This window comes from Phascolarctos cinereus, unplaced genomic scaffold, assembly GCF_003287225.1.
Source record: "Phascolarctos cinereus isolate Bilbo 61053 unplaced genomic scaffold, phaCin_HiC Scaffold_5;HRSCAF=322, whole genome shotgun sequence".
Taxonomy (NCBI): domain Eukaryota; kingdom Metazoa; phylum Chordata; class Mammalia; order Diprotodontia; family Phascolarctidae; genus Phascolarctos; species Phascolarctos cinereus.
The window spans coordinates 114631888-114776066 of record NW_027555958.1 but is presented as its reverse complement, the minus strand read 5'-3'; the positions used below and the strand labels follow the sequence as shown (position 1 = coordinate 114776066).

The window sequence follows — 144179 nt, the reverse complement described above, 5'->3', positions numbered from 1 at the left end:
TGATTATCTTCAAAGGCTAGCCTTAGGCAAAACTATGATACAGTCATAACATGTCTTTGGTATCTTCCAATCTCCTTTTTCTGAATCCTTCTTCCCACTCATAGCATGCCATACACACACGTATGTGCACATATGCATATGTGTGTATATATGCATATGTGTGTGCATATCTATATTTACCTATCATTATAATTATATTTCTCTCTAACTGTATATATCTCTGCATGTGTATGTATGTGTATTTAAAGGATTTGTCCAAGGCCATACAAGTAATAAATGACAGAGCTGTAGTTTGGACTGAGGTCATCCAACTCCTCATCTAGTGCTCCCTCCCCCCCATAATACCATCTGTTACCATAGGAAATGGCATTGTGAAGAGTGATGAAGACTTGAGCTGTCTTATAAACCTTTCTCCAATGGATTATTAAGGTGAAAATAAACTTAGGTGATAAAGATAGAAACAAACACAAAGTTCATTAACTATTATACCAAAAAGACAATTACATCTTCCTACTTGAAAATGATGAAAACTGGTAGCATGCTCCCATACCTTATTTTAAAGTCAGAATTAGTGAGATGGCAAATGGGAATTGGAATGTGGGGCTTTGTTTGATCTGCTTTTGAAACTAAAATTAGAGCCACACAGAGAAGTTTAATGTGTCTTGAGCCCAAATGGTAAAATCCTTCTTTGTCAGAAGAAGAAAAGATTTTCAGAGGGTGGGGGTAAAGAGAGGTTGGTTTTCTCCAAAGAGGATTTTGCATGTGGAAAAGTCATTGATAGATGATATTTCAGTTGGAGTAGCTAGCCCAGGATTCAAGACTTACTTCAGTTTTAACAGTGGTGACAGCTGCAGCTCTCTGTTGCCAAATTGAGTTTTCCAATGGACATGACATTTTTTTAATGGTTACTGTGACAGTAGTTTCCAAAACAGCTACCTCAGGGGACCAGATGTGGGATCAGAGATCTTTATATAAGGGAGTTTAAGTAAACAGTGATTTGATAGATCTTGGAAAGAAGAATTAAATTGAATCTGTTTCTTTTTTTATGCCCTTTAGGATTCCTCTCCATTCATCCCCCTCTTTATCTTCATCATTGTTTGTACAGAATGCTTTCCCCAAGAGCTCACATTTTCTCCTCACTTTAAGATTATTTAGTAACTTAGTCATTTATGCACTTTAATAATTCTTTCTTGGAAGATTTTTTTTCCTGTGTAAATAACATGGGAAATTACATACTTAGCCTTTTGAAAAACGTTTGTTTTGCTTCTTTTGCACGTAGCCACTATGAATCTCATTAGTCAGGAAAATGGATTAGAAGTATGAACAAATTTACTTACATCTTTGGCACCTCAGTCTCTTCTAAGGCTCTTATGTGTTGCGGGGAGGGGAAGGAAACCCCAAATTCTCAAGCTATGAAGCAGCATCTCAAGCTCATGAACTGTTTACTCATTTTCCTTTTGTAGCACACTCAACATTATCTCTATCTAAGGAAGTAGATATGTGATGCATGTGTGGTTACATGTTGGTAGTGTTTTACATTGCATTTGGGCCTGTTCTCAGGAAGAGATATTTCTATTATGAAGCAGGCACTGAGAAATGTCAAGTAGTATAAGTTTAGTACATGTGTACTTGGCTTTGCATGTTTTTTTTTTTTTCTCAAGAGCCAGACTACCCAGTAAAAATCCCAAGGAATTTAGTGGATTCTGTGCTGTGCTGGATAAAAATGGCTAAAAGGATACAAGAGACATTATATTACTTTTATTTAATTTCTTCCTAGATTTCATCTGGATCACTTTCATATCCCTGAAGATGTAAATACCATCAACTCTCAATTATCTGGGCCATAAATAATCCCCTAAATATTTAGTTCAGAATCATAGTTCAGAACCTCATTCTGAATATTTGAAGTTTTATATGCTAAATTATAGTTTTATTTTCTTTTTCAAACACAGAATTGGCTTAATATTACTACCTTAATTCCCTGAACGCACATGGTCCAAATACAGAGGAAGCGAGTGTCAGAATATTTTGTGTGGTGGAAAACTTTGCACAGATTAAAAATTTACTGAGCATTGTCCTCAAAGCAGCTTATCTGCACATTGATATTTCAGGGTTGGAGCAACAGAAACAATATCAACATTTCTGTTGCGTAGTTAGGTTATAATCATTTTCTTACCTCAAAGCAAGTTTTTCTACTCAAAATTTATCCTTGCCATGACATTTTGGGCATGACTTTCATAAGCAAAATTTCTCCAAAAGCATGATTTCTTTTGATATAAGTATTTCTTGCCATTTCATATTTTTTGTCTCCACAACAAACAGAGTAGTGGTATTTGAAATACTTTTGGTCAAATAATACTTCTGGAATGCCTCGACTGTGCCTTTTATGAAGTCATTCATGATGTGGTTGAGGGGAAGAATCTAGAATGTGCTTGTAAATTCACTTACCTCTCCTCATTTTCTTCTCCTTCCTTATGGACTCAGAAGAACTGTCCCTACTCCTTGCCAAAGGTAATCACTCCATCTGTCCCCTTAATTCTCCTCCTCCCCTAACCCTACCCCAGGAAACCCACACACTCATTTAATCACCCCCTCTGTAATGAATTTTCAATTCCCTCCTTATTGCTTCACTTATTGCTACCAACCTGCTCAGGTTTTCCATATTAAAAACAAAACAAAACAAAAGAAAACAAAGCATACCCTGGCCTTACTGGTCCTTTTTTTTTTCCAAACACAGAATTGGCTTAATATTACCTTCATTCCCTGAACTCACACTGTCCAAAAGTAGAAGAAGTCAGTGTCAGAGTATTTTGTGTGGTGGAAAATTGAGTGCAGATTAAAAATCTTCTGAGCGTTGTCCACAAAGCAGCTTGTCTGCATATTGATAGTTCAGGGTCAGAGCATCAGAAACAATATTAATATTTCTGTTATGCTGTAAAGTTATATCATTTTCTTCCCTCAAAGCAAATTTTTCTACCCAAAATTTATCCTTGCCCTGACATTTTGGGCATGTCTTAAATAAGCAAAACATTCTCCTTCAGAAAACACACTATCCCTCTCCTATGATTCTGCAGTCAAATTTCTAGAAGGAATAGTCAATATACATCCAGGGGAGAGTTTTTTTTTTTAATTCATCTATTAAAACCTCATGTCCAATATTGTGTGTTAAATTGTTAATAATAATGCTTGAAACTTCAAAATGGAAGTCCTGTATATACCTCAAGATTAACTGTCAAAAAGAGAACTCATTATCTTTCTTCCCAAACCCTCCCCTTACCCAAATTTCTCTATTATTGTTGAAGGCATTATCAATTTTCCAAACTGATTTGCATCCTGTGTCTCATCCTCAATTCTACATAATCTCACCCTACATATTGAATATGTGACAAAGTCTTAATATTTCCGTCTTTACAACATTTCTCATATATATTCTCTTCTTTCCATTCCTGCAAACACCATTGTAGTGCAGAGTTTCATCACTTCATACCTGGACAATGACAATAGTTGAGGAGTTATTCTCCCTGGCTCAGTTCTTGTTCCTCTCTAGTTCATCCTCTGCTTAGCTGCTTAAATGCTCTTCCTGAAAAAATAGGTTATACCATGTTACTCCCTTCTTAACAAATTTCAGTGGCAGTCTATTAATTCTAGGATCAAATATAAAATTGTGTTTGGATTCACAGGACTTTGCAATTTGATGACTTCCTATCTGTCCAGTCTTCTTGGCTTTGCTGTCCTCAGAATACTTTACAATGCAGCGACACTGGCCTTCTTGATATTCCTTGAACATGGCACTCCCATCTCCCATTTCCATGTTTTTTCAGTATCTGTTCCCATTCGTTGAATGCTTTCTTCACCTGACCTTCTTGGCTTCCCTGGTCGCCTTCAAAACATCTCAAATTCTCCTTTCTGTAGAAGCCTTTCCAGTCCTTTTCAAGCTAGTGTCTTGCTTCTGATGTTACCTTCTATTTACACATATGGTTTATCTGTACATAGTTCTTTGGATACCATATCCACTAGAAGATGAGCTCCTTGAGATCAAGGACCACATTTTTGCCTTTTTCTTTTTGTATCCCCAGTTCTCAGCATAATAAATATTTAAAAATGCCTGGTGGTGTTGTTGTTGTTGATAATGATGATGATGATGTTTATATAACCCTTTATGGTTGCAAACAGTTTTCAAATGTGACAGACATTCTGGCAAGGATTTTATTGGCTTTCTCATATGGAAGCAGCATTTTTTCATAGTTCAGAAAGATAGCGAGGTTCCCTTGCATAATTACAGCCAACCAGTTAATCAAGAAACATTTATTAAATACCCATCATGTTCCTGTCTCTCTAAAAGCACTGGGGATAAAAAAGAAAGTTAAAAGATTGTCCTGGTTCTCAAGAAGCTTTGCCATTATCATGTTTTGTAAAATTTTTACCGCCTATTAATGATGTCTCCACTATCTCCACATGAACTGCATTTATCACTAAATGAAAATTTATGAAGATAGCCCTTCACTAGCTTCTGGCAGAAAAAGGCCTGGCACTGAATGCCATCACAAATTCTTCTGCTTCCATATAACAAGGAGATTTATATGACAACTATTGTTGGCTAATTCTTACAGATATTGTCCATGGAGGGCCTTTTGAATAAATCTTTGGATCTTAATTATTTCATTGTCTCCATCCAGTAGTTAGTCACTTTCAGTTACACTTGACAAATTCAGTAGTATGTATGGCCCATTCATTTTTACTATTACTCAGTGAGGTGATGTCTGCTTAATTCAGAAGTGTTTCAATCAGATTTTGTGATGTCTACTATATTCTCTAAGAATGTCTATCAGTATTCTTACTCATGTTTTGCTTGGAAATGTTCATTATTCCATAGTTACTATAGGGTATTTGGAACCTATAGTTCGTTAATATTATAAATGTTATTGTTAAGGTCAAAGTCTTCTGGTCCCTTTGACAATTCCGAGGGTGTATATTACATTAAATTTTGATTTTCATAAGGCTGGTAAACCTATTAAGATACTTAGGTATGACATTCTCTTTGATAATTTTATCCCTAATGTGTCTTATCTAGAATAGACAAAAATATTTATAAGTATCATCCTTGTTTGCTTGTTCAATATGACCTCTGGATTTGAACTTAAAGTTTTCAGTTTTAATTGTTTCTTGGCATATGTTTAAAATTTTTCAACAATCAAGCCCAAATGAAATGTTGTCATTAAAGAAACATGTCAATGATGAAGATGTCAGGTGGGACAGTACAGCTTGATGTCTTCCATAAATATCAAAAAGTTAATAAAACATTTGGTTTGACTATATTTAATCTGAAAGCTGTGGATGGTTTTATTTTGGTGAGATGGTAACTAATTTGATTGTTAGATTGTTTTTCTTTTGTTTTGTTGGTCTGTTTGTTTTTCTTTCTGGTGAGGTAATTGGGTTAAGTGACTTGCCCAGGGTCACACAGCTAGTAAGTGTCAAGTGTCTGAGGCTGGATTTGAACTCAGGTCCTCCTGACTCCAAGGCCAGAACTCCATCCACTGAACCAACTATCTGCCCCATGATAACTAGTTTTAAGCTTGATAGAACCAAAATGGCTTAAACTGTGTCCCAGAAAAATGTTAGTCTTTATTTGAATTGTTGACATTATTCATTAATAAGGTTCTCTTTACAATGCTGGGATTTTTGGCACCCATTTTTTTTTTTGCTCTTTAGCTAATATATTGAGGTTGTTGTTGTTGTTTTTAAATGAGTATAGATTTTTGTGCATGTGATATATTTTTTTCATGTGATACATTATGTACATCTTCTAAAAAGTACATGAAATATAATTGGACTATATTTGGAGGGATCACTAGTGTTCTTATCCTTTGGTTATATATTTATATGTCTTCTATTAAAATGGGTGGGTTCCAACTTGTGTCTGAGAAGAATATAGTAATATGGTTTACTAGTAATTCATTCACCACCGTAAAGTGTTTAAGCCAATAAATATAGATCTTGCTTGCTCCCATGACTTTCTAGTTTTGCAGAGGCTAGAGTTTCATTTATTCAATCAATAGGCATTTATTAAGAATTTACTATGTGCTAGAAAGTTATAAAATCCATTAGCATATGGAGGAAGGCAAATATGTGTGTGTGTGTGTGTGTGTATTTGTTACCAGGCATATAAACAAGGGACATACACATCAAATGGAAGGTGACTTTTGAGGTGATGATCTACCAGTTAGGAAAGTCAGTCAAAGCTTCTTGTGGGTAGAGGCATTTGATTACTGTCCTGAAGGATGTCAGTGATTCTAAGAGGCAGAGGCAAGGAAAGAGGCTTTAGTTCTTCCTGATTCTAAGCCCAGCACCTTAATCACTACACCAGCAAGCTTCTTAAAGTATTAACCCCTCTAGCCTGGATCTTCATATTTTGGTCCCAAGATATCTCCCACTACTGACCTCTGCTCCTGAAAAATTATGCTACTCACTCTTCTCGGGGGTGAGGAAGACATGGGGCTCTACCATCGTAAAGCACCAAGACCCGAAATGGAGGATAGTGTGCAAAGAGGAACTAGGTCACGATGACTTGATTACAGAGTACCTGGAAGAGAGAAAAATGTAGGAAGATGGGAAAAGTAATCAGGATCCTCACTGTAACACACATTAAGTTTCAAAACAGGACTTTGTATTTGATCTTAGAAGTAGTCATGAGGCCCTTGAGTTTATTGTGTAAGAGAGTAAAATAGACATGTTTTAAAAAGGAATCCTTTTGGTAGTTGAGTGATGAGGACAAATTAGAATGGGCAAAGATTTTGGGGCAGGAAAATCATTTAGAGGGCTATTCCAAATTTATGTGAAATATGTTAAGTGACAGAATTAGCCATGCCAGTACCAATGAAAAAAATACATAGGAGAGATGTTATGAAGACAGAAATGATATTTGGCAAGTAAACATGTGTATAGGGGAATGAGAGTGAGTCATGAAGGATGAAACCAACATGGTGAGAAGCTGAGTGACCAGGAGTATGGTGGTACCCTTTACAGTAATAAGATAGTTCAAAAAAGGAGTGGGTATTGGAGGGAAAAGGTGATGAGTCCTGGTTTAGATATATTGAGTTTGAGATTCCCATAGGGTTGAAAACTATATACGCAATTGGAAAAAAAATACTATTGGTTAAAAAAGAGATTCCCATAGGAAAATCATTGAAAATATCCAACAAGTAATTGGTAATTCTGGATTGGATCTCAGAAGAGAAATTAGAGGTAGATATATAGATCTGGTAATTATCAGCATAGAAATGATAACTGAACTCATGAGAAGTGTTAAGACCACTACATAAGATAGTATAGAGAAAAAAGATGAAAGGGCCCAGGACTGAGACTTGGTTTATACCTACAGTTGGTAGATGTGTGACATGGATGAAATTCTATTAAAGAAGACTGAGAAGGAGCAGTCAATTGGGCAGGGTAATCGACAAGTAAGAGAGTCATATAAATCCTGTGAGCAAGGTATATACAATTGGTGAAGATAATCAACCATGTCAGTACTGTAGGGAGGTCAAATATGATACAGCTAACTCTGTCTTTCTAAGGAGGGCCTGTGAAACATTTCAATTCAGTTAAAGCTTTCTTCTGTTTTCTGATTTTGTTTATAGTAAGAATGTCCAACTGGTTATCATTCAATTCCTCACTCAGTATGACTACTAAGTGGTGACTGGATAATTATCTCAAGGGATCAGAGGATAGTAAAAATTAGGTTTCAAATCATATAATTCTCAGCTAGGTTTGCTCCCTTTTCCACATCGTCACCATAGTCACCAAGGAAATGGAAGGGGCCTTCATAGGATTGAGAACTCTTTTGTTTTTCCTTTGTTTCATGAGTTGCCATGGCCAAAGCTTCTTATCCTTTGGTAATAAATACGTAATACCTTCTATTAAAATGGGCAAGCTGAGACTTACATCTGAGAGGAATATGGTAGTATGCCTTGCTCATGATTCAAGTACCACTGCAAAGTGTCTTGCCTGATGTCATCACTGTCCTGTTTTGCAGAGGCTAAAGTTTACTCAATTAATCAGTAAGCATTTTCAAAAATTAAATTAAATTAAATTTTTGTTTATATTTAGTTCTCAACTCTCTTCCTCCCTCTTACTCCTTCCCCACCCATTAAGAAGGAACAGAATACAATATCCATTATACATATAGTTATATAAACATAATTTCACATTAGCCATGTTGTAAAGGGAAAAAAAGGCAAGAAAAATAAAATGAAAGAAAATGTGCTTCATTCTGCACTCAGAGTTCACAAATTCTCTCTGGAAGTGTTTAGCATTTTTTTTCATCAGGAGCACTTTGGAATTTCTCTGGATCATAATATTGACCAGAGTAGCTGTATTTCACAGGTGAATGTCATTAAAATATTTCTTTTAGTATATACGATGTTCTCCTAGTTCTGCTCATTTCACTTTACATCAACTTATATAAGTGTTCTCAAGGTGGATCCAAGATGGTGAAGTAAAATCAATGACTTGCTTGAGCTCTCCCTCAAACACCTCCAAAAACCTGTAAAAATGGCTTTAAACAAATTCTAGAGCAGCAGAATCCACAAAAGGACATAGTGAAATACATTCCCAGACCAAGACAACCTATATGGTTGATTGGAAGAGTCTATTGCACCAGGCTGGGAGAGGAACACTGTTCAGCATGGGCATGCAGGCAAAGAAGAGGCCTAAGCAAACCTAAAGCAGGCTTCAGGGGATTGACTCATAGGCAGCTGTGGCAGTTTCTGGACTGCGAAAGACAAGTTAGAAGGTCAGTAGTAAAGGCCAATGACTGTGATGATAGAGAAGCTTGGTCTGGCCCCAGTACTAGTGCAACCCTGGTGCAGCCTCAGTGCCCCAGCTACTTTGGGAGCTCTTGGCCCACAGAGGGGGAATAGAGTGGCTGTCAGAGTGGGATTGCAGGGATCTTTTTGCTGGTGCTGAGGCAAGAATCTCTTGCCTTGCCTGTGCTTAGATCTGGGTTACAGTTCTGGGTAGCAATTCAAGGGCAAAGAGGAGCTCTGCTGTGGTGGAGCTTGTAGTGGCTGTGGAGAGGAATCCTCCTTACAGTTCCAAGGCAGAAAAGAGTGCTTGTGGTCACTCATAGACCAGAGCACAGGTCAGGAAAGGAGTAAACACCTAGCCCTTGATCATACTACCTTGAAAGAATGGAAAAGTTACAGGTCCCTAGAAGTATCTCTGAAAACAGCTACACAAACCCCCAAAGCTTGGGACAGTACATTCTCCACACTGGAAGCAGACCTCTACCATAACAAAGAGTTTAAAACTCAAGCAATTGCCTGGGGAAATGAGCAAACTGTGCAAAAAAAAAAGTCAGACCATAGAATCTTTCTTTGGAAGTGGAGGGGGGTGAGAGGGAATGAGTGAATCCTAGTTTTTTTTTTGGATTTGGCTTAAGGAGGGAATAACATACACACTCAATTGGGAATGGAAATTTATCTTACCCTACAGGAAAATAGGGGGGAAGGGGATAAGAGAGCAGGGGGGTAATAGAGCAGAAGGCATATTGGGGGAGGGGGTAATCAGAAGAAAACACTCCTGAGGAGGGACAGGGTCAAAGTAGAGAATATAATAAATGGGGGAGGGATAGGATGAAGGGAAACATAGTTAGTTTTCCACAACAAGAGTACTATGGAAGGGTTTTGCATGACTATACATGTATAACCTATGTTGAGTTTCTTACCTTCTGAATGAGAATGGGTGGGGAGGGAGGAAGGGAGAAAATTTGGAACCCAAAGTTTTAAAAACAAATGTAAAAATTTGTTTTCACATGCACTGGGAAATAAGTTATACAAGCAATCGGGTAGAGAAATCTATCCTGCCCTACAGGAAAAATGGAAGGGGAAGGGGATTAGAGAAGGGAAGCGAGATAGAAGAGAAGGCAGATTATGGGAAAGGGTATTCAGAATGCACACTATCTTGGGGTGGAGGGAGGGACAAGATGGGGAGAAAATTTGGAACTCAAAATCTTAAGGAAGTGAATATTGAGAAGTAAAAATAAATACATTAATTAAAGGGAAAAATAAAAATGATAAGTCTTCTCAGGTTTTTCTGAAGCCATCATTTCTTATAGCACAGTAACATTCTTTCATAATCATACACCACAACTTGTTCAGCTATTACCAATTGATAGGCATTCTCTAAACTTCTTTTTTTTTGGTCACCATAGAAATAAATGCTATACATATTTTTGTACATGAGTCTTTCTTTTCTCTTTCTTTGATTTCTTAGGGGTATAGACCTAGCAGTTTTATAACTGGGTCAAATAATGTGCACAGTTTTCTAGGCCTTTGGACAAAGTTCTTAATTGTTTTCCTAAATGTTTGGACCTGTTCACAGCCCCACCAACAGTGTATTAGTGTTCCTATCAATGAGTATTTATTAAGAATTTACTATGTGCTAGGAACTTTTAAAATTACTGAGCATGCATTGGTAGGCCAAGCTAATATAATAAAAATGACAATTCTACCTAAATTAAGTTACTTATTTAGTGCTATGGCAGTCAAACTACCCAAAATATTTTATAAAGCTAGAAAAAAAATAATAACAAAATTCATCTGGAGAAACAAAAGTTTCAGAATATCAAGGAAATTAATGAAAATAAATGCAAGGGAAGGTGGCCCAGCCATAACAGACCTTAAATTGTATTATGAGGCATCAATCATGAAAACTACTTGATAATGCCTCAGAAATAAAGTGGTGGATGCAGAGCCAAGATGATGGAGTGAAAGCAGTGACTTGCTTGAGCTCTCCCCCAAACCCCACCAAATACCTGTAAAAAATGGCTCTAAACAAATTCTAAAGCAGCAGAAACTACAAAAAGACAGAGTGAAGCAAATTTCCAGCCCAAAACAATATGGAAGATTGATTGGGAAGGTATATTTTGCCAGGTGGGTAGAGGAGCACAGTGCAGTATGGGCACGCAAGTGGCAGGGAACTGGGAGCAGGCCTCAGAGGACTGAATCACTGTGGTGGTTTCCAGACTTCTCAACCTAAGAACTCCAAAGACAACTCAGAAAGTCAGTGGGAAAAGTCTGTTTCTGCTGTGAGAGAGGAGGTAGATCTCAGAACCAGTTCCAGAGCACAGAGCATGTACTGGGGCAGTGGCAGCATCCAAATCTTCTGGCCCACAGACTGAGAGGGAATCAAGTGGCTGATCAGAGGGAGATTGCAGGGATCTCTTTGCCACTACTGAGGCAGGAATCTCTTGCTTTACTAGTACTTGGATCTGGGTCAGAGTTCTAGACAGTGGTCCTGGGGCAAGGAGGAGCACTGGCATGGTGGAGCTTGTAGTGGCTGTGGAGAGGAAATCTTCCTCACAGTTATGGGACAGAAAGCAGTGCTTGTGGTCACTAATAGACCAGAGAACAGGCCAGGAAAGGAGTAAACACCTCACCTCTTATCATACCACCTTGCAAGAGCTGAAAATTTATAGATCCCTACAAGTCTTTGAAAACAGCTGTATAAACCCCTGAAGCTTGGGACAGTACATTCTCCGCATTGGAAGCAGACTTTTACCTTACCAAAGAGTTTAAAACTCAAATAATTGACCGGGATCATGAGTAAGCAGTACAAAAAGAGTCAGATTACATTATCTTACTTTGGTGACAAAGAAGATGAAAATATACAACCAGAAGAAGGCAACAAAGCCTCCAAGAAAAATATGAATGAGTCCCAGGCCTTGGAAGAGCTGAAAAGAGATTTTGAGAAGCAAGTAACAGAAGTAGAGGAAAAACTGGGAAGAGAAATGAGAGTGATGCAAGAAAATCATGAAAAACAGGTCAACAGCTTGCTAAAGGAGACCCAAAATAATACTGAAGAAAATAACACCTTAAAAAATTGCCTAACCCAAATAGCAAAAGAGATCCAAAAAGCCAATGAAGAGAAGAAAACAAAAATTGGCCAAATGGAAAAGGAAGTCCAAGAGATTACTGAAGAAAATATTTCCTTAAAAATTATAATAGAGCAATTAGAAGCTAGTGACTTTATGAGAAATCAAGACACTGTAAAACAAATCCAAAAGAATGAAAACAAAGGAAGACAGTGTGAAATATCTCATTGGAAAAATAAATGACCTGGAAAATAGATCCAGCAGAAAGAATTTAAAAATTATTGTTTATCTGAAAGCCATGATCAAAACAAAAAAGAGCCTAGACATCATCTTTCAAGAAAGTATCAATAAAAATTGCCCTGATACAGTAGACCCAGAGGGTAAAATAGAAATTGAAAGAATCCACCAATCTCCTCCTGAAAGAGATCCCTAAAGGAAAACTCCTAGGAATATTGTAGCCGAATTCCAGAGTTCCCAGATCAAGGAGAAAATATTACAAGCTTCCAGAAAGAAAAAAATTGAAGTATTGTGGAATCATGATCAGAAGAACAAGATTTAGCAGCTTCTACATTAAAGGACTGCAGGGCATGGAATATAATATTTTGGAGGGCAAAGGAGATAGGATTACAACCAAGAATCACCTACCCAGCAAAACTGAGTATAATCCTTCAGGGGAAAAAATGGTCATTCAGTGAAATAGAGGACTTTCAAGCATTCTTGATGAACAGACCAGAGCTGAATAGAAAATTTGACTTTCACATACAAGACTGAAGTGGAACATGAAGAGGTAAAGAGGAAAGAGAAATCATAAGAGACCTATTAAGTTTGAACTGTTTACTTTCCTGCATGGAAAAATAATTTTTATAACTCATGAGACCTTTGTCAGTATTAGGGTAGTTGGAGGGGGGAAAATTATATGTATGTAGATAGATAGATAGATAGATAGATAGATAGATAGATAGATAGATAGATAGAGGGCACAGGGTGAGTTGAAGATTAAGGGGTCATATCTGGAGAATAAAATTAAGGGATGAGAGAGGATTATACTAGGAGAAGAAGAAAGGGAGAGGTAGAATGGGGTAAATTATCTCACAAAAAAACAGAAAAGGCTCTTACAGTGGAGGGGAAACAGGGGAAGGTGAGAGGGAATGAGTAAATATTATTCTCATAGGAGTTGGCTTACTGAGGGAATAACATACACATTCAATTGGGTATGGCAATTTGTCTTACCCTACAGGAAAGTAGGGGGAGAAGGGGACAAGAGAGCAGGGGATGATAGAGAGGAGGGCAGATTGGGAAAGGGGTAATCAGAAGCAAATACTTCTGAGGAGGTACAGGGTCAAAGGAAAGAATAGAATAAACGGGGGAGTAGGATAGGATTAAGGGAAATAAAGTTAGTTTTTCATAACATGTCTACTATGGAAGTGTTTTGCATAACTGCACATGTATATCCTATATTGAGTTGCTTGCCTTTTCAATGAGGGTGGGTGGGGAGGGAGGAAAGGAGAAAATTTGGAACCCAAAGGTTTAAAAACACATGTTTAAAAAAAGTTTTCACATGAAACTGGGAAATAAGAAATACAGGAAATGGGGTACAGAAGTTTATTCTGCCCAACAGGAAAATAGAAGGGGAAGGGGATAAGAAAAGGGGGCAGGAGAGATAGAAGAGAGGGCAGACTAGGGGTGTGGGAGGGACAAGATGGGGTGAAAATTTTGAATTCAAAATCTTGTGGAAGTAAATGTTGACAGCTAAAAATAAATAAATTTATAGTAAAAAAAATAAAGTGGTGGATCAGTGGAATAGGTTAGGTAGGCAAGACAAAGTAGTCAATGACTACAGTAATATACTATTTGATAAACCCAAAGATTCCAGCTTCCGCAATAAGAATTCACTATTTAACAGAAACTGCTGAGAAAACTGAAAAATTGTATGGCAGAAAGTAGGCATAGACCAACATCTTATACCAAAATCAAAATGGCTACATGATTTAGATATAAAGGCTGATACTATAAGCAAAACAGATGAGCAAGGAATAGATTAACTGTCAGATTTATGGAGAATGGAAGAATTGATGATCAAATAAGAGATACAGAACATGATTAATATTAAAATAGATAATTTTGAATACATTAAATTAAAACCTTTTTTCACAAAGCAAGGCAATGCCACCAAAATTAGAAGGGAAGCAAAAAGCTAGGAAACAATTTTTATAGCCAGGGTCACTGACAAAAGCCTCTTTTCTCAAAAAAAAGTCAAATTTATAAGAATACAAGTCATTCCCCAATTGATAGTCAAAGGATATGGATAGGCAGTTTTCAGATGAAGAAAATAAAGCTATCCATAGTCCCATGAAAAAAAAAATGCTCCAAATCAGTAGTGATTAGAGAAATGCAAATCCAAACAGCTCTGAGGCACCACATGTCAGCTAACATGACAAGACAGGAAAATGATAAATGTTGGAGAAGATATGGGAAAATTGGAACACTAATGCATTGTTAGTGGAGTTGTGAATTTATGCAACCATTCTGGAGAACAATTTGGAACTATTCCCAAAGGGCTACAAAATTGTGCACACCCTTTGACCCAGTAATACCATTCCTAGGTTTGTATCCCAAAAAGATCATAAAAATGGGAAAAAGGATCCACACATACAAAAATATTTATAGCAGTTCTTTTTGTGGTGGCAAAGAATTGGAAATTGAGGGGATGCCCATCAATTGGGGAATGGCTCAATAAGTTGTGGCATATGAATGTAATGGGATGCTATTGTTCTATAAGATATGATGAGCAGTTAGACTTCAGAAAAACCTGGAAAGTCTTACATGAATTGATGCTGAGTGAAATGAGCAGAACCAGTAGAATATTGTACACAGTAACAGCAACATTGCATGATGATCAGCTTTGATAGACTCAGTTCTTCTCAGCAATGAAAGAATTTAAGACAACCCCAAAAGACTCATGATGGAAAATGTTATCTATATCCAGAAAAAAGAATTATTGAATCTGAATGCAGATTGAAGCATACTTTTTGCTCTCTCTCTCTCTCTCTCTCTCTCTCTCTCTCTCTCTCTTTTGTTTCTTCTTTCTCCTGGTTCCTCCCATTGGTTCAAATTCTTCTTTACAGCATGACTAACATGAAAATATATTTAATATGAATTTATATGTACAGCCTATATCAGATTGCACACCATCTTGGGGAGGGGGAGAACATTTAGAACTCAACATCTTGTGGAAGTGAATGTTGAAAATGAAAAATTAATTAATTAAAATTATTCTTTTTAAATCACAGCATATGAGAAAGAAAACAAAATCATGCACGCAAGCATTTACATTCTACTAGAGGAGACAGCAGGCATTAAAATAAGTTCACACAGGGGACTTACAGATCAGATAGAAGGGCATTTTAGAGAAGAAGGATCTGCCAGCTAGGGAAACCAGGGAAGCCTTCTTGTAGATGGATGCATTTGAGCCTTTTCCTAAAAGATGTCAGTCATTCTAAGAGATGGAGGTGAGGAGAAAGGTCTCAGCCTGATTCTAAATCCAAAACTCTAACCACTATACTTGCTAGATTTCTCAAGTTCTAGCCTCGTTAGCCTACATCATGATATCTTTACAGCCCTGTCTCCCATTACCTCCTTTTTTTTCCAAGCCAGCCTATTCTCTATTTCCAGAGATAAGGAAGATCATTCCACACATGGGGTTCTATCAGTTCAAAGACATCAAGATTGGAAATGGTAAATTTACAACCAAAAGATAAGCCTGTCAGTTGTAAGGATCTCTCTAATTAGCTCAGTTGGTCCTCAGAAAAATTTTTTCAAGGAAAGTACCAGTGACTTATACAGAATTATGGAACCTGCCAGAGTTTGTATTCCATTTAGATAGGCTGTGAAAACCCAGGATCACCTGCCCAACACAATGACACATCAGAAAAGAACTCTGTGGAGAGCTAACAACGTTGAGTAGCAAATATAGATGAAATTTAGAGTTGGTTGGTCAAAAAAGACCTGCAAATATCAAATAGTTCCAGATCCCCAAGCTGACAATAAACCATGGATTTTTATTTTTGCTCATTATTTTTATTTGATTTCTTGCTATTTAAGATGCTCTAGATTTAAAGCTTTAAAGAAAGATAAAATACTCTTGAGCATTTTCCTTACACTGACCTTAATTAATCTTTCTAAATATATTCTAATCATGTCATTCATCAGCTCAAAAACCTTCAATGGTTTCCCTAATGCCTATAAAATTAACTCATGGGGTCATAGACTTGTAGCTGGAAGAGATCTTAGAAGCCATTGAGTCCAATTCCCTCAATTTAAAAATAAGGAGACTGAGGTTCAGAGTGGTTAAATTACCTGCCCAGCTAGTCTGAAATAGGATTTGATCTCAGGTTCCTAAATCTAAACCCATTGTTCTGTCCCTTAGTCACAGTCCTTTTTCATGTTCTGGTCCCAACACAGCTTCCCCATCTTATCTTTTCCTAATTTCCTGTTACAGGGGAAAAAAAGGTGATTCATTATTCCCAGAATATATACAGCTGATGGCAGTTGTGTTGTCTACTACTGAAGGATTATGTGTTAAAGTGAGAGATTGGGGGTTTAGGGTCATCAGGTAAAATGAAGAAAAAATATGTTCCCAACTTTGCTTTTAGCATACTTAAGCAAAGTCTCATTCACTTCATCCTAGTTATGGGTCTGCCAATTTTTCTCAGACTTGGGATGACCTTATCATTTTACCTCAATATTCTTCCTAATAACAAGAGAGAGCTCTTGAGATCCAGTCACTGACTGAGTCCCAATTACCTGTTGGTAGATTTTTCTCACATTAGCACTGGCCTTCCTAGAGCTCTATTTGCCTCAGCTAGACTGTCTTGACAATATACCTATGTTTACCAGGACATCAACTTGAGCATACTGGGATCTGCCCACCTGCCTACCTAAGCTCCTTTATATTCTTTGTTGCTAAGATCTGGCCTGCCACTCAATGGGGACTCTACCTAGTCTCTAGGCCCCAGCCATCCAAAATCTGTCCTGTCTTGCTGCAACCTAAATACCACCTATGACAGAGATCTCTGTTAATTTAAACTCCTGGGATTTTAAATTAAATCATAGCATGAAGTTTTATTTTCACAAGAGATAATAAAACCAAAGATTTAAAAAAAGAGAAAAGAATAGTTGCACTATGTTCTCTGTTCAAACAATCTGTGTTTTTCTCTCTCTGTGTGCATGTATATGTACGTATATATGCACATAGGTGTTTATATATGTGTTTATTTATATGTGTATATATGTGCATGAATGTACATATGCATAAACATCTATATCTACATCTTTATAAGCCATGGCCTTTCAGGTGTTTCCTTTAAATCTTGATCTAAATAAGGAAAACAGATGATGGACCAAATTTACGGTCTTACTAAATGAGAAATCCATTGAGCTAGAGAGTCCACAAAAGCATGCTGACGCTTGTATCTACTGATTTCATGTTTCCTTTAACAAAAAAGTGAAATCTGGCTAAAATATGTAACATGCTTTGAAAAATTTATAGTTCTTTGTAAATGAGAGTTATTATTATCAATGATGAAGATGATGATCCCTTCTACTCTCCAGATTTTCTTCATTAAGTAAAATTTTCACATACATTTTGGCATTTCAAATGAACACAGCTTAGAGGGTAAGTTTTGTGGTACATCTTTCTTTGTCTCCCACACAGCCCTGCTATTCAATCCAATGAATCTTGAAAGGTAAAGGAGTTCAGTTATGTTCAGCAAAATTTTCCTCAGGCTGCTGGGTGATAAGAATTTCAATCCATGATAAAATTGCAATTGGTATTAAGACCAAAAAAAAGAATTCTCAGTCCAATATCAATGAAAGTTTTATGTTTTTATTACATCAGTAACTCAAAAGGGCTAAGGTGTATAGTATGAAAACTCAGATCAATTGAGTAAAAAAAAGAGAAGTGACTTCCTTTTAAAATCATTCTTGAAGTCCTCCTTAGTATGTTTCTGATATTGTCAGAAAGAGAGAGAGAGAGAAAAAAAAAAGGATTCCTTTTTCAAGTTGAGTCATTGAAAAGAAAAGTGTCTAGGGCAGCCTGTCAGCACAGTATTATCTTGCTATGATGCTATTTTCAAGGACCCAGGCTCCTGACCTGTGCTGGAGTGTAGATCTTTCTCTGAGTGGGAGAGATCAAGTAGATTTTGCCCTTTTCTGGTCTTTGTATGGATTCAGTGAGACTATTATTAGTATTTTATTCTTTTTTTTTTCTTTTCAGCTAGGCTTTGAGCAATTGTAGCCCAATACAATGTAGCTGACTAGACAAGAACAATTAAAAGTGGATTGCTAACAGGATCCTATTAGGATTGAAGGGACAGGTTTTAGCACTGCATGGAGAGATATTTATTTGACAAATCTGATGAATAAATATGAAGCCAACCTCCTATATTAATGTGGAAGCTGAATAATTTGATTGGAGTTATTAATACCATTAAAAGTGATTGCTTTAAGATTTGTTGTTATTCTGTTAGATTAAAAGATAAATCAATGTCAGCTTTGTACAGGAACCCCTCCCTCCCAAATCAATCAATGACTGGTGTGGTGTGTGCCTTCTGTTTCCAGTCGTTTGGGGCTCATTTTCCCTTATTTTCCACAATTTGAGGCCGACATGTGACCTTGAGGGTTGTATTTGTGTCAAATGTGTACCAACGTCATGTCTTCCTGGTTAGCAGCCCCAGTGTATATGAATGCAGGACTGCTTTATTTGGCAGAGAGGGGGTCTCACACATCTTTTAGACACTTAACAGAAATGTGCAAGTGATTTATTGAACAAACAAAGTGTGACCTTTCCTGAATTGACTAACAGTGCTTTCTTTATAGTGGTGGTTTCCTATAGATTCTCCTACATTTAAATGATTTTATGACTAAAAGACACCATACAAATGAATGCCATGCACAACAATGGAATTAAGATAAAATCAGAACAATATAATAACAAGAAAAGTATCATTTCTAACTTCAGTACTCAAGAATCCCAGATTTCAGTAATATGAGTACTGCCTCCATAGAACCGTTCTGTGTGTAAATGGATAGTTTTTGTGAGTTCAGATCGGAGTAGGGTAGGGGTGGAATCTGATGATTGAACTCAGTTTTAAGAAAGAAAACACTGTAGGACTGATGTGTGCTAAAAGCAAAAACAACAAAACAAAAAACTAGAGATGCAAACAAAAGGAAAACAAAACAAAAAAAAGTCCTCTTAAGGTGATTAAATTTACTAGGAGAAGCACCTTGTATATAGACATAATTTCACATATAAATATATGTTAAATATAATACTTGTATACAGAACTAGAGAAATAGGAAATGCCTCTTTCATGAGATGGTACTTGAGTTAAGTTTTACTGGAAGCTAGTGGTTGTACAAGGCAGAGGTGAGTATTAAGAACATTCCAGGCACAGAGAACAGTCTGTGACAGAGGTTTGGAATGTTCTTTAATGGGAATGACAAGCAGCCTTAGCTGCTTGTCAGAATAATATAATAATTAGAAAACTCTCCTAATGAAGACAGGCCAAAGAACTATTCCTTTTAGTCTTATTTTCTTATTCCAATAAAACTTTCAAACGTATGTTTTGAGAGCAGAATTAAAGGAACTGATTCCTAAGTTTCCTTTATTGAGAATCTATTTTTTTTCTGTACAAGTATATGCATATTTAAACACATTGTTGAACCTTATATAATTGTTTTTCATTGTTATTACTGTTTCTTTCTTCTCTTGTTTTGGCATGTTCCCCATTTGGCTTGTTTTGTTCTTTCCTGGGTCTTACATGAACACTTTTAGAACAGGTACATTATGAGAACATAAGGAGAAAATGACAGAAGCCCACTGTAATTAACTTCATGGAGGCTACTTTTGCAATTCAGAAAGTACTTTATAAATGAATAAAAAATCAAAGAGCTTTTTCACTTCTAATAACCAAGATAACTATCCTTCTTGGTGAAATAGGTTTAAGATAATAGAAATTACATTTCTTCTTGAAAATATAGAATTTCCCACCATCAGATACATTTAAAAATTTTACCAATAAGGATGTTTATAAATTATTATATGGTTGAAGTGCTCTTGAAACCTAAAATCTTTTTTTTCCTTTGCTTTTGTTTCATTAAAGAAACAGCTCCACTATTTCAGTTTATAGTCTTAGAAGATTGTCTGGCCCTGGCCTACGTTAGACTTATTCGTTGAGTCTTTCTAGCTAGGTATTGAACCTAACAAGACTTTGTGCTCTGTTAGCACAGCCTTCAAGTAAAATCAAAAGGATCACGTCTACACCATAAAGAGATGCTGAAAACTTTTATGGAGGGTATGATAATTACATGGTAAAAATGAATGATCTTGAAAGAATTAATAACTCTAATCAACAAGATGGCTCATCATAATTCCAGAGGACCTGTGGTACAGAACATTATCTGCCTCCTGACGAAGACTCGATGTACAAAATATACAGAATGAGACACTTGTTGACAAAGATGGAAAATTGTTTGGTTTGAATATGTATAGCTTTTCCGTGGTTTCCTTCTTACCCTCTGGTGGAGATGAGGGATGTCTGGAAAAAAGAGAAAATACAATTTTTATGTCAGCTTCTAGCAGATAGTTGGTATCTAATAAATGTTTATTGATTGCTAGTTGAAGAAAATATTAAACATGAATACCTAAAAAGGAAATTGTCTGGGGCACCGAATTTTTAGGTGACTTATTCTTCACACAGATAGTATATGTCAGAGGCAGAATTTGAAACTGGTTCATCCTGAGGGAAAAAAAAAAGAAAAAACCTGATCTTCTCTCCACTACACCAGGCTACCTTTCTCATATTTATTGTCTTTCTTTATTCCTTTCTCTTTTCTTGTTCTCTTTCTGAATGGGAAAACAAAATCATAGTGATAAAGCTATCTTTAGATTTAGTAGGATATAATTTTATGCAGGTAGCTTTTTTCCTTCTTTGGTTAAACAAAGCAGACTTATTGGGGATGTTTCTCTTTTGAGGAGAAATTCTTGATGTAAATAACATAAATGCCATCTTGCTTATATGTTTCCTCACAAAGTGAGAGACTTATTATAGGTTGTGATCATGAGAGTAGTGAATACTTGCTATTTCATAAAACAAACAAACAAAAATAGCCTTTTCTCTCCTAGCTTCATTCATTCATCAAACACAAGCAGAGACTATGTGCAGTAAAATGCATTCATGGGAAGAGATTCAAAGATAAATAAGACACCATTTTCAAACTTGTATAATGTAAGCTCCCTGAGGACTGAGTTTATTTGATTTTTGTTAGATACATGTCAAGTTCTAGATGGCTTTTTGACTTGTTTTTTGCTTCTGTAAAATCTATCACAGTGCTTTGAATATGTAAGGACATTAGCACAAGCTTGTTGAATTTAATTGAATTGAAACCACAAGCACATTTATTTTAGGTATCTTAAAGATGTGTAAAGTCCTAATACTTACATACTCAAAGAGATCTGTAAGTTTACTGAATGGAGAATTCGCTCCCATGTTGAAGGTTGTAAGCCATTTACATCTGTCCATCTTGTGCAGCTCTTGTTCATATATTCCCACAAGTTTACAATTTGATATGCTGGGATAAATGTTTCTTTCTAATGATATTGAGAAGATACCAACAGAGAACATGTGCTATATGTGATTTTATCCCCCACTCTCTTCAGGTGATCATCCATTATTATCTATTCCTCATACATTTCTTTGATATCATCTTTTTTTTCTTGGATTCTATATAATTCTTTATTTCTGATATGTTGTAACCTATTCAGTATGAGCAACTCAACTCTTCTACATCTACAGTAGTATGTAACTTTCAGTCTTATACAATTCCTGGAAGAAGTTTGGTATTATAGCAATAGATCTTTGCTTCAGAGAAAGGTTTGGGGTTATTCAAAGAACTTTACAAGTTTCCAAATGGAATTCACAGACTCTCATCCCTCTATTCAGTTCTGAGTCCAGCTCACTGTCTATTTTCAGTGTTTATTTAAGGCACAAGTATAATCAGGAGCAGTCAATTTGGTCCTTTGAGTATGTGCTGAGTACTTGTCCAATGCAATTCTTATGTAGACCTGGGAGGATACAGAGATATTCCATGACTGGTTCCAATCTGCTAAACATGGGATGAATAAGAGCATTTTTAATTGTTTATGTAACTAGAAATGGGGTTTAATCAAAGGAAACAAGTTGATTAGAATTTATTGCATTCCTTTACATCACTTATTTTTGTCTGCATTCTGGTGAGAGAAGAGAGAGAATGCTGTCATGGGAGAGATCTCAGGGTTTCATTTTCCAAGGATATGTGGCTGATGAACACAAGTTTTGGATTTTTGTTCTATTATGTTAGGAAGAGAAGTTTTGAGACTACCAATATCTAACTGGTAGCTGAAATAAGGACTAATCCAGCAACAATGCCACATTTGGATATAAAATTGGTGGGAACAATGCTATAAAGAATCAACATTGTGTTATATCACTCACCAGAAAGACTGAAGTATTATTAAGGAGAATGTCTCCCAAGTGTTGAGGAGAAGGGTTTGTACTTCTATTCTTGCAATATATTCAAAGTAAATGCTTTTTTTTTTTTTGTAAAAGCTAATCAATATTAACTGGCTAAGTAGAATTGGAGTAATAGTCACTCATGGAAAACAATGAAAAGACTGCATCAAAATGGGAGCTTAGGGGAATATTAGAGAATATTAGAGAAAGACACACTCAGTCTTTTAGGGTTACATCTAGAACACTGAGGAAGAATAATGAGATGTCCATGCTGTAAGAGAACAATCACTACACATTTATAGAAATAGGAAAAGGACATGGACTTGTTATTTCATTGGTATAGAGCAGTGCTTCTTAAACTGTGGATCATGATCCCATATGGGGTTGCATAACTAAATGGAAAGGTTGTGAAAAATTTGTAATAGTAAAAAGTTTCTGAATGTCGAATGACCTAAAATTAATTCACAGTCAAATATATAATGAAGCTGAGGTGTTTCTGGCCCATGTTGCATCATGCAACTTCACTGCACCCTTGGTTCTGAACACACATCATGAGTACTTTGCACTGCACATGCTGTCAGACAATGCAACACCAATGAATGCTACCAGAAATACGTTGGCTTAGATTCAAGAATGTTGCATATTATGAATTGCAGTGTTTTTACTGTACATACAAAGTTTTCTGCTCTTACAGAAACATAATCATTCAATTATTGAAAATAAAGACTTTTAATGTTTTCCTACTGTTATTCTTCAGCATGGAAGTATCAGGTTAGTATATCTTTGAATTGTATTCTATTAGGATGTTTGATCGTTAAAAAAAGTTATCTCTTTCTTTGACAGAAATATGTGTTTAATTGCAACAAATAAGCACAATATTTAATAATATTTCTCCACCATCACTGCTGTATGTGTCTGTAAGTGTGAACATGAATTATTTTAACAATTAGCACAAACAAATGTAATTTCATATACTATAGATAGTATTTATTTGAGAAATTATTAGCAATATTTATCTATATTTTAGAATAAAATATTTTCAGTTATGGATAAGTGGCTAAATTTAGACAGAAGAGGTAAAAAATACTAATGACAATATGGCAGAGTCTTCACTATCAGGTTATAGTACACCTAAATTGACAAGAAAAAGAAAATATGTTGAATTATTTTTTTGCAGTATTGATTTACTTCCAATAATGACGATGGTGTGGAAAAACCTCTTTGTGACTTTAGGGACTTCCACTTCCGGGAGCCAAGATGGCAGAGTGAAAAGGTACTCACTCTCACTCTCCCCATCAATCTCTGAAAACCCAGAAAATATCACCCCAGAAAAAAACCCTGGAACAGCTGAATTAGAAGAAAGAAGGGGAGCAGCAGTGCACTAGCATAGCAAATGGGTCTCCCAGTGCCTCAGCAAAAGTAAAGGAGACAGAACTACAGCGGGCCCAAGGCAGATAAGTACCCTGCAGCATTCATCTGTAAGGAAGTGAAGAAAACAACCCAAAGGCTTCCCAAAGCCCTGGCCTTGCTGGTTCCAGCCCAACATCAGGTGAGCTGTTAGAGCCCTGCAGCCTGCACTTGTGAAGAAATCCTGAAGCCCACGTGGTAGAACAGGCAAATACCAACAACTGTACCTCTGAGTGCCTCAGTGAGGGTGGGGGGAACTGGTTGAAACCAGCTCAGAAAACCACCAGTTGCCTAGGCACTCTACCACAAAGGAATCTCCCAGTACATTAGCAGAAATGACGGAGACCCAGGCACATAAACATCCTGCAGCACCCGTCTAAAAGGAGCTGAAGAAAACTGAAGGAAAGGAAAAGCATGCAACCTAGAATTGCCTGAAAGTTCCAGGCTTGCTGATTCCAGCCCAACATGAGGTAAGCTTCCAGAAACCTACACCCTCCAATTGCCAACATAAGAGGCCTCAGCACATAAAAAAAGTGATCAGGACCTGGGCTCCCAACACAAGAAGCTTGGGTCAGTGCCCTCTGTTCCCCAGCAGGAGAGCTCAATCTCTTTAAAGGCCAGGGAATAAAGAAACACCATGAGTAAAAAGAAACATACCATAGATTGATATTATGAGAAGAGTGAAGATCAAGACAGAAATTCTGAAGATGACAACATTGTCAACAAACCCACATCTGCAACAACAAAAGGGAATATGAACTGGTCTGAAGCCCAAAAAGCCTTCTTAGAAGAGCTCAAGAAGGATTTTAATAGTTAAATGAGAGAGGTAGAAGAGTCCTTCAGAAATCACAATTTGCCAACTGGAAAAAAAAATACACTGAAGAAAACAAGTCCCTAAAAACACAATTGGCCAATTGAAGAAGGAAGTACAAAAACTAACAGACGAAAACAATCTGTTAAAAACTGGAATTGGACAAATGGAAACTAATGTCTCTAAGAGAGAGCAAGAATCAGTCAAACAGAAACAAAAAAAAAATGAAAAAATAGATGAAAACATAAAATACCTCATCGGTAAAACAACCGACCTGGAAAATCGATTCAGGAAAGACAAATTAAAAATTATTGGACTACCTGAAAATCATGATGAAAAAAAGAGCCTGGGCAGTATATTTCAGGAAATCATAAAGGAAAACTTCCCAGAAGTCCTAGAACCAGAGGGGAAAATAACCATAGAAAAAATCCACTGATCATCACCTGAAAGAGATCCCAAATTGACAATGCCAAGGAATGTAACAGCAAAATTCCAAAAATAGCAGATGAAAGAAAAGGTGCTGCAAGCAGCCAGAAAGAAACAATTTAAATGTCATGGAACCACAGTCAGGACTACACAGGACCTTGCAGCTTCTACATTAAAAGACATCAGGGCATGGAACAAGATATTCTGTAAGTCAAAGGAGCTTGGAATGCAGCCAAGGATCAACTACCCAGCAAAAATGAGCATCATTTTTCAAGGGAAGGAGATGGATGTTCAATGAATTAGGGGACTTCTAAACTTTCCTGATAAAAAGACCAGAGCTCAACAAAAAAATTGATCTTCAAGTACAGGATTCAAGAAGGACATAATGAGATAATTGGGACAGAAAGATACAATATGTTGTTAATAAGGGAGGGACTGTTTAAACCCCTACAAGGGAAAATGATACTTGCAACCCTTGAGAACTGTGTTGTTGTTACACCAAGTTAAAGGAGTATACACAAAGAGGGTGGATATTAGATGACTTTGATGTAATTACAAAAAAAAATCTAATCAAGTGGGTTGAATGGATCAGAATAAGTGGATCAATCTGATCTTAGAAAATGTACTGAGAAAGGAGGAGGCAGACAAGGGTAAATTTCATTACAGGAAAAGACACAAAACCCTATTACAGCAGAGGGAAAGAAGGGAGGGGGGTGAGCATTGTTTGACCCTTACTCTCATCAGATTTGGCTCAAGAAGGGCATAACATAATCAGTTAGGTATAGAAATCTGACTTGCCCTACAGGCAGTAGGAGGGAAAAGGGGAAAGAAAAGGGAAGGGGGAAAGAAAGGGGGGGAAGAAGGGAGGGAAGAATCAGTAAGAGTAAAGGGGAAGAAAAGGGAAACGGATAATAAAAGGGAGGAGGGACTGAAGGAGGTGGTGTCAAAAGCAAAACACTAGTGAAGGGGGAAAGGAAAAAGGAGAAAGAAAAGCATAAATGGGGGGAAAAAAGGATGGAGAAAAAGACACAGATAGTAATCATAACTGTGAATGTGAATGGGATGAACTCTCCCATAAAATGGAAACGGATTGCAGAATGGATTAAAAACCATAATCCTACAATATGTTGTTTACAGGAAACACATTTGAAAAAGAGTGACACATAACAGGGTAAAGGTAAAAGGCTGGAGCAGAATATATTATGCTCAGCTGAAGTAAAAAAAGCAGGGGTAGCAATCCTGATCTCAGACAAAGCAAAAGCAAAAATAGATCTAATCAAAAGAGATAAGGAAGGAAACTACATCCTGCTAAAAGGCACCATAGACAATGAAGTAATATCATTACTAAACATTTATGCACCAAATGGTATAGCATCCAAATTCTTAGAGGAGAAGTTCATGGAGTTACAGGAAGAAATAGACAGCAAAACTATACTAGTGGGGGACCTGAACCTCCCCTCTCTGCACTAGATAAGTCTAACCACAAAATAAACAAGAAAGAAGTTAAGGAGGTGAATAGAACATTAGAAAAGTTAGGTATGATAGACCTCTGGAGAAAACTGAATGGGGATAGAAAGGAATATACTTTTTTCTCATCAGTACATGGCACATACACAAAAATTGACCATGTACTAGGGCATAAAAACCTCACAATCCAATGCAGAAAGGCAGAAATATTAAATGCATCCTTTTCAGATCATGATGCAATAAAAATTATATGTAATAAAGGGCCATGGAAAGATAGACTAAAAAATAATTGGAAACTAAATAATCTAATCCTAAAAAATGATTGGGTCAAACAACAAATCATAGAAACAATCAATAATTTCATTCAAGAGAATGACAATAATGAGACAACATACCAAAACTTATGGGATGCAGCGAAAGCAGTTCTTAGGGGAAGTTTTATATCTCTAAATGCTTACATAAATAAAATAGAAAAAGAGGAGATTAATGAATTGGGCATACAACTAAAAAAACTAGAAAAAGAACAAATTAAAAATCCTCAACTAAACACCAAAGTAGAAATATTGAAAACCAAAGGAAAAATTAGTAAAATGGAAATTAAGAAAACTATTGAACTAATAAATAAAATAAGAGCTGGTTTTATGAAAAAAAAAATAATAGATAAACCTTTGGTTAATTTAATTAAAAAAAAGAAAGAAGAAAACCAAATTACTAGTATCAAGAATGAAAAGGGTGAAGCTACCACCAAGGAAGAGGAAATTAAAACAATAATTAGGAATTATTTTGCCCAACTATATGCCAACAAATTTGACAATCTTAGTGAAATGGATACATATTTACAAAAATATAAATTGCCCAGATTAACAGAAGAGGAAGTAAAATACTTAAATAACCCCATCTCAGAAAAAGAAATTGAACAAGCCATTGATGAACTCCCTAGGAAAAAATCTCCAGGGCCAGATGGATTTACATGCAATTCTATCAAACATTTAAAGAACAATTAATTCCAATACTATATAGACTATTTGGGAAAATAGGTGAAGAAGGAGTCTTACCAAATTCTTTTTATGATACAAATATGGTGTTGATACCTAAACCAGGAAGAGTCAAAATAGAGAAAGAAAATTATAGACCAATTTCTCTAATGAATATAGATGCAAAAATTTTAAACAAAATACTAGCAAATAGATTGCAGCAACTTATCACAAGAATAATACACTATGACCAGGTAGGATTTATACCAGGAATGCAGGGTTGGTTCAATATTAGGAAAACTATCAGTATCACTGAGCATATCAACACCAAAACCAACAGAAACCACATGATCATCTCAATAGATGCAGAAAAAGCTTTTGATAAAATACAACACCCATTCCTATTAAAAACACTAGAAAGCATAGGTATAAATGGAGTCTTCCTTAAAATAATAAATAGCATATATCTAAAACCTTCAGCATGTAATGGGACAGGCTAGAAGCATTTCCAATAAGATCGGGGTGAAACAAGGATGTCCATTATCACCACTGTTATTCAATATTGTACTGGAAACATTAGCTTTAGCAATAAGAGAAGAAAAAGAAATTGAAGGCAAAGAAGAAACAAAGCTATCACTCTTTGCAGATGACATGATGATATACTTAGAGAATCCTAGAGAATCAAGTAAAAAACTACTTGAAATAATAAACAACTTTAGCAAAGTTGCAGGCTATAAAATAAACCCACATAAATCATCAGCATTTCTATAAAATACCAACAAAGCCCAACAGCAAGAGATAGAAAGAGAAATCCCATTTAAACTTACTGTAGACATTATAAAATATTTAGGAGTCTACCTCCAAACAAACCCAGGAACTCTATGAACACAATTACAAAACACTTTTCACACAAATAAAATCAGATCTAAATAATGGAAAAACATCAGTTGCTCATGGGTAGGCCAGCTAATATAATAAAAATGAAATCCTACCTAAGCTAATTTACTTATTCAGTGCCATACCAATCAAACTACCAAAAATTATTTTATAGAGTTAGAAAAAATAATAAAGATTCATTTGGAAAAAGAAAAGGTCCAGAATATCAAAGGAACTAATGAAAAGAAACACAGGGGAAGGTGGCCTAGCAATTCCAAATTTTAAATTGTATTATAAAGCAGCAATCATCAAAACTGCTTGATACTGGCTAAGAAATAGAGGTGGAGCAGTGGAATAGGTTAAATATGCAAGACACAGTAGTCAATGATGATAGTAATCTATTATTTGATTAACCCAAAGTCCCCAGCTTCTGGGATAAGAACCCACTCTTTGAAAAAAACTTCTGAGAAAACCGGAAAAGAGTGTGGCAGAAACTAGGCATAGACCCAAATCTCACACCATATACCAAAATAAAGTCAAAATGGGTTCATGACTTAGATATATAGGCTGATGCCATAAGTAAACTGGGAGAATAGATATATAGGCTGATGCCATAAGTAAACTGGGAGAACAAGGAATAGTTTACCCATCAGATCTATGGAGAACAGAAGAATTCATGACCAAAGAGGAGATAGAGAACATTATGAAAAGCAAAATGGATAATTTTGATTACGTTAAATTGAAAAGTTTTTGCTCAAACAAAGCCAATGCAACTAAGATTAGAAGGAAGGTAGAAAAATGGGAAAGAATTTTTAAAACCAGTCTCTCTGATAAAGGCCTCATTTCTAAAATATATGGAGAATTAAGACAAATTTATTAGAATGTAAGCCATTCCCCAATTGATAAAAGGTCAAAGGATCTGAACAGACAGTTCTCAGATGAAGAAATTAAAGCTATCTATAGTCATATGATAAAATGCTCTAAATCATTATTGATTAGCGAAATGGAAATCAAAACAACTCTGAGGTACCACATCACGCCTATCAGATTGTCCAACATGAGAAACAGGAAAATGATAAATGTTGGAGAAGATGTGGGAAAATTGGAACACTAATACATTGTTGGTGGAGTTGTGAAATGATCCAACCATTCTAGAGAACAATTTGGAACAGTGCCCAAAGGGCTACAAAAATGTGCATACCCTTTGATACAGCAATAGCACTCCTAGGGCTATATCCCAAAGAGATCATACAAATGGGAAAAGGACCCACATGTACAAAAATATTTATAGCAGCTCTTTTTGTGGTGGCAAAGAATTGGAAATTGAGAGGATGCCCATCAGTTGGGGAATGGCTCAGCAAGTTGTAGTATATGAATGTAATGAATGCTGTTGCGCTATAAGAAATGATGAACAGGCTGACTTCAGAAAAACCTGGGAAGACTTATATCGTCTGATGCTGAATGAAGTGAGCAGTTCCAAGAGGACTTCATACACAATAACAGCCATGTTATGCAATGACTAATATTGTTAAATTGAACCCTTCTTGGCATTACAAGGATCTAAGACATCTCCAGAGGCCTCGGGATGGAAAATGCTGTCCACATCCAAAGAAAGAACTATGGAAGTCGAATTGCTATCACTTATGTTTACCTTTTGTTGAGCTTTGTTTCATCTTACTGATGGTTCCTCCTAATGGTTTTAATTTTTACTTATGACTTCACTAATGTGAAAATATGTTTAATAGAAATGTAAATGTAAAGCCTATTTCAGATTGTGCGCTGTCTTGGGGAAGGTGGGGGGGAAGGAAGGGGGAAAAATTTTCAACTCAAAGTATATGGAAGTTATTGTGGAGAAATCAAAATAAATTAATAAAATTTTTTAAAAAGCCTCTTTGTTTAATTTGTAATAAAGTTTTTAGCTGTGGAGAGCATGAAACTAGCCAAACCAAAACATCTTAATACCAAGCATGCTGCTTACTGCAATGAACCAAAGGCCTATTTTCAATTAATTTATTTTGAATTATCAACAATCATTTCCATAAGTTTTTGAGTTTTAAATTTTTCTTTCCCTCCCTCCCCAAGATGGCACACAATCTGATATAGGCTATACATATACATTCCTGTTAAACATATTTTCACATTAGTGCTGTTATAAGTAAGAATTAGAACCAATAGGAGGAACCACCAGAAACAGGAAACAAAACATAACATAAGAAAAAAAAATAGCATATATTATGTTTTGATCTGCATTCAAACTCCATAGTTCTTTCTTCTTTGTGGATAGGATTTTCCACCATGAGGCCTTTGGAGATGTCTTAGATCCTTCTATTGCTGAGAAGGGTTAAGTCTATCAATATTAGTCATCACAGAACGTAGCTGTTACTGTGTATAATGTTCTTCTGGTTCTGCTCACTTCACTCAGCATCAGACTATATAAGTCCTAAAGGAATATTTTGAATGACTTTTAAAATCTTCAAACAATGTTTTCAGAAATGTGTTACTGTCAATAAAAATATTTACTTGCATATTATGCAGCTTCTTATTTAATTGCACAAACTAAAGAGCCTTATATGACAGGGCAAGATCTCGTGTTACCTGCTGCTATTTAAATGTCAGAAATAGTTAATGGGAAAAAGTATGGGGATGAAATTTGGAAAATTCCTTTATTGAATGATAGTTTCCAGAATAATTTCTGAAATTAGTAATGATCAATTCTAACAGTTTACTTACCAAGCTTAAGGGCAGTCCAAACTTTGCAATTCAGTTAGATGAAACAGCTGATATTTCAAATAGGGCACAGTTGTTACTTTATGTGAGATATGTTTATGAAGAAAGCATACATGAGGAATGAGTGTTTTGTCACCCTTTGGAATGGCACACAGGAAGATATATCTATATCTATATATATGTGTATATATATGTATATATATACATACATTTGTACATATATATCTATATATACATACATATATATACATACATATATACATATACCTATCTATCTATCTACTATCTATCTATCTATCTATCTATCTATCTATCTATCTATCTATCTAGTAGTCAATGAATTTTCCACAAATGAAGGTTTACAATGGAAAATTGTGTTGGAATCTGTATAGATGGTTCTGGAGCAATGATGGGTGAGAATGTTGGCCTGTAACAAAAGTTAAAGCTAATGAAATGAACATATCACTCTAAATCACTATATGATCCATTGGGAGGGACTCATAGCCAAAGAAATATCACCAGAGTTAGATGTTGTACTTCATGATACTATCAAAATCATTAACTGCATTAAAAGCCATGCCCTTAAAAGTTATTTATTTTCAAACCTTTAGAAAGACATAGACTCCAATTACAAAAGCTTGTTATTACATTCAGAGATAAGGTGGCTCTCAAGAGGGTGAAGTTTAAACAGTTGATTGAAATTGAAAGATAAAGTTGTTATATTTTTGACTGAGCAGGAATCCAATTTTGTTAATTTTTTTTTCTTAATGACTTATGTCTTTCAAAACTGTTATTTGTCAGCCATTTCCAAAAAACCCAATAATTTAAACATGTCACTCCAAGGAAAAAAATGTAACATTTATGTTACAAGAAAAACTTTAAAGTTTTACTAAAAAGTTAACATATGGAAGAATACGGTGGAAAATGGTTCTTTAGAAATGTTTACAGCTACATATGATTTTATAATTGAAAATAATCTTACCAAAATTTAATTGCAAGAGTTACAATTGATCAACTGAAGTGCCTGGAGACACAGTTTCAGAAATACTTCCCTTCTCATTTTTACTCTAAAAAATTGTTTGCTTCATAAACCATACTTAATTGAAATAAAAAATGTCAATCATCTGCCATTAAAAGTTCAAGAATAATTTGCTGAGTTATCAAGTGATACAGGTTTAAAACTTGAGTTGCATACAAAAATGTTAAATGAATTTTGGCTTGGGATTAGGATAGAATTTCCAACAATTTCTGAAATAACCCTAAACATACTTCTGCCATTTTGTGAAGCAGCATTCTTAGAATTGACGAGCATAAAATCAAAATATCTATCAACTCTGAAAAACATTGAAGATGCTCTGTGTCCTGCAGTATCACATATTATGCCAAGATTTAATTTTTTATGTGAAAATAAACAAGCACATCCATCTCAGTATGCAAATTTGCATTTGTCTCTAATAAATGGTAAAATTAAATGTATACCAAAGAATTGTTTTAAAATAAATATATTTATAATTATTTATCAGTAAATGCTCGATTTGTATACCTGTTTTATATAGCTATACACTGAGGCTCACATAAAAATTTCTCAGGCAAAAAGGGGTTGTGATTAGAAAAAAGTTTAAGTCCTGGTATAGAGGTCTGTTAGGTAAAGAAACTCCCTCTACCATTGCAGATTGCTACCTTCTTAGACAGTGACGTAGAGCACAGATCAAGTTAAATGACTGGCCAACGTCACACAACTCATATGTATCAGAGGTGGCCTTAAGTCTCTTTCTTTTTGGCTTTAAAATTAGGTCTGCAGTAATTATGCTGTATTGCTACTTGACGAGTTTTTTGAAAGAGAGAACATGCCTTGTATAATTTCTTTATGTTGTCAAGTGAATAGCACACACAGCACTCTGCACACAGTAATAGCTTAAAAAATGTTGGCTACAATTAAAATTTGTTGAGGTGAACAGTTCTTGACTGAGTCACTTACATCCTTTAAAAATGAGTCAAGTATGTGCTGAAGCCAGCTGAAACTGGCTTTCATGAGCTAATTGTTAAATTTTTGTTCTAGACATTTACAACTACAAATCTGTAGAGGCTATAAATCAAGGTGTACTTTTTTATTTATTTTCTAGACATAAGAAAGCTATGGAAAAATGTTAATAACATAGATTAAACTTAAAAGTGTTTTGTGTGCATGTTTTATTTGTTGTTGTTATTGTTGCCTTTCGAGAGCTACTTGTTAACATTTAGCAGCACATACCTGAATGAATTTTTTAAAAAAGTTACATAATGTAGTGGAAAGGGTACTGGATCTGGAAGTAAAAGACCTGGTTTTACATGTTGTCATTCACTAGACCTAGGGCTAACTTTGGTTCCTCATTTTTAAAATGGGGGAAGTTTGACTTCATAGTATTTGTGTGAAGAACGTATTTTTGAAAACTTAAGTAGCCCTATAATATTAGTTATCATAATTTTTTTGGAATAAAAATGTTTGTATTTAACATCCTCCATATACTTCCAAACTGATATCATAGTTTGTATTGAGATAGCACTTTTTAGTTTCTAACGCACTTTATTCACAATAATTCCATGAAAGGAATAGCATGGATTTTATTATCCTCACACTACAGATAAAGAACCGAGAAAGTTTAATGATTTGTCCAAGGCCACATAGCTCATAATGGCTCATATTCCTATAGTAAGTGGCAGAAGTGACACTCGTAGACATTTAGATACAGACACATTAGATGTAATATAGCTGATCCTTCAATTTTACAAATGAGGCTCAGAAAGTTTCCGCAATTTCTTCAAAGTCACACAGCTTTTAGTTATTCAAGCAAGCACTTGAATTCACATCTCCTGACTTCAAATCCAAAATGCTCATCAATTTATAGTTCAAACTGATCTCAGAAGTCATCCAACCCAAGCCCCTCATTACTCCCCTGGAAGAGGAAATGTCTTGAGGTCACAAGAAGTAGGAAGCAGAGCTGTGATTCAGATTTAAAATCTCTGACTCCAAATTCTGCATTTTATCAGTTGTATCAAACTCTTTCTTGCGTCCAAGACAAAAATAGGAAGCAAGCAAATCCTTTTATTCTAAAATTCTCTGTAACCTTCCTCTTGGTACTTCTCTCTTCTCCCTTTGATGTTCCTTGGTTGCCTGGAATCCCAACTAGAACATTCAAACAAACATATTTTGTATAATTGTACTCCATAATGTTTTGTTATCCAAGTTTTGGACCATAAAAATTTCCCAAATGATTACTTTTTATCCATTAAAGGATTTCCTTTCCCTCCCCATTTTAAAAGAATTGACAAATTTACATTTAGTAAAACATAAAATAGAATAAAATAGATTCACAGTTGCAGATTTTTTTTCATAAGCCTATTTAGACAGCTAGATGAGATGATCTTTGAAACAGATCAGATAATATGAAATTCTAAAAATACAACTCAATAACCATTGTAATGATAATCTAGAGGTCAGGACTAAACCATTAAAAATATAACAGATTTCTACTGGGAAGTAAGTAGAATTGGGAAATTAACTATTCTTGTTATAGGATTTATAATAGTTATATATAGTTTTCAAATATGATCAGTGATATTTTCTACCTGCCTTGCTCAATGACAAATAGTAAGTCTTTGGGAAGTGACTTTAAGAAGATGAAAGAGGTTCATATTTTGGATGGGGTAAGGAAGAGGCAATACAACCCAGCTACATAACTCCTTTCTTAAAGTGAGCTTAAGTATTCCCTTCTTCATGAGCCATGTGCATTCAAGTGCTTGTTGAAAAAACTGAAAGAGAAAAGATTCCTGCAGCCAAGGCGTTAGTCCCCCTTTGAGGAAGACCACAGTTTACTGGAGGGGGTGAGTGTAGTTCATCTGGCTACTCCTTCTGTAGGATTATACGTGGTCCATTCTTTGCTGTATTCAATGTTCTACCTGAGGTATTTTCTGAAATAAATTATTTCTCAGAAAAGAAGAGGAAAATTTAAAAAAAAAAACGAAAAACTGAAAATCACCTCCACACCTGTGTGATACAAAGCCATTTAACTGCTACGATGGAACACCAGGAAGTGACATAGAAAGATGAAATAACAAAATGGAGAGCAAGCCTCTTCAATTGTGCCAGAAAGGACTTCAAATAACTAAATACAAAGAGAATCCCTGAGAAGGTAAATACAAATAAGAAAAAAAAAGCACATCTCTTTCATGTCAGAAAATACACATCCAGAAATCACCAGAGAAAAACAATCAACCCTTCTGGCAATGATAACAATGGCAGGCTGACCTCAAATGTTCAGGAGCAACAGAGAACGTGGAAGGTTTATTCCTACAAGCATGGAAAGAGCTTTTAGGATTCTTCACTCTTCATTTGTCTGACTCTTTGATGTTTTTGTCTGATGTGTCTCCTGTGAACACTTTTTTAAAATGAATTTTTATTCTTAGTACTAGCTTCCTTTTTTTTTTATTTCAAGGTGGAATGACAATAATAAAATGTGCTATTCATCCTCCAGTTTGTTGTTCTTTATGTAGCCCTAAAATATGCATACTCTTGAAGGATTGGTTTTGTCTCACCCCTATTTTCTCCTCCCCCTCTCCCATTAAAAATAACCTCCAACAGTTCACTAAAATAACTCTGGAGATGGGGGGGGGAATATTGTATTTGTAGTTCTTTACTAAATGCTTGATCAAACTATAAATTTTAGCAGTGGTCCACATTGGGCAGAGAAATAGATACGGTGCTGTGGGAGATAAAGAAAATTCTTCAGAGATATGAAAGGTCTGGATAGGCAGAGGGAGAAGTATAAAAAGACCATTTCTTTCTGTGACTAAGTGCCTAGCAGAGCGCATAACACATAGTAACTCTCTAATAGACATATTTGATTGATTCCAAACAGAAGGTACAACATGAAAAATACCCGGAGGTGGAATTGAATAAGGCATAATCTGACAAATATGATTGAAGAGAACAATTCATGTATTGTTGTAATAGAAGATGCAATCAGAGGTGGGGTCAGATTGTAGCAGACCTTGAATCCCAGGCTGAGGCATTTGAATATTTACCTACAGGCAAGGCAGAATAATGGGAGATTTTCCAGTATGTAATATACCAAACAATACGTATGAAGACGAGTTTGGATTGGAAGGAGTAGATATCGAAGTCAAGAGATCAGATAGAAGTCTATCATAATAATCTAGATGTGCATTATTAGAGGTCTGAACTGGAGTGGCGGCAATGGGAAGAGTAATGGAAGTATATTATTCCCAGGGAGAGACACTGGGAAAGAGAAACCAGTTCAACTTGAATTCTTATTGACTAAATTGGGTGAGCAACACAGAGGTTAGGAGCCTAAAAAAGCTTGTTGAATGGTATTGAATTGTGTCTAGAAGATCATTGTTCTAGATCTGGAAAGGGCCTTCAAAGTCATTTGGTCCAGCCTCTCTCATTGTAGAGTAGAGGAAAATCATTCTCAGGGAGGTTGAATAAATTGGGATAAGTTATTTGGAGAAATGCTTTGGCAAAAAATAAAACTTTGTAGCCTTACAGGTAAATGTTCTACATAATTTCACCCCCAATAAATATTAATAATGGGTATCACTGAAGGCTTTAAAACATTTTGCATATACATTTTGATAAATCAAATTTCACAGAATCTCAGAATTGAAACAGATCGTAGATTTTATTTATTTAAACAATTCCCCTAATGTGAGTCCTCCTTACAATATACTTAGGTACACAGGTGTGAGATGAAATACATGCACACCGAGTTGCTTTCCAACTTCTCTTGAAGATTATAGGAATTTACTACTTCCTAAAGCAAACACTTTTACTTTTCACATTGCTTGAATCTCTGGTATTGATGGAGATTAATCAGGGTCTTCCCCACCCCACACCAAATTTAAATGGATTTAGGGACAGTGTGCTTTAGTGGATAGGAAATTATCTTGGTGTTAGGACTTGAGGGTTCAATTCCTGCTTCTGATACATACTGACCCTGGACAAATCACTTAACTTGTCAGTGCTCCCAGGATGTGCTCTGAGACTGTAATTTTTAGAAGAGTTGCTTGGTAGAGATACCTTAGCAGAGAGTATTTCCTTACTGAGAGTTCCACACTCCAATCCTATGAAATCATAGGCCAGGAAAACTACCTTCCACCCCCCAGAAAAAGTCTAATATGATATGATGGTACCTGTTAGCATCTCTGATCATGCTGTTGAAGCAGAAGAATTTCCATTACATTCTTATTTTAGGAAAAAAAAAAACTAAGAGAGTCAAGATGTCAGAAAAGTGTGGTAGAAAAGACACTTGATCTGGAATCAGAGGATCTGAGTTTGAATTCTGACTGTTACTTAATACATTTATGACATTGGACAAGTTATGTATCATCTTGGGGCCTCAATTTCTTTATAAAATTAGAGGGTTGGCCTTCTAAGATCCTTCCTGGCCCTGAATCTCTAACCTAAGATCTCCATTTTGAAGGGATATAAGGGATGTTTTAAGGATAAAAAGATAATGTTTGTAAATCACTTTGAAAATCCTTAAAGTGATATCTAAATTATAGCTTTTTATTATTATTACTGTAATTATTTCATAATTTGCTTGTGTTGATATAGTGGGGAAATAGTAGAGGTAAAATCAATTAGACCTTAATTTGTCCTTCACTGCCTGGGGGAGTGGAATGTCATTAGTATTGAAGCTATCATAGGAAGACAATGATAGAAAGGTTTTTCACCTTTATTCTCCAAGTATGGCAGATTTATGCTAGATGCAGTTAAAAATGTTTGCTGCTTTGTGTACTATCACTCCTAATTGTTTCAAGTCTAGCTCAGCACACTTTAAGTGAGTAATTATTCCCTTCCATTTTACAGAAATACTTCAAGGAATACAGCAAAAAGGAGGGGAAAAGAACTACAGTGTAAAACAACTTGATAGCTACACACTCATTCATTACACCTGTTTCATTCTAGTGTACACTTCCCTGCAATTGCTATGATAAACTGTGTTTGTTGGTGCTTCTAAGGGAAGTACCTTGATAATTAATGTAGGCTACTTAGACTAAGTTCCTTCCTTATGGGAGGAGTAGGAGAGGTGGCTTACAGACAGAAACAGAATGACTGATGTTGACTATCTGTGACCATGGTTCCTGACTCCCAAAGACTTCTATTCACCCTTTTGTTCAAACTTGTTGGAAGTCAATTTCCTTGATCTACCTTGTTATAAAAGTACATAGCCCCTAAGTTATGTGGTCTAAACTTCAGCTGAACTAGGGCTATCTCAAAGAAGCCTACCTCCTGGGAGCAATAAAACATGTAACTTCATTTCCCCAGGCCAAAGGGACTCGGTGTGTGGCAGTAAGTTGAACCAAAGAACAGTAGATTTCCTTGTATGCTTTCTAATGAATAAGTATGTCCTTACAGTTTGAATATTAATTCAATAAACCTCGCAGCTTTATTAAGGTGATGTCCCTGTTCTGTTCCTGAGTCTAACACATATTCCTTGCTCCATTGAAAGCACCTCTCAAGAGCTTGGTTAAATCTCCTAATGACATTTTGTTGCATGATTTGGGATGGATATAAATATCCATGAATTTTCATCTTGTTTCTTTTATAACATAAGAAGTAACCTTAAAGCTTCTTTGTTCTTTAGCCTTCCACATTGAAGCTCTTAATCCATATTAATGGTGAATTAACAAATCTATTGATTGTCCCATTTCTATAGTGAGTTTGACACCATTCTTCCAATGTCCTAAATACATGCTCCTTCTTTCCTAAGTCCTTACTTCTTTAAACATGAAGCAAGCAATGGGTTTGATATTATCAGGCTCTCTCTTCTCTGCTACTTCTTCTGGAGTCAAGCACAGGATTACTTTGTGGGGTACTGGAAAAAAAAAAAAACTTGTGTTAAGAGCCAGATGACCTGGATTCAAAACCTGGACCTTCTAGTTGCTACTTGTGTGGCCTTGGACAAGCCACAGTTTTTCTGGGCTTGTTTCCTCCTTTGCAAAGTGAGGGGGTCGCCTTTGATCTCAAATTCTAATTAGTGGCTATGGAACACAAAGAATTCAAAGACAAAAAGAAAAGATATATGTATATCATTTCATGAATATGCCTGTCTGTATATGTGTGTGTGTGTTTATATTTGTTGTTCAATTGTTTATCAGTCATGTCCAACTCTCTATGACCCCATTTGGAGTTTTCTTGGCAATGATACTGGAATGTTTTGCCATTTCTTCTCTATCTCATTTTACAGATGAGGAAACTGAGGCAAGCCAGGTTAAATGACTTGCCCAGGGTTACACAACTAGCAAGTGTCTGGGATCAGATTTGAACTCCAGGTTCAGCACCCTGGCACTACACTACCTAGCTCTGTGTGTCTATATATGAATGCATGTATATATGTATGTGGTACATATGCTTATGTGTATATTCAGGTATGTGTATGCATATAAATGTATGTGTGTATAATGAAATATTACTAACAACATTTTATATTTTACCCCAGACCTTGGAAACAAAGTGGTGGCCCATTTATTGGGTAATGACTGTTACAGAGGAATGTAATGGAATACTATTATATAACAAGAAATGACAAATAAGAAGAATTTAGAGAAACTAAGGAATATCTGTATGAACTCAGAGAAAGCAAAGCAAGCAGGAACAGGAACATGAGATACACAATAACTATACTAAAGTAAATGAAAAAAAATTAAAAGGAATCTGAATTTTTCAATAATTAGGGTAATTAATCCTATTCTCTGAGAACAAATAATGAAATTGAGTTTGATCTTTTGACAGAATGAACAGAATGCTTGATTCAATAATTTTCAGGTGACATCATTGTATCAGTTGTTGTTACTTAACTAGTTTTATTATTACATGAGAGAGAGGAAGAGAGAGAGGCTTTAATTCCATGACTAGGATTTGTTGCTTGGAAGGTCTAATGACTTTCAGGATTGTACAAAAGAAAGAGCACTGGAGTTTGAGCCAGAGGATATGAGTTCAAATCCCAGTTATGTGGTCTTAGGCATTTAAGTCATTTGACTTCTCTGAGACTTACACATAAAATGAGGATGGACTAGATATCTTCTAATTGCTTTTCAATTCTAAGGCATCAATCTTTTTTTTTCCTTTTAATAAAGAACTTTGATTATATGAGATCTAAAGTCGCTTAGGACTCTGTGAGCTTTTGAATATCTGCCCTATCCACATGAGAGGTACTGAGTATTCTCTTTTTCATCTACGGTAGCATTTTAACCACAGAGAAGACTAGAATGAAAACTTTAAAGACGCTATGACAGATTTTTAAAAAATTTTTCATTGTTTTTGCAAGTGGAAAGTTTCTCCTTACTATTCTTATGCAAATTTTATAGTGTAAAGCATACAGCATACCTTTGGTAAGAAAAATTCTGCCCTATCCTAAAGGTTATAGCTATTTGTTATACATTGAAAAATAATTTTTAACATGCCTTTAGAAATTATAAGTTAAGGAGTATTATTACTGTGAAAATAGTATCTAATTGAAACCTTCAATTTGAAAACCCATTTTATCTCTGAGCTGGAAGCCAACTAGTGACCAAGGGGTAGAAATCTTTGTCTTTTATTATTCATCTTCTCTTGCAACCTGGGGTCCTGAAGTTGGGATCCTTTTGAGAGTGAACAAACTCTCAGAGCATCAAATTGAAAGAGAAGATATTCATTCCCTATAGTCCTCTCAGATTTGAAGTCGGAAAGCAATCTGCTTTGGCTTCATAAAAAAGTATTTAGAGAGATATATGTGTGACAGGGGATCTGACAAATGTGTAGTGGTGTAATCCCTGTGCCTCTGTAGGCTGTAGATACACTTATTGACTGGTTTTTCCTTCCACTTATAGGCAGCATCCTTTTTTCTAGAGCAGCTTTAACTGATAAATCACTTGGTCCTCATACTATAATTGAAAGTCAAAATTGTTTTGTTAGTAAAAAGAAAAAGAAATTGTAAAGATCAATGTTTACATGGTCAACAAGGATTTCCAATGTCTATGGCCCAAACAAACTAACTTAGCTCCCTGACCCCCTCCAGAAGACAACATTGTTAACAATCCCCCCATTCTCTCCCTCCTTCCCTTTAAGTGGGTAAAGGGGAAACTAGATGATTCATGACTCTTCCTATCAGTTCCTTCTATCAAAATGAACTTGACTTGGGATGCAAAAGATCTCTCTGGAATTCTTGACTGACACTTAATCATCCTCCACAGAGTGATGAGTGGGTATGTTGGAAAACTATGTCTTACTCATTTTTTCCCCTCATGGTACTACAGGTATACAGACTTAGGGGAGAGGATAGGAGCAATCTCAATGTCAAAAACTAGGATATGGGGACTGGGAAGGAGCCTTAGTGGAGCCTGTATGGGGGCCCCCAAGCACAATGGAGAGTAGCTGGATGGCCAAGGGAAGAGGGGATATGGTACTTCTGCATTTGAGACCAGGCCTGAGCAGGAGGGCCTTTGTCCTTCCACAAAGACAGTGAGTTATACCAAGGGAGAATGCTCCTCCTGACAATCAGGCCCTTCCAGATCAGCTTCATCTCCAAGGCTCCTGTGAGGGGCAGTCCCTAGGTGAGCATAAATGCATTTGGCATTGTAGGAATCAGTGACATTCAGAGATGTGGCTATGGACTTCACCCAGGAGGAATCAGGATACCTGGACTTTTCTGAGAAGGAGCTGTATAGGAATGTGATGCTGGAGAATTGCAGACACCTGGTCCATCTAGGACTCACTGTTTCCAAGCCAGATATGATCTGCCACTTGGAGTGAGGGGAACCTCCTTGGAGGCCAGAAAGTCAGGTTATAAGGACCAGTTTTCCAGATTGGGAGTATATTCCTGAAACCAAGGATTCGTCTCCAAATCTGGGCATTTCTATTGAACTTTCATCCAAGGAAGAATGTGCAAAGGTTCATCTCTTTGTCTCAAATTTTACAAAAGCCCTGGGGGGTCCTGCCAGTTGACAGAGGCAACAGAGTATTAAGGAGAAATATTCTTGGATCCATTCTGGAAAGATAAATGTCTTATCTATGGACTGTCCCTCTACAGCAAGGCAAGTCTTATTTGATATATGAGAATTCATACTAGAGAGAAACCTTATAAATTAGATGAATGTGAGGACACTTTCCATGAAAGTGTGATCCTCAATGTTAAACAAAGAATTCACAGTGAAGTGAGATCTTATGAATGCCATGAATGTGGGAAGATCTTCTGCTCAAAAGTTGGAGTTACCCATCATGAGAAAATTTGAACTGGAGTAAAACCTTATGAATGCCATGAATGTGGAAAGGCCTTCCTTCAGAGGTTATATCTTACTCAACATGTGCAGATGCATACTGGGAAGGAACATTTTAAATGTCATATGTGTGGGAATGCCTTCCTGTGGAGGACAGGTCTGAAGTGACATACGAGAATTCACACTGGAGAAACACCTTATAAATGTAAAGAATGTGGGAAGGCCTTCTCTGCCAGGAATCTTAATTTGCACATGAGAGTACATGCTGGAGTGAAACCTTATGGATGTCATATGTATGGGAAGGCCTTCTCCTCCAGGAATGGTCTTACTTGACATGTGAGAATTTATACATACATCTTATGAATGTCACTATTGTGTCAAAGCCTTTAACAAGAGAGGATCCCTGACTCTACATAAGAGAATTTATACTGGATAGTAAACTTAAGAGTCTTATATATTATCAAGTCTCTCTTCAACTCAACAAATAGTTATTAAGCATCTATGACATACAAGGCACTGTTCTAAGCCCTCAGGGATACAACGATAAACACAAAAATCATTGCCTTCAAAATAGAAGTAAAAAAAAAGAAAAGAAATGTGAATATGATAAATGTGAGAATATCTTCCACTGGAGCCTGTAGTATATGGGCTAGTAAAAAAAATAATTCACACAGGGGAGGTTCTGTATGCATGTAATGACCATAAGAAAGATTTCATTAAGAATATAGAATTTCAGAGGTAAGAGGGGCCTCTGTAGCAATCTAGTTCAACCTGTATGTGGAAAAGAATTTTGTTTGTACCCTCCTTGAGAAATGGTCATCTAGGACTTGTTTTTAAGGTAGCTAGTGAGAGGAGAAACGCAGTACTTGACATGACAGCTTATTCTAGTCTGGGATAGCTCCAAGTGTTAGGAATTTTTTCCTCTCATTAAGCATCCATTTGTCTTTCCCCCTTCAACCAATTACTCTTTCACCAAACAGAAAAAAGTTTAATTGATTTTACATGTGTCAGTTCTTTAAATACTTGAAGACAGCCACTGTGTCCTCCTAAGGCCTTCTCTTTTCCAGGCCTAACACTCCAATTCTTTAACAATTCCTTCTGTATCATTAACTTAAGACCCTTACCTGACCTACTCAACCTACTTTACCTTCTTTTTATGCAACTCGCAAAAAAGAGGATTCAAAATGATAGGAAACCTCATGAATTAAATTATTCCCTATCTACTTTCCCTCAACATTTCTTCCAAATTCTCTGTTGTCATTTGACCACAAGAAGGAAAGTTTGATTTTCATTTCTAAATAAGAATCAGATAGGTATTATAATTTAACTTTACAAAAGAATGTCCCAGGTCACACAACAAAGAACATGGTGTATTAGATATTTCTTTCAGTACTTACTAACTCAGAAAAGAAAAATTGTGCACTATATGAGCTGATTCCACAGGAGAAAAAAGATCTCTGACAAGGCAAAGTCCTTATGAATTAATATCAGAGACTACTAACCTTTAAAACTCTCATTGAGCACCTCATTTTCACCAGCCTTCAAATTTTGCAGAGGTTTGGAGCCCACAAGTGTGTAATGAATATAATGTATGATTCTTGTTGATAAGTGCATCAGTTTTGTCAATTTCTGCCCCCCTTCCTCTTAAAAACATACTTATAAGGGATGATTTTTGGGAAGGGCAAGGTAGACAGGTGCAGGGGGATATTTAGACAATGTAAAATCAAAAGATTTAAATAAAATTTTATTTTTAAAAATTAAAAAAAAGCAAAAAAAAACTAGAGTATGGACAGCCAGAGTCCTCTAGCATTAGGTGGCTATCAGCTCTTTCACCATCAACCATCATGGCCCCTTCCTCCTTGACCTTTCCTACTTTCCAACCTACTTTAATGCAGAGTTTTCTAGTATCCTTTCTTAGCAGCACCTTCAAATCAGCCCTATCAAATGAGAATTCATGAAAAAGGTTGCATCACCAGAAGGGTACATTTTGTTCAGTTTGGTGATTATCCTTGGTTCTATTCAGTCTCCGAGGCCTTATTGATTCAAGGAAAGTTAAAAAAAAAAAAAGGTATCAAAGCTCTGTAAGAGTATGAATGCTGACAAAGTATGGGAACCTTTCTTATGCAAGCAAAATTTCGTCTTTGTCTTTATGATTCTACATTATGTAATACTAAAGTGACATCCCACTTTACCCTCACAAGAATGGATTTTTCAAATCAAATTATTTGAGAAAAACCAGAGATTTATTAAATAGATAATTAGTCAATCAACAAATAAACATTTATCAAGTACCTACTATGTTCCAGGCATTGTACTTAGAGCTTGCGATACGAAAAGAGGCAAAAGAAAGTCCTTGTTTTCAAGAAGCTTTCAATTAAACAGAGGATACAACATAAAAAAAAAATTACACACACACACACACAGAGCAAGCTATATAAAGGATATGTGGGAAATAATTAACAGAAAGAAATCAATAGAAATAAGAGGTGTTGGGGAAGGCTTCCAGTAAAAGATAGGATTATAGTTTGGACTTAAAGGAAGTCAGAGCTATCAGAAGGTGGAGCTGAGGAGGGAAAGCTTTTGATAAAGGAGAGATAGCCAGAGAAAATGCCTGGAGCCAAAGGATGGAATGATTTGTTTGTGGAACAGCCAAAGGCCAATGTAACTGGATCAAAGAGGATGTTTTGCGGAGCAAAATGTAAGAAAATTGGGAAAGTAGGAGGTAGGCAGGTTATGAAGCACTTTTAATTCCAAACAGCATTTTGTATTTTCTTCTGCTTGTAGATAGATAAGAAAGAAAGAAAGAAAGAAAGAAAGAAAGAAAGAAAGAAAGAAAGAAAGGGAGGAAGGAAGGAAGGAAGGAAGGAAAGAAGGAAGATGAACTACATGTTTATATACTTGATTATTATTATTTAAAGCTTATATCTCTAAAAAAAATCTATTATAAGAAAATAACATATTGACCGAGACACAACAATGGTATGCCAAAAAGTTATGTAAATGTAAATAGCAACTCATTATTTATTCAGTAATTGATGAACCAGCTGCCTAATTTGGAGTAAAGAAACTTGATTTCAAATCCTGCCTCAGGCTAGCTCTGTGACTCTGAGCAAGTAATTTAATTTCTTTGTACCTCAGTTTCCTCATCTGTAATACATGGATCAGAATAACACCTATCTTCTATCATTTAGTGAGCATGAACAGAAATGACATATAAAATGCTTTGCAAAATTTAAAGTGCTATATGTATACTAACCATTATTATTTTCATTATTATGACAAAACCTTAGATTCAGTTCTGCACTCATTGTATGCTGTAGATTTATAAAATGGATGTAATTTTAGTGAGAAAAAATAATATTTGAATATTATTTGATGTCCACATGGAAAATTATTCTCTAATTATAGTAAATGCAACCTGAAAACAAGATATCAAGAAAAATGTAAATAAAATGGCATCTTTCAAGGAGGAAATTTGTATCTAATGATTCTTCTTACCCTTAAACTCATTTTCATCCTTTTGAAACAGATCTCAGTAAAGTATACCCAAACTCAAGAGGAAGTGGTATAAAAAAAATAATTTGATCACTTGACATATGCAGATGGCATAAAGTTAATCACTCTGTTGAACTCACATTAAATAGAGTTTCAATCTTGCATAATCTTTCTCCAATGAAATCAATATGTCATTTGGGAAAGATGACCGTATGATTATTTTTATAAGAAAAATTCCTTTTGTTTAATTATTTATTTCACAAAACTGTACCCAAAAAAACAAAAGGGCTTTGCTCCTTTCAGGGTAAAGAGTTACTTTGCAAGTTTTTTTGGTTTGGTTAGTGTTTTCCCCAGAACAAAATTACAGTGACAAAATCATTGTTGGAGGGGCAAGAGGTGTGATGGTTATCATATCATTATTGTCATCCCAAGACTTCTTATTTTTCCCTTGTGTGGGACATAAATCAATACTAAGCAGCTTTTTTCAAAAGATCATTACACAATAAATGACCTAGGTCTCTTATCCCTTAAAATATAATTTTATACCATTGCTGCCACCAGCTGTCCATATTTTTCTTTACCTCCTTCTAGTCCAATTAGTTTTTCACTACTATTTGCAAAATGAAGGTGTTGCCAGCAATCAGATAGTGCACCTAACTGAAGGGCATGAAGTAATGAAAGACGTGGCAGGCAGATCAGCAGAGACTGACTCAGTTTATTCATCTGAGGGTACAGGCTATATAGAGAAACTCTAGCCTAGCTGCAAAGAGTGAGACACTCCCTTAACATATGCTAAGTGACAATAACTATTTTCTCTTAATCAGAGTTCCTACATTGGGATGTAAAACCCCAAGACTTTTCTCTGGGGCCTAGATGCCACCTGCATAGAGGGGTGATATGTAAATCTAAGGTTCAGAGAATGAGAAGGAATGTCTTCAGAATCTCCCTTGCAGGGGGAGAGCCCTGCCTCCTAACTGATTGAGCCCTGTGGGTTAAACCTGGGCACAGGTCAAGCTTTGTCCTGGATCTTAATCCCAGATAGAACCCTTAAAGCCGGCCCTCTCCATGAAGGCTATAAACTGACATATGAATTGTTTCAGCGAACAAATTTTGTGAAGAGCCTTCTGTTTTAGCTCTTTCAGTTTTTCATGTTTTGTTGACTTCTTCACCTTCCACTTTCCTAGATTTTAGGAAAGCTCTCTCTGTACAGTTTGCATTTAAATGTGCCAATGCCTGCATATTAACAATAAATAAACAAATAAATAAATAAATAAAATCGCACAGACACCCATTTTGTTAGTCTATTTTTTAGAATCCAAATACTTCCAATATATAATACAACTGAGCCATTAATCTTGTAGCATCATCCACAGTAATTGTTTCACCTTCAGAGCACTGAGAAATCAGGTGCTTCAGCAATGGTTCAAATGACTGTCTTTTTGAGAAGTGTGTAAGCTCTTTTTGGATATCTATGGATATATTTATGGATTTTGGATATCCTTATTTACAGTTCTAACTTCTTCATTCACAATGTTTATCTTAAGATTTGTGATAACTGGCATTGCTTTATTTTTAGATTTCAAATTCTTGCTGGCAATATGAATTACATTCTTGATTTTCTGCCCTTTCCTGTTGTTCTTTATCATTGTCTACCTGGTACTTTTTTGCTGGTCATCCAAAAACAAGATAGTCTTAATGCTCCACTTTCTTTATACACTGGACTCCAGTGGTTATCTTAGTTTAACAAAGTGGCAATTCCTGCAAATATGCCGTAAGCCTGCCCTGTGTCCTCAGTTGAGGATTAAAATCCTTCTGAGCGGTGAGTTTCGGGGACAGTGAAGATGGAGGAAGATTCGGTCACCCTTGGTGCTTTGACCACCCAAGGAAGCTGCGCCTAACGCGGTGTAGAAATCTTTCCTGCAATAATTTGGAGAAATTTGCCAGCCTGGCCCAGGTTTCTTTGTAGAGGCAGGAAAGCTGGACAGGAGCCTCAGTTTCTTCCTGTGTAAAATGTTGCATCCGTAGGGGCCATTCGAGCTCCAAACCACCCCCCCCAGCAGCGGTGTGGGGCTCAGCAGCTGCTTTTGAGGCCTGGCTTATGGTTTGCGGGGCGGGGTTTCCGAAGCACAAGTTCATGCAGCAGCCTGAGCCTGACCCTGCTCCAAGCGGGTGCCATCAGCCCCTCCCCTCACTGACCCTGAAGTCGTATCCTGGGGGCTATAATTCTTTTCTTAATGTGCATCTAGGATGAATAGGGACTAGAGACTTAGAGATTGAAAGTGAGGATAAAATTGAACCAATGTATAAACATGGCACAAATATTTTGGTCTTCTCCAGGTAAAATCAAGAATGAAGTTATCAAAGTGAGACCCTTGAGTACATGTGTCGAGACTTGCTATCATGCTAAAATCAGTGTTCAAGCAGAGAAACATTTAAATCCATTTGCACTTGTGCAATAACAGTTTTAACACAGACTTTAAGACCGGAAAAAGTGGCACAAAAACTATGGAACGTACCCTAGCAAAAATCCAGAAAACATAAGCAAAAGATGAAGTCCATTATGCAAAGGAAGCTAAGGCAGAAAAAAAATAACAGTTGCTTATCAAAAAGGAGGAAGAGTATTGGTAGCTTTCCTCAGAGGATGTGATGAATAAGTTAAAATTAGAGAAATGCTTATCAAAGAAACAAATGATTTGAGACAGCTATAGCCCAGAGTGCCAATGCTCATTCCATCTGATATTGGGTTTGTTTCACCTAACTGAATGTGATCTACCTGTGAATTGAGCCTGCAAAACAGCCAATATCCAAGAATGGAATCAAAAGACCCTCCATAAGTTGCATTCCTATGAACTCAACCTATGCTATGCTGACTGAGAATTATAGAACAAATGTCCAAGTCATGCAAACTTGCTTATAGAAATGGAGAGTTTTATAATAACAATTCAGAACCACAACAATTCCATCAGAAATTATAGATGAGTTATACTGAAGTAGTCTGGACAGTTTGCCCAAATTAGCTTATGCAAAGAAATGCAAGAAACTATTAAACACACCATTGCAGACTGCAAAAAAATGTAGTACCTATAAAATTTGTAGTGAGATAGGACCTGGTAGCTAGAATTAGACATCAGAAGTTGAGTCATTAAGAAAAAGAAAACCAAAAACCAAAACAAAACCCCAAAACAACAAACTTTACAATTCAATAAATGAACCGTACTGGAACAAGGTCACTTATCACAGACCAAACTGTGGTTGCCTACCATCACCAAAATGTAACAATGAACCAGAAAAATGTAACCACATTATTTTTGAGAATTATTGCCACAGCCATAACTTCCAAACTAGGCAGAACAAAATAAAACAAAACTTTCAAACTATGGAAACCTGGTAAAAGATAATAAAAAATCATTGAAAGTATTCTTGTCCTCCTGTCTGCTATCGAAGGTGTCCCAAAGATGTTTTCAATAAGCCTCTAGAAGTTGAGGCTACATTATTTTTATACAGTTATAAAAAGTAGTTATTTTATCTACCTCTGTTACATTTCACAAAACATTAAATGTGAAAGAACAATGATAGGATATCAACTTTAGTAAGAATGAGATTAATAATGATAATCATAACAATAATGATATAAGCATCACATTGGCAATGAAGAGAGTATTACTGTCCATATTCAAAGAAAATACTGCTAGTATTTTTCTAGAATCTGTTTGAGTAAATTTGTCCAGAAAGACATTTCTATGAAAAAAAATAGTTCTTTCTTCCAAGTCTGACATTATGAATAGGCAAACTACACAATTACACTCAAGGAATGATTTTAGGGGAGCAGAAAAGTACTCCTCGAAATTCATTCATGAGCTATTCATTCCTTTGGATTCCAAATCTTTTGTCTTTAAGAATATCCTTTAAAAAACACAAATATCCTTCGTAGAGTTGGTTTATATTGTGAATTGCCAAAGCTAGAAGAGTTCTTATGAATAATTTAGTCCAATATACTTGTTTACAGTAAGGAAACTGAGACCCTGGGAGTCAAGGAAGTAGTTCAAGGTCATGCAATAGCAGCATAGTAGTTTTTCAAACCACTAAGAGTTTCTCTTCCTGAATTCACATCTGATCTCAACCTCTTAACATTTGTGTGACCCTGAGAAAGTCACTTAACCCTGTTTGCCTCAGTTTTCTCATCTGTAAAATGGAAAATGTCCTAGACATAGAGTCAGAAGACTAGAATTGGAGTTGTTACCCTTTTTCTGTCCATGTGACTTCCTCAAAATTTGATATTATAATGCATATAATATAGCATAACAATATAGTATGCTATAATAAAATATAGTATAATATGACATTATACAACATAGTATAAATCTAATCTAATAAACATAACAATATAACCAATAAATCTAATCTATCTAATCTTTAGGGAGAGTCACTGTGTCATAGTGGATAGAGAGCTGGCCTCAGAGTTATGAAGAACTCAGTCCAAGTCCTGCCACTGACACATATTGACTGGGTAACTTTGGACCAGATACTTACCCCTTGAGTGTGTCCAAGTAAATCTCTAGGAAAGACTATAAACTATAGAGGAGGTGCTATCCTGCATTGGTTATAGAAGCTAGTAGTTACTTATGCTAGTAAAATGCAAAATCTTTTCCCACTCCTTTTCTGCCTCTCCTATAAGAAAAAAAAAATTCCCAGAGATAAATATATTTGTACTGATTATCTTCCTGGGTTGTTGTTAGTAAGGTACTTTGAAACCTATGAAGTGTCTTATAAATATTTTCGTTGAGCCAACCTGAAAGAAAATCATTCAAGCCAGAGAGGTGGGGCATTTTCCAATCTCAGGATACTAAATAATGACATGACTGCAGTCACTACCCCCAAAGGGTTAATATTCAATATTCTGCTTTTTACCTTAACCATGGAAAAGAATGGATAGGCATATCAAAATGTCAACATATCCTTCTTGAACAACTCCTCCCACTACTGGAAATCAGGTAGATTTCACAGAATCATAAATTTAGAGTTAGAAAGGACCTTAAAAGATCTCCTAATTTTACAAATTAGGAAACTGAGACATGGAGAATTAAAAAACAAAAAACAAAACCAAAAACAAAACAATACACACACACACACACACACACACACACACACACACACTTCCACAAGTTTTCACCAGTAATAGAACCAGTATTCGATCTCAGTTTGAATACCAAAAGTAATGCTCTTTTTACTAAATGATGCTGCCCCACTGTAACTTCCCTTGATCTATCACATTCCTTATGAAATTATCCCTGTGATATCTCATATGAATTTATTTGCAAGAATTACTCATCAGAGATAGGAGATCAGTCTTTGCACATTATAGAGCAAAATGAAACTGTCCGACACAGCAATGAAAATAGAGCACTGGCATCATTGACTAATGATGCAACCAACTGAACTAATCACTTCAAGATATACATGTATTTGTGGACACTAATCACTATTTCTTTTTATCTAACTTCTTTTGCTGTGTTAAACAGAATGCCTGAGAAGTGTTTGAAAATGTGTTTTGTTTATGCATGTGTTCATGCATGTGTGTGTGTGCATGCTTGTGTGTGTATTTTCATTTACTTGTAAACATCATTTTGAGGCACATAATAAATGTTTTGAAAGTAATATGCACACAATTTTTAAATCTTTAAATTCAATCCCAGTCCTTATCCTGAACTCTTGTCCCACATTATCAAGTATCTGTTGGATATTGCCATGTGAATATCTTAATAGACATCTCAAACTCAGTATAGCCAATACAGGAATCATTATATTTTTCCCCAAAATATGCCACCTTTGTTAAACTTCCAGACCATTGGGCTTGGTGTCAAGAAGGCCCAAATTTAAATTCAACCTCAGATACTAGTTCTGTGACACTGAGCCCATCACTTAACATCTGTTTTCCTCTGTTTCCTCATCTGTAAAATGGGAATAAGAATAGTACCTACCTCCCGTGGTTGTTGTAAGGATCAAATGAGGTAATAATTCTGAAGTGCTTAGGACCGTGCCTGGTTATACAGTAAGCATTACATTAATGTTTGTTGTTATTTCTATTCAGAACACCAAAAATGCTGTTTTATTTAATTAGGTTCGTATTTTTGAGGTCATCATTGATTCTTTTCTCTCAATCAATAAGCATTAACTAAGTGCTCACTCTATATATGTACTGTTCTAGGCACTAGGAATATTAAGGCGATAATAAGTAATCCCAGCCATCAGGGAGATGGCATTCTTTCATATGGCCCCATATCTAGTTAGTTGTCAAATTTTGTCAATTATATCTCCACAATATTTCTTAAAACATTCCACTAATCTTCTCTTAACTCTTTTTTCTTCACCACTGCCTTAGCTTAGGCATTTATGGCTTCTCACAGATTCCTCATTGGTCTCTTAGCTTCTAGTCTGTCCCCTCATCAATGCATACTCTACATAAATGCCCCAGATGTTTTCTTAAGACACGGGCTTGGCAATGTATCTTCTCTTCTCCAAAAACCTTCAGTGACTCACTAGAACCTCTAGAATAAATTCTTCAACCAATTATCCACATTCTTCTCCAGTCTGGCTCCAAACTAATTTTCCAGTGTGATTTCACACCACTCATTACTCTCCTTTAGTCGCTCTACAATCCAAATCAGATAACTAGCAGTTTCTCAAAATCAACATTCTATCTACTGAATCTAGATATTTATATAACCCATCCTTCCAACTCTAACTCTATGATTCTAATACCTATAACTATAATGTCTGGAATTCACTTCATTCTTATCTCTTTATTATTCTGAATTATTAGCATCTATTATTGTCATCCTTCAATGCCTACCTTGAGTAACACTTCTTCCAAAAAGTTTTTATGGATCTCTGTCTCCCACCAAGTGATACAGGGGTCCTTAATCTCTCATGTCATTTACCCCTGAGGCAGTCTGTAAAAATCTATGGACTCCTCAGAGAAAAAAATGTTTTTATATGCATGAAATAAAATACTTTGGATTTCCAAGGAAATCAATGCTACTCAAATACAACTACAAAATATTTTAAAATCAAATTAACGGACTCCAGTTTGAGAACCCCTGTTAAGAAGTGTTCTTTACCTTCAGAAATTTTTACTAATGTTTACTAATCTGTGAAGAAATGTATTAACATTTAAGGTAAAGAATCATTTTGTTTTTGTCTTTGTCTTCCCAGAACCTAACAAAGGGCATTTAGTAAGTAATTATTAGGAACTGTTGTACTGTATTGGCTTAGGTTGGATTGAATTCAGAATAGAGTGTCCTAAAAGTCTAATTGCAGTTTAAAACTTTAATTCCTTAAAACTAAGTCTGTTAGGACACCTCATATAGCTCTCCATGAGAAAGTATTGTGCAATGAAATAAACACAGCATTTTAAGCCAGACAACCTCTCTTGGAATTTTAGTTGTAGGGGGGTTACTTTCCCTTTGTGGGATTTTTTTTTTCATATTTAAAATGAAGCCATTGTACTCAATGGCTTCTAATGTCCCCTTGAGCTTTAAACCTACGCTTCTATGAGCTGTGGGATGTAAGAGATGCTTAAATATTTATAATTTGATCAAATGTTGTATTTACATAGGACAGTGAGGTGGATAGAGTTTCAGGCCTTGAGTCAAGAAGACTCATTTTCCTGAGTTCAAATCTGGTCTCACTATATGACCCTAAGCAAGTCTGTTTGCCTCAGTTTCCTCATCCATGAAATGATCTGGAGAAGGAAATGGCAAACACTCCAGTGTCTTTGCCAAGAAAACCTCAAATAGGGGTCGCAAGGAATTGGATATGACTGAAAGATGAATGAAATTGTATTTGCATAGTCACCGATTCTGTTTGCAGAGTGGGGTTTGCTAACAATGTCATTGCTTCAAAGGTAGATCAGTTCCATACAGGACAGAAGAAAAAATACCAGTCAAACTAGTTTGTCTAAAATGTAGTTGGAAAATGCTGAGAGTGATTTAAAAGGCACTTTGTACTTCCTGAAGACACCAGATTACTAGCTACCCCTGTACCCTTGCATATCCACATGTTTTGGTGATTGCATTGCCAGATGTAATATTACACTTATTCTATAAAATAAAACAAATTCCTATATTGTCCTATCTACCCAAAACGTATTTTGCTACTTTTCTTAGGGACTACTTAGAGATGCTGAACGCAAAATGTATAAGGAATATATCGAGGGCACTCTCTTCATTTTTCAGATGAGAACATTGAGTTACAAAGAGGATAAAGTTACTTTTCCAAGATCAGATAGCCAATGAATTGCTAGAGATGGAAGGAAGAATATAAGCATTGTCACTTACTGTATGATAGGTATTTTTCTAAGTACATTAAAGGAATTACTTTATTTGATATGACTTCATTTCCTATTCAAATATTCAGGATGGAATTTCACAAAAATGGCATCCCTTGGAAATATAATCTTGGAGAATATATTAAAAATAGGAATTCCCTCAACTTAATTTCTTTACTTTTTAAATCCCAAATGTTCTTCTAGGTTCAGCTCAAATACTATCTATGGGGCCTTTCTGGATGAAGCAACCCAAAGTGACATCTTGATGCCCCAGTGGAAAGTCAAGGTACATTTGTTTGTATTTGATATGTTTCCTGACTTACTGTTAGGGATAACTGATGAATAGCCTGGGTGTTCTTTTGGAACCTATGCAATGTCCAGAGAGGAAGAGAAAGGCTCCCAATACATTGAGTAGCTTACCCCCAAGTCCCAGTGAAAGATTGCTGGAGAACATGTACAAGATTCGCAAATAATGAGGGGACATGGGTGCATCACAATACTTGTAGATGAGTTCCCACACAGATAAGCTTGCAGAGCCACTGAAGTATCAGAGAACACAAATGTTCTTTGTTATCTTTTCATGTGTTTATGGTAAGATTCTGCTCCACTGTATGCTTTGTGCTGGGAGGGATGCATCCAGGTGGCTCAGTGAATAGAGCAGTGGCATTGGAGTTAGGAATATCAGAATTAAAATCCTACCTCAGATACTTAGGAGGTGATTAATACTGAGCAAGTCACCTAACATCTCTCAGAGTCAGATTATTCGTCTGTAAAATGGGAATAATAATAATAGCACCTATTTCATAGACTTCTTGTGAGGATCAAATGAGGCAATATATGTAAAACACTTAGCAAACATTAAAGGCTGTATTAATGCTACCTATAATATTCCCCCATTGTACTTGAGAGATAGATAATTCAACTTGTGTTTACAAAAATGTTTGTTGATTAATAAAATAGTATTAATTTTGCCTCTTTATTTCATAATAAGACCTTATGTTTAGAGGCAGTATAGTGAAGTTGTATCAAAAGCTGACATCAGTAGTAGACAGATTTGCTTTCTTAAGTTCAGTTTGACTCTGTGCAAGTTAACCTTTCAATGCTCTAGGCAAGGGACAGCTAGGTGGTGCAGTGGATAGAGTGCTGGGCCTGGAGTTAAGACTTCCTAATTCAAATCTGGCCTCAGGGCACTAATAAACTAATAAGCTGTGTGACCCAGACAAGTCACTTAATTCTGTTTACCTCAGTTTCTTCATCTGTAAATTGAATGGAAGATGGAAATGGCAAACCATCCTAGTATCTTTATGAGAAAAACCCTAAGTGGGGTCATGAATGCCACTTGACCAAAAATTTCTGAAAACACACGTGCGCGTGCGCACACACACACACACACACACACACACACACAATTCTTCCAAATTCTAAGTTGCGGAGTAACTGCTTGTTGGCATTAGTAGAGGGAGTTTACTTACCAGGAGTTCCCTATGCCAGTAAAAGCATAGGTTAAATCCATGACCCTTCTCCCCATCCTACCCCCATAGTCCCAAAGTAGACTTTAGTTGGATAACATTTTTTTTCTTTTGTTGTAGTTCCCTCTAGTATCATTAAAAAATAGTTCAATCAGTCTGGATGCTTTTAAGGAAGTATGCTTCATTGTAGTGTAATTTTTCTATAATGAAATGCTTGGTGGTTTATATTTGCCCTAATAATACTCCCTGAAAAAATATCTTTCTCATTTATACTATAATTGGACCTCATCTCGAAATACAGTTCTAACTCATATGATTTCTTGCATCATTCTGCACCTTTTTTAAGTTTGCTCAATGGTTCAAGTAATTTAGCTTCTGAATTGTGTTTTGTTTAACTGGAGAGGTGTAAACAGCTCGTTTAATTTGACCTTGAAGTGTGCTTTCTTTCCTTGTTCTACTGGTGAATGTACAGTACAGTCTGTTACTATTGGTTATAGCTACATAGTGTTCTTTCCCCAACAAATCCTTCCCATTCTTGATGCCTGTCATGCTTCGTCAATGCTGACAAGCAATTATTACTCTTTGTTTCTTTTACACTGTATATTGGCAAAACAATCATTGCAAGGAATTGTAGAGGTAGAAATTATTATCTTTGCACTATAGTGGTAACAGGGCTTTTAGGCTTACTGAGAATACCCATTAGATTCTGTCCTCTTATCTAGAAGTGATTTCTTCTTTGCTTTGTATTGCTCCGGGACTTGAATATTTCACTAACTTCTGCCACACTAAAGATGGGGAACTTTACTCTTTTTGTGGTTGATAATTTTTTTTCCCCAATGGCCATTGTACTGTGCAAAACAAACTTTTTTTCACCAAAAAATTCTCCTTTTATTTCAATTCCAGTATATTTACTGTAATTTGAGTACTTTTTTTAGCCTCTGAAGAATATTATTTTTGCTTCCTTTCTCTGCAGCAGAGTTCTGACTTCAATCTAATGATACAAATTTATCCTGAAGTACATTCATATACTAAGTATACATAGAGAACCATTAACTAAAAATATCTCTACAGAAGGGGAAAGTGAAAGGGAACTTGTGTGTGTGTGTGTGTGTGTGTGTGTGTGTGTGTGTGAGAGAGAGAGAGAGAGAGAGAGAGAGAGAGAGAGAGAGAGAGAGACTTTTAATGGAGACTGTATGTGTGTATACATACATACATACATACATACATACATATGTACACATCCATTTATCTATAATTTACTCACCTGCATCTACTTCTATTACCTTGAGGATCAAATATAAAGCTCTGCTTGGTTTTAGAAACTATCACCTTGCTCCCTGTATCTTTCCAGTCTTCTTATACCATACTGATTTTCATGGGCTCTGTCTATGGACTATTTCCCTATTGTTGACAAACATTCCCATGTATCCCCTAACCTCAAAAAAGTTTGACTTGGTCCATTCATCCCCACTAACTATTGTTCTATACCTCTTCTTTTGTGTTTGCATTCTTTGAGACCATCTTTTATAAGAGGTGTCTCCACTTCCCATCTCACTCTTCTTACTTCCTGTAGTCTGACTTCTTAACATTTATCTGAATTTTTTCCCTCGAAAGTTATTAGTGATCTCTTAATCACCAGATCTAATGGCCTATTCTTAATCTTCATCTTTCTCTACCTCTCTACACTTTTTGACGGTGTTGATAATCCTATTCTTAATACCCTTTTGTTTCTAGTTTTTTGGTACACTATTCTCTCCTGGTTTTCCTTCTACCTACCTAACTGTTCTTACTCACTCTTCTTTGCTGGTTTCTTAAGGCAGCTTATGCCCAATAACTGTGAGTATCCTCCCTACAGGAGTCTGTCCTAGGCCATTTTCTCCTCTCCCTCTATGTTGTTTCACTTGGTGATCTCATCAGTTCACATGGATTCAATTAACACCTCTAAGAGGCTTTTCTTATGCCTCCATATCCAGCCCTAATCTCTCTGCCGATCTTCAGTCCTTTATCACCAACTGCCAACTTGAACTGCATTTTCTATAGTCATTTTAAACTCAGCACATCCAAAATTAAAGTCAATATGTATCTTCTCCCAGGTTCCCCTTTCCAAATTTCCCTATTATTTCTCTATTGTTTCTCAGTGTCCCAGTCTCACAATCTAGCTATCATACCTCTTCCTCTCTCTGAATCTCTTACTCATAATACCCATGTATCAATAGAGATAGAAAGATGGATAGATATAGATAGACATATGGAGAAAGACAGAAACAGAGATATATAGATAGATATCTAAATAGGCTTATATAGGTCAGCCAACTCTAAATTTCCATTGTTGTAATATTGTGCATATTTTCCTAATTCTGCTTACTTACATTTCATCAGCTCATAACTCTTGATGATTCTTTGTATTTATCATTTCTTGTAGAGGAATAATATTTCATTATACTCATATACCACAGGTTGTTTAGCCTTTTCCCACTTGATAAATATCGATTTCATTTGTTCTTTGCTACTACAGAAGTATTGTTACGTATAGAAATACTTCACATATATAACATTTATAATATTATACAATTATAATAAGTATAGTTATATGATATATTTTATATATGAAATATTGCTTATTCAATGTAATCATACTTTAATGACAAATAAAACTAAATATAATAATAAATATATTTATCAATACTCATATATTGTATATATGTGTAAACACAAACATGCATACATAACACACATATGTGTGTGTCTCTTTCTCTCTCTACACACACACACACACACACACACACACACACACACACACACACACAGAGACCCACACATATCATGAATCTTTTGTAGTGGAAAAAAGACAAAATTTAAAAAAAACTTCATCAAGTGGGACATGTATAAACAAATTGTGGTATGTGAACACATTAGAATATTATTTTTCTATAAGAAAGGATGAGTATAAAAAATCATGAGAATACCTTTATGACCTGAAGAAAAGTGAACTGAGCAGAATTAGGAAAAAAAGTATGCCCAATCAATAACTCCAACAATGTAAATGGAAATAACAATGGCAATAAAGCAATCAAAACAATGTTGTGGAATTAAATACCAATGTGGGCTGGCCTCAGAGAAGGAATATTTGAAGGTCTATCCCTGTCTTCTTTGTGAAGGTTGATGACTGTGGATATAGAATATTGAGGTGAGGATTTTTTTTTAAGTAAGCTCAATTTTGATTAACTTTCCCCCTCTCTTTTATTCTTTGTTATAAGGAATGACAGTGTGGTAGGAGTTGGAGGAAAGGATACATAGAAAAATATAATGATATGTAAAGTCAAAAAGGATTTATTAAATACCTACTGTGTACCAGAGGGCAGCTAGATGGTGAAGTAGATGGTATACTGGACCTGAAGGCAGAGAGACTCAGCTTCCTGTATTCAAATTCGGCCTCCCTGGGCAAGTCACTTGAACATTTGTCTCAGTTTCCTCCTCTGTAAAATGAGCTGGAGGAGGAAATGGCAAACTACACGAGTATCCAGAAAACCCCAAATGGTATTACAATGAGTCAGACACAACTGAAACAACTGAAAAACAACAAGAACAATAGCAATAATGTACAAGGAATTATACTAATTGCTCAGTGATATACAAAGAAAGCCCATCCCCCAAGTCCCTGACTTCAAAAAAAAAAAAAACGCATGTACACCCACCCTGTACCCCATCCCCACACAAAAAAATAATAACTTGAAATCTAAAGATAAGAAAAAACTATTACAAGCTCATCAGCTGCACTCCTTGGATTTGATCCTACCATCCTTATGCCTTCTCCTCTGCTTCCTCCTCTCCACTTTTCAGCTTTGTTTTGTGTGTGGTCTTCACTTATTAGACTGTAAACTCCTTGAGGGAAAAGGCTGCCTTTCTTTTTCATATTTGTATACCCAGAGCTTAGAACACAGTGCTTGAAATGTAATGAATACTTGATAAATGTTTATTGTATTGTGTTGTATTATTACAACTCATTTCTCTTCTTCACATCCAGTAGGGTACTTGTTAATTATGAACTCTGAGAAGTTCCTACTCTAAATTTCTGGTTAATAAAATGCACTACTATTTGGAAAAGTGGTATAGGTGTGTGATGGTAGATAAAAGTTTTATTGCTACTTTAATATTGGGAAAAGGAGTAGAAACTTGTTGAGGAACCTAACAATGGTTCAAATGTAAATGACACAACTCAATCCATCTTCCATATTGTTATTTAATTGATATTTTAAAATTTTACATATGAACACTTCATTACCCTATTCAAAAATGTCCAATGGCTCCCTCTTTCCTCTATAATAAAATACATACTCTTCTTACCATTTAAAATCCCATACAATATGATGCCCACTCATGTTTCTAGACTTATTTCATGTTGCTTCTTTTTTTATAGTCTCTAATCTAATTCGAGTTGCACCTAATTGTTTCTTACACTTGACATTCTTTCCATTTGACATACTTTCTGTGCCTTTGCACAGGTTTTCCTCTATTATCAGGAATATACTCTTTACTCAGCCTGCTTCCAAATTATAGTTCAGATAATTACTCTTTAGTTTGTATTACTTTTCATGTACTTTGTGTTTGCTGATACATAGATATAGATGTAGATATAGATATACTGTAAAAGCTATCCCCAGTAGAATTTAAACTTCTTAGTGAAAGGACTCTTATTTTTATCTTTATATCTCCTAGTATTAGTACTTGTTACTTCTATGTTGTAGGTGTTTAATGAATATTAATTGAATGTAATGGAATTAAATTGAATTATTTATATGTAGGATCTTGTTCATTTCTATCCTGTCTTGGATAATTGCTTGTTCCAAAATCCTTTAGAACTAGCTGCCTGGTGAAACTGCATTAATGCCATGATACTATATCAAGTGTAACTTTTCTGTGGGAACCCATTCCCATACTATTCCATAGTGGCAGTGTTGAGGTTTGAAGCAAGAATTATCCAGCAACATCATTTTTCTCGCAAAATGACTTTCATGAACAAATTATAAAATGTATAGTCCCATGAGTAACCAAATAAAATGACAGCGAATATCAAGATGAAATAGCTGAACTCCGTAATTATGACATTTACTGCATCTTTGATTTAGCCATAGTAGCCTTACAGGTGAAAATGAATGGCAGAAGAGATTAGTCAGACTGTCATAGGGAACAGAACATTCATATATCAAAGTCACTTCTTTTTCCATCAGAATAACTTCATTCTAAGCAGAGGATTAACTATGAAAAGAATTGCTGTGATTAAAAAATGTACTCCTAAATGGAGTTTCACTTTCTTCACTTTGCATCCCTGTATATTATATCACATCACATATTCATGTATAATATTTCTTTGTTTTCACTATATCTATAGTAAAATTGCCCAGATGTCAAAGAAAATAAAAATATTTCAAATATTTGATCATCCCAATCATCCAGCTACAAATGAAATCTATCTAGAGCAGGCATCTTGCCAAAGTCTCACTTTACTTCTGCCCTGTCAAAGTCACTTTCACTCTCTTGAAAAATTATCTCTAGAGACCATGAGCCCATATCCCTGGAGGAGTCAGTTTACTCATATTAGGGACCCTCTCTAAGTGGATAGTCTATCCTGATTGGTGTATGAGTGATTGAAAACCTTGGAAGAATTACATGATTCCAAGTGAAGTAAGCAGAACCAGGAGATTATAGTAATAGCCATTTTGTGAAGACAATCAGCTATGAAAGACCCTGATCATACAATAATCCACCAAAATTCCAAAGGATTCATGATGAAAAATGCTATCCAATTCACGATAGAGAACTGATGGTCTTAAAGCATAGATTGAAGCACATTTTTTTACTTCTTTTTTTTTCTTACTGGCTTACTGGGGAGAACATGGCTAATGCAAAAATATCTTTTGCATGATCATATATATATACATATATATATGCGCATGTGTGTGTGTGTGTGTGTGTGTGTGTGTGTGTATGGCATTCCGTTTCTTACCTTCTCAATTGGTGGGAGGGACGTGAAGGGAAAGATATAGAGCTTGGAACCGAAAATAAAATAAAATTGAATTTTAAAAAGTAGTCAAATTGATACTTTTGTTGCTTTGAGGGGAAAAAAAGATTATTCTGTCAACTGACTTATAACTTTACTCAAGGGGTATATGGAGTATTCAGGGAGCACTAGTACTTCTCATGTAAGGGTTTGCTAAGCCATTTTTCAGGACTTGTCATTCACTTTTGTTGTCCATCAGATTCACCCAACTTTCAGCTGTGGCTCCAAGAAATTGTAGCATGCATAGCAGCCATAACCTGATAAACCATTTTGGCAGGTAGAGGGTAACCAAAGAGCATCAAACAATTAGATAAGTTTAGGATAACTGAGAGGCGTCAAACCCATTCAGGATTTAGGGGAATGTCTACTCCAAGCATGTGAAGAATTCCTCTTATGGAATGGGTGGATGAGAACAATTTGTTCCAGCAGTCATGAAAGCAGCTGAGGCAAGTTCTGTGGAGTGCTTATAGGTTGTTCAGACATTAAAGACACCAAGGTCATCCACTGTCTCTTGGGCCATCATCAGTTATCTTGATTTTGGTCTTGCCACTGGATTTTTATGACTGTGGAATAGTCAGTAAGGCTGATGACTTCATGCAACTCTGCCTCACTTAAATCTAGTTCACACACAAGCCAAGACATCACCTTGTGATGTCATTAGTCCACTTTGAAAATGAAGGATAAGCAATAATAGCTCTAGTCAAAATCCTTGTGCTTTTGGAAATCAAAACTCCTTTTGACTAGGTGTCCAGGGTACCACTTCACTATTTTTGCTATATGCCTCCTCTAGCATGAGCCTCTCAAGAGCAAAGGTAGTCTAACTTTTGTCTTTATATCCCTAGCAGCCAGCATATTACCTGTCACAGAATAGGCAAAAAATGCTTTTTTATTCATTTATTCATCCGTCAATGACTTATGAACATTTTATATCTGCTTACAAATAGTTTTTCAATCATTGCTATAGTCAAACATGAATGGAGCTACTCTAAGTAAACCAATGTAGCCAGTAAGATTCATACTCTCCACATCATTTAGTTAGTCTTCCACTGGCTACGGATAATAATGTTATGATATTAACTTTCATTGCTATAGCATTTAAAATTTATAAATCTACTAGCCTGAATACTGATGAGTAAATCCAGAAAAAATCACTGTAAGCAATTTGCTTAGGTGAGTATGTCATAGGGAGATGGATTGGAAGGTCTGCAGACAGTGGGGACTGGGTAGGCCAGGAGCATACTGAAAGTAGAGTACTCTAGCACACAGTGTCCATGGCGAAGCTATGCACCAAGGCAAAAGAAGGACACAAACCCATATTGGAACTTCTCCAGACTTGTACTGGGTCACTGTGACAGGGAAAAATACTATCTGGCTGCTTTGTTATCCCCTATATAGTTCTGAGTCACAGACTGATACAGGGACCTCTGTAGAGGGAGTGGCATCCCTCCTGGGTGTAGGGAGTCCCTGGGTGATGCAGCAAGAAAGAAAGAAGTTCTGAAGCCAGTAACACCAGAAACAGTTTAACTCAGACTCAAGGTACAGAGTAGGATCCCACTTAAATTATTCCTATTCTAAGGGAACTAACCAAGGCAGGAATCTCAGACCAAAGTCTACCACTCTGAATAAACAGAATCAACCAGCTGAATGATAGAACTTGAATCCACCATTAATTTGCTCCTGCACATACCAAAACAGATCAGAAACATGCACAGCTTGGATGAGGGGTATAGCAAGAAGACACTGCCTTGGGTCAGACCACTTTGGTAGCTCTGATAGCTTTCAGGTTTCCAGCCTGTCCTTCAGATCCTGAAATAACAGAATACTTAATGCCCCAAGAAAATAGCAATAGGATCAGCCTAGACCTTTCCTTCAGAATTGTGGCAGAGTCCAACCCTTATCAAGTCTAAAGTCAAAAAGCAGACTTGAAGAATTGGCAAAAAAAGAACCCCAACATAATGAGCTATTGTGGTAACAGAGATGCTTAAGACCCAAAAACAAAAGAAGAGAGTGACTCAAAATATTTATAAGTAACACCTCAGAGAAAAACTCAGCTAGAATTTCTGGAAAAAATTCATTCAAGAGTTAAAATTTATTTATTTATTTGCATATTTATTTTGTTTTATTTTAATTTTATTAATTTATTTTGATTTATCAACAATCACTTCCATATACTTTTGAGTTGAAAAATTTTTCCCCCTTCCTCTCCCCAACTTGCCCCAAGACGGCACACAATCTGATATAAGATAATTTACATTCCTATTAAACATATTTTCACATTAGTGAAGTTGTAAGTAAAAATTAAAACCAATAGGAGGAACCATCAGAAAGATGAAACAAAACTCATCAGAAGGTAAAAATAAGTGATAGCAATTTGACTTCCATAGTTCTTTCTTTGGATGTGGACAGGATTCTCCATCCCGAGGCCTCTGGAGATGTCTTAGATCCTTGTAATGCTGAAAAGGGTTCAGTTTAACAACATTAGTTGTCTCATAACATGGCTGTTATTGTGTACAAAGTCCTCTTGGTTCTGATCACTTCACTCAGCATCAGACCATATAAGTCTTTCCAGGTTTTTCTGAAGTCAGCCTGTTCATCATTTCTTATAGCACAATACTATTCCATTACATTCATATACCACTACTTGCTCAGCCATTCCCCAATTGATGGGCATCCTCTCAATTTCCAATTCTTTGCCACCACAAAAAGAGCTGCTATAAATATTTTTGTACATGTGGGTCCTTTTCCCATTTGTATGATCTCTTTGGGATATAGCCCTAGAAGTGTTATTGCTGGATCAAAGGGTATGTACAAATTTGTAGCCCTTTGGGCATAGGTACAAGTTGTTCTCCAAAATGGTTGGATCATTTCACAACTCCACCAATAATGTATTAGTGTTCCAATTTTCCCACATCTTCTCCAACATTTATCGTTTTCCTGTTTTGTCACATGCGTATTTATTTTAAACAGAATGAGAGCACTTGAGTAAAAAAAAATGGAAAAGAAGTGAACTACAGTAGAATGAATTGGAAAGGGAATTAACAGATTGGCATAAGAGGTGCCAAAACTTTACCAAATCAACAAAATGGTATACATAGAATTAGAGCCAAGGTTGTCTAATTCCAAATCTATTTGTTTTAAGGCTCCTTACTGGGGTGTGTGTGTGTGTGTGTGTGTGTGTGTGTTCTGATCATTTATCCTAAAAGGAGAAAAATAAACATTGTCTGGTCCATTAAGTGTAATGTCCTTTTCTGTTATGTTTTTAATGGTATTTCCAGGAATCAGACCCAGGATTTCCAGCATTAAGAGCAGTGGAATTGGTTATCTCTGAGGAATGGTGACATAGGAGGACTTGTCTAAAATCACAGAGGGATATTGACAAGGTACTTTGGGAACACTTTCATTGTCATCATTGTTGCTATTGTTTTTATTGATATGAAATAGAAAAATACATCTTTATAGGTATGATAAGCATGGTACCTTTCTACTAAACCTTAAATTAATTTTCAATATTTCCAAGTTTTCTCTTTTTTTTTTCTAGAAAGAAATTGAAGGAGAGAGGGGTGAAATCCTTTTGTGTCAAAGTTTAGCCTGAAGCCAGCTTTTATGGGTGTGCTATAAAAACTCTGTAAATAGGAGATAATGATGGGCAAGACTAGCAGACTCCTACCTCTTACAGTGCTTACAGGTGTTACAGTAATAAATACCTTGATATCTATAATAGCAGTACATGTGAAAGTTGAAGAAATTCTTTGCATTAGCATTAACCTGCCTCTCAAAGGGAGAGGGTGGGGGTCTGTTAGAATAAGATGTTTCCTGTGGGCTACTGTTTGTCTCCAGCCAAGAGGCTTTATACAATATTTACATTCAGCTCAGCTGTTGTAATTACACCTTTCTTAAAGCTATTAGCAGCATTGAGAAAATGATTCTTTCCTTTGGAATTTGTCTCCCGGCTAAGTCTTGAATTGTTACCACAGAACAGCCAGCATCCTTTTCCTTTTTGCACACACGTTGAGCTAAGAATCAAAAATTAAATAAATAAATAAATATACTGAGAAATCTCTAATGGGGTAATGCCTTCTCCCCCTTTCCTGGCCCCCCAACAGAATCAATTGCATGGAAAATCTTGATCAGGCTCTACTAATGGGGAGTTGCATAGCCTGGATTAATTAAAAACTCAGAAACCCTGAAACCTCATTTAGTATCTTGTTCTAACCTCCTTTTCCCCTCTCCTCCTTTGTCCTACCATTATAGGAGTTTATAATGAGGAGGAAAACAGACTGTTTTGAGCTTCTTTTTACTTATCTTTCTCCACCCACCCTTTTATAGATTTGTTAGTGAGTAATGAAAAAGGTAATGAGTGGATAAAACAGAGACAGTAGGCATGGAGTATAATCTTTCCATACACTGGCTAACCAATCCAATTCAGAATAATAAAGCATCCCTCCGTTAAGTAAAACTAGCGTCATCAGCTACTTATGACCATTTATGATGTGTACCAGGGCACTAATGGATCCCACTAATGTTTATTTTACTAGCCGTGTCCTGCTTGGGCAGAGGACAAGTGGGCAGAACATGTAGGTGGGGGAGTGAATGTTTTGTTCTGAGTATCATGCCTTCCTTAGCCAGGCACTTCAGTGTAATTTAGGTTCATCTGTGGGCTCCGGATATTATTTATCAGTGATTACTCATCAGGATGATGAGTTGCTTTAATGTCCCATTCACAGTCTTCTAAATAAATATTGTACTTCACTGCTTGCATCATCAGGCTGGTGGCTGGTATATTGGATACGTTTGTCTCTTGTGATAGCAGGATATTCTTGTAAAGATGATTCAGGAAAATTATCTAGAAATGGCTGATTTATATCATGTTATAAAAGTCTATTGAGGCAGTTACGGGAGGTTTGTCTGAATAAATGGCTTCCAAACAGACTCATGGTCAGCTTCAGGTTTGCTGACTGAAAAAAAATGCTTTACTCTTTGAGCAAATTTAATAAACTTGTCCATCTTTGTCACCCTGACTACTATCCCATGGGATATATGTGGTCATCACTAGATGCCCCAAAGGCAATGTTTTCCTGGAGTCTTGACCCTGATGCAGTCAATGTCCCAGTGTTCTTTTAGGGCACAAAAGAAGACTTATCAAAATCAGCTTTGAGAGAGTCTAGAAAGAAGGAATGAAAGTAATAAAAAGCCTTTTGGGGAAGGGCTAAAAGAACTAGGGTTATTTCTCCTGGAAAAGAAACTGAACTGGAACTTAACAACATTATTCAAGCCTATAGAATTGTATAGAGGTTACTGTGAGAGTCATTGTTCTCTATAGCAAGAACAGAACATAGCATGACAGAAGATGGGGTAAAAGGTGGACAGAATCAAGGAAGGGTGATTTAGGTTAGACGTTGCAGGGTGGGGAAGAAAACCTTGCTCAGCGTGAGACACAAGAACATACCATTCTCTCTGAAGATTATTAAATCAGAGGCAAAAGGTTATCTTTGAGGGATGCATTTAAGCACTATCTTACTTAAAAGAAAGTGATTGTAGTAAGGAAAATTGCTTCTCTTTTTGTGACCCTATGAAGTATATTATTGATTTCAAGTTAGCAAGCTTGTAATTTTTATGGGAGAAGAATATATTAGTCACCTATCCTCACTTTCCTGTTCTCCACTCCTTTCAGACTTATAGCTTGTACTTAGTCCACAGGTCTTTTGGAGGAAGGTAATAGCTATGCTTCCCTTGAGATGAACACTTAATGCCAATCACATCCTGGTTACTTCTTGCTGTATGATCTATGTGACATACTCATAGAAGACACTTTACTGGAGAAGAACTTTAGAGTCTTTGCCTGTCTGAATTTTTTTTCATACTCAACAGAATTTATTTGAATATTGCATCTTGAATTGTCTACTAAACATCTTTAAATGATTATCCCGGAGAGATCTTAAACTCAGCAGGTCCAAAACTAAAAGCATTATCTTTCCTCCTAAAACCTTTTCTTCTTCCTAACTTTCCTGTCACTGTTGAGGGCACCAAGATCATTGCATTAATGTCCTTGACTCCTTGCTCTCTACTACCCCACCTATATCCAGTCACTTGATAAGTCCTGTAAATTGTTTCTTCACAAGATGTTTTGGGGTCAATAAGACAAGGGAAAAAAAAAACTACACATACGTAAACTTGATTTGAATGTGTTCAGAAGTGGTTGCATTGGGAAGAGTTTATATATCTATATATAATATAGATAAATATAGATATACCTCCTAATATATAGATCTCTCTCTCCATATATATATATATATATGTATTATACACACACACACGGGACAGTCTATATCTATCTATATTTATACCTATGTATCTATCTATCTGTCTGTCTGTCTATCTATCTATCTATCTATCTATCTATCTATCTATCTATCTTAACCTTGCAGCATATGCCATCTAACTCTTCTGATGTATCATATGAGGATTTTCTCTCTTATTTTCTCTCTTAAAATAATTATGTATTATATTAATTTTTATTTTATTCTTAATTTAAGAAACATTGACCAACACCAAGATTTCCAGATTAAAAGAACCAAAATTATATAGTAAATTTCACACATTAATTTCAAAACTGTCTCCTTATCTGCCTTCTTTTCTTCAGTTCATTTAAAAATGAAAACAAATTTCTACAATGACTGGGATTTTACTTTAATGAGCATTCTCTCTCTCTCTCTCTCTCTCTCTCTCTGTATATAAACATATATGTGTGTATGTGTGTATATATATATGTATATATACATATGTATATATGTGTATATATACATATGTATATGTATATGTATATGTATATGTATATGTATATGTATATGTATATGTATATGTATATGTATATGTATATGTATATGTATATGTATATGTGTATACGATGTATATCATTCAGTGGATATATATATATATACACTAGAATATATGCATACATACATGCATGCATATATACATATATACGTGTATGTATATATACATACACGTATATATGATGTACCTGGAAGAGAATCTCTTATTCCAGTGTAGTTTCACAAAAGTCCTTGTCACAAAATTGATAATCATAGATTTGTATATTTAAAGCCACAGAGGAACTTAGAGGCCATCAGATTAAATGCCTTATTTTCCTGATAAAAAGACTAACTTCCAGAGAGCTGAAGTGAATTGTCTAAAGTCACAGAGCTAGTTATTGAACTCCATTTTATGTGCAAAGAAATGTGTGAGGCCCTAGGGTAAATAAAATGATGAATATTCTTTGACCACTAACTTCAAGGATCTTACGGTCTAGTAAGAACTTATATTCCCATAATAACTGCAAAAAGTTAAAGCGAAATTGAAAAAACTGGAATTAAAATAGATTACAAAATCATTTTCTGGCAAATGTGAGAATAGAACATGATAATATTGAACTGTTAGAAAATTTTGATTCCAAGAAATGAAGTAGGATTGTTTTAAGCCACCAACCCTGCCTAAGACTTTGGCAGCTGATTCTGACTATGAACAAGAAGACAAGGTTTGTGGATTTATAATAGCTAGGTCTTTATTAGTATGAATAATTAATCCCAAGAAGTGGTTGCATTGTTAAAATTCTCACTGGATATTTTCATTGGGCAGAAACCAATGAACATATTTTACATTATTTTAACTTTAAATAGGAACAATCTGCATGTATGCAACTACATAATGGGATTCGTTATTCGCACCAATAGGATCCTACCTCCATTGAGAATCATAGGATCATACATGTAGAGCTGAAAGGGACCTTGGTAGGCATTTGTCCAACACCACTATTTCACATATGAGGCAGCTGAATCAAGGTTGCATAGGTAATAAGCATCAATTATAGGATGAAATTTCAGGTCATCTGTCTCCAAAGCCTGCGCTCCCTTTCCTGTGCCATACTAACCAAGTTCACATTGGCAGCAAGTGGCAGAATCAAGATTTGAACTCTTTCAGTCAGTCATTTGGAAAGCAGTCTAATATTCCCTCAGATGGAGTTATTCTTATGAAGATTTCTCTTTCTTGCCCTTGTTTTTCTCACATAGATAAAAATGAATAAATCTATGATTCAGATAATCTAGATTACATTTATGATAAATAATTTATGTGTACTCTCTTTCTCTTTTTATTTTTGATTTGATGTCCATCCCTCAGTTTCCACTAAGAGGACAAATGTTTTCTGTCAAAGAAACTTTACTTCTCTTTTCCTCTTTTTCCACACATTGAATAACTGAATAGATTCAGTATTGATAGATATCAGGTTTTTATAAGTACAGTTTAAATAACATAGACATTAAAATAAACAGTGAGGGAAACTGAAACTCCCTCAAAGCCATCAGATTTGCCTAGCAGCTGAAGAACAACAGGGGGAAAAGTAAGAAGTCAAGAAATTGATTGACAAATGTAGGAAAAATAGCTTCTCCTTAGAGTAAAGAGGGTGGGGGAAAAGGTTTTGTTAAATGATAAGATGATTCTTACCAGCTCTACTACTGGCGATCTCACGACTCCCAGTTTCTATCACCCTCTCCTCTATTCTCTGCTTGCGAACATCTCTCTGCTTCATGTTCGAACAATCTGCAATGGATTAGCAGAAATGCCCTATCCTGACCTTCCATCAGCCTGTAATTATATTTGCTTTCCCATAACACTCATGCTTCTCTCCCACTGATTTCTTTAAGTTTAAGAACAACACAGTTGTGGCCTAGGGAATTCTGGATAGTCTGGCCAACTCTCAGCCAGGTACCTGTATGACCCAGTTTCCATGGCAACAATTTTGTGTATGAGGTAAGCCTTGGTTACATGTATATACTGTTATTTACTTTGATACTTTCTTTGGTATGAGTACTCCCTCCACCAATATAGTTCATAATCTCAGTGTTGCTGTTATTCATCCTTGAAGAGGATTAAAATGACATCATGATTTTGGGTCAGGGTATGGTCTGTTTGACTGGATGATTAGACCAATATGAGCTCAAATGGCCTTCCACTGGCTGGGCACAATTAGTCCATTTAAATATTTGGGATGGAGATGTCTGTACATCTAAGCACCTGACATTTCTTTTGTGCTACTGCCATTCTGTTTTGCTCATAGAGCACAGCACCTGCTTTGATTCAGGCATGCCAAGATAGTTCACACTTTCATTACAGATTATGAGATCATCTTTGAGAATTGTGGGCACGTCACCCTTCAGCCTACATAGTGATAAGCCTCTCTGGTCATACTCTGGTCTATTATTGACAGATTTGTAGTTCATGAACAAATATTTGCCCAAAATTTTCAACATAAGGCATAATGGTGGAATGGCCTTTGAGAACCCACAAAAAGCATAAAAGTGGGGATATGCAGAAAAGGACACACACACACATATACACACACATATACACACACACATACATATACATATACATATACATATACATATACATATACACATACACATACATATGCATATGCATATACATATACATATACATATACATATAATATACATATACATATACATATACATATACATATACATATACATATACACACATACATACATATAGATATAGATCTATCTATATATAGAGAGAAAGCAAGAGATTTTCATGTATCCAACTGGATCCAGCACATTATTGTATACTAACTCTGTATAAGACACTATGTTAAACAGTTGAATGTATAAAAATGAGCATGATATTATCCTGCTGTCAAGCAGTATACAATCTAACAGTTGGTATAAGACAGATCTACAAATACTGTATTACAAGAGAGAGTCAAAAATCAGAGTGGTGTAGTAGAAATACTACTGCATTGGGAGTCAAAAGCCCTAAAGATTTTAACCTGGTTCTGGTGATCATTCTTTTTGTGAATTTTGTCAAGACATTTTGTAACTTTTGTTAGTGTCTTGAGACTGTTTTCCCTCATAAGTTGTATGAAGTCTTTGTGTTATATGATCTCTTTGTTTCTTTTGAGTTCTCGAGCTTATGATCTGAGAGAATATTATTTCATCCTATGATGCTAAGAGCTATGGAAGAACCAAGAAAGATAATAACACTTGAGATTGGTATTGATGGATGTCTAAGGCAAAAATAAAACAAAACAGCAGAACTGTACTGACAAAAAAGGAAAATTTCTAAGTGAAGGAAACAGAATAAGAAAGGACACAGAGGTGTAAAATTCAAGAAATGATATTTTTCCAGTTTTGTTTATACTGTAGGTAAGATTAATGGTAATAATAGGCTTGAAATGTCAGGCTGAAGAGTTTGGACTTAATCCAACAGGCAAGGGGAAGCCATGGATAGTTTTTAAGTAAGAAGTAACAAGATCAGATCTGGGTTTCAAGAATATCAGTACAGGGCTACAGGTAGACAGTCCCATTAGAATGCTATCACAGCATTATGTAAAGGCATTAATAAGGACCTGAACTAAAATGATAGTAGACTTGAGAAGAAATTGTTGTAAAGATGTTGTGAAAGTCTAACTTATAAGACTGAACGTTTTCAGTAAAGGTCCTTTCTACTCTAGAAAAAAGGAATCTTACGAGGTTATAAGGAACTGTTTTGCATAGTGTTAATGTTGTATTGAACTAGGATTGGCTTTCAGGTTCAGAATAAGGATAGGTTAGAGTCAAATTAGCACCAGTAAAAGAAGGTCAGAGAGGTTGGGAGTGGGTTAAGAGACAGACAGACAAGCAGATTGGAAAAGAAACAAAAAAAAAAAAAGAAAAAAATTTTTTTGAAAGAATTCTGCTTAAATGGATTCAAGATGTAGCTGCCAAAGAATGATTAGATTAATGGAGAAATTAAGAATTACTGTATGTAAAATTTATTATATAAGATGCAATCCACTTAAGAGTGCCAAGTACTTACCAAAAATAGATCTCCAACTCAAAATCCTACATTGCACCAAAGACATGTACAGAAAGTGATTTAATGTTCCAAAGACCAAAGTTCAGGGAAAATATTTGGTCACTATGGGGATGAAACAAGTTGGAACTGAAGATTTGGCCTTCCATATAAAAATAAACTCTACTTATTACCTTAGGATCAACTGAAAGGTGGCATGTAAAGTTCTTCACAGCTTGGCTTTAGAGCACCTAATAATGTAATATAATGTAATATAATGTAATATAATATAATATAATATAATATATAATATAATATAATATAATATAATATAATATAATATAATATAATATAATATAATATAAATAATATAATATAATAAGATGAGATGAGATGAGATGAGATGAGATGAGGTGAGATGAGGTGAGATGAGATGAGATGAGATGAGATGTGATGTGATATAACATAATATAATATGATTAATATAATGTGACTTAATTCTTACAACTTGCCTCTCTACATAATCTTCTGTCCAGCCATTTCCTTTCTGTGTACCTGTCTTTGCTGTATTGAGCTATTGCTCCCCTATCCTGCACTTTATTGAAAACAGCCCAATGGCATAGGTAATGTAAGTCTTATTCATATGTGACAGATAAGGAAAAGAGGTCTCAGAGAGGTGAAGTGACTTACCCGTGATCACATAGCTAATGAGGTCTTTTTCTTCTTTGATACTCTGTGATTACATGAAGCATATTTCTATATATGATTTATTGCCTCATTATTAAATGTATTTCAGTAACACTGGGTAGTCACAATGCTTGTACTAATCATCTCTATAGAGATGGTACTTAGATCCTTATAATAACCCTTCATTCCTCCTCTGAGCTAGAGTCACACATTGTTATATTCACTTTTGTCAAGTAGTTAATGACCTTTGATTTTTTGAACACTATGCTACTATGTTTGTTTCTGGATAATATTTACCTATTCTGTTCCACTGATCAATCTTTCTATCTTTTTTAAACCAGTGGCAACTAATTTTGAATATGATTTATTTTAAAGATAGTTTCAGGCCTGCTATCATTATGCCCCTTTTCTGTCCACTCTTTTTGAATATTTTCCTTGAGATGCTTTTATTCCTCCAGATACATTATACTATAACTTTACATATTTCCATCAAGTAGTGGTTTGCTTGGTATGGAACTGAATCTATAAATCAAATTATGTTCTATTGTCATTTTTGTTATATTAACACAGCTCAGCTATGAATAATTAATGTCTCTCCAATAATTCAAATCTATATTTATTTTCACAAAGAATGTTGTGTAGTTGTAGTCGTATAATGTCTCTTATCTTCTTGGTAGGTGGACTCACAGAAACTGTATACTTTCTTTGTTTTTCATAGAATTAATTTTCGGTTATGTCTTTCAGAGTTTTATTGCTTATATATGAAAAGATTAATGATTTTGTGAGTTTATTTTATATCCTGCTATTTTACTAAAATTTCTAATAGTTTCTATTTTTAGATAAGTTTTTAGGATATCCAAAGTAAAGCATACAATCTCCAACATGACACATCTGTTTCATCTTTACCTAGGCTTATTCCTTCAATTTATTTTTTTCTTGTCACTTCAATAGCTAAAAATATAGATACACCAAATCACAATAATGATAGCAGACATTCTTTATTTACCTGTGATCTTATTGAAAAGGCCTCTAAATTTTTCTTTATTCTAAATAAAAATTGTGTTCAGTTTTAAATAAATATTTTTATTAAGGAAGAAATGCTTTATTTTATTAATTTCTAGTGACATTATAATAACATTATATTTTTTCAAAATATTTTTCACATAATTATGACATGTTTATTATTTTTGCTATCAATATGTTATAAAATTTATGGTTTTCCTAATATTGAATCCATTCTCTATTCCTTTTAAAATCTATCCTGACCATAATATATGATTGTAGAAAATGTTGCCTTAGACTTCTTGCTAATAATCTATTCTTTTTTGCGTTAATATTAATGAGAATGTATATAATTTTCTTTCTCTAAATTGTCATTCCAGATGTCTGGATCTTAGCACAGTGCCTGGGACATAGTGGGCAATTAGTAAATGTTTTATGACTGACTTACTCACCCCTGAGTTTAGGTATTAAAATGACATAAAAAAGAACTTGATAAAATGTCATATTGCTTTTTTTGTTTTAACAAATTATGTTTATCATATTTGAGACAATTACTTTCTGGATGTTAGATGAAATCAGTTTATAACAACAGTAATTAATATTTTCATGAGGCTTACTATGTGCTGAATACTGCACTAAACACTTTATTATCATCTAATTTGAGCCTTACAGCAATCCTGAGAGTTACATCATATTATCACCTCAATTTTACAGATGAAGAAATTGAAGCAACCAGAAGTTAAGTGATTTGCCCAAGGTCACATAGCTAGTAAAGGTCTGAGGCTGCATTTGAATTCATGTGCTCCTGGCTCCAGGCCCAGAGCTCTATCTACTGTGGTACCACGCTACCCTGCTTAGTATTGGACCTATTTTTTCCTTTGAGATTTCTAGCCTGGCCTGGCAGCAATAAAATCACACAACAACAACAACAACAACAACAACAGTAATAATAGTAATGCAATTATTGTGGAGAAGTGGCCACCATCATTTCTACCAACTGCTGACCAACTACTATCACCAGGGTAAGGAAGTCAGTCTAGCTGATAAAGTTGCCTCAGCTACACTGAGGGAGATAAAGGAGGCCACAGGTGCTATCCAGGTCAAATTACCTCAAACACCACTTTCCCTCATAGTCTGATACATACAACTAAAGATTCTGACTCCGAGTACAATTCACCTTGTTTCAAGTTATTGCATCCATAATTGAGGGGAAGAACCCTTGTAGAGAAGAGGCTTGCCATCCCTAACACCACCAACACTTGACTAACCACCATCAATAGGTTGTTGAACTGAAGAAACCTGTAAATAGTAGCATCCCACATAAGACCAGCTCTTCATTTATTTTAGCCCAGCAGCTCCAATTTAATAAAGCAACACATGGAATGATATAACTAGGAAGCTTCCTCTGAAACTATAGTAGCTCCTGCTTCATTCGTAGTCATTGCTGATAGTTTTGGAACTGAAGTTTCTACCACCAATAGTTTGCCATTTTCAAACAGTTCAGTACCATGACTCAATATGGAATTATTAATGAAAATTACATTAAAAAGATATATTGATATTTGTTTTGCCACTGCAACCTCAGGAGCAAAAGATCTTTTTATCTGCCTTGAATTTTGAACCACCTATATTTTTTTCTCCACTTACTAGAATGTGAGCTTCTTCAGAAAAGGGTAAATATCATTTTCTGTTTGTGTTACCAACTCTTAGCACAGAGATTGGCACAAAAAAAAAGGTCTTAAGAAATTATTTTTCATTGACTTATTTTTCTTATTAAATTGATTTTTCTAAGCATGGGTAATTCAAATTCTGTTACTTGTTCTGTTAAATTTGAGTATTCTACATTTTAGTAAATATTAATTCATTTCACTTATGTTACTGGTTTTGTTGGCCCATAATTAGGCAATATAGTTTTTAAAAAGTTATTTAACTTTTTATTTTTAGTTATATATAAAAACATTCTTTATTAAAATTTTGAGTTCCAAATTCTCTTCCTACCTAAATCCCTTCCCCCTTCAAAACATATGTCCATATTAGTCATGTTGTAAAAGAAAACACAAACAACCCCCCAAAAAAGAAAGTTTTTAAAAAAGGTAACTTTTGATCTGCATTCAGACTACGTCAGTTCTTTCTCTGGAGGTGGATATCATTTTTCATCATTAAGTCTTTCAGAATTGTCTTGGTTCATTGTATTGCTGAGAATAGATAAGTCATTCATGGTCGATCATTGTACAATATTGCTGTTACTGTGTACAATGTTCTCCAATCAGTTCACAGCTCCACCAACAGTGTTCAGATTTCCCACAATCCCTCAAATATTTGTCATTTTCCTTTTCTGTCATATTAGGCAATCTGATAGATTTGGCATAGTACTTCAGAGTTATTTTAATTTTAATTTCTGTAATCAATAGTGCTTTAGAGAATTTGTCATATGATTATGGATAACTTTGATTATTTCTTCTAAAAACTGCCTGTTCATATGCTTTGACCATTTATCAAGCAATAAATGACTTACAGTCTCATAAGTTTAACTCAATTCTCCATAGATTTGAGAGATGATGCTTTTATCAGAGGAACTTGCTGTAAATTTTTTTTCACAGTAATGATTACAGTGTATTTCCCTCCATCCGAATCTCCCTATTTATCCTACTCTTTCCTTTTACCCTATCTATCCTCAAAAGATGTTTTGCTTCTGACTACTGTTTCACCCTTCTGTTCTCTCTTCTATCAACCCTCCCCTTAACTTATTCCTTTCCCCTCCTACTTTTCTGTAGGTAATATAGATTTTTATACCCAACTGAGTGTGTATGTTGTTACCTCTTTGAGCCAATTCTGATGAGAGTAAAGTTCAAGCACTCCTCCCTTTTTCACCAACTTCCCCTCCACTGTAAAGACTCCTTTGTGCCTCTTTTATGTGAAATAATTTACTCCATTCTACCTTTCCCTTCCTTTCTTCCAGTGTATTCCTCAGTGCATGTGGTCTAACACCCAGGGCTAGCACAGTGTTCTCCTACAATCTCTTTCTGATCAGTTTCCCAATCCTCTTTTTGTCCCTAGCTGGAAAGATCTGGAAGCTGCTGCTGCTAGTCTTACTACCATCAACTTCCACCATTGGTGTTGCCTCCACCTGGGTCCTGGGCCAACCCCTAATCCCATGTTAGAGATTTCTCCTTCTGATTTTTCCCAGTTGTCTTATGCTACAAGAAGGTCCCACCATGACCTTTTGTTGACTCTGTATCTCCAGAATTTAATTTGAGGTGTTATTGCCAAGTTGTTTGGAGGGAAATGTTGGGTGAGTTTGTCTGTACTGCTTCCTCTATGCCACCATTATAGCTCTGCCACCAAAGTCTCGAGATAGTAAATTGACTTTCTAATGCATGTTGTATCTTATATCTTATGGGTGAGTTGACATTTATGTTTATGGTCTATAGTTGTGATTATTCCCTTCATCATATCCTTTTATATTTCTTTCCATATTTGTTCCTCATGCATCTCTTTACAATTAAATATGTACTAAAATAAAAGAAATATGATCAACATTTGAAATTCATAATTGAAGTGGTCTTATCCAACTCTTCTGTCTTTTCCCATTCTCTTTATGAATTTAGATACTGACCAGTGGCTCTGTATTCTGGTGATTTGAAATGCATGTTAGCTTACGTCTGTTCTCTGTATTCTTATCCATGAATTACCCAAAGTTAAGAATTGTTGCTAATGCTTGCTATGGAGCTGAGAGAGCCCAACTTGATATTGCTGACTGTACTGATAAAGGCCTCTAACAAGATCTCCCCACCCTTCTTTGTGATGACCTAATGCTCCATTTCTCAACTCCTATTTTGGCTCTGGATCCAGTTGCTTAGGTGTCATATTGACCCTGTTTCTCTCTGAAGTTTTGGAATATACCTCCTGGATACTCTAATGACCTTCTATTTTTTCTGATGCTTAGGGAGGCTTCTGTTTCATCTTCCTTTCCTCCATTTAGCACATTGTAGATTTCTTAAAGTTTTCCTCATAAATTCTATATTTGATGGAGAATATTATAGCCAACTATCTTTAGTTTTCTCTACCATTGTCACTTCCTGTACATTTTTAAAATTTACTGGTATATTTATGTAAGGCCTGGGTTCCTCTAAAACATTCAAGTTACCATCTTAATCAGAAGTTCCTCTTATCCTCATTTTATAAAGAATTAAAGTTTACTCTCTACATGAAGAGTTTCCTCATCCTTTCATCATTATAGTTACTAGTGCCTTTCTCTTCACCTGCCTTCTCCATGAAGATATCCGGTATTTTCTCCATATATTTGCATATCATTTTTAGGTACTCTATCTTTTGATAGAATGTGAGAGTAGGGAACTTTTGATTTCTGTCATTGTTTCCCCAGCAGCTAATTCAGTATCAGACATATAGTATATATAAGTGGTTGTAATTTATTTTTAAAATTTATCTGTTTATTTATTTTTAGTTTTCAACATTCACTTTTGTAAGATTTTGAGTTCTAGTTACTCCCCCTCACTGCCCTCCCCCCTCTCTAAGACAGCATGCAATCTAATGTATGCTATACATGTACAATCATATTAAATATATTTCCACATTAGTCATGTTGTGAAAAAAAGAATAAGAATAAAAGGTGGAAGCCATGAAGAAGAAGAAAAAAAAAGAGAAACTACTATGTTTCAATCTGCATTCAGACTCCATACAGTTCTTTCTCTGGATGTGAATAGCATTTTCTATCATGAGTGTTTTGGAATTTCTTAGGTTGTTGCACTGCTGAGAAGAGCAAAATCTATCAAAGTTTGTCATCACACAATGTTGCTGTTACTGTGTATTCCTGGTTCTGTCATTTTACTCAGCATCAATTCCTGTGAGTCTCTCCAGGTTTTTTCTAAAATCTTCCTGGTCATCATTTCTTATAGCATGATAGTATTCCATTATATTCATATACCACAACTTGTTCAGTTATTCCCCAACTGATTGGCATTCCCTCAATTTTCAATTCTTTGCTAATACATAAAGAACTGCTATAAGTATTTTTGTACATGTGAGTCCTTTTTCCATTTTTTATTACCTTTTTGGGTACAGACCTAATAGTTGTATTACTGGATCAAAGCATATGCACAGTTTGGTTGGTCTTTGGGCATAGTTACAAATTGCTCTCCAGAATGGTTAGATCAGTTCACAACTCCACCAACAATGCACTAGTGTTCCAATTTTCCCACATCTACTCCTACATTTATGATTTTCCTTTTTTATCATATTAGTCAATATGATAGGTGTGAGGTTTTACCTCAGAATGTTTAAATTTGCATTTCTCTAATCAATAGTGATTACGAGCATTTTTTATTTCTTAATTACAGAAGTGCACATACATATTCGTTGACCATTTATCAATTGGAGAATAACATGTATTATAAATTTTACTAAATTCTCTATATATTTTAGAAATGACACCTTTATCAGAGGCACTAGCTGTAAAAATTGTTTCCCAGCTTTCTGCTTCCCTTCTAATCTTGGCTGCATAGACTTTGTTTATGCAAAATGTTTATAATTCGATGTAATCAAAATTATCCATTTTGCTTTTCATAATGTTCTCTCTTATTTGGTAACAGATTCTTCCATTCTCCATGGTTCTGACAGGTGAATTATTCCTTGCTCTTCTAATTTGATTATAATATCACCCTTTATATGCAAATCATGTACCCATTTCAACCTTATCTTGAGGTATGAGATGTTAGAATATCCCTAGTTTCTGCCATTTCCAGTTACCCCAGCAGTTTTTGTGAAATAGTGAATTATTATCCCACAAGCTGGAGTCTTTGGGTTTATCAAACAATTGATTACTGTAGTCATTGACTACTGTGTCTTTTGTACCTAACCTATTCCACTGATCCACCATTCTGTTTCTTAGCCATTATCAAATAGTTTTGATGATTGGTGCTTTATGAAACAGTTTTAGAACTGATATGGTTAGACCACCTTCCCTTGAATGTATTTTAATTATTTCCCTTGATATTATTGATGTTTTGTACTCCCAGATGAATTTTTTTTCAAGCTCTATAAGATAATTTTTGGTAGTTTGATTGGTATGGCATTGAATAAGTACATTAATTTAGGTACAATAATCCTTTTTATTATATTAGATCACCTTATCCATGAGCAACTGATATTTCTCAAATTGTTTAGTTCTGATCTATTTTTGTGAAAAGTGTTTTGTAATTGTGTTCATATAGTTCCTAGGTTCATCTTGACAGTTAGATTCCCAAATATTTTATTGTCTACACTTACTTGGAATGGAATTTCTCTTTCTCTTACTTGCTGCTGGTCTTTGTTAATAATATATAGAAATGCTGTCAAGGTATGTGGATTTATTTTTATATCTTGCAACTTTACTAAAATTGTTAATTATTTCAGTAGTTTTTAATCGATTTTCTAGGATTTTCTAAGTATGTCATATCATTTGCAAAGATGATCTGCTTTTCTGGGGCTGGAGTCAAATGGCAGATTTAAAGCAGTGACTTATTGAGCTCTTCCTCAAACAACTGCAAATACCTGTAAAAATGGCTATAAAAAAATCCTAGAGCAGCAGAACCCACAAAAAGACAGAGTTAAAAAAAAAACCCAGACCAAGACAGCCAGGATGGTTGACTATTGCGCCAGGCTAGGAGAGAAATACACTTCAGTATGAGTACATAGTCAAAGATCTGGCCTCAGTGAACCTGGAACAGGCCTCAGGGGACTGAATCATGGGCAGCTGTGGCAGTTTCCATGTTTCTCAACCCATAAATGCCAAAGACAACTTAGAAGGTCAGTAGGAAAAATCTGTGACTGCGGTGAGAAAGAAGCTCAGTCCCACCCCAATCCTGGCTGCAGCACAGGGTGGTGGCTGCTTCTGGAGCTTCTGGCCCACAGATTGAGGGGGAATTGAGTGGTTGATCAGAGGAGGATTACAGGGATCTCTTTGATGGTGCTGATGCATTGCTTTGCCTGTGCTTGGATCTAGGTCAGAATTCTGGGGCAAGTAAGAGTGCTGGCATGATGGATCTTGTAGTGGTGGTGCTGAGGAAATTCTCCTCACAGTTCCAAGGCAGAAAAGAGTGCTTGTGGTCACTCATAGACCACAGAACAGGCCAGGAAAGGAGTAAACACCTTGCTGCTTGTCATGCTACCTTGGAAGAACTGAAATCTTACAGGTCCCTAGAAATATCCCAGAAAAGAGCTGCACAAAACCCCAGAGGCTTGGGACAGTACATTCTCCACACTAGAAGCAGACACCTACCTTAACAAAAAGTTTAAAACTCAAGTAATTGCCTGGGGAAATGAGCAAACTGCAGAAAAAAAGTCAGACCATAGAATCTTTCTTTGGTAGCAAAGAAGATCAAAACATACAACCAGAAGAAGAAAACAAAGTCAAAGCTCCTACATCCAAAGCCTCCAAGAAAAATATGAATTAGTCCCTTGCCATGGAAGAGCTCAAAAAGGATTTTGAGAAACAAGAGAAGTAGAGGAAAAATTGGGGAGATAAATGAGAGTGATACAAGAAAATCATAAAAACAAGTCAACAGCTTGCTAAAGGAGACCCCTCAAATATACTGAAGAAAATAACACTTTAAAAAGTAACCTAATGCAAATGGCGAAAGAAGTCCAAAAAGCAAATGAGGAGAAGAATGCCTTAAAAAGAAGAATTGGCCAACTGGAAAAAGAAGTCCAAAAGCTCACTGACGGAAATATTTCCTTAAAAATTAGAATGGAGCAATTGGAAGCTAGTGACTTTATGAGAAGTTAAGACATAGTAAAACAAAACCAAAAGAATGAAAAAAAATAGAAGACAATGTAAAATGTCTCATTGGAAAAACAACTGACCTGCAAAATTGATCCAGGAGAGATAACTTAAAAATTATTGTATTATTTGAAAGCCATGATCAAAAAAGAAAAGATCATCTTTCAAGAAATTATCAAGGAAATCTGCCCATATATTGTAGAACCAGAGGGCAAAATAGAAATGGAACGAATCCACCAAACATGTGCTGAAAGAGATCCCCAAAGGATCACTCCTAGGGATAGTGTAGCCAAATTCCAGGCTTCTCAGGTCAAGGAGAAAATATTGCAAGCAGTCAGAAAGAAACAATTCAAATATTGTGGGAACACAATCAGGATAACAAAAGATTTAGTAGCTTTTACATTAAGGGACTGGAGGGCTTGAATCATAATATTCCAGAGGGAAAAGGAGATAGGATTACAAACAAGAATGACCTACCTGGAAAAACTGAGTATAATCCTTCCAGGAAAATAATTGGACATTCAGTGAAATAGAGGACTATCAAGCATTCTTAATGGAAAGACCAGAGGTGAATAGAAAATTCAACTTTCAAATACAAGACTCAAGAGAAACATGAAGAGGTAAACAGGAAATAGAAATCATAAGGGCCTTATTAAGGTTGAACTGTCTACATTCCTACATGGAAAGATGATATTTGTAACTCATAAGACCTTTGTCACTATTGGGGTAGTTGGAGGGGAAAAAAATTATATGTATAAATAGATTGTTAGATAGGGGGCACAGGGTGAGTTGAAGATGAAGGGATGATATCTGAAGAATAAAATTAAGGGGTGAGAAATGATTATACTGGGAGAAGGACAAAGGGAGAAGTAAAATGGAGTAAATTATCTCGCATAAAATGGATGAGAAAATGCTTTTACAATGGAGGGGAACTGGGGGAAGGTGAGATGGAATGAATGAATCTTGTTCTCATCAGATTTGGCTCAAGGAGGGAATAGCATACACACCCAATTGGGTATGGAAATCTATCTTACCCCACAAAAATATAGGAGAGGAAGAGGATAAGAGGGCAGGGTTATGATAGGGGTGGGGGCATATTAGGGGAGGAGGTAATCAGAAGCAAACACTTCTGAGGAGGGACAGGGTCAAAAAAGAGAATAGAATAAATGGGAGGTGGGGTAGGATGAAGGGAAATATAGTTAGTTTTCCACAGTATGACTACTGTGGAAGTGTTTTATGATGACTACACAAGTACAACCTATATTGAGTTGCTTGTCTTCTCAATGAGGGTGGGTGGGAAGGGAGGAAAAGAGAACATTTGGAACCCAAAGTTTTAAAAATAAATGTTAAAACAATTTTTTCACATGCAAGTGGGAAATAAGTTACACAGGCAATGGGGTATAGAAATCTACCTTGCTGTACAGGAAAATAAAGAGGAAGGGGATAAGAGAAGGGGGGTGGGGTGGATAGAAGGGAGGACAGATTAGGGGAAAAGGTATTTAGAATGCACATTGTCTTGGGGTTAGGGAAGGGATGAGATGGGGAGAAAATTTGGAACTAAAAATCTTCCGGGAGTGAATGTTAAGAAGTAAAAATAAATAAATTAGTGAATCTTTAAAAGAAGAGTGATACTTTATTTCTTTATTGCTTATTCTAATTCCTTTAATTCCTTTTTTTTCTTATGACTAAAGTTAACATTTCTAGTACAATATTGAGTAACAGTGGTGATAATTGACATCCTTATTACACCCCCTGATCTTATTGGATATGCTTCTACCTTATCCACGTTACCTATAATATTTGCTGATGGTTTTAGATAGATGCTGCTTATCATTTTAAGGAAGACTCTGTTTATTCCTATGCTCTATAGTGTTTCCATAGGAATGGATGTTGTATTTTGTCAAAAGGTTTTTTGGCATCTATTGAGATGATCATATGATTTCTCTTTATTTTGTTATTGGTGTGATGAATAATGCTAATAGTTTTTCAAACATTAAACCAGCCCTGCATTCCTAGTATAAATCCTACCTGTTCATAATATCATCATGATAGGTTTGTGCAATCTCTTTGCAAATATTTTATTTAAATTTTTTTGAATCAACATTCATTAGGGAAATCGGTCCACAGTTTTCTTTTTCTATTTTGGTTCTTCTCACTTTAGGTATCAGCACCATATTTCTGTCATAAAAATAATTTGGTAGGACTCCACTTATTTTTCCAAATTGGGGATTTTAATTTGCTTCTTTTCTACCTTTTTAAATTGCATGTCCAGTTCCTTGATCTCCTCTTTCTCTATTTTATTCATGTAAATGTTGAGAGAGATATGTAAGAACTGCTTTGGCTGAATCCCATAAATTTTGGTATCTTGTGTCATTACTGTCATTTTTTTTATGAAGTTATTGATGGTTTCTATGATTTGTTGTTTGACCTATTCATTATTTAGGACTAGATTATTTAGTTTCAAAGTAATTTTCATTCTGTCTTTCCATGGCCCTTTATTATGTGTGGGTTTTTTCTTTTGCATCATGATCTGAAAAAGGATGCATTTAATATTTCTACCTTTTTGTATTGGATTTTGAAATTTTTATGCCTTAATACATGGTCAATTTTTGTACAGGTGCCATGTATCTCTGAGAAATAGTTATATTCCTTTCTATCTCCATTAAATTTTCTCCAAAGGTCCATCATATCTAACTTTTCTAAAACTCTATTCACCTCCTTAATTTCTTTCTTGCTTCTTTTGTAGTTAGATTTATATAGTTCTGAGAGACGAAGGTTTAACTCCCCCACTAGTATAGTTTTGCTGTCTGTTTCTTCCTGTAACTAACTTAACTTCTTTTCTAAGAATTTGAATGCTATACTACTTTATGCATTTATGTTCAGTGTTGATATTACTTCATTGCCTATGGTACCTTTTAGCAAGATGTATTTTCCTGCCTTATCTCTTTTAATTAGATGTATTTTCTTTAACTTTTGCTTTGTCTGAGATCAGGATTGCTACCCCTTTTTTTTTATTTTTTTTAACTTCTCCTGAAGCGCAATATATTCTGCTCCAGCCTTTTAATTTCACTCTATGTGTATCTCTCTGCTTCAAAGGTTTTTTCTTGTAAACAACATATTGTAGGATTGTGTTTTTTAATCCACTTTGCCATCCACTTCCATTTTATGGGAGAGTTCATCTCATTCATATTCACAGTTATGATTACTTACTGTCTTTCTCTCAATCTTATTTCCTCCCATGTTTATAGTTTTCTCTCTCCTTTCCCACTTTCCCTATTTATCAGTGTTTTGCTTCTGACCACTGCCTCCCTCAATCTGCTTTCCCTTCTATCAGTCTAGCACCCTTTTCTTTCCCTTTTCTCCTCCTACTTCCCTGTAGAGTGAGATAGGTTTCTATTAGGAGGTGAATGTGTATGTTATTCCCTCTTTGATCCATATCCAATTAGACTAAGGTTAAAAGAGTTATTGCTTCTATTCCTTTGTTTCCTCTGTTGTGATAGGTCTTTGCACCTCTTTGTGTCACATAATTTGCCCTTTTCTGCCTCCTTTCCTCTTCTCCCAGCACAATTCTTTTTTATACTTTAATTATTTTTATCATCATAATTATTTTTATCATCATATCAAAGTTGCACCTACATCCTATTTCTGTGTATCCCTCTTTTAAATATTGTGATACAGATACAGTTCTCAAGAGTTACAAGTATTACCTTCCCCTATAGAGATATAAAGAATTCAACATTATTGAAAACATGTTTTTGTTCTTTCCTGTTTACCTTTTTATGCATTTCTTGAGTGTTGTATTTGAGGAGTAAATTTTCTGTTCAGCTCTGTTTTTTTTTTCAATTAGGAATGAATGAAAGTCCTTTGTTTCACTGAATATGTATCTTAACCCCTGAAACATTATGCTCAATTTTGCTGGGAAGTTAATTTTTGGTTGTAGTACAAGCTCCTTTGCCTTCCAGAATAGCATACTTCTTTCTGGCTACTTGCAATATTTTCCCCTGGACCTGTTCATTCTTGAATTTGACTACAATATTCCTTGAAGTTTTCATTCTGGGAGCTCTTTCAGGACGTGATAAGTCAATAATTTCAATGACTATTTTACCCTCTGGTTGTAGGATATTGGTGTAGTTTTCCTTGACAATCCCTTGAAAGATACTGTCCAGGCTCTTTTTTTGATTGTGGCTTTCAGGTAGTCCAATAATTCTTAAATTATCTGTCCTGCATCTGTTTTTAAGTCAGTACTTTTTTTTTCAATGAGGTATTTATTTTTAAATTTTCTTGTATTTTCACATTTTTTAATTTTGTTCTATTGATTCTTGAAGTTTCATAAAGTCATTATCTTCAACTTGTCCAATTCTGATTTTTAAGGAATTATTTCTTCAGTTAGCCTTTTTACCTCCTTTTCCATTTGTCTGATTTAACTTTTTAAGGCATTTTCTTCAGTGAATTTTTGTACTGCCTTTATAACTTGAACAATTCTACTTTTTTTTCCCCTGTAGAGCAGGATAGACTTCTGTACCCCATTTCCTTTATTTCTTATTTCCCAGTTGCATGTGAAAACATTTTTGTTAAAAACATGTGTTTTTAAAACTTTGAGTTCCAAATTTTCTCCCTTCCTCCCTCCCCACCCACCCTCATTGAAAAGGTAAGCAACTGAATATAGGTTTTACATGTGCAGTTATACAAAACACTTTCTTAGTAGATATGTTGTGAAAAACTAACTCTCTTTCCCTTAATCCTATCCTGCCCTCCCATTTATTCTATTCTTTCTTTTGGCCCTGTCCCTCCTCAGAAGTATTTGCTTCTGATTACCCTTTCCCAATCTGCCCTCCTCTGTATCACCCCCTGCTCTCTTGTCCCCTTCTCCCCCTATTTTCCTGTAGGGTAAGATAGATTTCCATACCCAATTGAATATGTATGTTATTCTCTCCTTAAGCCAAATCCTATGAGAATAAGATTCCTCATTCCCTCTCACCTTCCTTTTCCCTCCACTGTGAGAGACTTTTCTTTTCTGTTTTTTTTTGTGAGATAATTTACCCCATTCTACCTCTCCCTTTCTTCTCCGAGTATCATCCTCTCTCATCCCTTAATTTTATTCTCCAGATATGACCCCTTAATCTTCAACTCACCCTGTGCCCTCTATCTATCTATCTATATATAAATACATACAATTTTTTTTCCTTCAACTACCTAATACTGACAAAGTTCTCATGAGTTACAAATATCATCTTTCCATGCAGGAATGTAAACAGTTCAATCTTAATAAGTCTCTTATGATTTCTCTTTCCTGTTTACCTCTTCATGTTCCACTGGAGTCCTGTATTTGAAAGTCAAATTTTCTGTTTAGCTCTGGTCTTTTCATCAGAATGCTTGAAAGTCCTCTATTTCACTGAATGACCATTTTTCCCTGAAGGATTATACTCAGTTTTGCTGGGTAGGTGATTCTTGGTTGTAATCCTATCTCCTTTGCCCTCTGGAATATTATATTCCATGCCCTGCGGTCCTTTAATGTAGAAGCTGCTAAATCTTGTGTTATTCTGATTGTGTTTCCACAGTACTTGAATTGTTTCCTTCTGGCAGCTTGTAATATTTTCTCCTTGACCTGGGAACTCTGGAATTTGGCTACAATATTCCTAGGAGTTTTCCTTTGGGGATCTCTTTCAGGAGGAGATTGTGGATTCTTTCAATTTCTATTTTGCCCTCTGGTTCTAATATATCAGGGCAGTTTTCCTTGATAATTTCTTGAAAGATGATGTCTAGGCTCTTTTTTTATCATGGCTTTCAGATAGTCCAATAATTTTTAAATTCTCTCTCCTGGATCTATTTTCCAGGTCAGTTGTTTTTCCAATGAGATATTTCACATTGTTTTCTAATTTTTCATTCTTTTGGATTTGTTTTACAGTGTCTTGATTTCTCATAAAGTCACTGTCTTCCAATTGCTCTATTCTAATTTTTAAGGAAGTATTTTCTTCAGTAATCTTTTGGACTTCCTTTTCCATTTGGCCAATTTTTCTTTTTAGGGCATTTTTCTCCTCATTGGCTTTTTGGACCTCTTTTGCCATTTGGGTTAGGCTGTTTTTTAAGGTGTTATTTTCTTCAGTATTTTTTGGGTCTCCTTTCAGCAAGCTGTTGACTTGTTTTTCATGATTTTCTTGCATCACTCTCATTTCTCTTCCACAGTTTTTTTTCCTCTACTTCCCTTACTTGCTTCTCAAAATCCTTTTGAGCTCTTCCAAGGCCTGGGACTGATTCATATTTTTCTTGGAGGCTTTGGATGTAGGAGCTTTGACTTTGTTGTCTTCTTCTGGTTGTATATTTTGATCTTCTTTTTCACCAAAATAAGATAATATAGTCTGACTCTTTTTGTGCTCCTTGCTCATGATCCCAGCTAATTACTTGAGTTTTAAACTCTTTGTTAAGGTAAGAGTCTGCTTCCAATGTGGAGAGTTTACTGTCCCAAGCTTCAGGGGTTTGTGTAGCTGTTTTCAGAGATACTTGTAGGGACCTGTAAATTTTCAGTTCTTCCAAGGTGGTATGATAATGGGCGTGGTGTTTACTCCTTTCCTGGCCTGTGACCACAAGTATTCCTTTCTGTCCTGTAACTGTGAGGAGGGGTTCCTCTTCACAGCCACTCCAAGCTCCACCAAGCCAGTGCTCCTCCTCACCCCAGCACTGCCACCTAGAACTGTGACCCAGATCCACACACGGGCAAAGCAAGAGATTCCTGCCTCAGCACTGGCAAAGAGATCCCTGCAGTGCCTCTCTGATCAGCCACTGGATTCCCCCTCAGTCTGTGGGCAGAAGCTGGGGAAGCAACTGCCCCCCCCAGGGCCATGCTGTTGGGGAATGGAGCTGAGACTCCACCTTGTCTCTGACCACTGACAGAAACAGACTTTTCCCACTGACCTTCTAAGTTGTCTTTGGCATTCATGGATTGAGGAGTCTGGAAATCTCCACAGCTGCCCGCAATTCAGTCCTCTGAGGCCTGCTCCAGGTGTGCTGCGGCCTGCGTGCCCACGCTGCGCTCCCAGCCCAGCGCGATGCACCTTTCTGATCAATCATCCAGGTTGTCTTGGGCTGGAAATTTGTTCCACACTGTCTTTTTGTGGGTTCTGCTTCTTCAGAATTTGTTTAGAGCCATTTTTTGTGAGTATTTGGAGGGGCTTGGAGAGCTCAAGCAAGTCACTGCTTTCAGTCTGCCATCTTGGTTCTGCCCCTGACCAATTCTACTTTTTAAGAAGTTGTTTTCTTAAGTGAATTTTTTGTTACATTTGGCCAATTGTATTTTTTTTTTTTCTTAATTTTTAAAATTTGATTTCAGTTTTCAACATTCAATTCCAGAAGATTTTTAGTTCCAAATTCTGTGCCCATCTCGCCCTCCCCCACCCCAAAATTGCATGCATTCTGAATACCCCTTTCTCTAAACTGCCCTCTCTTCTATTTCTCCCTCCCACATTTACCCCCTTCCCCTTCTATTTTCTTATAGGGTAGGATAGATTTCTATACCTCATTTCCTGTGTTTCCTATTGCCCAGTTGCATGCAAAAACAATTTTTTTACCTTTTTTTTAGTTTTCAGTTCCAAATTTTCTCCCTTCCTCCCTCCCCACCCACCCTCATTGAGAAGACATGCAACTCAATACAGGCTTTACACGTGTAGTCACGTAAAACACTTCCATGGTAGTCATGCTGTGGAAAACTAAGTATATTTTCATTAATCCTATCCTACCCCCCATTAATTCTATTCCCTCTTTTGACCTTGTCCCTCCTTAGGAGTGTTTGCTTCTGATTACCGCCTCCTTCAATCTGCCCTCCCTTCTATCATCCTCCTGCTCTCTTGTCCCTTCCCCCCCACACATTTTCCTGGAGGGTAAAACAGATTTCCATACCCAGTTGGGTGTGTATGTTTTTCCCTTCTTAAACCAAATCCAGTGAGAATAAGATTCACTCCTTCCCTCTCACCTTCTCCCATGTCCCCTCCACTGCAAAAGTCTTTTCTTGTCTGTTTTACAAGATATAATTTACCCCATTCTACCTTTCCCTTTCTCCTTCTCTCCATATAATCCTCTCTCACCCCTTAATTTTATTCTCCACATATCACCCCCTTTATCTTCCACTCACCCTGTGCCATCTATCTGTCTACCTATTTATCTATCTATCATCTATCTATCCATATATATAATTTTTCCCTCCAACTACTGTAATAATGACAAAGGACTCATGAGTTACAAATACCATCTTTCCATGCAGAATGTAAACAGTTCATCCTTAATAAGACTCTAACGGTTTCTCTTTCCTGTTTACCTGTTCATATTTCTCTTGAGTCTTGTATCTGAAAGTCAAATTTTCTGTTCAGCTCTGGTCTGTTCATCAAGAATGCTTCAAAGTCCTCTATTTCACTGAATGTCCATTTATTCCCCCCTGAAGGATTATACTCTGTTTTCCTGGGTAGGTAATTCTTGGTTGTAATCCTATCTCCTTTGCCCTCTGGGAAAATTACATGCCATGCCCTGTGGTCCCTTAATGTAGAAGCTGCTAAATCTTGTGTTATCCTGATTGTGTTTCCACAATACTTGAATTTTTTTTTCTTTCTGGCTGCATGCAATATTTTCTCCTTGACCTTGGAACTCTGGAAGTTGGCTACAATATTCCTAGGAGTTTTCCTTTGGGGATCTCTCTCAGGAGGTGTTTGTTGGATTCTTTTAATTTCTATTTTGCCCTCTGCTTCTAAAATATCAGGGCAGTTTTCCTTGATAATTTCTTGAAATATGATGTCTAGGCTCTTTTTTTTTTTGATCATGGCTTTCAGATAGTCCAATAATTTTTTTAACTATCTCTCCTGTATCTATTTTCCAGGTCAGTTGGTTTTCCAATGAGATATTTCAAATTTTTTCTAATATTTCATTCTTTTGGATTTTTTATTTCTCTTAAAGTCACTAGATTCCAATTGTTCCATTCTAATTTTTAAGGAAGAATTTTCTTCAGTAAGCTTTTGAACTTCTTTTCCATTTGGCCAATTTTTCTTTTCAGGGCATTCTTCTCCTCATTGGCTTTTTGGACTTCTTTTGCCATTCGGATTAGGGTATTTTTTAAGGTGTTATTTTCTTCAATATTTTTTGGTGTCTGCTTCAGAAAGCTGTTGACTGGTTTTTCATGATTTTCTTCTATCATTTTAATTTCTCTTCCCAATTTTTCCTCTACTTCTCTTACGTGTTTCTCAAAATCCTTTTTGAGCTCTTCCATGGCCTGGGAGTGATTCCTATTTTTCTTGGAGGCTTTGGATGTAGGAGCTTTGACTTTATTGTCTGCTTCTGGTTGTATGGTTTGATCTTCTTTGCTACCAAAACAAGATTTCTATGATCTGACTTTTTCTGTGCCTTTATTTGCTCATTTCCCCAGCCAGTTACTTGAGTTTTAAACTCTTTGTTAAGTTAGGGATCTGCTTTCAGTATGGAAAATGTACCATTCCAAGCTTTGGGGGTTTTGTGCAGCTGTTTTTGGAGATACTTCTAGTAAGATTTCAGTTCTTCCAAGGTGCATGACAAGCAGTGAGGTGTTTACTCCTTTCCTGGCCTATGCTCTGGTCTGTGAGTGAACACAAACACTCTTTTCTGCCTTGGAACTATGAGGAAGAGTTCCTCCTCACCACCACTACAAGCTCCACCATGCCAGCACTTCTCCTTGCCCTGGGACCGCCACCCAGAACTATGACCCAGATCCAAGCACAGGAAAAGCAAGAGATTCCTGCCTCAGCACTGGCAAAGAGATTCCCACATTACCCCTTTGATGAGCCACTCAATTTTGCCTAAGTATGTGGGCCAGAAACTCTGAAGTAGCTGCCACCCTGAGTCCATGGTCAGAGACTGGGGCTGGGACTGAAGTTCTCTCTCACTGTGGTCACAGACTTTTCCTACTGACCTTCTAAGTCACCTTTGGAATTCATGGGTTGAGAGGTCAGGAAAGTACCACAGTGGCCTCTTATTCAGTCCTCTGAGGTCTGCTCCAGGTTCACTGAGGCCTGTTTTGCCTGCCTGCCTATGCCAAACTGTGCTCCTCTCCCTGTCCAGCACAATAAGCCTTTCTGATCAACTATCTAGGTTGCCTTGGGCTGGAAATTTGTTTCACTCTGTCTCTTTGTGATTTTGCTGCTTTAGAATTTGTTCAGAGCCATTTTTTACAGGTATTTGGAGGGGCTTGGGGCAGAGATCAAGGAAGTCACTGCTTTTACTGCACCATCTTGGCTCCGCTTCCCAATACCCTCAATATAAAAAATACATTTGTATTTTTTAAGGAACTGTTTTCTTCAGTCAATTTTTGTCCTTCTTTTTCTATGCTGTTCTCTCTCTCTCTTACATGCCTCTCATTTCTTTTCCCAATTTTTCTTTACCTCTCTTATTTGACTTTTTAAATCCTTTCTGAACTCTTCCAAGAAGGCTTTTTGAGTTTGAAACCAATTCATATTACCCTTTGAGGTTTTGGAAGTTGGTATATTAACAATGTTGTCCTCTTCTGAGTTTGTGTTTTGATCTTCCCTGTTACCATATTAACTTTCTATGTTCAGTTTCTGCTTCTTGCTCATCTTGTTTTCCTATTTCCTGGCTTTTAAAGTTGAGCTCTTCTGCTGAAGCACAGAGAGCACTGTCCCAAGCTTCTTGTGCTAGAGGCCAGGGACCTGATCACTGTCTTTGCATGATGGGGACTCAAGTGCTGGCAGCAGGAGGCTGTAGGGGTCTGACAACTTACCTGGTGCTGAATTATGCTGTAATTGTGGTTCCTAGTGTTTGCTGAGGCCATGTGAGGTTTATCTGTGTTTTTGTGGGGCTCTATGAAAACATGTGGAGCTCTGGCTCATAGAGGAAACCTGTTTTCCCTGGACTGCAATGAAGCACCTAGAGGTCCAGCAGCTGGAAGATGACCAATTGCCCTGGGTTGTGCTGAAATCTGGTCACTGGAGAATGCCTACCCACCCAAGGCTACATTGAAACATTTGGTGGTTCTTCAAGGTGGAGTCTGGTGGTTCCTCTGGCTATGCTAAAGCACATGGGGTGTCCTGATGTTGACATTTGCCTGCTCCACCACACTGGGGTGAAGGATCTCCTGCTGGTTTGCTCAGGTGGGGCTTTTTGTTGGCTTGCTTGGATGCTTCCTATCCTAGAATGCACTCCCCTTTTACTTGAGTGATTTCAACCTTTCCAATCCTCCAAGTTTCCTGGGTTAAATGACTGATCCATACCTTCTTTCCACTGGCTCTGCTTTTGCAGGGTTTGCTCTGGGGCACTACTTTATGGTTCTTTGGAAATGAATATGTGAGAACAACAGTAACTTACTGCTTACTCTGCCATCTTGGCTCCTGGTTATGATCTAGTAATTTATCATCAGGTTCAGAAGACTAGGGGGAAATAGGAGTCAGAGATTAAATTTCAGAAAGACATTTGCTATTAATGGAGAAAATATTTTCTTGATTTCCTTTATTCAGGATTAAACCTTTATGTAGAGTTCTTTGTTTTTGTTGTTGTTAGATTGGTGTTTCTTATCCTTTTTGTTGGGATCTTTTTATACTCTTAAAAAAATTTGAACCTCCCCAAAGAAATTTTATTTGTATGAGTTACATTTATCAATATTTTTCTATTACAAATTAATGTTTTATTATCATGAAAATAATTTTGGCCTTGAAAACCTCTTAAAATGTAAATCCCCTGAAATGATCCTAGGGTACTTCAGGATTCTCTAGACCACATTTTGAGAATTGCAACTACAGGGTTGCAGACCAGAAAATAGTATAAACTACAATACTTGCTTATGTCTCTAAGGAAATTTATCAGATCATTTCACCTTGACAATAAATAAGTCATCTCCCCTCAATCCCACATTTACCAAGATTCAGTGAGCCTCTATGTCCTTCCAAAAATTCTGTTCTTTCTTCTACATTATACATGCTACTTGCTAAGTAATGCTACTTAAATTCACCCCTGACAGAAGTCTACTTAATGGTAAAAGAGTAATTATCAAACATCTTTCCCCACACATTAACTCAGGAAATGTTTCTAGAAGAAAGCCTGTACCCACTGGAAAAAAAAATACTGGTTCTTCCCTGAGATCCCTCTTAAATTATGAAGCCTAGAATTTGGCATAGTACAAGTTTGGTTGTGAAAAATTTTTAATATACCTGGAGTTGATAATAAATGAGTTACCATGGTAATTCCTTTAGGGTATGGGTTAGACTGCATTCAGATAAATAAATTAGAGCATGTTACCTTATTATTGATTCTAACAACTACTCATGAGCACGTTTAGGAAAAAAAAACATGATTATTCTGCTTGCATTGGATTGACTTAAATTCTCATGACTTTAAACTCAACCTCAAATAAATCAATATAATTTATTTTGGTTATTGATGTATCTTTCAACTACAAATTTGTTGATGGTAAAATTACCTTCCACTTCTCTTGTACTTGTAGAATCATTAAAATTCTTGCCTTTTAAAGGTCATATTGACAAATTATCATTTTTAAAATTAATATTTGTGATTTATATATTTCCTTTGCTTATCTGCATCATTCTGGACCTGATCATACCAATTACCTCCATATGTCCTTGGAACTAAAGTATAGTTCTAGCCAGCTCACTTATATTTCTATCATTTGCCATTCTAATCAATATAGTATCTAAACAAACATCAAGATCAATACTAGTGAAAATATAACTACCACTTGATATCATTGGTCCTCTTTGAAAAATTAAGACAAACAATTTGCAAAACAATGTGGAATACACTGTAGGGTACAATAAAAAGTATGAGGTACAATCACTGTCCTCAAAAAATTTACAGTTTAGTAAGGAAGATAATACACTGATAAACAGTCAGCTTCAATTTCAGCTAAAAGACAGAAATAAAGTGTTATAGGAGTTTCTAGGAGGTAGTCAAAAGACAGTAGAAAAGTACTAAAAAGAAAAGCACTGAATTTGAAATTTTGAGACTAGGCTTTAAATCTTAGTTTTGATAGTAGTTTATGATCCTTGGCAAATCACCATATCTTTCTGAATTTTTTCTTTGGTAAAATGAAGACAATGATATTTGTACCAAATGTCTCCAAAACATTTTTTACTTGATAGATCATAAGACTAGGAGTCAGAAATACCTGAGTTCAAATCTCCTCCTGAAATCCCATACCTACCTATTTGATCTTAGGCAAGTTACTTAAATTCTTTCTTAGTTTCCTCATCTCTAAAGTGGGGATCACATTAATAACTTTAGTTTTTTTCTCATACTTTCTTTTTAGAGGAACACATGACATTATGTATACACAGTGCTTTGTAATATTACAAATAATTATCACCCATGATAATGTTGGTGTTGATGATGATATATCTATGAAGTATTAACATTTTGTTGTTCAGTTGTGTCCAAATCTTCATGACCCAATGGACCAAAGCCCATCAATACTGTCCATGGGGTTTTCTTGGGAATAATACAAGAGTGGTTTGTCATTTCCTTCCCCAGTGGATTAAGACAAACAGAGGTTAAGTGACTTGCCCAAGGTCACACAGATAATAAGTATCTAAGGCCATATTCAAACTCAGTTCTTCCTGACTCCAGGCCCAGTTCACTCACTGTCCATTGAATCACCCAGCTATGTGCTAGCAATAAAAATATAGTAATTAAACATACCATGCCCTCAAGGGACAAAAATTATGCTAAGCTTTTGAAAAAAAAATTTTAAATTTAACATGCTCTAAGTTCATACTTCAATGGATATGTGATCTCATTGGTGTGGTTATTTCCTTTTATTCTCACTTGGAGTAACTATTGCCCAGAGTCTGTCACAAATCCTCCACAGTCAATTTCCTTTCTTTTACTTTCATCAAGAATATGCTTAAAATGCACATGGTGCTTGTAAATGGTAGAAGGTTTTTAAAAATAAAACTGAGTCAATATCCTCACAGGCTGATAGTATATATGGTTTTTTTCATCATTTTTTCTGTTGTAATATCTTCAATGATTTTCCTCAGTGGTTAAGTATCTCCATCTTCTCAGATATCTTTAAAATAAGTCTTCCAGTACTCTTAAAATGATATTGCCTAATTCACGAATATACTCTTGATCTAAATCAACTATCATAGCTTTAGGGATGTACAGAACATTGGACATTATCTAGTCCAATTGTAAGATTTAATAATTAACAAAATTGAGCACATGAGTTTATATGATTTGCCCAAGGTCAAAGAGAAACTAAGGGAGAAAGCTAAGATTTACATTCACGTCCTCCGCCTCCAAAACCAACATTATTCCCATTTTACCATCCTGGACTTGTCTTCTTTAATACCATTTCTACTTACTTAGATTGTGTAGTTGGGATTGAGTTATTAAAGAACAAATATAGTCACATTGTCTTTGGTGAAAAGTTAATTTGCTATTGAAATGCTCATAGATTTTTTTGCAGTTATTATCTATTTTTTCCCTTTCAGTTCAATCTTTTACCATATTACTAAAGGAAGAAATAGAAATTTGGAATGCAAATTTGTTGTCAATAACTTTTTTAGGAGGATGACAAAAATTGATCATATAACCTCATAAAACAGTCACAAGTGGTGGAAGGAAGAAACAAATTTGTAGAAACCTTGGCTTAAGATCTGATTAAGCAAGATAATTGAAATCATCAAGTAGTAAATTATATGCTTATGTGATTGGTAGTTTATTATTCAGTTCTCCATGGATTTTCTCTCCCTAATTATGATCAGAAATAGATCTTGATAGAAGAGCTGTACTATGTTCAAGAAAGACTTTCTTTTTCTCATCAGAAACACAACTAAGCATATTGAACAAGTGTCCCAGGAATTATCTTTCTTATTGCAATGGTGTCTGATGAAACTGTCTTTCTTCTCCTTCATTTCACTTTTTGTGTAGATCAACATGATTTTAGGAAGATTATTTTAGCATTGCTTTACAGATTGGTTTTGAGAGGAAATGTACCAGAAGCTGGGATGATTATGGGAAATTGCAATGTTGTAGGCAGAATATAGAAAGAAATATGTTTAGAATTTTTTAAATAAATTGAGAAAGGAAATAAAATAAGTGAGAGAAATGGATGACATTTGGTTAATGCTTGGGGGGCAGAGAGGATGAAGTCAAAAATATTGATATAGTTTCAAGTGAACATGACTCAGAGAACTGTTGTCCATACCAATTGTAAAAGAATGGCTATACCACCTTGATAATATTTTAGTGTTTTTATATGTTTGTTTGTTTGTTTGTTTATTTATTTACTTGCTTGCTTGCTTACTTACTTACTTTTTTTTCTGGGATACATTGCAGATTGGCATGGATAGCTCTACTCTCCCCAAATCATAATGCAAGGCTGTGTCTTTCAGCTGCTAAGTAAATTGCTCATGGGCTGTTAACACTCTGGACACACACTTTGAGCCTGCATTAGCTTATCTCTGGTTTATGATGTGTGATTTTACTTTATAGACGGCCTGGCTGACTCAGCCATTTGGACTCTGTGAACTGATTTATGACCCAAGACTTTGTTTCTCAGGTAGCTTCTGCTGTAACCCTACAGACTCTATTTGTTACTTGGTTTATGACTGGTAATTTTGCTTCGTATATACACACTTCTGCCATGGTACTACAGGCATTTGTTTGTCCAGTTACTGACCCACAGACTACATTTCTAGTGATGGCTGTCTCCTGAAGCCTTGCTGATAACTCATAATCTAGAGTCCAACCGGTACCTCTGACTCAGAAGGTAGGACAGGAAGGGCAAGACAGTCTTGCTCTGCTCACAACTCATTATTCCTAGGCAATGAAGAAAAAGCAGGGAGCAGAATGGCAATCTCAGAATACTATATTGTATCTATGGTTGGGTTAGATAGGCTCTATTGGAAAAAGTGATTCTCTAAGGGCAAACTGTAACCATAAGGTAGGAAACTGACTGGATCTTATAATAACTATATATACATTCCATCACCAAGTTCATTCAGCAGTGTGTATGAAAAATTCACTAAGTGGGCTGCTTATCTCCCTGACTCATGCAATTAAAGCTCTACTTGGAAAGCTCATGCATATACAAACATATTTATGTATAATTATGTTGAAATGTATGTATATGCATATTATAGGAATATATATTACTATATGTATATGGAATATACTATATGTATAATTGGAATATACATATAATATAAAGTATAGTATATTTTATATTGTATTATAGACAAATTGTCTCTATGTATATATGGATATATGTGTATGTATGCATGCACACACACACACACACACACACATATATATGTATATATATATGTGTGTGTGTGTGTGTGTGTGCATTCTGTAATTCCATTTTATTTTAGGCATGTTATATTTCTATAACTTCCCAAAACCCGCAATCTAATTCATTAAGTATTGTGGAATGTCATCAAATATTATCATTCCTTAAGGAACAAAATGCATGCTATTTGTTCTTTAATTATGGCATAAAATTAGGCAGAGAACTTACTGTATCATTGTTCAATGGTTCAAAAATGGAAATGATTCATATTTAATTATTTTCAGGAATAAAATTGAAGTATTAAATGTCAGTAGTATCAAATAACATAGAAAAAATAAGTTGACTATATGTTAGTGGGCAAAAAAACACTGGGTAAAAATATGGAAAATGTGTGAGAATCACCTATTTTTGTGTAGTCAGATCATAGATGGGTTAGAGCAAAAGTGAAAATCAATACCAAATTAGAAGAAGAGATAAGATGAAAAGAAGACACTGGATAGAATTATACCATCTCCTCTCTGACTTGTTTAAGGAAATTGTTGATTCTGAAAAATTGGAAATGGACAAAAGTAAATAAATTGACTGGTTATTGCCATTTCCTAGAGAAGTTTAACCAATAATGAGGAAGCCCAAAGAGCCCAGCAACCACCTCAATCAACAATCACTTGATCTCCTTGAAAAATGAAGGATAATGGAAGTAAAGCACTATAATCACTTAGGGAATAAGCAAATTATCAAAGCACTATATCAGAGTGCTATAGAAGATTACAAGTATGTGCTGAAAGTGAATATTACTAGAAGGAAAAAGAAGCCTATAGGCACATGACTCATCTAAGCTAGATTTTCTAAAGAACATTTGCATATTAACCTAAAAGGACATAAAAGGGACAGATATTCTGGTCTAGTTTATCATACCCAATAGTAGAGCCACCCCATTTGGTTCCTTTTACCTAAACATATAAAAAAGTAGCAATAGTATTTAATAAGAAGATAAGAATTTAGAAATAATTGTTGTTGGAGGTCAGAACAAACCCTTTGTCTTTCTTTTTTACTTTTTTGTGGGCCATCATAATCTCAAGCTTATATTAGTGTAATACTGTGTCATGAGTCCCCCTGCTGCCGTGTCAAATCCTTTCACACTCCAGTCCATCCTCTTTTCAGCCTCCAAAAAGATTTTCCTAAAGGGCAGGTCTGATCATGCCACTTCCCTGCTCAGTAAACTCAGTGGCTCAGTATCACCTCCAGGATCAAATACAAAATGCTCTCTTTGGCATAATCTACCCCCTTTCTATCTTTTTAGTTTTCATACACCTTATTCCTTTATATGTGCTCTTCTATCCAGTGACATTGGCTTTCTGACTATTCTATAAATGAAACAATGTATGTTTGAGCTCTGGGCATTTTTTCTAGCAGTCTCCCATGCCTGGAATATTCTCCTTCCTCCACTCTGACTGCTAACTTACAATTTGTTTGTTCAAAAGGGACAATTATGATCATGATGTTCATGGTATAGAGAATTTGTAGGTGAAAAGACTTCATCAGTCAGTGTAGTTTGGCTCCATCTATGCCATTTAAAGTCTTAAAGCAGAGATTGGCAAACTATGGCCCACAAGTCAAATCAGGACAATCACCTGTCTTTGTATAGCCCATAAGCTAAGAATGGTTAAAATGTTAAAAAAAAAAATTCTTAGCTGAAAACTCATGCAAAAAGTTGATGAGCCTGATTTGGTTCTCACAGGACATAGTTTGCCAACTTTTGGTCTTACAGAAGTATTCAGAGAACTAAAATTTCAAGTGAATTGCCCAGATAGGGATATCCAGTTAGTAAATGTCAGATCTGAGATGTGATCCCAGGTATTCATTACTCTGAGGCCAGGTCTTTATTTACTAGGTCATGATTCTTGTGTTGTTCCATTCTTATTTAAATGATTGATATTTTAATTTATGATACATATTTTTACATCATATATTTGATAAGATCTACTTTTAAAAAATGAGGGCAAAGAAAGTGAAGGTAGGGAGCAAGTGCTTTCTGTTATACCTAAGAGATCATTTCTACTTGGGGTAAAAAACAAAAACAAAAACAAACAAAAAACCTTCCTTTTTAATTTTAATTTTTTTAATTTTATCAATTTATTTTGATTTATCAATAATAACTTCCATATGCTTTTGAATTGAAAATTTTTCTCCCTTTTCCTCTCCCCCACCCTCCCCAAGACAGAGCACAATCTGATATAGGCTTTACATTTACATACCCATGAAACATATTTTCACATTAGTGAAGCTATAAGTAAAAATTAAAACCAATGGGAGGAACCATCAGAAAGAAGAAACAAAACTGAACAGAAGGTAAAAATAAGTGATAGCAATTCAACTTCCATAGTTCTTTCTTTGTATGTAGACAGCATTTTCCATCCCGAGGCCTCTGGAGATGTCTTAGATGCTTGTAATGCTGAGAAGAGTTCAGTTTAACAATATTAGTCATTGCATAATGTTGCTGTTACTGTGTACAAAATCTTTCTTTTTTATTCAAAAGAGAATGTGGATCTTTGTTGAACTATTGATAATGATTGTGGATGTGTAAGACATCTGAAAAAAAAATCACCACCACCACCACATTGGAAAGTGTGTTATTTTTCCCCAAATATTTAGATCTACAGGATCATTGACACATATACTCCATGATTTGTTACTCTCTATATGGATCTATTGAAAGAAAGTACCTAGTTAAATATAATTGCCCCAATGGAATAGAAAGCCACAGAGTCACAGAATTAGAAGGGATTTCAGAAGATACACAAGCATGCATGTGCTTATGCACACACACACACACACACACACACACACACACACACATGCACAGACACAAACAAGCACATACACACTGTTTTTATTTCTCTCTGCAATATAAATGATAAATAGCTATCTAGCCTTTGAATACCATTTCCTAAAGGCATCCTAATTCCATCCCTCCTGCCCCACTGCTAATTGAGAAAAAAAGAAAAACAAAACCTTTGCTATGAATGTGTATATTCCTCACTCCGGAATGTGACTTTTAAGTACAGATCCCCTCTCCAGCTTTTGGTTACAGAACTAGGGCTGCCTGAGGGGAGAGATTGATTCTGCCAGTTAGCATGTAAATCTGCATCCTGTTGCAAATTTGAGCCCCTCTTGGCTGGATGTAGATTTTCTCCTTGCCCTACTATACAACTTCTCAATACCCAGAAATATTCTGCATGACCTTTCCTGGCAGATGCTATTTCTAGTCATTCTAGACTTCTCTGTCTATATCTCTATGCTGACCTGGGATGAAAAATATAAAACCTTGTCCAAGGAATAATTTCCATGAAAATTCGATGAGCCAAATAGAAGCTAATGCCTATGAGATAAGAAACTTCAAAACAAAGTCAAAATAATGAAAAAATAGGAGAAGATGCACACTATCTTAAAGTAAAATTAACTGACTTGGAAAAAATATCAAAGATTAAAAAAATTAAGACTCATTAGACTACCTGAATGCCATGACCTAAAAAAATTATCCGATGCATCATATTTCAAAAAAGTCTTAAAACAAAATTCTCCAAACGTCTTGAAACCAGAGGGCAAAAATAGAAAGAATGAAAACTTCCAGGAATATTATGGTCAAAATTTATAACTTTCAAATAAAACAAAATATACTACAAATATCTAGATATAAAGAATCCATTCTGAGGTGCCATAGTCAGAGTCACATATAAATATAAATGTAATCCACCACAATAAAGGAATGGAGAAAACTTCGAATGCAATCTTCCAAATGTCAAAGTCTACAGCATTAGAGCCAAAAATAAATTAGCCAGCAAAATTAAGTATAAGTCTATGGGGGGGAAATCGATCTTTAAATGAAATAGAAAATGATACACATGTCCCCTCTGAATTTATTATTATTGTTGTTGTTGTTGTTATTGTTATTGTTATTTTTCTTAAAGGGAGTGTAATTAGAGGAGAAGCCCTGGGACTGGTTCTGTTATGTGTAGATTTTAATAGAAGAATGGAAAGAGAGTGGAAATTGAATATATGGGAAGAAAGGGAAAATACTTTTGAAATTATTTCACGTACTTGGAAAATCTACAAACAAAAAAGGAGGAAAGGCTTGTCATTGACCTTAATGTTGTTTGAAGTGGTCAAAGAAGGGAAGAAACACCTAAAGACCTGTGCAAAGAAATACATTTTTCTCAATAGGGAAATAGAAGAAAAAAGAAAGAAGGCAGAAGGGGTAATTAAAGAGAATTTAAATTTAATGAAGAATAAGCAAAACAAATTCTAACTAAAGATCTATCAAAAATGTATGGCTATTTTTGAGGTTGTAAAAAATGGGAATCTGAAGCACAGTACCCATCAATTGGGAACTGATTATCAATTTCTGGTATATGAAGATGATGAAATACTGTAATGATGTAACAAATATGAAGAGGATGATGTCAGAAAACTCTGGAAAGATTTGTATGAATTGATGCAGAATGAAGTGATCAAAATCAGAATCTCTCTTTCTCACTCTTGCTCTTTCTTTCTCTCTGTGTCTTTCTCCATATCTACATTATTTGTATATCTATATTTAAATCTATATACATATAAATTATAGCTATAAAATTATCTGTATATGTATATAAATGCCTACACACACACATACACATATTTCCTGTCGGAAAATGACTAATGCAGAACTTTGTTTTTGCTGGGTTTTGTTTTTCATTCATTTTCAAATGATAGGTGCTGTTGGGAGAAAGAGGTAGTTTCTTATTGATTGAAAAAAAATTAAAAACAAAAGATTACTGGCATTTTGTTGAATTTCTGGGCATTGTACCAGATTGTTTTCCAGAATGGCTGGATCAATACACAACTTCACTAAGATTACATTAGTGTACCAGTTTTTCCACAGGACCTCTAATATTTGTTGTTTTTGTCTTTTGTTATCTTTGCCAGTCTGATAGGTATGAAGTAGGTCCTCAAGTTGCTTTCATTTATATTTCTCTATTGGTGATTAAAAACATTTTTCTTATGGTTATTGGTAGCTTGGATTTCTTATTTTGAAAATTGCTTGTTCATTTCCTTTGACTGTTTATTAGAGAACGTCTCTCCATCTTACAAATTTGAATCAACTCCTTACCTATCTTGGAAATGAGACCTTTTTCAGATGAATATATTGAATACGTTTTCCCCAGAATACTTGTTTCCTTCTAATTTTTGGTACATTATATTTGCTTTTTATAAAAACTTAATTACAAATTAAAAACTGTCCATTTTATGTTTTGTAATCCTCTTTATTATAGTTTAGTCATGCAATCTCTCCCTATTCATAGATCTAAAAGTTAATTTCTTCCTGGCTTCTCTAATATGCTTATGTTTTGACCTTTTTATATCTTACTCATGTATTCATCTGTGAATCATATGAGATGTTGGTCTGCTAGACTGCTATCCAATTTTCTAAGTAGTTTTTTTTATTAAATAGTGAGTGTTTCCCCAAAGTAACTAGTTTTTTTTTCCTTTTTTTTTTTAATCAAACACTATGCTCTTGTGTTTCTTTTCATCTGGGGCAGGAATTCTCATTGACTTTTTAGATGGTTGGAATGAATGCTTGACTATGATTGTCTAAAAAGGCATGATTCTTGGTCTTAAGACTGTAAAAACAGATTAGGATAAGTAGAGCAGAGCCTGTTCAAGAATTGATTGTAGTGATTTAAATATCCCTAGACTAAAAGGATAGAGTGGGAAGTGATATAGACCAACTGCTCAAAAATGTTTCTTTTACAATGAAGAAATTGGGCTGAGAAGTTATAATCTACCTATGGGTCATATACACAGTGAGTGGCAGAGCTTATATTTCAAATGAAGTCCTGTAACTCCAAACCCAGTCCCATCTCTACTGTACCAAGGTGACATTCTATAAGTTTGCTACTTTCTAAATCTGAAAACTGACAATCAGAGTAGAGAAGTGACTTTCTTAATGATACAATGAAGAATCTGGCCTCAGATTCTTATTAGCTGTGTGACTCTGACAAATTACCTAACCTCTATTTACCTTAGTTTCCTCAACTGTAAAAAGGTGGAAGTAACAGTACCTACTTTTCATGGGTGTTGAAATGACCAAATAAGACCAAATCGAGTGGCATAATATTAGCAAATAGCTTAGCACAGTGCTTGGTACATATTAGGTGCTATGTAAATGATTATTCTCCCTTCTCCCACACACACATACTTAATAAGTGGCAAAACAAAACAAGTAGTTAAGTTATATTTATTGAGTATTCAGTATGTACCTAGTACTCTGCTAGAAATTATAAAAAATCAGCAGAAATATAAGAAATAGACCCTGCCCACACAGAATACACATAGAGATTTTGAAATGGACAGGATTTATATGAATGAAAAAAAATATATGTAATTGGGACCAAATGGAGACTGTTTATGTTTACATAAGACTTCATAAATTCCTCTATTTTTCATTTTAAAATTTCATTTTGTTGAAGTGCAATTTGGCTGGAATCCTCCTTTTCCAATCAGAATAATGCCTATGTTAGCAGGCAACAATAGATAGATTTGCATTGGAAATCAGCCTGTCTCTCACTAATAGGGTATAGCTGTCCTTATATATCCTCTTCATAACAAACTGACATTTAGATGGAGAGTATATGGACCTGGTTACTATTTCATATATAGTACTTGACACAGTGTCAGTCATTCAGTGGCAAGAAAACTGCAATAGTCTAAAAAGTTATTATAGAAACCCTGAAATAGCTCAGCCTAAAGAGCACATGGCTCATCCTTACTTCTTTGCAGTTAGGCAAGGATGCTTGTCCCCTTTATCAGGATGTCCATGCCTAAGCCATTTTACAATAGTTTATTCAAAATCCTTTGATATCTGTGGGGATGAACAACCCACATGTAAGGCACTCAGAGTTGTCTGAAACTTTTTATCAAATAATCTTAAGGTGCCTTGTACTCTCAAAGGATCCAATAAAGACAAATCCTGAACTTTTAGTCTTCCTTTGGTAGTCAACAGAATGGTTACCTTTTCTTCACTTTATTTCCTGAACCTAGAACTCCCTTCCCCATCTTTTTCTCTAGAAGCTGAAATCTTACACTATCCTTAAGCACCCATTCCAGTATCATCAATCCAGAGAATTTTTGCTATAGCTTCCTGTTGGAATTAACCCTCAGATTTAGTACCTCTGTCATGCATTTAATATGGACCCTATTGTAGGAATCTTTGGGAAAAAAAGTTTAGAGACTGGGCCCTGGATTGCTTTGGTAGAAAACTACAGATGGAAAATGCCCTCCAATATATTTATTGCACTTAGAAGAGTAAGTCCTTCAGTAACAGGTACCTTATTTTATCCACTTCTGTGTTCCCCAGTGCCTAGCACAGGGCTTTGTACAAAGAAGATACTTAATAAATATTTGTAGAAAGAAGGAAAAATTTGTAAAGAGAAAGAAAGAGGAGGGAAGAGAAAGGAAAAGTAGTAATCCAAAAAGTCTGAAATCCTGAAACATAAAAATGCAACTATTCCAAAAGGGAAAGTAATATTAGAGAAGGACAGTTATGAGGGATTCTTTAGGTTAATAATGGCAAAGCTGCCAAGTACATATAATGATTAAACATTGCGACTAATTGCAGAAAACAGATCTCCATGTATAGAAAAATCAAGGAAAATGGAAGAACAACAAATTTTGCTAATTCTCTTACAACTCCTTCAATCACATTAGTTTTTGCCCTCTATCAATGTGAAAATGGTCTAAAGGTTTTAAAGAGCATTTGTTCTCTTGATAGAATTTCATATTGGTATTATGCATGGGACTTCCATGATCCTTGTTATGGTTGAATTTAAAATATTTCCTTCTCTGAAAGATAAGCCTTGTTTTCTTTAAAATCCAGTTGAATCCTCCTACTTCTATTTGCATAATGCCTAATATCCATAGTTCTCACTCATACCAAAATCAATCATTTGGTCAGATTACCTCCAGGGTGGGATTATTCTTCATTTTCTATTTAATATGCTCAAATTGATATATTCTTTCTACTCCTTCCTGGTTTGAGTTCTAAGGTTCTAGAAAGAAGTATGGTCAAAGCAATGTGGGAGAAGTTCATGAAGTTTGTGCTTAAAGCTAGAGCTGATGCTGTCACCTTATATGGTTGAGTTAGATGCAGCATAGAGGAGTATAAAAAAGCACTGGAAATGAGAGGAACTTGGTTGAATTCTGGCTCCATTATTTGCAGCCTATGTGATTTTAGCCAAGTGGCTTCTGCTGTGAGGGCTCTAATTGTTCATTTGTAAAATGACTGAGCTAAACTAGATAACTTCTAAAGTCCTTTCCAATTTTCAGTCCCGGAAGTACCATGTTGATACGCCAAAGATCTTTAGTGTGGCTGCCAATGAAGATGGTGTAACTTTTTATATAAATCATAGAAAGTAGCTTGAGTCTCATAGATATTTTTTCCATAGTCACATAACTAGTGCCATAGGTAGTATATGAATCTAGGTCTTCTTGAGCCTATTTCTAGTAAACTACCTCCACCTAATATTACCATACTATTCTCAAATATTGGCCACTAGTAAAATGAGATTTATTTGAAAGTATATATACATATATATGTGTATATACATACACACATGTATATATAGTACCTATATATGTATGTATAATATACACACACATATCTGTACATAATATATATGTATATGTAATATGTATATATATATAAATACACTGATATATAATTATGTAAATAGCTACATTAAATACGTTTATTGTGAATGGAGACTGGTTTAGGAAAAGAACATCAAGTTACCCTGACTGCATTCAATTGGGATGTTGAGACCTGATCCACTGAGGCATTGCTGATAAATTCCAAGTCCTGCATCTTGTAGTGGGTGAGAGGAAAGGGATAATTGAAGACCAGTTACAAATTCCTCACTTGACTCTCTCTTACCATTTGAGTACCTACCCCCCCTTCTATTTTTCCAGTGTCCTCATACTTTAGTTTGTACTATGTATTCTTCAATCCAATAACATAGACCTCTTTGCTGTTCCACAAACAAGACATTCCATGTCTCAACTCTGAGTACTTTTTCTGGCTGTTCTCCATGTCTGGTCTCTCTTCTCATTTCTGCCTATTGGCTTCCTAAGCTTCTTTTAAGTCCCAGCTAAAACATCATCTTTCACAAGAAGTCTTTCTCAAACCCTCTTAATTTAGGTCCTTTCCTCTGTCAATTATTTCCAATTTATACATTTTATATATTGTATGTACATACTTATTTGCTTGTCGTCTCATCTATTAGATTATGAGCCCCTCTAAGGCAGAGTCTTTTTGCCTCATTTTGTATCCTTGGTTCTTAGTACAGTGGCTGGTACATACTAGCTTCTTAATAAATGTTTATTGATTGATTTATTGAGGCCAGGGCTATGCATGATCTCTTCCCACATTGCTCCAAATATAGGCTATCTACACTTCTCTGCCACCCACCCCATGCCTTCCTGCCAAAGCATTCTTGTAGAAAACCTGAGTGTGGCTTATTATCCATGTTATTTTGCAGATGCCCATTTCCCCCTTTGAAAAGATATTTTTGTTGCCATTTTAGGGGCATGACTTATTTTGGGGAATGGGGGAGGTGAAGAAGTGCCTTGTGACCAATATAGAAACTAAGGAGATGACACACATGCAGGAAGATGAAAGAACAAGACTGTAAAATCTGAAGTGATAATTATTATCACATAGTTCCCTGGAGGGGTGTCTACCTCTGAAAGCAACTAACTCCCAATCTTTGTAACCCTTCTTCTCTCTGAGTCTCTCAACTCTGTTTCTCCACCTGTCTATTTCTCTTTGAAAGAAAAAAATGCAAAGAATTCATGTATGTCTTTTGTAAATGAACATGCATGACTCAGAAAATGTCTTTATTTATCTATAATCTTATTAGTATGAGTGCTTCCAAAAATTCAGATAGCAACTTTTCCATGTCTTTACATCTAATGTAGCTCTTGATCATTTCCTTCCATAAATACTCAAGGGTACCTCTGTCTAACAGACTGGACATATTTATGTAAGATTTAGAAAGTCTGTGGGTATGAATGCAAAACTTCAGCTGAACGAATATAATGCCTTTAATGATGTAAGACAATGATACAGCATCGTTATTCCTTGATGTCACAATATTTGCTATGTTAAGGGGTTTTTATTCTTTTTTTTCTTTTTTCTGTTATGTGAGCTAAAGGTCTTGGAAACATTTGATGATTCATACATGGAAAAGGAATTCTCAATGGAGGTGATAAATGAGTATAATGTTTGGTCCAGTGCCTCCCCACCTCCTTCAAGCTCTGGGTATATATGGATTGATAACTGGGATGCTTGGAGATGGATTTTGAGGAGGTCCAGCTTTGTGAGTAAGATTTTATGAGGACAGAAGTTGGGAGAATTAAGGGGAGGATCCTCAGGGAGAAGAGGACCCTCATTTGCCATTACTCAGTTCTCCCTATAATTATGTTGTCATCCCACAAAGAACTGTGAATCCCTTGAGACAAGGACAAATCTGGAGGTTTTTCTCTCTACAGTGGCAAAAGCCACTTCCAATGACAGGTGGTTTGACTTTAACTGAGGCCAGTTCGAGACACTGTCTGTAGGGGCAATAAAGATTCACAAGATGAATCAATAGACAGGAAGCAATAGGAAAACACACAATAGAGAGTAATTACCAGGAGTGACATAGAGTAGTTGGAAGAGTCACTGAGTTACTGGTAAAGGAGCTGTGCCTGGTATTACATGCTGGATGTAGCTGGGGATAAATCTATTTCTTCATAACTATTTGAATGAGACTTTCTTGAAGAGATGCTCATTGAAATTTATATTTCATTTTTCCATCATTTAACTAACTTTCACAACCTTTAATTAATTGCTTACTCTGGTAGGTAGTGGGGCATATAGGCCAGGCCTTAGAGGCATAGATTCTGATCTCACTTCTGACAAACACTCACTGTATAACTTTGGGAAGATCACTTAACATATCAGTACAGTAGGCCAGATGTGTCAAACATGCAGCCTTTGGCTTGTGGTGCTTAACACTACCAGGCCTGAACCAAAACATAATCAGAAAATATTTAACAAAATGTATAAAAATACAAAAAAAAATGATATTACATTAAAAAAAAACTAAGTCAATATGCAGCCTGCAGGTATTTTTATCAATGAACTAGTGGCCTCATTTCCATTTGAGTTTGACACCACTGCTCTAAGCAACTCTCTAAAACTATAGGTTTAAGAGATGCCAAATTTGGCTGGTCATGGGAGGTTCCTAATCCAGGAGTCCTTATATCAGTGAAATCGGAGATTCAGTCCTGATTCCTATATGTGAAGAACTTTGCTAAGAAATCAAAGAGCTTGTATACTTCTGGCTGGAGAGTTCAGAAAGTAGATATGGCATCTAAAGAGATAAATACAATATAATTTGAAACCCAAGAGGCTACTAACTCTTAGAGGGATCAGAAAAGATTCTTCCAAAGACATGATGCCTCTTATCCCTTAAAGGAAGTCTTCTGGCATTAAACCATATTTTTTCTTTAACTTTTTAATGAATTTTTTTTTCTGTAATTCTGTGAACTCCATCCTTGTGAGGGAAGTTGGGGTCAGGATACTCAGGGAGTGTCATGTAGCTTCACAAATTTTCTCTATAAGGCAATCAGTTATCCAGAGAGTCAGACATCTCCCAAAGTGAGGTTGTGTCCCTTATGATGTAAAAAAGTTCTAATGCAAAGTTGAAATAAAATTGTTCCTGTACATACATGCATACATACATAGATACAAATATGTACGTAATCATAGTCTTTCTTGACTCTGTCTCTATCTGATTCTCTGCCTCTGTCTGTGTCTTTCCTCTCTCTTCCCCTTCTCTTTCCCTCTGTATCTGTTTATCTATCTAGAGTGAAAAGATGATGACATTTGTTTGTTGGTATGCACAGTCTTTATTCCCTGGGAAATGTGAAGAACAGTGTTATTTTTACACATTTTGAAAAGGGAGTGATATTGTGAAGTGTGTGTGAAAAGTGGATGGTATATGAGGTGGCTGGGGTGCAGCCTCTGTAGTCTTGGATCATGGCCTGGAGATATTCTGATCTTTAACGTAAAGCTGGGACCATCCAAAAACAGATTCCAGAATAAGATTTATTTTTTCCTGATCATGATTCAAGCCAAAAAGTCTCCATAGATCACACTTCCACAAATAGAGACAGAATCAACTCTGGTTGGTGCAAATTAGATTCCACTCCTGGCAAGCTGCCCAAATGACCCTCTGATCAGCAAAAAGATACTGGGGGCCTGTTTATTAAACAGTGGAAGTAGTGGTTCCAAAGCACAGTGGCCTCAAAACTAATGGTAATCGACACTTTTCCCGCAGTGTTTCACGTTTCCAGTTGCTGCTATGGCCTGGGCTGTTGCTACAGCTACTGCCGTCACTGCTGCTCTCAACCTGCTCTCTAAAGATCTAGTTGATTGGAAACAGAAGCCATAGCGCTGCATGATGTAAGGCCACTTAATGATTAATTAGAGCTCTTCTTAAGCAGCACATTAGCAGAATGCACTTCCAGGAGTCAGGATGAGCTCCCAAACTACAGATGGTTAGAGTAGTCATAACAGAGCCAATCTGTGACACATGCTTGATAATATAATGGTATATTTAAGCAGTTACGTGTTTGCACATCCAGTCTGTTTCTCATTAGCCTCAATCATATACTTAAGAAATCTAAAGTATACGCCCCTATAGATGTTTTGCTATTTTACGTTGAAGTCTATTCACATAGTTTTCTCCTTTTTGCACCTTCAAAAATGCAGTTTTTTGGAGAAATGCAATGTATATTATTGTACTCCACATCAGATAGATTTGGTTTTATTGAGAGTATGGTAATATGTTAGAAACAGTGAAAACATCTAGGTAAGGTTAATCAGTAATAAGTTGTAAAGGAATGAAAAAGGAAGGATGAGCTCTAGTCAGGGATGCAAAAGAACTGTTCCATCTCTCTCATAACTAATGTTTCTTTTATTGTGGAAACTTTAATGACATTGAAAATCTGACATTTTGAAGCTTTGCATGCAGCATAGGAAGTGTGTCAGACATAAATTCATATGTAGATTTTAAAATAAACTTCTTGCCTACCCTTGCCCCTCTTCTCAGCCACCAAGTTTTTGAGTCTCCCTGGCATTTTTTATTTTCACAAGATTTGCCTAGGGTCATAACCACAAATGAATCAATTTTGGTTTTACCTGGTATGATGCTGCTCCTTTTCAGTCAAACGATGAAGATAAGCTTATTGTAGTGTGAGCAGGTTCTCATCCCCTTGCCCCATTGTTGTTTGGTTGAAAAAAATGAGAATAGCAACTGTTGTCATCTTGTTGTTCAGATGTGTCTGACTTTTTGTGACCCTGTTTGGGATATTCTTGGCAAAGATATTGGAGTGATTTGCCATTTCTTCTCCAGCTCATTTTACAGATGTGGAAACTGAAGCAAATAGGATGAAATGAATTGTCCAGGGTTACATAGCTAGTAAGCATCTGAGGGTGAATTTGAGCACTCTAGTCTTCCTGATTCCAGGCCCAGTGCTGTATCCGTTGTGCCACTTAGCTGCCCCATCATGTTGCTCATCACCGAAATCATCTGAAGTTGAGAATGATGGTATTACAGTACACAAAGGAATAAATACAATAGAAAGAAAACAGTGTCTCCCCCATTAGATTGTGAGTTCCTTGAAGGGAGGCACTGAATTTTGTCTTTTGTATTCATAGCCCTTAGCACATAGTAATTACTTAATAAATGTATTGATTGACTAGAGATAGATTCAATCTTGGTATATAGATCATTATTATAGCAATTCAGGTAAACTATGTCAAGCCTGCCATTGTCAGCTGGAACAGAGTGTGAAATCTAGAATCTGAGGCCAGGTTTTTTTTTTTTAGAGGAGAGGCTTTCACTATATTCATAAATGATTTCCAAAGAATATTGCAAAATGAATGCTTCAGTCTCCTTTGGAAATGACATATTGATGAAATGATATAGTCTAGAAGTATATCATTTTTTAGGAAATATTATTCAAACTCTGAGAAAGCAAAAGACACAAAAGAAAGAAAACCAAACAGATTGACACAGTATCACAAATACATACCTATTTAAATACTGTTTTTGGAAAATAGAAAAAGACAATCAAAACTAAGGGAAATACTGTTCTAAACAGAGTGGAGCCAAAAGAAAGACAAGAAGGTAGCTAGAAGGCACAATGGATAAAGCTCTGGCCTTGGAGTCAGAAGGACTTGAGTTCAAATCCTGCCTCAGACACTTGACACTTACTAGCTGTGTGACCTTGGGCAAGTCACTTCTGACTGCCTCACCAAAAAAAACCAAAAAAACAAAAGAAGGAAGACAAAAAGCCTAAGTATGTGGAAATGCCTCAAGGATGTGTGAATTTGTAAGTGTGGGAAGTTCTTCAAGGAGTTCAAATCATAACTTTCCTATAACCAAGCAGACAAGTATGCATTTATTAAGCATATCAAACTAGGTGTCTTCTAGACATCATAAAATCAACATGCCCAAACAGGTTCATTATCTTTCACTCCAAACCAATCCTTCTTCCTAACTTTGATATTACTCTTGAGGGTACCATTATCCTCCCAGTCATCCAGGCTTACAACCCTGATGCCATTCTTAACTCCTCACTCTCTTACCCTCCATACCCAATCTATTACTAAAGCTTATCACTTTTACCCTTTTAATACTCTAAAGAAAGCCCTTTTCTCTTGTCAGTCATGCCTAGACTATTGAAATAGTCTGCTGGTTGATCTGCCTGTACAATTTCTCCCCCTACCATAATGGAGAAAAAATAAATGAGAGGAGTGATGTGTGCAATTTTCTGGAGTAGCTTCTATTCTAGTAGGCATTTCACTGGTCTTGTTTACCTTATAGTTGTTAAGAGTCTCCTGTGTTTTTGCTTCATATATTCATTGTTTGCTAAAGAGCTCCCTATGCATTTGTTGAACATTTTCCTTGTTTGCTGATCCGATCATCTATTGCAACCTCCATGTTAAATTGCAACTCACCTCTGGTATGCTCCAAAATTACAATATCCTTAAGGATCTCGAATGGCTAAGGAAGCAGATATTGCTGATGGATTATTTCAAACGATTATATCCTTCAGGATCTCCAATTCCATCCACCAGCAGTGAAAAACAGTGTCAAGGTCATGTTGAGACTTCCCCAGTTTTGGTGTCTTCTAAAAGCAGTTACTAAAGCACCAGCAGCCTCTCCTTTGGTTGTCAGGAGGTGGCTAAGATAGAATGGTTTACAGCAGTAAATAATACAGTATAATGCCATAATACTATCATCTGACACAGTGGAAGGTAAGATTGAGGTTTAAAAAAATTAGTTTTAAAAATATTATTTGCTATATAGTATTAATGGTACTATAGATTTTATGTGTTCTAAAAAGTGACTGAAAAATATTGTCTGAAATCAATGGGTTTTCATTGACATGTTGACACAAAAAGTTATAGAATTTTAGGAAATTAATAGTGAGAAAAATATTTTGTATGTTAACAATTCTATTTCGTATACTACATTTTATGGGTTATTTCATGTGTGCTATATTAGGAAAAATATACATTATCTGAATTAATGTTTTGTTTTAAGGAATGTTGTGCAGAAAATAGTGTATTTTCAGCAGTCTATAATGAAGGATTCCAGTTTTTGGTGGTCATGGGAACCTAATCCCCTAATTTCCCATAGGTTCAAGGTATCAACATTTGTTTTTTTGACTTTTGAGTCATTTTCCGGAAACATTAACCCTGGGAAGGTTGAGGATTGCCTGTAGCTTATTTAACCATAGCCGTTTGCATGTTATCTCCCCCATTAGACTGTGAACTCCTTGAGAGTGGGAACAATTTTATGCCTTTCTTTTTGTTCCCAGAAGTTAGCACAATACCTGGTACATAGTAGGTGCTCAATAAATATTTATTGACATACATTATTATGAGAAAGGGACTAGGGATAAAAAGAAAAAAAAAAAGAAATAGTCATTAGACTCCAGGAGCTTAAATTCTATTGGGGGAGATATCACTTATTTACATAAGTGTGTGCATATATGTGTGCTTGTGGGCACATGCATGTTTGTATACATAACATCTATGAAGTAAATATATAGTGATATCTGTGGTAAACTATATGGTAGCAGCAGTAAGGCATCAAAAAGGTAGCAACTGAGCTAAGTACTGAAAGAAAAGAGTTGACATTGAGAAGGAATTCATTTCAAGCATTATGGACAACCTGTGCAAGGTTGTGGATACAGGAAATTGAGTGTTAAAGAAGCCTAGCTTGACTAGGCTGTAGAGTGTGGAAAGGGAGTAAGGTATAATAAGAAATGAAAGATAGACTAGAGGAAAGTTGTGAAGAACTTTGAAAGCCAAACAGAAAAAGTTAGTGTATTTTCTCCTAAAGAAAATAAGGAGTCACTGGATTTTACTGAGTGGAGAATGACATAGTTAGCAGTGTGCTTTAAGAAAAAGCACTTGGCTAGTTAAGTGGGGCATGAATTGGGGAAAGGAGAGATTTGAGACAGGAAGATCAGTTAGGGAACTACTGCAAAAATCAAGGGGAAAGATGATATAAACCTGAACTTCTGATGTCATCACGCAAATAGGAAGAAAGGGGCAAATATAAAGGATGTTGGAGAGGTAAAATTGTCAAGACTCAACAATTAATTGTATATGTGGGGAAAATGAGAATGAAGAATGAAGAATTAGTATTAGAGAGTAATTTGAGGTCCACACAGGTTGCAAGTAGCAGAGAAAGGATTCAAACTCAGATCCTCTAGCACCAAATCTGATGCTAGTAAGTATATGGAAATATTCCCCAAATTAGTCACTACACTAACAGCCTTCCCCACCCTCAGAAAATACCACTTGAGCCTTTGTTGTTCAGCCATTTCAGTTGTGTCCACATTTGAAGTTTTCTTGGCAAAGATTCAGAAGTGTTTTTATATTTCCTTCTTTAGCTCATTTTACAGATTAAAAAACTGAGTCAAATAGGGCTAAGGTACTTGCCCAGGGTAACACATCTACTGTCTTAGGACAGATTTGAACTCAGACCTTCCCGATTCCAGTACTGCATCCATTGATTCACGTAGACTCCATATGGGCCTATGGGGCAATATATCACAGAGGGTAGAGCATTAAGGAAGTAGAGGACAGTTATTTTTATAATTCCAGGGTATACCATTTCAATCATTTTCATTCTGAAGGCTGATTTCTTCCCAGGGTGGGAGCCTGCTGTCTTTGGTTGAGAGATTTAGGCTGCCTTCTTATTTACTGATTACATCTCTTTTTAAAGTCAGGCACACCATAACTAAGAGCAACAAAGACTGGAAAAGTGTTTATTCTGTTTTGTTTTGTTCTTACTGTGGTAAATTAAAATTACACATAGACTTTTCTCAGATGCCATTCTTCATTAAGAACCACATCAATGACAAATAATAGGCATAGGGTTTTAGAAAGATAAGTTATAATATCTTAAAAAGGTCTTTCCTTGCCACGGTCAGTTCTTAAGTAATTGCAGAGCCTGAATAGCAATCCCGCAGAGAAAGTCTCTAAGGTGTCTCTTTATAGCACCTGTCACATAAAGACTTGTCGAGCATATGTTTCTCAAGCCTATGTTAATCGCTTTGTAACTCATCCCCTAGCCCAGCTGGGGCACTGTAGCACCTTTTAGCAGCCTCTCACTGACATTACAGAGAAGGTTGCTCTGTTCTTGGTATGTTGGGCAGCCCAGAGAGTACAATCTTCCCAATTCATTCTTCCCAGGGCAGGGCTGAGGTAGTTAAACTGATGTGATTTCCCAGGACTTACACTATCAGAGACAAAATTTGTGGCTCTAATTCCCAACAAGCCACACTGTAAATGTAACAGGGTGAGTCGAATTAATTATGAAAATAAACACACTTGGGGAAACCGAACATTGAAATTGGGTAACCAGAATATTTATATTTAATGGAGGTGTCTGTGAATCATGCATTATCCTCTAACATTATTTGGAAGCATCCACTTTCATTTTTTTTAATGGAAATGTGATACTTAATGATCAGAAGCCCCATCTGCAAAGTGTCTAGTCGTTATTTCTTTAGTGAATTATGTGCATTATAATTTTACATACATTTGTTAGAAACAGATCACTATATTTCCAAAGACTTGATGCAAACAAGCCTTAAAGAAAATATCTTTCAATAGGTTTAAGCAAATAATTAGCATACAGAGAAAATATGGATATATTTGTTTACCAACCTTGACTCCAGAGGACAGATAATGGGAAAAACAGAACAATACTAAAAATTTGTTAGGAGAGGTAGCAGAATATAGATGTGGGATTAGGTATGTGCTATCAGATATGCTCAGTGTTTTATTTTTTTAAATTTCCTTTGTTTCTAGACAAGAATCTTTTGGGAGGAGAATTTGGAAATGATAGCAATTAAAGCCCATCAATCAGACTTTTTTAAGGAAAAATTGCATACCTTCAACACATGCATCATTACAGGAATAATAAAAATCTAAGTTGCTGACAACATATTAATGCTGTCCTATGCTACATATGTTCTTTGCTCCCTTCTGTGATCTTGTAACTCTTTAAAAAAGCTAAGAATGTATATTGGGTTAGATATTTGCTTCTCACTTATAATCTGTGAAAAACTGAAGTGAAAAAGAAATTTACTTTAAATATATATATACATATATATATATACATATATATACATATACATGTATATATATATGTATGTATATATATATTTATATATATATATATATATATATATACTAGGTTTACCATTTTGCCAATACCAGGCAAATAAAAAAAATGCTGAGATTAGTTTGTCTCTCTTGAACCAAATTCCCATTTAAAATTCTCCATTCAGATGAGTCATATGATGCCTGTGAAGTATAAGAATGTTTTGACTTGTTACTCTCATAATTTGATTGCAGTTACTTCCGAATTTAGGGAACATTTTCCCTTACAGTTTTGGAAATGTATTATGCTACCAGAGTACTTTCTGTTTCATCATGGAATTATTTTAGGTGTCTGAACCAAATCAAATTTATTGGGCTGAGCTTTTCCTCTGCACTATATTTTCCTTTTCTTTTTAAAGTCGGTGAGCATCAGAGGACCCACTTCAAAGCTGTTGTTTCTAGAAACTTTATCTCTCTGAGCACTGAGAATATTAGCTGTATATAATTTTCACAGGAGACCATGGGCCTGAAAATAACAATTTTTATAGGTAGCAAAGAGGGAGATTAACCATGGCAGAGTCACATATTTTAGAAAATGAATCAGATCTAACTGTTGGAGGTGCAAAGGAAGACAAGCTGTGATATGTGTATATCAAATAAGTACTTCAATTCAAATGGAATTTAAGTGCCTATGCACAAAACACTATTTAACTTGATGGATGCAAGGACGAACATTTTCTCCAAACCATCCTTACTCTAAATTAGGTTATTGCATGGAGAAAATATACAATTGTCTCAAATCCTTTATGAATTAGAGAAATAAATTGTATGCCCTACAATATTATTTACATATCTATGCATCTTAGCATGATTGACTATCTTTAGCTAGAATCTATTATGTGTGATGACCAACGCCTTAGGTGGAGAAGAATTTAGGAACCAGTTGTGAGAAGCAGGAAGTGGACCTTATTCTTCTCCTTGCTCTGAGTCTGCCATTTGATCTAAGTTTTTATTCTGTTAATTATGCATATTTTTAAACAGATTATGGTTGTCAAATGTGCATCATAGTTATCATTTATATTCTTCTCATATCTCTCCTTTGGGTCCACACTTATTCTTTATTTTATAATTTTTGCACTTTTGATTGTTTTGTAGTTGTACTTTCCATTTGTATTGCAATAGCCATCACATATATTGTTTTCTTGTTTCAGCTTATTTCAATTGCATCAGATTATATCAATATTTCCAATCTTCTCTATTCATCTTATTTGTCATTCAAGGGGAGAAGTAATTGTGGAGAAGAGAGTGCATATTTCTTATAACCACCACCAACAACTGCTGACCAACTGTCAGTAACAAGAAGATAGTCAAAGATGCCCTGAAAATGGCAGAGTTCAGATCACCATTCCTGCTTCTAGCTCAGCCCCTCATGTACATCATCTGGAGAAGCAACTGCTGTGAAGAAAGAGCCAGCCATCTCCACCAGCTGTCAAAAAACTGCCACACACAAAGCAGGCAAGCTAGGCTAGCTGAAGCAGCAAAGTACCATGATTGAGAGACAAGAGGTAACATTGCCAGTCATGTCAAACTACCTCCACTACTTTGATAACTATCTTTCCTCAGACTCTTGGGGCAACCTAGAACAATTTCCTCACGAGCCTAGGGAATAAGTGACACTAAATAATGATTTCAAAGAAGAATCATTAACATGCTAAGCATCCTAAAATCCTAAGAATCATTAACATCCTAATGACCACAGAATTTTTCCATACGATTTTCGGCTAAAATCTAGCTGCTTGTATGCATGGCAAAGGATTGCCACTTGCCTAGGGAAACCCTCTAGCACAGGGGTAGGGAATCTGCCACCTTGAAGCCACTTGTGGCCTCCTACATCCTTGGGTGTAGCCTTTAGACTGAATCCAAGTTTTACAGAACAAATCCTTTTCTTAAGAGGATTTGTTCTGTGAAGTTTGGATTCAGTCAAAGGGCTGCACTTGAGGACCTAGAGGGCCACACGTGGCCTTAAGACAGCATGTTCCCCACTCCTGCTCTAGCATATATCTTTATGAGGTAGAGGAAGGGGAAAGGGAAAGCAATTAAAATGTAAATAGCTCCTCTCATATTAAACATTAATATTTGGTTCTGTAATAGTAATGGCTGTGTGAGTCAAATTGTATTGTACTATATTAAGACTTGTGCAAATATTTTATTTCAATAAACAAATTAACTGACTGCTATTAAATCTTACTAGATCTTATTAGATCAAGAGTTCTCAAAGTTCTTGAGCTTGGGGACCTTTATCAATTTCTTTCAGCACTTTCAGTTCCCCTGTGAAATTACTTCATTCACTTTATTCAAAATGATATTTTTCTTGAATTCACAACTGTGATTTGTTTGACATCTGAAACATAATAGAATAAAGCTCATGCAGCTTGAAGAACTATACTGGAGGAAGAGAAATGGTTTCCAGAAATATTATCAAGAAATTTGACTCAATGTACTCTACATCCAAATTCTTCTGTTCCATATATGCTTCTCACAAAACTCTGAATTTTGTGGGACAATGATGAGGAAGAAGAAAGTTTTGAGGATTGTAACTGCAGGGAAATGAAAAACAAAAACAAAAACAATGAAATTTTTGACTCCTGGCTCTCATGGAGTTGTGCAACTTTGGATTAGTCATTTGACCTATATGAGCCTCAATTTCTTTACTTTGGAAAGTAAGGATAATATCTCAATATGTATATAGTACCATATGTCTATATAAAATGGAGATAATACTATTTTACCTACCTATCTTTGGATATTTGTGAGAAAGCACTTTGTAAATGGCAAAATACTATTGTTGAGGTAATTGCCATTCCTATTATTACTAGTCTCAGTAGTTGTTTAGCACCAAGTTATTTCATCTGGAAAAATTCCTATAATTATTGGCCCTCTGCTTAAGGGAAATTCTAATGTAAAAAAGAATAACTTTATTTGCAGCATTCTTTATGACACCATGAGTTTTCTTTATTTTTTTATGTTCATTCTCATTTTTAAAACTACAGTAGATACATTTTAAAACATAGGATATACCATAATTAATGTTCAATGATTTTAATTCTATTACATTAAAGAATTAATACCTATTGTCTGCATTGCATTGCACTAGGTGCTGGGGATGTAAATATGAAGCCTATGTAGTCCTGTGTTGAGCTATGTTTTCTGACGTGGCCAGTATGTGAATTAATTTTGCTTGACTGCATATTTTTATCAGGATTCTTTTTGCCTTTTTTTCCACTGAGAGGAATGGGACAGAGAAAAACAATGCTTATTGAGAAATTTAAATTTAATTTTAGACAGTATATTCTCTTAAAATACTACATACTATTTACCCTCAAGATCACTTCCAAATCACTATGGCACATGGCGACAAACTGACAGAGATATAGAATAAGTATTAAGTGCTTCATATTTGGCAGGCACTGTGCTCAGTGATAGGGATAAGAATAGGGAAAGGAGTTCATGCAAGGAAAACAATTCCTTCCCTGATGAAGTTTATATTCTCATGGGAGAAGCCAACAGTAGTCCTGGGGCATGGTGTAGAAATGAGGTGATAGAAGGTAGAGACCTGGATCTGGTAAGAAAGCTTACCTATTGAAGGCAACCTCTGAGTGGTTCTCGGGACTATGTGGTTCAAGGGCCAGAGTCAAAGTTTTTGGTAAACACCATATGATGGCTAGAAAGCAGAGGATATGACTGAAAAGGAACAAATTCTGGTGTGTGTGTGTGTGTGTTTGTGTGTGTGTGTGTGTGTGTGTGTGTGTGTGTGTGTGTGTGTGTGCCTTTATCTGTGTTCAGAAGCAGTAAGGGAAGAGTGTGAAGTATAAATAGAGTCAGATCAGGTCAGAGACCATATACTTCTCATTCTTTTTTTTTTGGTTTCCCTACATTCTTAAAAAAAAAAAAAGAAAAGAAAAAGGAAAAGAAAAAAAGAAAAGAAAAAGGAAAAGAAAAAAAAAGAAAAGAAAAAGGAAAAGAAAAAAAGAAAAAAAAGGTTTTCGTGATGAGGAGGCAGAGCTACCTCTGGTAAGAAGGCTTCTGCCTAATCTAACTCCTTATTATAGAACAATAAATCCTTCAGCCCTAAACTTTGTAGTGATTATTTTAAAGATTTTTATGTCATTTTGTTTTGGGTGTGGAAACATTCTGAGCCTATGATTTCATTAGGTTCAGTAACCTGAAACTTCTTCAAACAGTAACTTTTTGCACCTTAACAGTCTTAGAAACTTGACTGGAGGCCCTAAATATTCAAATGAACTGAACTTGTTCAGCACAGAACTAGCATGTGTAAAGGCAACCTTTTCATCTGGCTCTAAGACCTGGTGGCTATCCAATACTACTTGATTCTCCTCATTAATAACTTATATTATGTAATATATGAGATTCAAAAATTTGGTGGATCTGTAATCTCATCAATATGAATACCCTTTCAACCAGTGCAGATCCCTTCCATACTTTCTTATGCAAGGTGATTCTTAGTTGTGTCCTTCAATTATTAGTTGTGTTCACTCAAGAAAAGATTTATGCACAATGTACAGTACTTTATTTACTCTAGAGGGGCATTATGTTGTTCATCTGTTATCCCTTCACAATTTGGGGTCATACACACTTTTTCTTACTGTTTTATCTTCCATTTAATTATTGGTGATGTGTTCTGGATTATTAACATCCATCATTTTATCTCTCAAGTTTTTTGGAGGTGGTCACTCAAAAATTTGTTTATTCAGCTTTAGAAGCGTTACATGATTTGCAACCATATAGAATCACTGGTATTGAAAAAATGTGTTTTTCTATTAATGTAATCCCTAATTATTGAAATGTTGCTTACGGTCATTGAAAGGCTGATGCAATTTCTCAAGTACAATCTAGGCTCCACTTCCCATCCTATTTAATTATGAGCCTAGCTCGTTATCTATCTGTAGTGCCCATCCAAGATTTGTTGTGGTTTGTTCTTTATATACAAAGAGGACCATGACATCAGGAAGATGATGCCATGATTTGCAAGTTAATTGGATTTCAGTGAGGGAGGGCTGTGCAAAATCACCAACCTCACTTTCTCCTCCAGAGCCACGTGGGTCCACTGGCCAAATATAGATCAGGATGACTAGATATGGCCCAGGATGAAGTGGGAAACTTTGGCCTTTTTAAACTAAGGTCTTTCAGAATTCTCACTTTGAGTGAGGCAATGCCCATTCAGTGAATGGAAGTGTTACAGGAGTGATTCAAGGGATGGACTCTAAAAATCAAACTGGGAGGGGAAGACCTTCAGATTTGCTGGCCACATGAGGTATCATGACCTTACCTGAGTATGTTTTCTCCAAATAAAGATAAATTTTGATGACTGAAACCTACATTGTTATCTTGAGGTTTACTGGCTAGATTTCCTTCTTAAAGAAGATGCCTTGATCATCCCAATAGATGCAAAAAAAGATTTTGACAAAATACAACACCCATTCCTATTAAAAACACTAGAAAGCATAGGTATAAATGGAGTCTTCCTTAAAATAATAAATAACATATATCTAAAACCTTCAGCAAGCATTATATGTAATGGGGACAGGCTAGAAGCATTTCCAATAAAATTGGGGGTGAAACAAGGATGTCCATTATCACCACTGTTATTCAATATTTTACTGGAAACATTAGCTTTAGCAATAAGAGAAGAAAAAGAATTGAAGGCATTAGAATAGGCAAATAAGAAACAAAGCTATCATTCTTTGCAGATGACCTGATGATATATTTAGAGAATCCTAGAGAATCAGGTAAAAAACTACTTGAAATAATAAACAACTTTAGCAAAGTTGAAGGCTACAAAATTATCCCATGCAAATCATCAGCATTTCCATATATTACCAACAAAGCCCAACAGCAAGTAATAGAAAGAGAAATCCCATTTAAACTTACTGTAGACATAAAATATTTAAGAGTCTACCTCCCAAAACAAACCCAGGAACTGTATGAACACAATTACAAAACACTTTTCACACAAATAAAATCAGGTCTAAGTAATTGGAAAAACATCAGTTGCTCATGGGTAGGCCGAGGTAACATAATAAAAATGACAATCCTACCTAAGCTAATTTACTTATTCAGTGCCATACCAACCAAACTACCAAAAAAGTATTTTTTAAAGTTAGAAAAAATAATAACAATATTCATTCAGAAAAAACAAAAGGTCCAAAATATCAAAGGAATTAATGAAAAGAAATGCAGGGGAAGGTAGTCTAGCAACTCCAAATCTTAAATTGTATTATAAAGCAGCAATAATCAAAACTGCTTGGCACTGGCTAAGAAACAGGGAGGTGAATCAGTGGAATAGGTTAAATATACAAGACACAGTAGTCAATGACTATAGTAATCTATTATTTGATAAACCCAAAGACCCCAGCTTCTGGGATAAGAAGCCACTCTTTGAAAAAAACTGCTGGGAAAACTGGAAAACAGTATGGCAGAAACTAGGCATAGACCCAAATCTCACACCATATACCAAAATAAAGTCAAAACGGGTTCATGACTTAGATATAAAGGCTGATATCTTAAGTAAACTGGGAGAACAAAGAATAGTTTACCTATCAGATCTATGGAGAACAGAAGAATTCATGACCAAACAGGAGATAGAGAACATTATGAAAAGGAAAATGGATAATTTTGATTAAATTAAATTGAAAAGTTTTTGCAAAAACAAAAGCCAATGCAACTAAGATTAGAAGGAAGGTAGAAAAATGGGAAAGAATTTTTACAGCCAGTCTCTCTGATAAAGGCCTCATTTCTAAAATATATGGAGAATTAAGACAAATTTATAAGAACACAAGCCATTCCCCAATTGTAAATGTTCAAAGGATATGAACAGATAGTTCTCAGATGAAGAAATTAAAGCCATCTATAGTCATATGAAAAAATGCTCTAAATCGTTATTGATTAGAGAAATGTAAATCAAAACAACTCTGAGATGACCACATCACACCTATCAGATTAGCCAATATGAGAAAACAGGAAAATGATAAATGTTGGAGAAGATGTGGGAAAATTGGAACTCTAATACATTGTTGGTAGAGTTGTGAAATGATTCAACAATTTTGGAGAACAATTGGAACTATGCCCAAAGGGCTACAAATTTGTACATACCCTTTGGTCCAGCAATAGCACTTCTAGGGCTATATCCCAAAGAGATCATACAAATGGGAAAAGGACGACATGTACAAAACTATTCATAGCAGCTCTTTTTGTGGTGGCAAAGAATTAATTGGAAATTGAGAGGATGCCCATCAATTGGGGAATGGCTGAGCAGGTTGTGGTATATGAATGTAATGGAATACTATTATGCTATAAGAAATGATGAACAGGCTGACTTCAGAAAGACCTGGAAAGACTTATAAGGTCTGATGCTGAGTGAAGTGAGCAGAACCAAGGGTACTTTGTACACAATAACAGCCATGTTATGCAATGACTAATGTTAAACTGAAACCTTCTCAGCATTACAAGGATCTAAGACACCTCCAGAGGCCTTGGGATGGAAAATGCTGTCCACATTCAAAGAAGGAACTATGAAAGTCAAATCACTATCACTTATTTTTACCTTCTGTTGAATTTTGTTTCATCTTTCAGATGGTTCCTAATATTAGTTTTAATTTTTACTTACAACTTCACTAATGTGAAAATATTTTAATAAGAATGTAAGTGTAAAGCCTATATCAGGTTTTTGTAAAATATAAATTTATTTATTTTTGCTTTTCAACATTTATTTCCACAAGTTTTTGAGTTCCAAATTTTCACCCCATCTCACCCCTCAATCCACCCCAAGATGGCATGCATTCTGAATATCCTTTCCCCTAGTGTGTCCTCTCTTCTACCTCTCCCCCCCTTCTCTCATCCCCTTCCCCTTCTATTTTCCTGTAGGGAAGGATAGACTTCTATAGCCCATCTCCTGTATTTCTTATTTCCCAGTAGCATGTGAAAACTTTTTTTTTAAATATATATTTTTTTTAAACTTTGGGTTTCAGATTTTCTCTCTTCATCCCTCCCAATCCACCCTCATTGAAAAGGCAAACAACTCAGTATAGGTTATACATGTGCAGTTATGCAAAATACTTCCATAGTAGACATGTTGTGAAAAACTAACTCTATTTCCCTTAATCTATCCTGCCCTCCCATTTATTCTATTCTTTCTTTTGACCCTGTCCCTCCTCAGAAGTATTTCTTCTGATTACCCCTTTCCCAATCTGCCCTCTCTCTATCTCCCCCTGCTCTCTTGTCCCCTTCTCCCCTATTTTCCTGTAGGGCAAGACAGATTTCCATACCCAATTGAATGTGTATGTTATTTCCTCCTTAAGCCATATTCTATGAGAATAAGATTCGCTCATTCCCTCACCTTCCCCTGCTTCCGTCCACTGTAAAGACTTTTCTTTTCTGTTTTTGTGAGACAATTTACCCCATTCTACCTCTCCCTTTCTTATTCTCTGAATGTCATCCTCTCTCATCCCTTAATTTTATTCTCCAGATATGACCCCTTAATCTTCAACTCACACTGTGCCATCTATCTATCTATCTATCTATCATCTATCTATCTATCTACACATACATACATACATATAACTATTTTCCTTCAACTACCCTAATACTGACAAAGGTCCCATGAGTTGCAAATATCATCTTTCCATGCAGGAATGTAAACAGTTCAATCTTAATAAGTCTCTTATGATTTCTCTTTCCTGTTTACCTCTTCATGTTCCACTTGAGTCTGTATTTGAAAGTCAAATTTTCTATTCAGCTCTGGTCTTTTCATCAGGAATGCTTGAAAGTCCTCTATTTCACTGAATGACCATTTTTTCCCCTGAAGGATTATACTCAGTTTTGCTGGGTAGGTGATTCTTGGTTGTAATCCTATCTCCTTTGCCCTCTGGAATATTATATTCCATGCCCTGCGTCCTTTAATGTAGAAGCTGCTAAATCTTGTGTTATCCTGATTGTGTTTCCACAGTACTTGAATTGTTTCCTTCTGGCAGCTTGTAAGATTTTCTCCTTGACCCGGGAACTCTGGAATTTGGCTACAATATTCCTAGGAGTTTTCCTTTGGGGATCTCTTTCAGGAGGAGATCTGTGGATTCTTTCAATTTCTATTTTGCCCTCTGGTTCTAATATATCAGGGCAGTTTTCCTTGATAATTTCTTGAAAGATGATGTCTAGGCTCTTTTTTTGATCATGGCTTTCAGATAGTCCAATAATTTTTAAATTCTCTCTCCTGGATCTATTTTCCAGGTCAGTTGTTTTTCCAATGAGATATTTCACATTGTTTTTTAATTTTTCATTCTTTTGGATTTGTTTTACAGTGTCTTGATTTCTCATAAAGTCACTAGCTTCCAATTGCTCTATTCTAATTTTTAAGGAAGTATTTTCTTCAGTAATCTTTTGGACTTCCTTTTCCATTTGGCCAATTTTTCTTTTTAGGGCATTTTTTCCTCATTGGCTTTTTGGACCTCTTTTGCCATTTGGGTTAGGCTATTTTTTAAGGTGTTATTTTCTTCAGTATTTTTTTGGGTCTCCTTTAGCAAGCTGTTGACTTGTTTTTCATGATTTTCTTGCATCACTCTCATTTCTCTTCCCAGTTTTTCCTCTACTTCCCTTACTTGCTTCTCAAAATCCCTTTTGAGCTCTTCCAAGGCCTGGGACTGATTCATATTTTTCTTGGAGGCTTTGGATGTAGGAGCTTTGACTTTGTTGTCTTCTTCTGGTTGTATATTTTGATCTTCTTTTTCACCAAAGTAAGATAATATAGTCTGACTCTTTTTGCGCTGCTTGCTCATGATCCTGGCCAATTACTTGAGTTTTAAACTCTTTGTTAAGGTAAGAGTCTGCTTCCAATGTGGAGAGTGTACTGTCCCAAGCTTCAGGGGTTTGTATAGCTGTTTTCAGAGATACTTTAGGGACCTGTAAATTTTCAGTTCTTCCAAGGTGGTATGATAAGGGAGGTGTTTACTCCTTTCCTGGCCTTTGACCATAAGTACTCCTTTCTGTCCTGTAAGTGTGAGGAGGGCCTCCTCTTCATCTTCACTACAAGCTCCACCATGCCAGCATTCCTCCTCACCCCAGCACTGCAGCCCAGAACTGTGACTCAGGTCCAAACACAGGCAAAGCAAGAGATTCCTACCTCAGAACTGGCAAAGAGATCCCTGAAATCCCTCTCTGATCACACACTGGATTCCCCCTCAGTCTGTGGGCTGGAAGCTCAGGAAGCAGCTGCCCCCCCCCAGGCTCTTGGGGAATGGAGCTGAAACCCTGCCTTCCTCTCTGAACATGGAAGAAACAGACTTTTCCCACTGATCTTCTAAGTTGTCATTGGCATTCATGGATTGAGGAGTCTGGAAACTGCCACAGCTGCCAGAGATTCAGTCCTCTGATGCCTGCTCCAGGTTTGCTGTGGCCTGTGCACCCATGCTACACTGAGCTGGGCTCACAGGCCAGTGTGATACACCTTTCTGATCAATAATCCAGGTTGCCTTGGGCTGGAAATTTGTTTCACTCTGTCTTTTTGTGGGTTTTGCTGCTTCAGAATTTGTTTAGAGCCATTTCTTATGAGTATTTAGGGGGGTTTGGGGGAGAGCTCAAGCAAGTCACTGCTTTCACTCCACCATCTTGGCACCCCCCCATATCAGAATGTGTGCTGTGTTGGGGAGGATGGGGGGGAGAGGAAGGGGAAGAAAAATTTTCAACTCTGAAGCATATGGAAGTGATTGTTGATAAATCAATATAAATTAATAAAATTTTTTTAAAAATAAAAAAAAGAAGATGCCTTAAACCCAATTCACTCTGACCCACCCAAGCTTGTATAATAATTCAAGGAGGTATGCATGAATAGTATGTCATAACTTGAGCAATAAATAGTCTTCATCCATATGCTGTTTCCTGAGTATAATTCTAAGTTGATATTTTTTAATGGTTGTGAATATCATTGAGGATGCCCTGTAATCTTTTAGGAAGTCAGAGCAATTTCATCCACAAAAAAAGGGGATCATCTGGAGAATTCTATCATCTATATGGAATCCTTCCTCTATTTGAATTTTGTGCAGGACATCTTCTATTAAACTGAAAAATATCTATGATTCTGTATGCCTAATTTTATAGTGATAACAAATATTTCCATTGCTATATCTGTCAAGGAATTCTATGTTGTCTTAATATGTAAACCAGATAATTATTTTGGTAAAACTATGAAGGCTGTACTTTGTTCTAACAAGCAAAATGCTCTTTGTAATTGCCAAACCAAGAACATCTCAGGTTCATGGATTTCTGCTTTTTTGAATTAATTTGTTGTTCTTCAGTAATTTTAGTTGTATTTGACTTTGTGATCCCTCTTGGGGTTTTCTTGGCAAAGACTGTAGTAGCTTGCCATTTCCTTCTCCAACTCGTCATATAATTATGACCATAAACATATAATCTGCTTCGGGAAAAAAAATCTGTGAAACCCTTCATGCCCCATTTTTGTATTTTCATCAATGATACATTTTGGATATAATCATTTTCATCATTATTTTATATAGATATTTGTGGCAGGTAGTCTGAGTGATTTTTTTTCTTCTTGGTTAATCCTAACTTCACTTCATCAAATAAAAATTATAAAAATGAAACAAGTACATTAAGAAAAAGTAAAAAATAAAATTGAGAAAATTTAAAAACACTTCTCAAAAATGATACTTTATAGAAAAATCAGTGCAAAACCTGGAAAAATTTGTGCAAAAAAATACTTCATAATACAATTAAGTGATATTGATGGTATAAAGTATTAAAAGGAGAACTCTCTGGATTAGTGATACTTCATCTGAGATCTGTTAACCTGTGTTTATTAAGAACAATTGGATAATTTTATTTCAATATGGTTAATGTGATTTGTAAGCCTATAGGATTTTTATTCATTTTAAAACAATATACTGAGAAGGAATAAATAATTTCACCAGACTGCCAAAATGTTCCAAGACACTGACAAGTTTAAGACCCTCAATTTAGAAGAAATAATACTGCAATAATTATAACTAGGTGTCCAAATATAATTTGAAATAACTGAAAGAAAGCTGAAGATGGTTTAAAAGCTTAGTGAAAAAGTATTAAGAGAATAGCTAAAAAACAGAATTTAATATTTATAGATTTTTGGGATAGAGAAAACAAAATGATTAATGATGTAGATCTGAAGATGGTTATTCTTGGAGTAGAATACTGAAAAACTTGTAGAAACATAATGAAAAATATAATTATCCAAGAAGAAATATTTCATCAAAGTCAAAAGTTAGAAAAAAATTTGTAGAACATTTTAGGTCACCACAAACCAATGTAGTTGACCTTTTTGAAAGACTTCTGTCTCAGTAAGACAATCTACAAATCACTGATCTTCCAAAAAAACTACAATGAAGTACAGTCCAAATGCAAATACCTGAAAATGTTGCTATAGGAGAGAAATACAGATTGCTAGATTCCACAGCATTCCATCAACAAAGACCTCCAAATGTAACTTAACAAGATATATAGTTTTAAGCTCCAGAGTTTTAGAATCCAAGAAAGAGTTTGGCAAGCTGCCAGATTCATGTATCATGAAATTCTAACTCAAATTATGTAGCACTGTTCTTTGAAGATACATTAAGGAACAGACTAGCGTTTAATATACAAATCAAACAAAGGAAAATAAATGTCACCTAACATTTTACAAAGTTGAAAATTTCCATATGTGAAAAAATGGATTTCCAATAATGTTATTCATTTCAATCAATGTACTTGAGAAAACCAAAATAGAGGAAAATTTATTATTATTATTATTATTATTATTATTATTATTATTATTATATGCAAGTTCAGTGGACAAAGGAATTATAACAAAGTGAAATAATTCTATATTTTCACAAAAGTGCTAGTGATGGTTTGTTATTTAAAGTCTACAAGGAAAATACAAGACTATTATCCTTTAGAAGTTCCTTGTATATAAGTGTTTTGAGGTAATAAAGACATGACAAAAAACAACAATATTATGCTTTTACCTTAGTTTAAAAAAAAACTTTTCACATGTTAACTCACTTGATCCTCTCAAATAACCTGACATAGCAGCCAAGGAGGCTAAGGTAATCTTAGTTTACATTAAGAGAACCAAGGTATCCTTCTATATTCTATCCTTGTCAAACTACATCTGGAGTAACATGTTTCATTTTAAGGCATCACGGTTTAGGACAGGTATGGTTAAGCAAGGAAATGTCCAGAAGAGGAAAATTAGTATGGTGAAAGGTCTGGACAAGTATTTGTGTAATGTAAAAAAAAAAAGGTTGATAGAATTGGGGATGTTTAACTAAGAAAACAGAAGACACAATAAACATATTAGTTTTCTTCTAGTACTTAAAGGCTGCCTCACTGGGGTTGAAAGGGTGAGGTGAGAGTTGTTCTACTTGTGCTAATGGTCAAAACTGGGCCCTAATGGGTGGAAGTTATAAAGATCTAAATTTTGGCTGGATACAAGGAAAAGTTCCTAAAACTTAAAACCATCATAAAGTGGAAAGTTGTTTGTGAGTTGCTGGGCTCTGTGGAGCAGATGACCACTAATGAGGTGTCTCCTGAAATTTTGTAAACATGGAGGTGTGGATTGAGTAATCAGAAAAAAAACCTAGGGAAGGGTAAAAGAGGACAGAAAAAAAAAGTGATATAATGTTTCTTAAAATTGGGGAGCCACAGAAGATAATTTAAATATTATAGGAGGGGTAGTGTTCAGAAGGGCATATAACTCATGTTCTTATCTGGATTGAGCAAGGGAAGTATAAATAAAATTATATCAATAAAAGTAGAATAAGAAGATCCAATACATGGGAAAATGTGAGAAAGAGGTCTGCATCCAAGGACAAAGATGGGGATCAGATAGCCTCAAGTAAGATACTCCATTTGTAGTTGAAGTTTATAGATCCTTTTCCCAACCTCTAACAAAAATAAATTCTGTGATCTGTATTGGGAATCAAGGGAACAAGAGGACTGATAGTAGAAGACTGGTATTTGATTGCGGCAAAAATTGAAAGAAAAAGAGGAATATTACAGTATTTAATAAAGATGCTAGCTTAGCAATTATAACCTTGAATGTTAATGGATTAAATACTCCATAAAACTGAAGACAGTAGTAGAATGGCTTAGAAATTATTTTCAACATCTCATGGAATCTAAACAAAAGTTGACTGTATTCAGACACAAATAACCCCCAAATGAATGCTAAAGTGAGGGGAGGAAACAACCTTAGGTGATATAATGTAATAATTTATAGAAACATAAATGTATGGCTTTAAGGGAAACTAGAAGTAATTTAGTCAAACCCTTATTTTACAGATGACAAAGCTAAGGATCAGGTTTTTTTTAAGTGAAATAACCTTAAGCACAGACATTGCTGGTTTCTGAGACAGGATTTGAATTCAGATCAATTGATTTCAGAGGTAGTGTTCTTTTCACTGTTGCAAATAATAAAGGAAGTTTGTAAAAAATCAACTAAATAAAACACAATAACAATAAAATAATGAACTAGTAAATTAACAAATCACAGGAACAACAAATAATACATGAAAATCATGGAACTGAGGCAACACAAATTGGGGAAAAGTAGCAGATGAATACTTACAGGAAAAATTGTATCTCTGAATACTTATGTTGACAAAAAGAAAAAAAATAACATTCAATGGGGGAAAAACTAGATAATCAACAAGGTAACTGTTAGAAATGAGCCTGATTCCTATCTGAAGCCTGTTAATTCAATTTTTATGTTGGGATGAAATGATACAATTGTAGTTCATTCAACATTTAACAAAATGATGTTTACTTAGACATTGCAATGAAAGCATGTTCATGATTCTACAAAATACATACATTTATGTCAAAAACATAGTTTTGGAAAAATTACTCTTTTACATAATAAAAAAAAAAACTTTTCCCTAAGATTAATAGACAGCATTACTCTCAGTGGAGAAATATTAGAAGCTTCCCTAATAAAGTTAAAGATGAATGAACTACTGTATATCTACTATTTCTGCTATTATTTAATAGAGTACTAGAAATGCAATCCATAGATAAATGAAAACATGGAGGTAAGAGCAAAGAAGAAGCAAAATGAAACTATAAAAACAAGTTATTTTAAAAATAAGAAATTTAACAAAAATATTGAGTGAAAATAATAACTTCTGTAAAGAAGCAGAATGAAAATGTGATCTACAAAAATAATCTGAATTTCTGAATGTTACTGACAAAAAGCAAGAGGACGGCACAGAAAAAGTTCAATTAAAAATAATAAGAAAATTAAACACCTGAGAGGTAACTAGTATGACACACGTGGGACTTCTAGAAACACAACATTAAAATACCTTTTAGAAGAAATAAATGGAGACCCCCCCAAAAAATTGGAGAGTTATTCAATATTTATGACTGGGATATGTAAAGAAAAATTTTAACATGATATTACTCCACAAACACAACAATAGATTTAATTCTGTATCTTAAAAGGAAGAAGGATTATTTATTTATTTAGACAAATTAGAAGTATAAAATAAAGGCCTCAATCATATTAAATAAAATTGCTTTAAAATGTATAAAGGAAGAAGAGTTTACATTACTAGATAAGAAACTATAGTGATAAATAGTCACTAACAAATCTATTCAGTACAATCTACAAAATGCAAAAGTAGATCAGTGGAATAAAATAGGTAGGAAAATGTAGAAAAGACTCATATGTATGAAAATATTCATGGAAGCATTATTTGTGATAACAAAAGCTGGAAAGAATATATATTCCTAACAATTGGGGAACTTTCTGAACAGACTGTGGCATATGAATAAGTAATGACAGATGTGAAGAATGCATAGAAATATGGTAAGACTTACATGAAAAGATGCAGAAAGAAGAGACCAGAGCTGAAGGAACATGACACATAATGACCACAATAATGTAAATAAAGATAAAAGGGAAAACAAGAACAACACCAACAACCAAAAGCCCTAAAGTAAAACACAGTGAAGAATATTTGTATTGTACTATCAAAGTTAAAATACCTGCCTCCTACTCTTTCCACCAAAGTGGAAATTAATATAGTGTCAGTCAGATAAAAAATCATTCTATTAGGTGGTTTTCTTCAATATTTGAGGAAATATACTTTCACTTCTTGGGGGGATGATTCTTGGAGCTGGTTGAAAAGGGTCAATTATCTAAAATTGAAATACTTTAAACAAATGAAGTAATATTAAAAGGTCTAGAAATGAAGATGTTGGCATAAGGGTTGGAAGCTACTAGTGTTTTCACAGTTGACTTTTTTGATAATAATATGGATTATGAATTTTGAATTGGAACTTTTTCTTCTTCATGATATCCCTGAGTACTTATAACATTATATTGTCTTGAACTTGTGCCAATTCTCTGAATGTTTGGTCAGGTCCTGTTATTCTTACCAACTTCATATCTTTAAGCACCATTTCTACTTCTTCTCTTCCTCCTACAGCTCATCAAATATGGGGTGCTAAAAATAAAATGTCACAGTTACACTAGCATAAATAATAAGGATAAATTACTGGCATCCAAACTTTTTAAATCATTCATACCTATTAATAGTTTGAGGGGTACATGCTGATAGTATGTGTATATGCTTATGCATATGCATTTGCATCAGTGGAACATTATTTATTACTGGTATGTATTCTGGCACATACATATTATACACATAAAAACATACAAATAGATATTTTAAAGATTAAAATAAATAATATTTTAGTATGTTTTTTAATTGTATCTAGATCTCTGGGATGTTTTGTAAAATGTGCTTAGCATAGTTCCTGGCATATAGGAAAACTATAAAAATGATTATCCTTCCCCCACCCCTCTTTATTAATAGCACAATACCTTTTCTGGTATGTATATGTGTGTGTGTATATACATACATATAGATATATACATATACATATATATATATATATATATGCATTCACATAATGTGATTGAATAGGCTCCATTATTTTTGAAAAATCTTGATATAAACACTTTGCAATGCAGAAATTTCAAAGTCAGGTTGTAAGTTCATTGCTGAGAAACCTGAGTATAGGTTGGAAGGTGCTCTCAGACAGCATTCTCTGACTTTGACAGCAATGGATTCCTCTCTGTCAGATCACTGGTGACACTTCTACCAAGATTCAATAGTTTCTGTTAGCATTTTTCTTAGACTAGTCTTTGCTCATATATATATACTCTTCAACCACACAGATGCTCCCTCATGTGTTTTGCTATTACTACTTTTTTCCCTATATAGCAGGGTTTAGGGTAAACTTCCTTCATGTGTATAGTCTGAATGGGTATGGAGTATATGCGCTAGTTGATAAAAGTACCAAATGCTCCTTAGCCTCCTAATTATCTTATTACCTTATGAATTCTTATTTTAGTTTTTAAAGGCAATCAAAGAGCATGTTCTGATATTTTCTCATTAAGTAATAAAATGCAACATGTCTCTCAGCAAATCATAAGATTATATACAGTTAGCAATAATTTTATTTCTATTTGGTGATTTAATTCCTCTATTGTCTTATTGTTATAATTCCCTTCCTTTATACTAGCAGCTGTCAGAGTATGTGTGTCATCTGTCAGCTCAATAGCACAGTAGGTGGAGCCTCAGAGATAGGAAGAGATGAGTTCAAATACTGACTCATCTGTGACTTGGGCATATCACTTGAATCTTTGTCAACTTCAGTTTCCTTAATTGTGAAGTGGGACTAAAAATAAGACCAACCTCCCAATATTTTGTGAAGATCAAATAAGAAATATATTTGTGATGTATTTAGTGCGTTGACTAGCACAGAGTAGGATAAATCCTTGTTATTCTATGTGTTCAAAATCTTTATAAATGTCTTATGACATAATCAAAAAGGTTACCATGGAACAAGGAAATTTTTGTAAATGGTATCAAACAATGAATCATATCTTTACCATCACATTATTGACTGCAAATTTAAGGAATATAAGGTCCCATTGTGTTTATTGTTTGTTAACTACAAGGAAGAATTCAACTGGGTAGAACAAAATGTTGCTTTATTGGCTTAACAAGTTACCTTCCATTTACATATCATGATCTTTCAATATTCAATTAAATTTCAATGCCAATACCTTGGTAGAGGTAACAACAGAAACAATCCTGGTCAACAACCCTCTTTTAATAAACCTTAGATAAGACACAAATGAGGGACATATATCCTCCCCAAAACTATTCACTGTTATGATGGAGAAGTTATACTGAACAGTCTGAGTCTAGGAAAGATTTCTTGTGCATGGTAGAGTTCTTTAAATTCTCTTGTTTGAGGATGACAGTGTGTTAACTAGAACTCCCTGAAAGAGATCTCTAATCACTCAAAATATTTGGCTTATCCATCCACATAGGAAAGAACAAATGGATGAAGAATATCTATTACCAAGATTCCAACATATACCTATAAAACCCCCTTATAATGCTTGTCCAATAGTAAGTATGTCTGGGATAGACAATACAGATGGCCAACAAACTGTGCCTATAGTTGAAATTCTAGGGCAAGACTTGAAAAGAAAAATGAAAGTAGTCTAGATTGCTTTTGGAAAATTGAAAAACATTTTCCTGATCCTGATATTTCCATAAGAACAAAGTCCCATATTTCCAATTAAAATATTTTACCAATGATGAATTGCAGTGATATCGTTAAAACCACAGAAATAAAGCTTATAAAGAGGGCAAAGAAATGACAATTTTTAGGTGCAAGAAAGCTATGATATATAATTGAAGAGAATTAAAAGATGCCATTAAACAATTGTATGCCAGAAAGAAAAATCACATGGTTAGGAAAAACAAATAGATAGCAAAAGTGCTCCAATCCTACCCTTATTTATTTATCTCTATAAAATAAAAAGAAAGAAGGCTTCTAGTACACTGAGACAACTTCTTAATTGGGAGGACAAGGATGAGGGTTGAGCAGGATGGTCAGGATTGAATGTGTTGCAGTCAGCATCATAGGAGAGAGCTCCCAATTGAATCAGGTTACAAAGATATTTGAGTTTTATTTTGAGATATTAGGTAAAAAAAAAGGTACATTTGCTTTCTTCCTTGTCTAATTAAGAAACTTGCAATATTTATTGATTGAAAATAGTACAACGCGGGAGGACCCAAGATGGCAGCATGGAAGGAGTGACTTGCTTGAGCTCTCCCCCAAACCCCTCCAAATACCTGTAAAATGATAGCTCTGAACAAATTCTAAAGCAGCAGAACCCACAAAAAGACAGAACAAAACAAATTTCCAGTCCAAGACAGCCTGGATGGTTGATCGGAAAAGCATATTGTGCTGGGCAGGGAGAAGAGCACAGTTCCCTGTGGGCGCCCTGGCCACAGCGAACCTGGAGCAGGCCTCAGAGGAATGATTCCCAGGAAGTTATGGCAGTTTCCAGACTCCTCAATCCACAAAAGCCAAAGACAACTTAGAAGATCAGTGGGAAAAGTCTCTTTTTGCGGTGAGAGAGGAGCTGGGTCAGAGCCAGTTCCAGAGTGCAGATTGCGGGCGCCGGGGCAGTGGTTGCATCCTGAGCTTTTGGCCCACAGACTGAGGGGGAATCAAGTGGCTAAACAGAGGGGGACTACAGGGATCTCTTTGCTGGTGCTGAGGCAGGAATCTCTTGCTTTGCCCATGCTTAGATCTGGGTCACAGTTCTGGGTGGTGGTCCTGGGGTGAGAAGGAGTGCTGGCACAGTGGAGCTTGTAGTGGCAGTGAAGAGAAAACCCTCCTCACAGTTCCAAGAGAGAAAAGACTGCTTATGGTTGGTCACTTAAAGACCAGAGCACAGGCCAGGAAAACGGTAAACACCTTGACCCTTGTCATACAACCTTGGAAGAACTGAAAATTTATAGGTCTCTAGAAGTATCTCTGAAAACAGCTATACCAACCCCCAAAGCTTGGGACAGTACACTCTCTACACTGGAAGCAGACTTTTACCTTAAAAAAGAGTTTAAAACTCAAGTAATTGGTTGGGATCATGTACAAACCTTGCAAAAAGAGTCAGACTATATTATCTTACTTTGATAATGAAGAAGATCAAAACATACAACCAGAAGAAGATAACAAAGTTAAAACTCCCACATCCAAAGCCTCCAAGAAAAATGTGAATCCATTCCAGACCTTGGAAGAGCTCAAAAAGGATTTTGAGAAGCAAGTAAGAGAAGTAGAGGAAAAACTGGGAAGAGAAATGAAAGTCATGCAAGAAAATCATGAAAAACAAGTCAACAGCTTGCTAAAGGAGACCCAAAAAAATACTGAAGAAAATAACACCTTAAAAAATAGCCTTGGGGCAGCTATATGGCACAGTGGATAAAGCTCCTGCCTTGGAGTCGGGAGGACCTGAGTTCAAATCTGGCATCAGACACTTCACATTTACTAGCTGTGTGATCTTGGGCAAGTCACTTAATCCCAATTGCCTCATCAAAAAAAAAAAAGCCTAACCCAAATGGCAAAAGAGGTCCAGGAAGCCAATGAGGAGTAGAATGCCCTGAAAAGCAAAATTGGCCAAAGGGGAAAGGTAGTCCAAAAGCTTATTGAAGAAAATACTGCCTTAAAAATTAGAATAGAGCAACTGGAAGATAGTGACTTTATGAGAAATCAAGATACAGTAGAACAAATCCAAAAGAATAAAAAATTAGAAAACAATGTAAAATATCTCATTGGAAAAACAACTGACCTGGAAAATAGATCCAGGAGAGAGAATTTAAAAATTATTGGACTATCTGAAAGCCATGATGAAAAAAAGAGCCTAGACATCTTTCAAGAAATTACCAAGGAAAACTGCCCTGATATTCTAGAACCAGAGGGCAAAATAGAAATTGAAGGAATCCACAGATCTCACCCTGAAAGAGATCCCCAAAGAAAAACTCCTAGGAATACTGTAGCCTAATTCCAGAGTTCCCAGGTCAAGGAGAAAATATTGCAAGCAGCCAGAAAGAAACAATTCAAGTATGGTGGAAACACAATCAAGATAACACAAGATTTAGCAGCTTCTACCTTAAGAGACTGGAAGGCATGGAATATAATATTCCAGAGGGCAAAGGAGACAGGATTACAACCAAGAATCACCTACCCAGCAAAACTGAATATAATCCTTCCAGGGGAAAAATGGTCATTCAGTGAAATAGAGGACTTTCAAGCATTCCTGATGAAAAGACCAGAGCTGAATAGAAAATCTGACTTTCAAATACAAGACTCAAGTGGAACATGAAGAGGTAAACAGGAAAAAGAAATCATAAGAGACTTATTAATATTGAACTGTTTGCATTCCTGCATGGAAAGATGATATTTATAACTCATGAGACCTTTATCACTATTAGGGTAGTGGGAGGTGAACAAATTATATATGTGTGTATAGATAGACAGATAGATAGATAGATAGATAGATAGATAGATAGATAGATAGATAGATAGAAAGCACAGGGTGAGTTGAAGATGAAGAGGTGATATCTGGAGAATAAAATTAAGGGGTGAGAGAGGATTATACCAGGAGAAGGAGAAAGGGAGAGGTAGAATGGGTACATTATCTCACACAAAACAGCCAAGAAAAGGTTCTTACAGTGGAGGGGAAACAGGGGAAGATGAGAGGAAATGAGGGAATCATATTCTCATAGAATTTGGCTTAAGGAGGGAATAGCATACACCCTCAGCTGGTTATGGAAATATGTTTTACCCTACAGGAAAATAGGGGAAGAAGGAGACAAGAAAGCAGGGGGATGATAGAGAGAAGGAGAGATTGGGAAAGGGGTTATCAGAAGGAAGTACTTCTGAGGAGGGACAGGGTCAAAAGAAAGAATATAATAAATGGGGGGGAGCAGGATAGGATTAAGGAAAATATAGTTTTTTACAGCATGTCTACTATGGAAGTGTTTTGCATAACTGCACATGTATGGCCTCTATTGAGTTGCTTGCCTTCCCAGTGAGGGTGGGTGGGATGGGAGGAAGGGAGAAAATTTGGAACCCAAAGTTTAAAAAAAAACATGTTTAAAAAAATGTTTCCACATGCAACCGGGAAATAAGAAATACAAGAAATGAGGTACAGAAATCTATCCTGCCCCAGAGAAAAATAGAAGGGGAAGGGGATAAGAAAAGGGGGGGAGAGATAGAAGGGAGAGCAGACTAGGGGAAGGGTATTCAAAATGCATGCCATCTTGGGGTGGGGGGGAGCGGCAAGATGGGGTAAAAGTTTGGAATTCAAAATCTTGAGGAAGTAAATGTTGAAAACTAAAAATAAATAAATTCATATTAAAGAAAGAAAATAATATTAGCTCTTCATTTTGAGTATATAAATTAAAGATGACCCTTTCATGCCTAGGTTTTTTAGGATTTTTAATATAAACCAGTAATGCCTTTTGTTGCAGGAATTTTCTGTATTATTTGATATAACATTTTGGGTTTTAAATTGAGGTTTATAAGAATAAACATTCTCTTTTCCCCCCAATATCAAATCATACTTGAATTGACAATGTAAATTTACTTTGATTGTGGTGACTGATTGATTGATTGACATCAGTATATTGCTTTTTTTAGGACCTTTGCTAATTTTTTTTCCCTAACTTCATTGAGATAGGTGAAATTGGTCTATAGTCTGCATTTGATATATAAATGTAGTTTTACTTACTAATGTATTTCCTGTGGCTTCTATATCTCTGCTTATAGAGACATGAAACATTTGTTGAATGAGTTACTGGATTTTTTTTTTTTGGAATCCTTGTTGTGGTAAGAGATTTACATTCATTAATGTTCTCTAAGGAGTTGCAATGATTGAAGCCACTTTCTTTATTTTTATACATTCTTCAGTTTTCAAGGTTGATAGCTTAGTTTATTTAAATATATTGCATTAAAAGTTGTTGTAAACAGAGTGTGTTGTATTCATCTTTACTTTTTCTTTTAATTTGAGGTTAATTTTAATCATTTCTCTTATTAGTCTGTGATCTAACTTTGAGGAGCTAAGTTTTAAAGTTCTTCCAAGTTGGTAAATTATTTGCTTCTTATGGTTAACATACAGTCAATTTCATTTTGCTGGCATGATATTTATGATCTCCATATCCAGTTTCTTCTTACTTTTCTTAAAAGTATTTATGAAATAGGCAAGAGGATTCGGCATTATCTATAACTTTTGGCCACTTTTACTTCTTAACCCTGAGCTATGATTTCCAACATATGTTGGCAATCTTTCCCTATGCTTACTTTAATGTTTTAGATACAGTTGTCAAAATATACATTGAATTTATTTTGGATAATCTTTTCAGGTTCGTCAAATCATTTCTCAACTTCATAATTTGTAGCAGATACAAGAATATAAGTTACAATTATTTTCATGGTGGCATGTTTGGTTATGGTAGTCGTGAGCATTATAATATAATATAGTGGCAAGAACACTAGCCTAGAGTAAGATGATGAACATTCAAATTTCACCTTTGTCACCTATTGCTTGTGTGACCTTAGGCATATCACTTAACATTTCTGGGCCTCAGTTTTATTGTGTGTCAAAATAATGATTTGTACTAAAAAGCCTCTGAGGTGCTTCCTAGCAGCTGTAGACCTGTGGGTGCATCAAATACTATTTATTCTATAGTATCCTCTGCAAAATTCCCTCTAGATCTTATATTTCCCTTCATCTTCATTTGGACACTATATTCATATGTAAGCAAGCTATTCACAATATTTCAATCTCAAACATATGGCTGCATGTGAGGAGAGGAAGATCAAATCAAAATAAGAGGACAGAGATTGAAACAGAGCTGGGAAGCCTATCAACGTGTATACTGGGCAATTCCCAGCCAATGAGAGGGGGAAAAAGAGAGAGAAGGAGTTGGGATGTAAAGATAAAAGGATAACTTATAAACAATTTTTCAGCAGTTCTTAAGAAGTAAGCAATAGCTCACCAGGTTTGGTCTCAATACTTTTGCCATGTTTCCTGCAAAGCAGAGACTGTCATCCTTCTTTAGTTTCTAGTCTGGAATTGCAAATGGCAGGATGATATAAATGATCAGACCACCAAAATCATTATAACTCTTATGTTCTTATATGTCTTTGGTTGCAAAACATTGGCTAAAATCTGGGACTATCAAATTTCTGTCCTACTCTGGCAATATCTAATGCTACTATCATGACTCACTGTTAGTCTCCCTGACTCATTGCTTTTTATAGCAGCTCTTTTTGTGGTGGCAAAAAATTGGAAATTGTGGAGATGTCCATCAAAAGCCAATGGGGAATGCTGAAAAAGTTGTGGTGTATCATACTGGTGGGATGCTTTTGTGCTATAAAGAATAACAAGCAGGATAGTTTTAGGAAACAACCAAATAAATAAATATAGGATGAATTATATGAACTCAAGTAAAGTGAAATGGGTAGAACCAAGAAAACACTGTACATGCACAGTAGCAGCTATACCATAATCATAATCAACTGTGAAAGACTTAACTACTCTGATTAATACAGTGATCCAAAGGATTCAATAGTATTCCATAGGATTCAAGAAACAAAAAATATTATCCACTTCCAGCTAGAGAACTGGTGAACTCTAAGTGCAGCTTAAAGAATATTTAATTGGATTTCTAAAGATTCATGACAACCCTAAAGAAAATAACTGATAAGTACTAAAATTCCAGGAAGATTAAGTCAAAAAAGGGAAAAATAATTTTAAAACTTTAGGGGAGAAAATGTTTAAAATTTCCTCAAAAATAAAGGTTAAGGGTACAGTAGTCCAGGATCAATAGACATTTCCTAAAGTCTCAAGATGGAACCTACATTCACCCATGGAGAAAGTTAATAGTAAACTTAGATAAAGAAGTAAATTTGGGGAACTGGAATATAAATAGTAATGCAAAATTAGGGCATCTTATTAAAGATCAATATAAATGAATTATAGAAGTACACAGAAAAGAAATTAATTGCAAGTTACAGAAACATAAAGAGAGTTTCTTTCAACTTGAGAGAAGGAAAAACTAATATTGCCCCAGAATTATTCTCAACATTTCACAATGTTGTGACATCATACTATTTCTTTCTTTATTCTAGCCTCTGGTGAAGAGATGGCCCTCCTCTCTCTCTCTCTCTCTGTCTCTCTGTGTCTAAATATACATACATATATATATATATATATATATATATATATATATATATATATACATACATATATGTGTGTGTGTGTTTATATTCATACAGAGGTATATGCATATAGACTTATACACATATACATGTATACTTATGCACACATTTATACATGTACATACATGCACGTATTCATAAGTGTACTTGTATTTATACTTTATCCTGTCTTCTATCTTCTCCAGCAGATTCATTTGTCACCATTATAGAGACATCCATCCATCATCACCTTCTAAAATTGTCAGTGAAATCCTAATAGAGATAGCCAAGAACCCTGAAACCAACAGCCTAGGATATAACAACAACAACAAAAAAACACTTTTAGGCCAGCCCCTGTGGTCATAATTGAGGGGGAAAAAACATTATGGAAATACAATCAATCTCACTCATTACCATCAATAATAACTACTGACTGTCACCAATAAGCAAATAAGCACAAGAGATCTGGAAGTGGCAACACCCTCAAGAACACTGGTTCGTTTTTTCAGTCCAGACCTAACAGTCATCATCTGGGGAAGTAACTCTTATGGAAAAAGAGCCAGCTACCTCTTTAGTTGCCAACTAACCATTACTCACAAGGTAGGGAAGCCAATCTAGCTGAAGTACCAAAGAGCCTTGAGGAAGATACAGGAAACAGAATGTGCCAGGCTAGTCAAACCAACACCAACACTTTAACCACCATCTTCCCTCAAACTCTAAGATCCTAAACACAAGAACCTAGAGAATAGTGATATCTCCAGCCCAGTGTCCATGACCATCATCTTGGTAAGCAATTCTTTTGGAAATGTAGCCTGACAATTGTTCATATGGGTGTTATGATAATCCCTACTAAAGAAATGGAAAATAAAGTTCTTGTCACAAAAGTCTTTGGGACTAGCAAATAATTCAACATCAGAAATTGATATAGTTTTATCAGTGGATGTGACATTAAATAATAGGGGTTACCATCAGCTTTAACATTTTATCCAAAGGAACATGATACTTTTTCATCTGATTTTCACCTGAGACTTTCACAAGTGTTTCCACCTTGATTCAAACATGAATATAAGGGAGCAAAAATTATCTTACTTTTCTATTCATCCCCAGAATATGCTACAGTACTTTGTACATGTTAAGTGCTTAATAAATGTTTTATTCTTTCACTCCTTTATCTATTCCTCCTTTCTTTCTAATCTTTCATCTCTTCCTATCTACTGGTTGCTTTTGCATCATCTAAAACATCCATGTCTCTCCCATCATTAAAAACAAATAAACAAACAAAAAACCCCAAAAAACAAAACTAAAAAAAAATTAAACCCTCATTATACCCTATTGTCTCCACTAGCTTGTGTTTATATTTCTCATCTCTTTTTCAGTCCATAGGAGATAGGGACTAGATTTATGATGATTCTAATATATAAGTAATACCCATGTAAAGAAATTCTATTTACAAATTTAGGTCATCACCTTTACTATAACATATAGAGTTATAAAACTGCCTAGAAAATGAGAGTTTTATTGACTTGATTATGGTATCATAGGCACTATGTCTCAGATACAGGACTTAAATCCAGGTTTTCCTGTATTCTATGCCAGTTTGCTGTTATTTTCTCTCTCCTAACATGATCAGTCAAATTCTTTTGACTGTATACTTCATTTCCTACCCTTTCTTTCCCTTCTTAACCCTCTGTAATCTTGCTTCCAACCACATAGCTCAAATGAAATTACTATCTCTAAAAGTTACTAATGAAGTCTTAATTCCCAAACCCATCATGTTTTCTCAAACCTTACCCTTCTTGATATCTGTTATATTTGATGTTGCTATGCTTTCTCACCTCCTGAAAATTCTCTTCTCTTGCTTTTCCTAATGCTACTCTCCTTTACATATCATTCCCTCCTCTTTTATCTTCCCTCTTTCACTTCCTCAGTT

The 144179-nt window shown here is 35.5% G+C and overlaps 1 long non-coding RNA gene and 2 pseudogenes across 1 annotated transcript; 2 read left to right on the top strand and 1 right to left on the bottom strand.

Annotated features, from left to right (window-relative positions):
* Positions 1-34868: 34868 nt before the first annotated feature.
* On the top strand, positions 34869-42799 carry LOC110199055 (uncharacterized; annotated as a pseudogene).
* A 4367-nt stretch (positions 42800-47166) lies between these two features.
* On the bottom strand, positions 47167-47504 carry LOC110199056 (ribosomal biogenesis factor pseudogene; annotated as a pseudogene).
* Positions 47505-54392: 6888 nt separating this feature from the next.
* On the top strand, positions 54393-118638 carry LOC144457907 (uncharacterized). Its single transcript, XR_013487508.1, has 3 exons — positions 54393-54470; positions 64987-65091; positions 118354-118638. It is a non-coding gene; the product is annotated as an uncharacterized LOC144457907 (long non-coding RNA).
* The last annotated feature ends 25541 nt before the right edge of the window (positions 118639-144179 follow it).